This window comes from Sarcophilus harrisii, chromosome 5 (assembly GCF_902635505.1).
Source record: "Sarcophilus harrisii chromosome 5, mSarHar1.11, whole genome shotgun sequence".
NCBI classification, from domain to species: domain Eukaryota; kingdom Metazoa; phylum Chordata; class Mammalia; order Dasyuromorphia; family Dasyuridae; genus Sarcophilus; species Sarcophilus harrisii.
The window spans coordinates 191,701,119-191,845,297 of record NC_045430.1 but is presented as its reverse complement, the minus strand read 5'-3'; the positions used below and the strand labels follow the sequence as shown (position 1 = coordinate 191,845,297).

The 144,179-nt window shown below is 36.7% G+C and overlaps 4 protein-coding genes and 1 pseudogene across 11 annotated transcripts; 4 read left to right on the top strand and 1 right to left on the bottom strand.

Moving 5' to 3' along the window:
- The first annotated feature begins 16,572 nt into the window (after positions 1–16,572).
- LOC100916665 lies at positions 16,573–17,516 on the top strand (annotated as a pseudogene).
- A 17,135-nt stretch (positions 17,517–34,651) lies between these two features.
- LOC116419542 (olfactory receptor 9A4-like) lies at positions 34,652–35,596 on the top strand. The gene has a single exon (XM_031940229.1). The coding sequence runs from the start codon at positions 34,652–34,654 to the stop codon at positions 35,594–35,596; it is 945 nt and encodes a 314-aa protein (XP_031796089.1).
- Positions 35,597–90,160: 54,564 nt separating this feature from the next.
- KEL (Kell metallo-endopeptidase (Kell blood group)) lies at positions 90,161–108,536 on the top strand. 8 transcript variants are annotated; one of them, XR_004229713.1, is made up of 19 exons: positions 90,161–90,531; positions 90,649–90,736; positions 91,501–91,627; positions 91,974–92,165; positions 93,364–93,488; positions 93,780–93,926; positions 95,035–95,091; positions 95,219–95,407; positions 95,730–95,881; positions 98,473–98,602; positions 101,024–101,137; positions 102,025–102,123; positions 102,284–102,361; positions 103,139–103,239; positions 103,418–103,528; positions 103,764–103,835; positions 104,549–104,752; positions 106,453–106,548; positions 108,125–108,536. XR_004229713.1 is itself a non-coding variant. In XM_031939246.1 (19 exons), exons 2-19 carry the CDS (start codon positions 90,713–90,715, stop codon positions 108,284–108,286), a joined length of 2,070 nt encoding a protein of 689 aa, XP_031795106.1. In that variant the 5' UTR covers positions 90,161–90,531; positions 90,649–90,712; the 3' UTR covers positions 108,287–108,391. The 8 variants fall into 8 exon arrangements, 6 of the variants coding, with proteins under 6 accessions (XP_031795106.1, XP_031795105.1, XP_031795107.1 ...); XR_004229712.1 differs by lacking the exon at positions 108,125–108,536 and adding an exon at positions 104,865–105,266 and having other exon boundaries at positions 103,764–103,831; positions 104,583–104,752; positions 106,453–106,538; XM_031939246.1 differs by having other exon boundaries at positions 91,501–91,555; positions 103,764–103,831; positions 104,583–104,752; positions 108,125–108,391.
- A 101-nt stretch (positions 108,537–108,637) lies between these two features.
- On the bottom strand, positions 108,638–110,195 carry LLCFC1 (LLLL and CFNLAS motif containing 1). The gene is made up of 2 exons (XM_003771682.4): positions 109,939–110,195; positions 108,638–109,217 (listed from the first exon to the last, which is right to left on the bottom strand). The coding sequence occupies exons 1-2, from the start codon at positions 110,084–110,086 to the stop codon at positions 109,021–109,023; spliced, it is 345 nt and encodes a 114-aa protein (XP_003771730.1). The 5' UTR covers positions 110,087–110,195; the 3' UTR covers positions 108,638–109,020.
- A 6,281-nt stretch (positions 110,196–116,476) lies between these two features.
- LOC100914398 (transient receptor potential cation channel subfamily V member 5) lies at positions 116,477–137,581 on the top strand. Its single transcript, XM_031939244.1, has 15 exons — positions 116,477–116,730; positions 119,688–119,785; positions 119,958–120,080; positions 120,659–120,790; positions 121,161–121,259; positions 121,665–121,840; positions 122,195–122,341; positions 124,709–124,921; positions 129,277–129,363; positions 130,148–130,224; positions 130,488–130,653; positions 130,891–130,957; positions 131,557–131,825; positions 135,228–135,334; positions 136,326–137,581. Exons 1-15 carry the CDS (start codon positions 116,603–116,605, stop codon positions 136,627–136,629), a joined length of 2,193 nt encoding a protein of 730 aa, XP_031795104.1. The 5' UTR covers positions 116,477–116,602; the 3' UTR covers positions 136,630–137,581.
- Positions 137,582–144,179: the final 6,598 nt, after the last annotated feature.

Genomic DNA, 144,179 nt, shown 5'->3' with positions numbered 1-144,179 from the left:
CACTGAAGAGGGAAATTGATTTTTCTTTCTTCTTCACAAGGAAAAGAGTGGAGGGGCTGAGGCCTGATCAAGAGTAAAATGAATAGCCTTGACTTCAGTTCTGATTTTTATCTTTTCCATTTCTCCCAACACCCACTCAGATCAAGTATCTTTATGGTGCTCCTTGACTTTCTAAAACTCTTCATTGTAGTCACTCAAAAAGCCCTGCATTCTCCTTCAATTCCTAGATCGATTGCATGTCAAAAATCTCCATGCCATACCCACTCCACCCCACAACCCTAATTCCTTTTTCTTCCTTCACCTAAAATATTAATTGAATTATGTCATTCTCCTGATCTGTCAGAGTAGCTAATTGAGAGTCCCCTACTTCTTAAACCTTCTGGGAGTGTTTGATCAGTAATTTAAATAACTATTTTAAAAGATGACATTTCAGTCAGTGTAAAGGAAATATGTTCCTCCTTCCAATGTACCACTCATCTTTCTCCATCAAATCAGAGACTGAAGGATAGAAAAGGATTCCCTTCAGATTGAGCTGAAGTGTCTTGGTTGGGGACCTAAAGATAATGATAGTTAAAAATGATAGTTTGCATTTGGCTGACTGAAGTAACTCTGTGAGGGCAGAGAAAGGGATAAGGCTGACTCTGATTCAGAGTCAGAAGTCTATCTGGCACTCTCTAGCCTCACCTTATATTTTTTCATTTCTTTCTTTGATCTTTCAACCTTTTTGCTTTCCATATGTATGATCTTTCTACCTCAACTTTACTGTGTTCCAGTAGATTTTTCTGTACCCTTCTTCTAATTCTTTACCATTCACTAAACCATTAGAACCCCTTCATTAAGATCTCTATTCATGTAGGCTATATTTAGGAATGCAATCTGATGAAAATTAATTCACATAGTATGAATGACTAATTCATTTGGTATGAATGACTAATAGCTTTCTCTATTAGCATTCTCAGAGAATGTTTGCTTATTAACTGAATTCCTAATTAAAGAAATTTAAGGTAGCATAAGGGAAATAATCTGGTGCAAAGTCCTAGACCTTTTCCTGATTAAGCAGTTAGGAAGTATCTTTTTACAATTGTTGTGCCCCATTTTCTTCCCAACTATCATAGGCTCAATGTGGGATTCCACTTAAAAACATAGCTCACAGTCTCTCAATGATATAATTGTTTTTATCAGTATGCGGAGGATCCATTTTGTTCAAAGCAAATGCATTGAAAGAAATACCACAGGAAAAAAAAAAAGTAGAGATAGAAAATTTCCATGATAAACACAAAGATAGATGGATAGGTAGATATGCATATATATCATCAATGGACAGGAATTTCCAGGGACAATGAATATATATATATATATATATATATATATATATATATATATAATGGAGAGAGAGAGAGAGAGAGAGAGAGAGAGAGAGAAGAGAAGAGAAGAGAAGAGAAGAGAAGAGAAGAGAAGAGAAGAGAAGAGAAGAGAAGAGAAGGAGAGGGAGAGGGAGAGGGGGAGAGAGAGAGAGAATATGGCCAATTAGCATACATTAAAGTACACATTGAGCACATATGCACATATGTATTATGAAAAAACACACCTCTGCTGTTGTGGAGCCACTAATATATCTTCTTGTATTGTCATTAAATTACTCTTCTAGACTTCTTCCCTTGGGAATGTTCCATAACTACTACCCCAGCTGGGTATCACATAGTCTCTCGGCTGCTCCCTGACTTTCTCTTCTAGATTGCTCTGGATATTGCCACCAGTGAGGATTCAGCTGGAATCCTTACCTTAGATGTTACCTCTTCCCTATAAGTGGAGTAGATAACACCTGCAGTCTTTTATGTTTTATGAACCAAGGGCAAAGCTTCAGATCTTTTGGGCACATAGAGTCAACCCCCACCTTAGATTAAGAAAAAACTGTTTCTCCATAAGAAGAGGGATACTTGTCAGTTTCTAGACTTTTAGCTCCCAAAGACCAAGATGATTTGCAGATTACTAAGTGAGTCAATTAGAATTCATAGGCTTTTAGTTTGTCTATTTGAACTCACTTCCTCTTGCAATCAGGATCTACATCCTTGACCCTAAGGTTCTGCCTGACTTGTGAATAGTCAGCTAGAATGATATCTTCTAATTGTCAACTTGAATTTTTCTACCATCAACAAACCCTAAATAGTAGTATGAGTCTGAGGAACTGTAGTCTCCTTTGGTCACTCAAGAAATTGTGAGTTTTGATAATGTATATGAATAAAATTAGAATGAAGGAAGAATGGGAGAACAAAAAAAAGGTGGGGCTTCTATGAGACTCTAGTTTCTTGTTCCAGATTTTTGCCTTTTACAGCATATATGGCTGGCTAAACTTTTAAATCCTACTTTTAAATTTCCATATAGAGTGATCACTCTCATGCATTACTGGTTTGAGGAAGAAAAAGAAAAGCTGTAGCCAGAAGTAAACAAATTTGCCTTTCCTTTCTTTATCTCTCTCTTTTTTTCTTTCTCTCTCTCTCTTTCTCTTTTTTTCTCTCTACTCTCTCTATCTCCCCTCTCTTTTTTCTCTCTCCTCTTTCTACCTCCCCTTCTCTCTCCTTCATCTCTCCTCTCTCTTTCTCCCTTTCTCTCTCCTTCCTCTCCCCTCTCTCTTTTTCCCTCTTTCTCTCTCTCCTCTCCTCTCCTCTCCTCTCCTCTCCTCTCCTCTCCTCTCCTCTCCTCTCCTCTCCTCTCCCTCTCCTCTCCTCTCCTCTCTCTCTCTCTCATGTGTGTGTGTGTGTATCTCATACTTCCAACATTCCAACCTGAAACTAAGGCTCACTTATCTTTCATCCTTAATGAAGGTAGAAAAACTTCCACCCCAGAGGTTACAACACTGACTTGCTCAGAGGTTAGATATCTTTCCCATGGTCATAAACCTAGAATGAGTCAGGGCAACAATTGAACCAGTTTAAACAAACATGTGTACTGTACAACGAGCTGAGCATGTAAATAAAAAGAATGAAACGATCTACACTCCAAAGAGATTACTTTGCAATGGAAAATACAATAAATGCACATATAGGTATAGACAGAATAAACACAAAGGGAGTTTATAAAAATACATAATTAATAAAAAAAAAATAAAGGATAATTTGGAAGTGGCAGCAAAACCTAGTGGGAACAGGAAAGGTTTCGTGTATAAGGTGGGGCTTAAGTTACATCATGAAGAAGGAGGAATTCTATGAAGCAAAGTGAGGAGAGCAATAAGAATTGGTCAGTGAAAAGGACTGGAAACAGTGGGGAACAGAGAGGGACATTGGCTGGATTCCTGAATTAGGGACAGGGATTATAGTACAATGAGACTGGATAGGACGGGCAAGTTTGTGAATGATTTTAACAGCTTAATCCAGGAGTTTATATTTTATCCTAGAGGCAATAGGGAATTACTGGAATTTATTAAGCAGGGGAATCACATGGCCAGATCTACAGTTAATGAAAATCACTCTGGCAGTTGAGTGGAGGATAAGAGACCTGAAGCAGTCTAATGAGGAGGCTGTTGCAACAATTTAGGGGAAAGGTGATGAGACCCAGAATTAAAGGGTAGCTGTTTGAGAGGAAAGAAGGAATCAAATGGAAAACTGTAAATGTAAAGGAAGGAAAGACAACATTTAGTAACTGGTTACATATTTGGAATGAGAAAGAGCAAAATTGTGAAGATAATGCTGAGTTTATGAACCTGGGAGATTAGAAAAATGGTCCTGCTTTCAGCAGAAATGAAAATGTTTAGAAGAGGAGAGGGTGTAGGGAGAATAACAGTGAAAATCTGAAATACATTGAGTTTGAGATATTAATCAGTCATGAACATTTTTTAAGCACGTACTCTGTGCTAGACCCTTAACTAACCTCTGGGCATACAAAGAAAGGCAAAAAATAATCCCTAATCTGAGAAGTTTACAATCTAATAAGAGATAACTTTAGAATATACAATTTTGAAATATCCAGTAAACAATCAGGGATGTGGCAGGAAGGTTTGGAAGCCTGAGAGAATTGTTACTTGCTCCTTGTAGGTGTGTGTGTGTGTGTGTATGTGTGTGTGTGTGTGTGTGTATGTGTGTGTGTGTTATTTAAGTTGCCAGTGAGCTCTATCAATGCTCTTTGCCATAGTACCCTGAACTAATTAAGTTCAAATACAATTTAAGTATTTTTAAAAATTGCTTGCAAATATTGCTCCAAGGAACTAATAGATTCATTTTAAATCAGAGGAAGTAGATTCAAATACCAGTTGAAATCTCAGTTTCTATAAAATGCAGGAGCTTGAATGTAATGATTTCTTAGTTTTATTCCAGCTTCAACTTTGTGATTTTATGATCTTTTTGTGAAAAAATAGCAAACAGGATGTATCATAAGGTGGTACATTATTGTTTGTTAAATGAGTAATATTAAATATTAATTCAGAAGATTAAGATGTTAATATGAACCAGAGTAGATTTTAAAAACTTTATGGAAGAGGAGGGACCTGAGGAGAGTGGTGAAATTTGGATTTGGTTTTAGCTAGGGAGAAAAGAGGGGGCAATGAGGAAGGTTGAACAATATAAGCAGTAATATGGAAGCATAAGATGCATTATTCAAGAGATAATGAAAAAGTCAATTTGCTTCTAGAGGAGGATGTGTGGGTAAGTAGTGAGAGATAAGACCGAGAAGACAGGTAAAAGCCATATTTGGAAAGAATTTGAATATTACCCCGAAGAATTTAATTTTGTCTTGTTGTTACTAGGAAGGTTTTGAAGGCTTTTGAGCAAAGGAATGTCACAATTTAAATCATACCTTTATTCCTTAGAACCCTGAGAGCAGAGCATCAGCTCTCAGTTTGTCTAATTATCAAAATCCAAAGGGAAAAGATTGTAACTGAAAAACCATGTTTACAGCAGAAGAGGGAAAACTCTTTGCATCTGCTGCTCTGCCTGGTTTCAAAATCAGAACAAATTGCCCTTCCCAGGATAGGATTGTCACTTCTAATGTCATCACTATGCTGCTAACTCAAGCCTTGATTAACACTCTCTTTTAGCCTCTTCTCCCCTCTGATTAGAATGCTAGGGAATAGAGTATCAAATTCCTCTTAATGCTTCTTTAAGAGAGGGAAGAAACTGGACTCTCAGCTCATTCCACTTTGCATCTACTGTTCTACCTGATTTCAGTTTTATGGAACAAGATACCCATGTGTTAGGTAACCCTTGGTATTTCCTTTTCTCTCTTTCTGCCTTTTTTGGTATGCTGTCTCTCTACATTCAATTGTAGGCTGCTTGAGGGTAGAAATGGTCTTTTTCTTTTCATTAATTGTATCCCCAGTGATTATTTTGCAAAAAAAAAAAAAAAAAAAGACAAAAAATACTAGAGATGGAGAAAAATGTAAACAACTCATAGTTTTAAATGGAAATGAATTAAATAATATAATAAAATGAAAAAGAGTAGCATATTGGATGAAAAACAGAACCCTATAATTTGTTGCTGACAACATTTAAAACATTTACACATCTGAAACACAAAGTCATACACAAAATACAACTCAGAGTGTAGAAAACATTTATACTATATCAAATAAATCAAAAAACTAAAAAAGCAGGAGTGGCAATCATACTATTTGACAAAGCAAAAAGAAACATTCAAAAATAAAGTGGGATAAACAAGAAAATTATATTATGTTCCAGGGAATCATAGACAACAAATAAATATCAGTAATAAATTTATATGTTCCAAAAACCTTATACCAAATTCATAAAAGAATTATAAGAAGATATGGAACATGAAGATGTCAATATGCCTCTCTTGGTTTTTTATAAGAATCCAGGAAAATAAAAGGGTTAATACAGAACAGAAGAACTTGCTAAAGAAACTAGAACAAAATTTGGACTGTTTATACACACACAAACATACACACACAGACACACACACACACACAGACACACACATATATATAATTTCCTCCTTAACATTATGTTGAACTTTGACAAAAAATGACTAAATATCAGGACACAGATATATTACAAACAAATATAAAAAGTCATAAATCGCTAATATATCTTTCATGGGATATAATGATATTAAAAATAATTGGGTCAGGGATCATAATCAATGGGAAGTAGTCTGACAAAAATTAGGTTTAGACCCACATTTTACATGATATTCCATGACATGTTCTAAATGGATACACCACTTTAATAGTAAATATTATAATATTAAAAATAGAAGATATATAGTTCACATACCTCTCACAGCTATGCAAACAAGAGACAGAGGCAATTACAAAAGGCAAAATGAATAGCTGTGACTTCCTGAAGGTGAGAAGCTTCTGCCCAAATAGCATTAATGCATTTAGAATAAGTTGGGAAGTGATCAAAAGGGTTTAAAAATCTTTGTATAAAGTTTCTCTGATAAGTACCCAAGATGCATGAAATTTATATACATATATGTATATATATATACACACATATATACATACATAGTTATATACACTTATATGTACATAGCTAAACAAAGTATGGGGTAGCTAGGTGGTACAGTGCATAGAGCATTAAGTCTGAAGTAGGAAGACTTATCTTTTTTTTAAAATTTAATAGCCTTTTATTTACAGGTTATATGTATGGGTAACTTTACAGCATTGACAATTGCCAAACCTCTTGTTCCAATTTTTCACCTCTTACCCCCCACCCCCTCCCCTAGATGGCAGGATGACCAGTTGATGTTAAATATATTAAAATATAAATTAGATACACAATAAGCATACATGACCAAACCGTTATTTTGCTGTACAAAAAGAATCAGACTCTGAAATATTGTACAATTAGCTTGTGAAGGAAATCAAAAATGCAGGTGGGCATAAATATAGGCATTGGGAGTTCAATGTAATGGTTTTTAGTCATCCCCCAGAGTTCTTTCTCTGGGCGTAGCTGGTTCAGTTCATTACTGCTCCATTGGAAATGATTTGATTGATCTCGTTGCTGAGGATGGCCAGGTCCATCAGAACTGGTCGTCATATAGTATTGTTGTTGAAGTATATAATGATCTCCTGGTTCTGCTCATTTCACTCAGCATCAGTTCGTGTAAGTCTCTCCAGGCCTTTCTGAAAGGAAGACTTATCTTTACAAGTTCAGATACTTACTAGCTATGTGACCCTAAGCAAGTCACTTAACCCTATTTGTCTTAATTCTTCATTTGTAAAATGAAATGAAGAAGGATATGGCAAACCATTTTAATACCTTTGCCAAGAAAACCCCAGATGGGGTCACAGAATTGAATATGACTGAAAAATTACTAAACAGTAATGGAAAACAAGTTGTGGTACATAAATATAATGGAATATTATGGTGCTATAAAATATGTGTGATGAGCAGAGAGAATCATGGAAATATCTATATGAACATGCAAAGTGAAGCAAGACAAGAAAACAATATACATGGTAACTATAACAATCTAAATGTAAAAAAAAATACATCAAAAAAATCAATTTAAATGTAACAAAATTATAAAGATCCAGTGGGACTCAAATAAAGATATGTGAGAAGACACTCCCAACCTACCCCATTGTGGAGGTAAGAGGTTCACAGGTGTTACAAAATACATTGATTTCCAGATTTTTTTCAATGTATCAATCAGTTATGCTGGCTTTTTTTTCTCCTAAAAATTATATTTGTTAACATGAATCTCTGGAAGAGGGTGGTAGAAAGATAATTGGGATGAGAAACAGAAAATTAATAAAAAGGAAACTTTTTTTAAAAAGAGAAGAAAAGGAAAAGATTAAGAGAATGAGAGAGGTAGAAGAAAGAGGAAGGACACAAAGAAAATAAGCAATTTACCTTAAAGAAGAATGTATTTTCTCAGAAATCTACCACTTGTTCATATAGCTTTGTTCATGTAGTTTCTAGTGGAAACTATCATTATTACAGCGAAATGGACTGTGAAATCTTGTGGCCCTGTTAAAAATCTCTTTCTTGAAATACTCCTAAAATCTACTAGTTGACAAACTGTAACATATGGTAAGGTCCATGATTAAATTAGTATAATACAAGCTAGAACATATTAAAAATTATTTTCCCAGAGGAAAATAGTTCCTACCTAGCTAAGTTCAGACAATAACTCCATTCCAACCATCCTCCACGATCCCTTCACCTTACTATACTCTGGACTCTGCCCATAGGGCCCCTTGGGGAGCTTTTTGTTTGTTGCCTTATCTTGGTTGGAACCTGACCTTCTAGTTACGTCTCTACAAGTCTTAGCTAATACTACTCTCCCCTTTTTGAATTGATTTCCCATATTAGAATATAAGCTCCTTGAAAGCAGGGACTCTCTTCTTTGCTTATATTTGTACCCTCTGTGCCTAGCACTGTGTGGGAGTTAATAAGTGCTTATTGAATGATTTCTCCTCACAATCATTCACAAATCCCATAGAACATTTCTAATGGGTGAAAATCAAAAACAGTTTGAGATCCCAAAAGGCAGAGAACACACTATCTAATAAGGCAGAAGATTAAACTTTTTGTAGCTCTAATTGCTGGCTAATTTTCCCTTATATTTAGCCAATCTCTCTCTCTCTCTGCAATTTCTGCTCTGTAGTCCTAATACTGCCCTTTGAAGTCATGTAGAACTATTCAATCCTATTAATTGTAACTTGTACTTCCTTTTCATTTTATTTAACCACTCTAATTCCTTAAACTATTAATCTTCAGAGATCTGTAAATTTTGAGGCCGTTTAGGATTATTATCATTTTAATAATGAACTTTTTGTTCTAAAGATTGTTCTATAATAAATAACATTGTCTAGATCATCTCTACCCATCAGCCTTGTGATCTTGATACCTTTATGTACTGTCACTTGACTCCAGGCTTTTTAGAATATCACGGCTCTACTTATTGCTTCCTAGCACTGATGAGCCAAAAGATCATCCTGAGATAAACCATACTGCCACCCTTTCCAGACGCTGGCCTGAATTATTCATATCATTCATTGACTTTCTTCTCTACAAAAACTTTTCCAAAGTGTGAACTGATTGGCCACGAGTGGGAAGAATTGAAACTTTTTTGTCCTTTCCCCAGACAAAATCCTGAGGGGGATCCATGCCTTGAGCTCATTAAAAACAAATCATAGTTAGGAATCCTCTTGGGAAGTAGAAATAGAGAGAGAGTGAGGGAAAGAATGGCTGCCCTTAGCATCCTGATTATTGAACTTTTTTCTTAAGTTCCTTGTAAAAACAACTTCATCATAAGCAACTACAGCAGCTTTCAGTATTAACTTTCCAGGGAAGTAGATAGGGCACTAATCAATTAGTACTGAGACTCAGTGTTTTCTAGTAAATCTTGAACCGTTTGTTGTTTTCTCCTGTGATAGGTAAGTGCTTTCTTTATTAACTCCTTTTGTGAAAAAGGGACAACCTATGAAATAAGATCAAATTGTGAGGGTCTGGATCTGATTTTGAACAGGCTGATATAACATTCTTCTAGTACAAGCCTTTCAGCATCTTATATTTCTTCTGTGAGGAAACAAGTTTGTACTTTTCTTCAATGTCAAGTGCAATAACAGATAATAGATAAATGTTGAATGGATGCAGAAAAAAGGGTCATGAAGCAGGTATTGTAATAATATATTTATGAATCCCAAGTGTATCCCTATTTCGATAGAAATTTTTTTTAACCTTTCAAATCTTTTTATGACCTTTTAAATGATGACAAAAAGCCTGGTCTATCACTCAGTGACCTTATACACTAATGGGGGAGACAACATAAAAATACAAGATCTTTCTCTCTCTCTCTTTCTCTCTCTCTTCCCCTCCCTCGCTCTCTCCCTCCCTCCCTCTTTTTCTCTCTCTCTCCACGTATATGTGCATATGCATGTATACACATATATAGTCTTATACAATATTGATATGTAAATATTTATAGGGTTGTAGACATTATATATGGAGATAATCTCAGAGGAGAGAATAATAAAAGCTGGGATGATGGTGGAGAAATTTTTCAAAGGTTCCTGAAGAAAGTGATTTTTGAGCTAAAATTTGGAGGAAGTCAGAGAAACTAAAAGGTAAAGATAAGGATAGCATTCTAAGCATGCGGTACAACCAGTGCTGAGACATGGAGAAGGGAGATGCAACATCTTAAGCGAGGAATAGTGAACATAGAGTTCATGGAGGGAAATAAAGTCAACAGCTGGAAGGAAGAAATGATAATTATATTTCTGAATTTTGGGATTTCTATAAAATTTTTGGATGTATATTTATATGCATTATTTCATTTAGTATTCACAGTAAACTAGGCAGGTATTATCAGTGTCCATGTTTTACAGATGAAGAAGAAGGGTTTCACTTGGTTTTGAGTGACTTGTTCCTAGGACACTACTTAGTGAGCTAACTAAATTTAAGACCTTTCCATTTTTTTAACTTCAGTGCTTCACTGAACCATACTCTCAGAAAGGGTGTTCGTACTAAAGTGCCGAGTGATGAAAAGGGAATAAGGAAGGTTCAAGGATCAGGCCAAAAAGCTAATCGCATGCCTTTTTAGCTCATTCCTATTCCTGCAATATTCCATTTCCCTATAGTGTTTAGTAGAAATATGATGCCATATAGAATTTCTCCTCTATTACTTATTAACTTTCTTTTATCTTCATTTTCCCATTACTCCCTTCTCTTTTAAGTCTGGTTTCCTTTTGAAGACAATGAATTCTTGACAGATCCTTTAATTACAATTATTCATATCATCTCTCTATTTGTTGGCATTTTATTGCCTCCAGGATTCTCTCCTGCCTTCTTCAATGACTTTAGTTCATGTTTGTATTCTTTCCTTCACCTAACAGAATCAGACAAGAAAATTGTCTGATAATTGGGGAACTTGACCAACACATGTGATCTAAAATATTAAGATTTCTATGCCCCAGGGACTCCCAGTGTTAACAGAAGTAATGTGGTTTGCTTGATGAACTTTCTTTCCAAATGGACAGTTTTCTTTTTTATATTCTTGAAGTCCTCAAGTATGAAAAATCCAATTATTAGTTCCCTCCTGAATCTCTCCTCTGGAAGCCAGACTTTTCACTACCAGCATCAAAGTAAGAACTAGTAAACATAAAGAATTAAATTAATCAATATCAGGAGGATGACTGAAGCCCACAGGAAAAAAAATTCATGAAACTAAGAAACAATTCTAAGAGGAAAATGGCAGAGAAATCCAAATAGAAATATTTTATTTTCTTATCTCCCACAAGTTGTAAATAGGAATTAAGGAAGGACTCCTGCTAGTTCTTGCCAGCTAGTTCAGGTAGGTGGCTGAGAATGAGTTAAAGATGGGGTGTCTACCTTGGTGCATAAGAATACCAGAGAGGTTTAATTTGCCAGTGATTTTTGATGAAAATGTCTGGTATCCTGTTCAAAAGAAAATGATTCCTGTTCAAAAGAAATTTCCTAGAGAAGACCTGGGAAAATAGAGACCTGTGAGTCTCAAGATCATGCTGAACAAAACAGAGGATCATTTTTGGAGTTCTTGGTATTTAGAATCTACCAGGTATCTATCAAATATCAAACTTTGGAGCAGACAGACAATGAGTCAGGTTGAGATTTTGCGAACCATAGCATCTACCTTCATGTTTTGCATTGAAAGGCAGCCCTTGACAAAGGTATTTGTTTTATATAGAAAGAGAAGTGGTAATCATTAAGAGCCACTAGAGTTTCAAGGACAAGTCATGTCAGAATAAACTCATTTGTTTTTGAACAGAGTTATTAGACTGAGAAATCAGGGGAATGCTATGCATAATGTATGGAGACTGGAGAAAACATCTAACTATTGCTTTGTGGCTAAGATGAAAAAAAATGTGACATAGATACGTGTATTTAGAGCTAGAAGAAACCTTAGACATCATCTGATCCAAACATTTAATTTTATACATAAAAAACAAATCTAGAGTTAGAGATGTTTCAATGATTAGTTCAATTATGTTAATAGATTGGAGTAAACTATGGAGAAAGGGAGTAACCCAAGAAGCTATTTAAGGGCAAATTCTAATGAATAACAATTTACCTAAGAATCTTGTGATTGCAATAGTTTTATCAGTGAGTCTAATGAAGGAATATGTGTCATACTTTTGAATTTTCATTTGGCATTAAGCTGAGACAGGTAGATAAGATATTGGATGGCAGAAGTAGGCAGAATTAGAAGTAAGATAAAATGAGTTTAAAAACAACTCCATAAATGGAGTGTGAAGGAAATGCTGGTAGGCAATAGTTAATATAAAAAAAAGACCTAGGGTTTTAATGGACTGAGTAAATTTAAACTGTATTAACAAAAATTTAATGTCAAAGAAAATGGTCATGATCCTCCCATCTGATCAAATCACTTCTACAGTATGATGTTCAATTCTGGAAGCTCTATTTTAGCAGAAAATTGACAAATCAACATGGGCAGGGCAGCTAGATGGTATAGTGGATAAAGCACCAGCTCTGAAGTCAGAAGGACCTAAGTTCAAATCTGGCCTCAGACACTTAACACTTTCTAGCTGTGTGACCTTGGGCAAGTCACTTAACCCCGAATGCCTTAGCAAAAAAAAAAAAAAAAAAAAAAAAAAAAAAAAAAAAAAAAAAAAAATCAACATAGGCCCAGGTAACTGTAACCAGAATAATAAGAAACATCCAATAAAAAAATCAATTGAGGGATCTTGGAAATGTTTTCACATTCAAGGTAAGACTTAGAGGATTAAGATTGTTGGTTCCTATGAAATGCAAAATGGATAATTTATATTACATTAAATTTAAAAGGTTTTATACAAACAAATGCAACCAAAATTACAAGGGAAGCAGAAAGCTGGGAAATAATTTTTACTGCCAGCATTTCTGGTAAAGTTCTCATTTCTAATATATATATATATATATATATATATATATAAAACTAAGTAATATAAGAGTCATTCCCCAAATGTTCAAAGGATATGAACAGGAAGAGTTCAGATAAAAGAATTAAAACCATCGATAGTCATATGAAGAAATACTCCTAAATCACTATTGATTAGAGAAATGTGAATTAAAACTCTGAGGTATTACCTCAAACCTATCAGATTGGCTTGTCAAAAAAGGAAAATGATAAATGTTAGAGAGGATGTGGGAAAATTGGAACATTAAAGCATTGTTGGTGGAATTGTGAACAGATCTAAAGACTTTGGAGGGCAATTTGAACTATGCCTAAAAGACTTTAAAACTGCATACCCTTTGATCCAGCAATACCATTACTAGGTCTGTATCTCAAAGAGATTATTTTAAAAAAGAGAAAAGGACTCACATAAACAAAAATGTTTTTAGCAACTCTCTCTGTAGTGGCAGAAAATTGGAAATGGAGGGATACCCATCAATTGGGCAATAACTGAAAAAATTGTAATATATGATTGTAATGGAATACTGTTGTTCTATAAGAAATGATGAGCAGACAGATTTCAGAAAACCTGGAGAAACATACATGAACTGAAGCTGACTGAAGTAAGCAGAACCAGGAAAACATTGTCACATTAGCAGCAACATTGTGTGATGATCAATTATGACTTAGGTTTTCTCAGCAATACACTGATCCAAAACAATTTCAAAAGCTTCATGTTGGAAAAATGCTATCCTCATCCAGAGAAAGAACTATGGCGTCTGAATGCAGATCAAAGCACACTCTGTACTTTTTTCTTTCTTGTGTTTTTTTCATTTGTTCTGATTCTTCTTTTATAAAATGACTTATGTGGAAATATATTTAATATGTATGTATGTATGTGTATATATATGTAATAGATTGCTATCTTGATGAGGAGGAAGGGGAGGGAAGGAGAAAAAATGGAAATTAAAATTATATAAAAGTAAATTATGAAAGCTATCTTTACACATAATTAGAAAAATAAAATGCTATTAAATAAGGGAAGGGGAAGAAAATAACAACAAATCCAGTTTAAAAAATATTTCTTGCTCCTAGTATTTGAAGTATCATCATAAGAAAGAGGGTTAAAGGTTAAACTTGTTTTGCTTCAATGCAGGATACACAAAGAAATTGTATATGAAATTTTCAGGAGGTAGACCTAATTTTGGTATCAGGAAAATTTTTAAATAACTGGAATTCCCCCCAAATTGAATGAGCTACTTTAGGAAATAGTGAATTTTTCATTTGGGGCTGTCTTCTAGATCAAGTTGGATAGAAATTTTTTTGAAATATTGCAGAGAGAATTTCAGTTCAAAAACAGCACAGATTAGATGATTTCTTGAAGCCCATGTTCATCTCTGAGATTCTTTGATACCTTGACTCTAAGTACCATAGGAATAAAAAGAGAATGTTTTGATGGCTATTGTAGGTAAGGGGAATAAAAAGTAGGGTAAAACAAAGTTGACAGGATGGATTGAACATGTGTTCTAGATCTAGTCAGTTGAGATTCAGAGAACAAAAGGCCAAAGAGAGTCAAAGTGACATCTGTGATTGGAACCATAAGTCAATCAATCTGTAAATATTTATTAAGTGATTAATAATGTGCCTGATATTGTGCTAAGCAATGGAAATATTAAAAAAAAAAGATTCAAAAGGCTGTCCCTAACCTCAGGGGCCTCATGATCTAAAGAGGGAAGGTTATGATCACCTCAAAAGTGAATTCCTGCTTCCTCCTCACTAAATTTCAATGTTCCTAGCGCCATAGACTAAAAGCATGTACATGTAATTCTACTTAATGTATTCCTTCTTTCTTCACAAATAACAAAAACCACATAACAGCAGTACTGTTACTGACTGTTTCAGGAGGGAGAGTACTAAGATCATTGAGCAGACTTTATCATCTAGAAGTTCTTCCATTTGGATTCAGCTCTGGACATCTATCATCAGAGAGACAAACACCTTTGGTGAGAGGCACATCGCTTCATTTACATCTCACTTATTATGAATGTGTTCATATATATGGATGTGTGCACATACACATATCAATACACACATTACATATATATGTACATATATTTGTTGTTATCGTTTGGTCATTTCAATAATGTCGACTCTGTGACTCCACTTGGGATTTTCTTAGCAAAAATACTAGAATGATTTGCCACTTCTTTCTCTAGCTCATTTTACAGATGAGAAAACTGAGGTAAGGAGGGTTAAGTAACTTGTACAGTGTCACACAGATAATAAGTGTCTGAGGCTACATTTAACCCTGGTCTTCCTGTCTCCAGGACCAGTATTCTATTTACTGTGCCACCTAGCCATTATAACACACACATACACACATATATGAATAGAGTATATTTATGTAAGTGTGGAAGATTTGAACTATTTCTTTTTTTGGTTTGGTTTTGTTTTGCAAATAATTGGGGTTAAGTGACTTGCCCAGGGTCACACAGCTAGTAGTAAGTGTTAATTGTATGAGGCTGAATTTGAACTCAACGTCCCCTGGCTCAGCTGGAGCTCTATCCACTGTACCATATACCTGTCCCTATTTGAAATATTTCAATTGTGTTTATTATGGTGGAATTCAACCCAGGCTCATCAGAAGTAATTGAAAATATAGGGAAAATACAAAATACTCTGAAATCCTAGGGAAAAGGTGTTCTTTTTTAAGGCAAAAATAGCAGAATCCAGAAGTGATTGTTGGGTGCAGATATGCAGAAAAAGAGCAAGAGGAATGGATTTAGCATGGTGGAGGAAAGGGAAAAGCCTTGGATCTGTTGAGTTCTAGGCTTGTTTTTGTCGCTAATTCTTTTTGTTGTTTTGGACCATCCAAGTCAAAGGTTGCAGGAAAGGGAGTCAGAAGTACACTGGTTGTTAGGTCTACTAAAATATGTCATCATACAAAGGTGATCATAGGAGAGAAGGACTACAGATTAATGGCAATCAAAATAGGGAAACTCCTGTGTTATCACAGAAGAAAAAATATTTAAAATAAGTTCTCTGAATGAATGCTGAAGGAAATTTTAAGAAAACTGATGAATTAGGCAAGACAATAAACATTTATTAAGTACTTAAAATATAATAGGCATTGTGCTAAGTGTTAAGGATACAAATACAAACACAAAAAAAGATGGCTCTTACTTCAGACTTTACAATAGATTGTAATTGTTCAATATTATCATAAGGTTTTATAATTGTCAGGTACTTCAAGGTTTATAAAAGATGTTTATGTGTATACAAGTATTCCTTCCAGGGCCTGTGGTATTTACATGGGTCCTCCCTCCTCTACCAGTCACAGTCTCTTTAAACCTAAGTAGATCATTTTAATAAGTTCCTATAAACAGTTTTCTAATGATGAACCTTCCTACTGTATTTAGTGGTGGACACATGCTCTGTCATCAGTGCTGGTTTGATAGGACTGGACAGAGCACTATGTTAGGCATAGTCTTCAAGAACTCAGGAATATTTGTGTGGCGTAATGAGTTGGACTTCAGTGAAAAAGGGCAGGTATTATTTTCCCATTTTACAAATAAGGAAATTAAAACTTAAGAGGAGTAAAGTTCAAAAGCACATTGCTGGTGAGAATTAAAGGTGGGGCTCAAACTCTGGTCTTATGATTCCAAATTCATCACTTTTCACTATGTGTTCAAATTTACCATTCTTTACTTTTCAGTAACCTCGGAAGCAGACAGTGGAATGTTTGACAATCACTCAGGAATATTGGAATTGAAATTGCTTGGGTTTTCAGGATCACAAGATTTCCGCCACATGCTTTTTTCCATATTCTTCCTTCTTTACATGGTGACATATTGGAAATTCACTCATTATTGTGATGGTATGCATGGACTATCGTCTCCACTCTCCCATGTATTTCTTTCTTGGTAACATCTCTGCTATGGAGATTTTAACCACAACTATTGTTATTCCTACTATGTTGGGAGGTTTGCTGACCACCCAAATTCAAACAATATCCTTTGGTGCATGTATGGCTCAACTCTTCCTCTTACTTTTTGTGGGGACTTCAGAGTTTGTGCTGTTGGCAGCAATGGCTGTGGACCGTTATGTAGCTATCTGTAATCCTCTGAGGTACAGCCTCATCATGAATCACCAAGTCTGCCCCTGGGTGGTCATTGTGTCCTGGGTATTTGGGTTTCTGTTCCAAATCTGGCCAATTACTGCAACTTACCACCTTTATTTCTGTGGGCCAAATGTTCTGAATCATTTTTTTCTGTGAGAGAGGGCAGCTGCTCAGACTCACTTGTGGTGACAGCAGGTTTCAGCAATTCATCCTCTTCTTGATGGCAGCTTTCATTCTCTTTGGTTCTTTGCTCCCAACCATCATTTCCTATATCTACATCATCTGTACCATCCTGAGGATTCCTTCTGCTTCTGGTCGGAAGAAGGCTTTCTCTACCTGTGCTTCCCACTTCACCGTGGTAGTGATAGGATATGGCACCTGTCTGTTTCTCTATGTAAAGCCCAAGCAGAGTGATGCAACTGAGTATAACAAGATGATTTCCCTGATGACATCAGTGGTGACTCCATTGCTGAACCCCTTCATCTTCACTCTGAGGAATGACCAATTCATAGAGGTCTTGAAAGATGCAATAAAACGGTTGGGTCTTCTCTTGAAGAAGTAAACATTTCCAGAACAGGTTATGGTGAGAACAATTCATTACAGAACATAAACATCAACAATTTTTAAAAATTGAATCTTTCAATGAGTAATCCATCTCACAGAGCCAAAGTATAAAAATTTTATATCAAAATGTCAGTAATTGCCTGTTGCTAATATTGATTGAAGTAACACATTATGGTTTTCTTTTTATTGTGGTTTTCCTCTGGGTATATCGGTTTACAATGTCCTTTATTTTTCATCTTTCTTCCTTAAGAAATAGCATGGTGCAAAGGGGGAAAAAGTCACTGCATTAGTTTGCTGTTTATGATTCCTTTCAGTATAATATAGTTTCCTTGTTCATGTCTATTTTTGAATGTTTGTTTTTGCTTTGCCAAACAGCATGAAATATATCCTACTTTTTTTTTCAATTCACTTGATGTATCCCCTCAGTTTTATTTTGTGACTTTGTTTTTTAAATGAGAATCCTGTAAGCAAAAAAGATGATAAGATCTTGTTTCCTTATCCAATCTATCACTTTTTGTTTTTGGTTTGGTTAATCCATTCATATCTAAAGTTATGAGTTTTATTTTAGTTTTATTTCAAAGTTATATATATATATATATATATATATATAGTTATATATATAGTTATATTTTTCTCCATTTGTCTTTTTTGGGTTTTTATCAAGTTTTGATTCCTTTCTGCTCTAAACAGTACTATATTTTTTCTCTCACTTTAATCTTTTTAAGGTGGACCTTTTTTTTGCCTTCTTTCTCCTCATCCCTAATTTGTATTTGTATTTGTATTGTATTTGTTACCCCTTTTCTTTTGAGGTTTTGCTTTTTGGTTCCTTTCTTTGTTCTGATTAAATTTTCTCTTGCCCTGCTTTTATTCTCGATCAAGTAGATTTTCTTTTCTCTTCTTTAGCTAGTCTTGTATATCATTGTTTCAAATTTTATTTTTTAAAACCTCTTTCCAGAGGCAATTCCTCTGACTCTTATCATTACATCCTCCCTGACTACTCTTGACCTTTATCTCAGGTTCATGACCCCTACAATTTTCTATTCTTTTTGTATTTCTCATGCAACCCAAACTTCCAAGATGTCCATTTTGGACTTCCTCCCCTGGCAATTTCTACCACTGCCTTCTAAGTGTTTTCCTTCTAGATTCCCCTTTTCTATTGTCTCACTCTCAGAATAATTCCAAAACTTAGTGATTTCACAGAGGTCAATGCCCCATAATGTATTCTACTTTCTCCTCCCTCCATGCTATCCCTGATTATGCCACACCCCTATTCTATAATCTCCCTCCCTGCCCCCTCCTCCTTCCCCTCTTCCCTTTCCCCTTTCTCCTCTTCCCTCTCCCTCTCACCCTCCCTCCCTCCTTTTCTCTCTCCCCCTCCCTCTCTTTCTCTCCCTCTCTCCCTCTTCCTCTCTCTCCCTCTGTCTCTCTATATGTCTGTCTCTTTCTCTCTCTTTGTCTTTCTCTCTCTTTTTCTCCCCTCCCTCTCTCTTTCTCTCTCTCTCCCTCTTTTTCTCTGTCTGTCTCTCTCTCTCTCTCTCTCTCTCTCTCTCTCTCTCTCTCTCTCTCTCTCTCTCTCTCTCTCTCTCTCTCTCTCTCTTCCCCCACATTTATCTCAAAATCTCCTCCTTGGTTCCTGTACTCCCACTCCCCACCTACTTGGAGTACCTGTTAGCAAGGTTTTGCGAGATTCTGTTCATAATGTTACAGTCTTGACTTCTTCACTGTTACCTCCAGGAGACGTTTGCCTTCAACCTTGTCTCCTTGTGTATATTTAGAAAGAAGACTGTTGCTGGTCTCTTTGCTGATATTTTGTTGTAATTGCTAGAGCAAACAATCTCTTCAGTTCTTGTTTTCTTTCTAAGAATGTATCAAACACCACTTTATTATTGAATGTCCATCTTTTTTTTTTTTAATTTTTGGTTAATGTTAGAATTGTCGGATAGATCACCCTGGATTGCTTCATGAGCTATATTAATCTTTGGAAGACATTATTCCACTCCCTACGGTGTTTTCTGTTGGGTTTGAAAATGCTTGTGTTATATAAATGACTTTCCCTTTGTTTTTAAAACTCTTTATCCTGAGTGCTTGCAGAATTTGTTGTTTCTGAATTGAAATGTCAAATTTAATAACTACATATCTTGGAGGGTTTTTTTTTGTTTTTTCCTGAAAGCAATTTATTAATTATTTCAATTGGTATTTCATTTTCTGTTTCCAGAAGTTCTGGGTAATTCTCTTGTATTATTTTTTGCATTATGACATTCAGGTTTTTCATCATGTCATGTCCTGAGGAGATCTACAATCCCTAGGTTTTCTCTATTTATCCTATCTTTGAGATGAGTATGTTTTGGTTGGACAGTGAGTATATTTTTTTTTTTAGTGTTATAATGATGGAATACTACTGTGCTGTAAGAAATGATGAATGTGATAACTACAGAGAAGCGTGGAGACAGACACACGAACTGATACAGAATAAAGTAAACAACTAAGAAAACTACATATATATAAAATGACTGTGACAATATAAGCTGGAATTAAAACCACATAACTGAAAAATTATAAAGAGCATGCATGATTTAAAAGAAGAGGAATGTACTCCTTTACAGATGTTGGAGGTCTATAGGTGTTGCATTCTGCACATATTTTCAATTTTTTTAAGGAATTGATTAATTAAAATTTTTCCCTCTTCTTTTTCTTTTTAACTTTTAAAATACCATTTATTATATGGGATAGCTCTCTGGGAGGAGGCAGGAAAGAATATTGGAGGAAATGGGTGATATAAAAAGCAAAAAAATCAATAGCAATATATTAAAAAATAAAAACAACAACAATGGGAAACAAAATGGAAGACAGCCCCTGCCATCAATTTATTATTTTTTAATGAGGGAAGATAAAACATAAAAAGAACCTGTAAAGGAGGTAGGGAGAAAGCTCCTTACTGCAGATAGTCAGAAATAGAACACAGGGAGGAAAGAACAAAACAACAATAACTGATATTTATATGAAATCTTAATATTTGTTTCATATATTATATAGATTATTTTACTTTTCAATATCACCCAGAGAGATAGGTGCTATTATTTAATATTTATTATTATTTATACTATATTATATTTTAGAGATGAAGAAAATGAGGCTGAAAAATGTGAAATAACTTGCCCCAAGCCATATAGATAGGTGTCTGAGAGAGGATTTGATCTTGACTCCATTTTTAGTGCTCTATCCATCATTCCAGGTTGTCCAGGTCTGGAGAGGTGATAGTCTTACTCCATGCTTCTTTGTTCAAACTACATCTGTAGTGTTATGTTCAGGGATGAGTGCCAAATGTTGGTCAGAGCAACAATAAATGGGAAAGTATCTGGAGAAAGGTCACCAGGATGATGAAGGACTTCTATGTCATGCTATATAAGGGACAATTGAAGGAATTGACAATAACCAACTTAGAACAATAAAAACAATAGTTGTCCCCAATATTACCAAAAAAAAATCACACAAAGAAAGGAATGGACTTATTCTATTTATTCTCAGAGTATAGAAAGATGAATAAACAGAAAATGATGCAAATGACAAACTTAAGTTTAATGTAAGGAAAAGAGTTCCTAACAAAATGATTCAAAAGTACAATTGAATATCTTGGTGTACGTAGTAGGCTTCCACTCCCTAAAGGCCTTCAGGACTTCAACTAAAAATTAGAAGATCACATGTGTTCTATTTCTATTATATGACAAATCACTTAATTTTTTCTGGCCTCAGCTTCTTCATGTGTAAAATGATAGGTTCCTTTGAGCTATAAATCTAGGGTCCTTTGGTCCTGTATTATAAAGAGAAAAGGAGAAAGATCATGTCTTGGGAAATCATCTCCTACAACATTTACTCAGATGTATGATGTCTTCAGTCTAGATTCCTATGAGTATTTGTATATATGAATCTCATGGAGAATAGATATCTACAGCATCCAATTATGATATTTATTATGTCAAATAAATATTACTTATTTAAGAGTTTCAAGACACTGGTCTTGGCACTGGTCAAATCAATGAGTTATTATTTACTTTTTTCAACAAATATTTATTAAGCATCCATTTTGTATGAGGCACTGTGCTAAACATTGGATGTACAAAAGACCAAAAACAGTGCTTTCTCCTAAGAGTCTAACATCTACTAGAGAAGACAACATGTAAACAACTATGTGCAAACGAATAGAAATAGGAAAAATTGGTGTTAGATAAATTCTGGCAGGGAAACCAGTTCTTGTATTTGTGAAGTTACCACATGAAAAGTCTATGGAATTAATATGGGGTTAAGGAAGAGCTTCAATATCTGATGCATGATGACAATATATTTTGTTGGAACCCCAGGGATAGAAAAGCTGATATGGGATTCTGAAGTAGGATAAAGGTTTAATTTCAAGGATGAGCTAGGTAGTATAACAGAAAAACTTTGAACTCTAGAACTAAGCAAAGAGTTATTCAGATTGCAAAAATGAAAAAAGCAGAAATTGAGCCACCAAGATTCAGAATTAATGTTAAAATATTTGTGAACAATTTCAATCATAAAATAAATTAACTGACTTGAAGTCAGGAAAACCTGAGTATAAATCTCCCCCTGATACTAACTATTTTCTGTCCCCAACTCATTTGATCTCTCTTTGCTTCATTTTTCTCACATGTAAAATAAAGAAGTTGGACCAAATAGTCTCTAAGGCCACTAACTCTTTGATCTGTGATACCATGATCCAATGAATTTTAATAGAGTGATCACTAGGACAAATATGAAAGATGTTATGTTTCTTCTGAAAGAATGTCTATGCCATTATGAATCCTAGTACCATTTTGTATTCCATCTGTTTGAATCTGCTTTTTATTAGTCCTCTTTAGTCTTTGCTAGTAGATAAAAGGTTAGAGGAAGAGCAGAAGGAAACTAGCAATATGTGGTAAGGAGATCCAGTGTCTGGGATGTGGGTGTAATATTTTGCTTATAGATGTTAAACAAGTAAAGTTTATTTTTAAGAAGGTGTAGTTATTCATGAGTAATTCAGAAATTATTTTTCTGAGTTCCTCTGAGAAAATAACATGTCTCCAGATCTCAGAGGACAAGTGATCAAAAAAAAAGAACTTATAAGTGCTGCTTAATAAAAACAAATCTATTTTTTTAAAAAAATGAAACAAAAAAAGAGAAACAGAGAATGATGACAAATAGGAAGAAATGAACATTAAGTTCAACATAAAAGGGACAAGTAGAATTGAGGAGCACAAATCTAAATTGCACTGAATAACAGTTAGATTAATGCAAGAAAAAGGAGAAATTTCCCAGTAGATCCTGAGTGGGAGAGGTCCATGAGCTGCCTTTATTTTTAAAAATTCTCTTTTGAAAAATTTCTTGTTTTAAAAAAAGATCTATTTGTATTGGTGTGGGAAGCTTTTAGGTAATAAAGATTACAAGCTTTCTATCCCTTAATATGTGGTTTCCTGCACTGCTTTTGTCAAAATAATTCACCTGCTGTTCAACCTCCTCATGATAAACTCTGAATTTAGTGAGGTTTAGCATAATATCTGCATTACCAGGTTCATCCTTCCAACTCCATAGGAGCTACGAGCATTTTTCTTTTTTCTGGCATAATTTTTAGAGAACTCAGGTACATTTTTTCTAACAATAGAATTTTTGTGAAGAACCTTTGCTATATTTTAAAATAAAAATATTATTTCATTATGCATTAAAGTAATAATAATACTGGACCCATGAGTTCATTGCTTTAGGGAATTCCCAGAGATGGAACCTTCTTCTACCAAAACAGGTCAGTGACTTTTTCTCTGCAACTATAATTCTAGGGAGTTGCCAGGATCCTTGAAAGCTTAAATGACTTGCCTACAGCTATACAACCTGTATATGTGAAACATGTAAAAGCTGACTCTCTCTGTAGACCTTCTAAGATGATGAATGTAATATGATATCAATATCATCATATTTGATGTAACACCAACTTGTACATATAACTTAACATTCCAAATAGACAGATGATTGACTGACCAACTTCATAAATGTAACCTTGAAATAGATGATCAGAATATCTACTACTCCTTGTTATCAGTAATTGATGACCCATTGATATATCATTTTTAAGTATATCTTTTGTGATAAGTACACAGCTGCTTATTATATATGTTCTACATGTCAATATCAAGACTGAGAGTGGCAGCAGAAGTGGTAGTAGCAAGCTTGGTCAGCATTATACTTAGAATAATTAACTGAGCAAGTCTCATTGGAGATGTCTTCCATTGTCGTCAGGAGGGGGGTTATGTCACAGTGGGTAGCATAAGGTTTTAAGCTTTAGGAAGAAGGGTCTGTTTTCAGAAGTAATCAGATTAGTCACAAGTATGAAGCCTTTGGCAAATTTATTTGTTTACTGAAGGAGATTCAGACCCAGTAAAGTTTTAAACATAGGAAGAGTATTTTTGTATAATTTTATATCTTGAGAAGGTTTCCCAGGTGTTGCTATGTATGTTCCTTACTTGGTACACTGATCCATAGTAAAGCAAGTAAGGGAGTTGTGTATTGCATCTACATTTTCTGCCATCTTGGTAGTCTTAAATGTTATGTCTATACTCCATAGTTTCTTTTTAAGTGGAAATTAGCCTTTTGATACAAGTGACTCTGGATATATTTTAATGTCTAATAACCCTCCAGATCTTAGCTACTGTAGCTTGAGTTCATTATTTGATGAAACTTCTCAGGAAAACTGGAAAGCCTTCTGAAAGAAAATAGGCATAAACCAACATCTCACACCAAAGACCAAGGTAAGTTTTAAATGGATATATGACTTTGACATGAAGAAGATATTATAAACAAATTTGAGAAGAAATGAATTATCTGTCAGATTTATAAGTAGGTAAAGAATTCATGATCAAACAAAACATAAAAAATATCATAAAGAAATCTGTGTGTCAGAGGGTTTCTGCAGCTATCCCAGTTGAGCTATAGATCAACTATTGCCAGTTCAGTACATCTGGCATATGCCATCACAGTAAGAAATGCCTTTCAACTCTAGAACTAAGCGAAAAGTTATTCAAATTGAAAAAATGAAAACAGAAGAAATTGAATCACCAAGATTCAGAATTAATGTTAAAATATTAGTGAACAATTTCAATCATAAAATTAATAATTAACTTATCTAAGAAAAGTAAAAAAAAATCTACTTAAACAAAATCAATGCAGCTAAAATTAGAAAAGAAATAGGCCAACAGGAAAAAAAAAAACTTTGCAGCAATTTTCTATAAATTTGTCATTTCTAAATAAAGGGAATTTATTCAAATTTCTAAGAAAAAGAGTCATTCCTTAATTGCTAAATGGCCAAATTTAGAGACAAATGGGGGTTTTGGGGAAGAAATATAAGTTTTCAATAACTATAGAAACTGTTCTACATCACTATAGAAATTAAAATTAAAACAACCCTGAGGTTCTGAGTTCATACTAATAAGACTGGGAAAAATGACCAAGAAAATTATAAATGCTGAAGGGGCTGTGGGAAAACAAGTCCATTAATGTACTATTGGTGGGGCTGTAAAATGATCCAGTTGTTAGGGAAAGCATTTTGGAGCTATCCTCTGAGAGTTATTGAATTTTGTATAGCCTTTGATCCAGTAATACAACTATTAAATCTATAATCCAAGAATATCAAAGAGGAAAAGGACCAGTGAATAAATGAATGAATGAATGAATACATAAATGAAAGAAAGAATGAACTAATATATATATATATATATATATATATATTATATATATGTATAAAATCTCTTTTTGTAGTAGTAAAGATCTGGAGAATGACTGCTCAAGCTGTGGTATATGAATGAGATGGAATATTATTTTATTATTAGAAATGATAAACTGAATAGTTTTTGAGAAACTTGTAAAGATTTGTATTAACTTATGCGAGGAAAATAACAGAGCCAGAGGAATAATTTCTATAATAAAATTGTAATGACAATCAACTTTGAAAGTCTTAAGAACCCCCAGCTGACAAATGATCAAAGAAGATGAACAGAAAGTTTTTCAGATAAAGAAACTAAAGCAACCTATAGTTATATAAATCACTTTTGATTAGAGAAATCCAAATTAAAACAACTCTGAGGTACCATTCCTTACTTGTCAGATTGGCTAATGTGACAAAAAGGAAAATGATCAATGTTGGATAGGATGTGGGAAAACTTGAACATTAATGCACTGTTGGTGGAGTTATGAACTGATTTAACCATTCTGGAGAGCAATTTAGAAATAGGCCCAAAGTACTTTAAAACTAACCCTATTCTTTGACACTTTAATATAAACTTCTACATCTGTATCACAAAGATTAAAAAAAAAACAAGGAAAAGGACCTATATGCACAAAAATATTTATGATAGTTCTTTTTGTGATGACAAAGAATTGGAAATTGAGGAGATGCCTATCAATTTAGGAATGGCTGAAGAAGTTGTGGTATATGATTGTGATGGAATAAGAAATGATGAGGATGCTTTCAAAAAAACCTGAAAAGATTTACATGAACTAATGCAAAATGAAGTGAGTCAAAACAGGATAACATTGTACACAATAACAGCAATATCGTACAATGATCTTTTATGAATGACTTAGCTTTTCTCAGCAATACAAACATCCAAGATAATTCTGAAGAACCTGTGATGAAAAATGCTATTCATTCCAAAGAAAGAACTGATAGAATCTGTAGATCTGTAGTAGATTGAAGTATACTTTAAAATTTTTCTTTACTTTTCTTTTTATGTTTTTTTTACATGACTAATATGGAAATATGTTTTACATGACTGCCCACATATAATCTTTATCAAATTACTTGCTTTCCACTCACTGGGGAGAGTGGGGAAGGTGGGAGAGAATTTGGAAGTAAAAATCACAAATAAACAAATAAATAAATAGATAAATAAAATTAAAATTAAAATTTTTACATGTAATTGGGAAAATAAAATGTTAAAATAAAAAATATATATTACAATGGAAACACCTTGAAGGAAGGAACTCTCTAGTTTGCTCAGTCATTTAGAAACATTCACAATATTCATAATATCCTTAATAGAGGATTATTCACCTATAGCTTAACACTCCCACTATTTCAGAAGGGAGAAAATTGCATTTTCAGCAACTTTGGTTGCTAGGATATTTTCTTATACTTAAAATCTTTCTCCTTGCAAAATCTCCTACCCCATGGTCTATATGGCTACCCTCTGGAGCCATATAGAATATGAGTAATTATATTCTATTAATTATAATTTGTACTTTAAAAAATTGTAATGTGTACTTCTGTTGCTTTTTTATTTAATTACACTAAATCCTTAAACTGCCATACAACTCTTGGAGACCTAAAAATTCTGAGCACATTTGTAATCACCTAACTTTTAATAACTGGATTTTCTGTACTAGATAGCATTGTTCAAACCTTTCCTGCTAATTAGCCTTCTAGTCCTGAGTCATCTATGTTTCCTAAGCTTTTTGCAATGTCCTAGTTCCAATTTGGATTCCCAGCACTGATGAGCCAACTAATCATTTCGAGGTGTAACACACTGTTAATCTTCCAAACCTGGACCTGGATTGCTCCTGTCATTCACTGACATGCTTCTCCACTAAAAGCAACTTTTCCAAAGTGAGAACTGATTGGTAACAAGTGGGAAGAGTTGAAAGTTTCTCCTGCTTTCCCCAGATAGGGTCCTGAGGGGTTTTCTTGCCCCTGGGGTCATTAAGAACCAATCTCAGCCAGGAATCCTCTTGAGGAAGCAGAAATAGAGACAGAGTAAAGGGAGGAGGAGGACTGCCTCTAGATCCCTATTAGTCGACTTTTTTCTTGGGTCTTTTGCCGAAGCTAGTTTCATCAAAAATAGTTATAGCAATCATCAGTATTAATTGTGCCCAAATGAACCCAGAGACCTGGATGAAACACTAACCAAGCAGGACACATCCTGCACCGAGACTCGGTATTTTCTAGAAAATCTCAGACCATTTGTTGTTTCCTCCTGTGATGGGTAAGTATTTTCTTCACTAACTTCTTTTGTGAAAGAAGGATGCCCTGTGAAATAAGATCAAATTGTGAGACCTTAGATCTGATTGTGAATAGGGCTGAGATAATATTCTTTCAGTCTAGACCTCCCGTTGTCCCTACTGTGAGATGACAATTCTCATTTTCCCCTATATCAAGAGCAGTAAGGGGTGAGACACATAAATGTTGAGAGGATGCAGAACAAGTCGCCACAGGTATGTACTATAACAACTGTGTGTATGTCCTTCATGTACTCCTCCTTGATGGACACTAGAGTGATGTAAGTTCTACAATCAACCCGTTCCTTTGCAATTATAAATGTATTTGTGCAAAGGACAATCAGAAAAACAGTCAACCAATAAATTAATCAATAAAAAAGCATTTTAAAGAATGTTTTATATGCCACAAACTGTTCTGATCTTTGGACATGTAAAAAAAAAAAAAAAAAAAGATAAAAGCAGTCTATGGCCTCAGTAGTTCACCTTCAAATGGCTAAAACAAAGTATAAATAATTAGGTCCCTAGGTTCATATGTATGTATATGTGTGTGTCCCTCTGGATGGATATATATATATATTATATATATATATATATATATATATATATATATATATATATATATATCACATCACAAAAAACTAGGTAGATATGTATTACATAGGATATGATCACCAGATGGGAAGGCACTAGCACCTGAGGTAGGGTGGAAGGACTGGGAAAGAGATTGGGAAGAAGGTGATTTTTGAGTTAAGTCTTAAAGAAAACAGAGAAACTAAAAGGTGGAGGTGAAGGACTGCAAAGGGAAATACAATATCTTAAGGGAGGAATAGGTGTTATAGAATTCATGAAGGAGAATAAAGTAACTAGGAAAACAGTAGCTGGAAGGAACAAATATCACATTAGTGATACTATGTATTTCTATAGAATTTTATGAAGCACTTTAGCATACATTATTTCACAATGGATTAGGCAGGTATTGTTAGCATTCATGATTAACAGTTGAAGAAGGTTCACATGGTATGAATGATTTGTTCCTGGGTCACATATTTAGTAAACAACCAAATCCCTTTTAATTCAGTACTTTACTGAACTTTACTGAACTATGCCCTCAGGAACGAGGTTTCTCTTGGAGAATCAAGTGATAAGAAGGGAATAAGGAAGGTTGGAGGATTCTTTCCCCTTCTCATCTCAGTCCTGTTCTATTCCCTGTTCCATTTACTAGAAATATGGTGCTGTCTAGAATCTTTCTCCTGAAAACTGGCTTCCTTTCATCTTCAGTTTCTTCTTCCACAAATTCTTCCTTCCATCTTTTTGAGACCCAGCTCCCCCTCAAAAACTCCAGATTTCTGACAAATCTTGTAATTGTAGCCATTAATATCATATACCCTTTGTTCATTCTTCTTGATACCTTCTGGTCTCCAGGACTCTATCCTGTCTTTTTAAATGACTTGAGTATTATTTATAGTTTTTCTTCCCATTTTATGGCCATCATCTTTCATGACTTCAACATTCATGTTCAAGATACTGTGGAGTCACAGTTCTTTTTTTCTATCATCACTTTTTTGCTTCAATCACCCATCTTCTTACCAACTACTTTATTTCATCATGTAGTATTTCTCCAATTCTAAGATCTTAAACTCTATCATTCCCCCTCATGACCACAATCTCCTATCCTTTCAATCCTTTCCAAATGTGACTTAGTAATCCTGGTTTGTCCATCACAACTTCTCCTCCTCAATACTTGCTTGTCTGTCACATGTATAGGTATCTCTGTAACCTTCCAACCACCTCCATGATGTACTTATCTTTAATCTTGAAGCTCTCTGCCCCTTGATCTCCTTTGATTCCCCCAATGGACTTCTGGAGCAAACTCTTAAGCAATCTTATTACTGGCATTCTTCATTGATCGTTCTCAAATCTATCCATCAAACCAGAGACTATTTGATCTTCTTTCAGAGAAAATCTGTTTGTAGCAATCTCCTGTTAAGATACCACCAATGGCTCCTCCTTGCCCAGAATATAAAATCTCCTTTGAATAATATCTGGATTGTTCACTGACACTTGTACAAATCCAGGGCTTTTGAATCCCTGGAACTATACTCATATTGTTCCATCTGGGAAAGAGTATTTTTTCTCCCAATATGCTCCCGTTATCCTAGATATCCTTTAACACTAAACTCAGAAATGCTATTTCCTCCAGAAAGATTTCCTGACAATCCTAGCTGGCAGTACTAATTCCCCCTTGGATCTTAATTGGGATTTTTCTTTTTCTACTTAGTACAAACTATTCTATCAAGGTTTTCTTTTCTTTCTTTTTTTTTTTTTTCTTTTCTTTATATGCTCTATTCCCTTTGACTAGGGTTTGTGTCCTAATAGTTAACCGAATAAGTATGGCTACTAAAGAAAATGCTACAAGCATCCCATTATAAGTAATTCTAAAACCAATAAAGAAAGAGCCTTGGGCAGCTAGATGCCATAGTGGATAGAGCACCAGCCCTGAAGTCAGGAGGACCTGAGTTCAAATCAGGTTTCAGACATTTAACACTTACTAGCCGGGTGACTCTGGGCAAATCACTTAACCCTAATTTGCCTCACAAAAACAACAACAACAAAAGAAAGAAATGGTCTCCATAGATAAAAAAGTAAGGAAGTCACCCTAGAAAAAAAGTAATAGGATCCCCTGATAATTGTGGGAAAAAAGATAGAAAAGGGAAACAGCATTCTGAAAATTTTATTTGGCTCCATATTTAAGTTTAAGAACATATCCATTCCCTAAATTAATTTTTGAAGCATAGTTATCACACATAGTTATCACATAATTAACACACTAAGACAACACTAAGTAGTGGATAGAGAGCTGACTTATGAGCCAGACGCCTGGGTTCAACTCTCTCTTAAACACACTGGTTGTGTAATTGCAGGCAAATCTCTTCCTTTCTTAATGCCCTAGGCAAACTATAAGTTGTAGAACAGATGCTGACAAATACTGCAGAGAGGATTTCTCAATTAGAAACATCCTATGCCAATGAAATTATAGGTCCACATTCTTTCTCTATCTCTATCTCAAAGCTTGAAAAGACCTAATTTTAAAGATTTAGTCTAAAGATGAAGAAAATGAATTTCAGAAACATGAAATTACTTGCCAAAGCCACATATTTTATGATGACAGACCTTGTTTTTGTTTTGGAGGCCCCTGAGTTTAAGTGACTTGCCGAAAGTCACAGAACTAGTAAGCATCTGAGGTCACATTTGAACTCAGGTCCTCCTGACTTGATGATGGGAGTTGTAATCACTACATCACTTAGCTGCCCTGTGATGACAGATCTTGAATATAGAATAAGTCTAGATTGCAAGTACATTATTCTTTTCATTGTACCAAGTTTCTCTATTAATGCAAATAATAGTCTAATACAAATTAATGAGTTGTATCTAGATTATTTCTTCAGACAAAAAGGAACTCACTGAAAATTCAAAGAAACAGGATCAATATAATTGGGGAACTCTAGACAAAAGTATATTATCTAAAAGGATTACCAGAAACAAATGTAAAGTCCTTTGTGGCTTTGAAAGTCTTGAGATTAATAGAACAAAAGTGTATTGCCTGAGTAACTCTTCCCAAGTAGATAATTCTCTCATAGACCATAATGATTCTGGAGTCTACTGAGGCAGAGTACAAAATTCCAATGTGTCTCTCTCCTAATACCTTTTCCCTAGTATCCAAACTTTCTCATTGCTAATCCTATGGAAAGAAAAAGTGAGTGTGGAGAAGTCAATGAGTCAGTGTTAGAAAGGGGAACTGGACCTACCACAAAATAATATGAAACATAAGACTAAGAGAAAGATGACAAAGAAATACAGACAGAAATATTTAATTACCTTGTCTTCCATGAGTTACTTCTGCTAAGTAGGAATTAGTTTTCTGGTCTTATCCAATGCTTGTGACTAAGAATGGATTGTGGGTGAGGCACCTATTTTGAATCTTAATTTGTCAATGACTATTGATAAGACTGTCTAGCCTTCCATTACAAATGGCTCTTGTTCATAATAAATTTCCCAGAGAAGATCTCAGAAAGTACAGACCTATGAGTCTCAAGTTCATACTAAACAAAACAATGGAATCTATAAAAAAATATAAGATGATCACTCAGGCTAAGGCATCAAGGTGTTATTGGTAATCAGTATGTATCAAGGATATATAAAATATCAAAGTTTGGGGAAAACAATGAGTCAAGTTGGAATTTTGTGAATAATATAGCAGCTACCTTGGTGCTATCTCTTTTTAAGTCAGCCCTTGACAAAAGCATTTGCTTTACTTTGAAAGAGAAGTAGTGATTATTAAAAGCTAAAATAGGTTCATCAAAAATAAGTCACATCAGATTAAGCTCATTTCTTCTTTGACAGCCTTTATGATGAGGTTTAGATTTGGGGAACCCAAATTAAATTAGGGTTTCTGGTGGTCAAGGAGTTAAATGAGGTCTAGTGACAGGTTTGGGGTTCAGGGAATCAAATGGAGGGTTTTGGCTCCCCTGCAACCCTTCAGGATTTGGCACAAGGGTAGGGAGTTTTGGAGTACTCCCTTCTGGCGATGCAGAGGTTCCTTGTAAAGGAATTTACAGACCCAAAAACCTAGATTGATAAAAGAAGCTTATTATGGGGATTGGAAGTAAGGCTAAAGTCTAGTTAAAGTTTAGTTAGGGAAATAGGTGAGGGTAGAGAGAAGATAGCACTGAAAACAGTATTCCAATGGGCAGAGGCTCTTGGCATGCCAAGCATAGCATAGCATGGCATGTTTGGAACCTCTGCAAAGAGAGGGTTTCAGTTTGGCTCTTTTATAATAGGGGACTTTGGCTACAAGATGAAGGGGGCTCAAGGGTGGAGTCCCAAGTTGGCTCCTAGCTGAGTTTCAGCTTCCAGCTGGAATTTGAATTGAATTCACTGGGTTTCAGGACTGAGCCGACCCCACCCAGATAGCAAGGATGAAACTGTTTATTCCTCTGGGCGGGGTCCCTCACTGAGGCAGAGTTGAAGGAGATTTTCTCCTTTAAGGATTTTCAGAGTTTTGGGGTCCCCTCTTCAATTAGACTGGGAGATTTGGGGGGAATGTCATACATAGTTTATCTGGATTTTCTCAAGACTTTTGAGAAAACATCATATAACTATCTTGCAGACAGGACAAAAAGATTGGATTGCAGGATAAGAAATTATCCTAGAAATCCTCTAATCCAAATATTTCATTTTATACATGAGGAAATTGAGGCTCAGAGGTAGGTTTCTTCAAAACTAGTTGAATTGTTAGTTCAAATATATGGAAATTCATAGATTGAAGTCAATCTGGAAGGCAAGGTATAGTGAAGTAACTCAAAAAGCTGTCTAAGGACAAATTCTATTGGATAACAAAGTGCCTAAGAGCCCCTATCTTTCAACAATTATATCAGTGATTTTGATGAAGGAATTCTTATCAAGTTCATTATTATCTTGCAGGGAAGACTGATTAATAAACTTTATTACAGAAAATGAATGCATTACTAGTTACATTTTTGATAAGAACACAAATATGGGAGAGACACTTTTCAACAGTTGCTACGTTAAGTCCAGATTTATTTGAGTGTGTTTGTTTTACCCGAAAGAGCAGACCTCATTGAGGGGAAGGTGAAAGGAGAAAGGGAGGAAAGTGAGAGAAGCAAAACAGGAAAGAAATATTAGAAACTAAAATACTAGAAATATTTATGGACAGGTTGCCTATCTATGATATTGCAAAAAAAACCCAATCAAACCTAGCTCCCCCTTTTCCCCCCACCTCCCATCAAGGCATCCTTAACTTCAGTCCTAATGGAATCAGGTAATAGAAGAATGTTTTTCTGCCCCTATCAAATTTATATTTAGCATTAAAGGGCAAGATAGCTAATATGCTGGATGCCAGAATTAGGGAGTAAAAAGAAAAGATCTTAGCAGGCTAGAATGAGAGATCTCATGAAATGGAATTTACTAAAGATAAATAGAAAATTTCTATTTGAGTTTAAAGAGTTCAACTGCAGAAGTATAAAGAACAAGAAATGTAGGTAGATACATTGATGTGAAAAACATGGGCTTTTTAATGGACTTTAAGATCCATTAAGACTGAATGAACTTAAGCTACCTAAATAAAAGTCTGAGATCTGGAGAAATGGAAGTGGTTTCTCACTATACTCAGCCCTGATGAAATCAATTCTAGAATTTCATGTTCTGTTCTAGAAGCTATATGTTAGAAATGGTACTCTTTCTATTGACTAAGTTTCCAACCTTTCCACACTTTCATGAGTTTCTCTATCTATAAGTCATCCTCCAGTGGCCAAACTTCTCATGACAAACATCTCTCAAAATACCTAGACTGGTCTTAAAGTGACAAATAGGCAGTCTGTCAGTCTATGCTAATGGTCTTTCCAGGTTATTAGGACCTAACAGATCTTGTGTTCCATTGGAATATCCTTCAAGAAACCAATGTCACTTCCAGACCTTTCCATAGTCTGGCACTGAAATAGTTCCTAAGTGAAGAATAAAGCCAAAAATGTCAATGAAATGTTAGACATTATAGAAAGAGCCATCCTTTAGAAGAATGATAGGATGACTTCAGAAGAAAAATATTTTGGCATTAGCTTATAGAAAATCTTAAATAGAAAGAAACTAGGTTAGCTAGGAAGCTATTTTGGTAATCTACATATTATAGAAATAGAACAAAAAGGTTAAGTATGTTCTGAAAGAATTAAGATGATTTAGTGAGTGGTAATAGAATGTATATATAGGAACAGGAAGGGGGGAAGAATAAAAAGATTCAACATAGTCAGTTTATAAGGAATATTGGTACAGGTGACCAACACAAGTTTGGATAAAACCATTGTTTGTGTGGGTCATAGTCATGTTGTTTCATTCATCAGCAGGATATTAAAGTGGAGCTTCCCTATAATGTAGAAACATAATAATAATAATAATAATAATTTCTATAAGTCTAATGGGAGCTAAAGGTAGGACTCAAATTCTCCAGACTCCAACTCTATTATTCTTTCCACTAAAGTAAATGGGCTAACTCTTCTTTATTTTGCAACTACTTTTACAGCAGAAAGTAGGATGAATGGCAACAACACAGGAATTCTGGAATTGAAACTGCTTGGTTTTTCTGGCTCACAAGATTTCCGTCACTTACTTTTTTTCATATTCTTTCTCCTATATGTGGTGATAATTATTGGGAATTCAGTCATCATTATTATGGTGTGTACAAACCATCATCTTCACTCCCCCATGTATTTCTTCCTCAGTAACTTGTCTGTTATGGAGATTTTTATCACATCAGTTGTTATTCCCACCATGTTGGGTGGATTGGTGACCACCCAAATTCAAACAATGTCCTTTGGTGCATGTATGGCTCAGCTCTATCTTTTTCTTTCTGTGGGGACTTCAGAGTTTGTGCTGTTGGCAGCAATGGCTGTGGACCGTTATGTAGCTATCTGTAATCCCCTGAGGTACAGCCTCATCATGAACCACCAAGTCTGCCTCTGGATGGCGATTACATGCTGGGCGTTTGGGTTTCTGTTCCAAACCTGGCCAATCGTTGCAACGTACCATCTTTACTTCTGTGGGCCAAATACATTGAACCATTTCTACTGTGAGAGAGGTCAGCTGCTCAGACTCACTTGTGGTGACAGCAGGTTTCAGCAGTTTGTCCTCTTCCTCATGGCAGCTTTCATTCTTTTTGGCACTTTGCTCCCCACGATCATCTCCTACACCTACATCATCTGTACCATCCTGAGGATTCCTTCTGCTTCTGGTCGGAAGAAGGCTTTCTCTACCTGTGCTTCCCACTTCACCGTGGTGGTGATTGGCTATGGCACCTGCCTGTTTCTCTATGTAAAGCCCAAACAGACCCAGGCAGCTGAGTATAACAAGATGATTTCCCTGATGACATCAGTGGTGACTCCACTACTGAATCCCTTCATCTTCACTCTGAGAAATGATCAAGTCAAAGGGATTCTCATAGATGGGGTAAAGCAATTGAGCCATTTCTTGAAGAAGTAGATGTTTTCTGGCCCTGTGATAACAATTCACATTGACAAAAATTGAACCTGAAAAGAAAATAGTCTTCAAACAATTAACCTTCCTCCAGAGGCAAAATGTATAAAACTCTAGTAAAATGTAACTGATTGCCTATTTTAAATATTTGATTGCAGTAACACATTATGGCTCTATCTCTTTTATTGCTGTTTTTCATTATGTTTAAGATTATAATATGCTTTTTTTATTTCATCTCTTTTCCCTAAGAAATAGCATGGTACAATTGGGGAAGAGGCACTGGATTTGGAGACTAAGCAGTTATATTTTCTTTAGTTACTACCTGTTTGACTTTGGGCAAATGACAACTTCTCAGGGCCTCAGTTTCCTCATCTATAAAATGAAAAAGGTTGAAATCTAACCCTAAATGCTTCTAAAGTTTTTCCCAGCTCTAAATATAAGATCTCCTTCAATCTTCTAAAAGAGACAGGATGGGGAAATGGATTTGAACACATGGACAAGTCACTTAATCTCTTTGAGTTTGAGTCACTCTTTTTATGAAATGGAGGCAAAATATGTCCTATCTCCCTCAGAGAGCTCCTTGTATGTATTTTTGGAATACTAGACTACTATTGTATTGATGTTGGGAATTCTGAGTGAGGAAACTCTTTCTACCAATGCAAGTTGGTACTTACTCTTAAATTTAAAGTTTTAAACAATTTTTTGAGGTCACAAAGTAGTACATATAAGTGATAGGATTTGAACTCAGGTCTTTATTATTCTAAAGCCAGCTGGCTATCAAACTGACTATATATCATGTAGACATGTTGTTGACATGTTGTTGAATTTAATTTAAATGAAATATTTTATAACTTAAAATGACATTTAAAATACAAGTAGTTAGGGGCAGCAAGTTGGTGCAGGATACAGCACCAGGCCTGAAGTCAGGAGGACTTTAGTTCAAATCAGGTCTCAGACACTAAACACTTCCTAGTTACCTGTATGACCCTAGACAAGTCACTTAACCCTAATTGCCTCAGAAAAAAAAATACAAGTAGTTATTCCAAATTAAGTAGGAAGTATGTTGAATGGATTCTATGCCTATTGTTGGCATATAGTCAGATTCTGAATGTTTTTTATTATTTAAACTATCATTGCCCAAGGTCTTGAGGCTATCCCTTTGGAAATACAGTCTGATTTTGAGGAATGAGGATAATACTTTAAGTTAGAACTAGAGAGGTAAATAAGTAGGAAAGAATATGAGCTTTGAAGTGCCACCAGCAAAAAAGGGTCTTAGCAACTAAGACAATGTGTTGTCAGACTCATTTGTATTTCCTTTAAGGGAGGTATTCAATCCACAAGTAAGTCTAGGACTTATAGAGGAAGAAAAGGGAATAACCTGGATGTAGTAGGGAATGAGACAGCTAAGGAACCAGGAGTCAGGAGATCTGGATTCAAGAGCTAGTTGTATCATTAACTAACGATGATCTTGGACAAGTCATTTCTTGTCCATATTGCCATATGGGCAAGATGCTCCATATTTAACCTGATTCATGTATAATCATATTGAAAAAACCAGTATTTATATATACTGTAAGATTAGAAATATATTTTATTTAATCTCATTTGAGTCTCATAACAACCCTGTGATTTTGGTGCTATTATTTTGTGGATGGATAAACCGAGGCTGAGAGATTACCAAAGGTCACACAGCTAATGATTATCTAGAGCTGGATTTGAACATAAGGCTTATTGACTCCAACATCAGAACTTTTGTTCAGGATTATACAATTGTTAAATGTCACTCACTGTGCCATCCGATTGGCTTTCTAGAATGTCCACATCTAACGACCTTATTCTAACTTTTAATTAAAGCAGGAGAAGCATTGTTGATTTATTTAATGAGAACCTTTTGAGTTGTTCTAGCTACTTCTGTGTTATTTTGGCATCCACCCCCTGCTTGCCAACTTGGCTTTTCCGTCTATTTGCTCTCAGATTTCCAATTTTTATCCCTGATTTCCTACTTGAAACTTGATACTTTTGTTCTTTGCTTACATTGGAAGATGGTACTAGTCTGGATCTTTTGATATAGACTAGAAAGGCAGATTAATAATTTGACTGAGCAAGCATTTATTTGGCTGCTACTACATCATTGTTGGAAAGAAGAAATTAAAGGTAAGACATATGCTATGTGAATCAGAAAACTATACAAGACAAATATGTATTGAAATTGTAGAAGATAAATGTATTGTCATAAATTGTGATACAGAAAATAAGTGTTATTGAACAAGCATGATAATAAAATTCAAATGGATGAAATAATTTAGTAAAAATTTCATGGAGGACAAGAAGATTGCAATCAGACCAGAAGAAAGAGTAAAAAGTAAATAGAGAGAGAAATGGAGGGAAAACTTAAAGTTTCAACTAGAGTCAGAGAGCCAGGATTTTGTCTAAGGCACTTACTTCTTGGGTGCATAACTTATCCCCAGAGTAGTTTTCTTCCAGCTGTCTATATATTCCATGTTCCTCCACTGACCTCTTTTTGCTTTTAAGGGCACTGGGACACCATGTTTGCATTCTTTCCCCATATTATACCAATCTTCTCCCAAAGTTGTTCTCCTTGCATGCTTTCTCTTTTTTCAACTTTTTATGGGGATTTGTGTGTGTTTGTGTGTGTGTGTGTGTGTGTGTGTGTGAGAGAGAGAGAGAGAGAGAGAGAGAGAGAGAGAGAGAGAGAGAGATGGAGAGAGATCAGGGGTTGATTATCTATTATGCTTTTGGGATATAGAGTCTGTGGTATGGGCTGCCTTCTTTACTATTACAACCATATTTGATCACTCCAGTGACCTTTCACTGTTGGGCCTATGGACCATGGACAGGGCTTTCACAGGAGGTGTATTAATCAACATTAATGTCAGTATATGCTGGTTAAGATAGGATCCAAAGATTTTTCTATATCTTATTATGCATAATAAACCTGGAAATTAAGTCTAGACTCAATACTGATTCCAAAGTAGTAGAAACTAAAGAGGTGCTCATCAATTAGAAAATGGCTAAGCAAATTATGGTTTATAAATGTAATGAAATGTGCCATAATAAACTAATGAAAAGGATAATTTCAAAGAAATCTGGAAAGACTTGTATGATCTAATGCAGAGTGAAGTGAACAGATGGTGGAGAACAATTTCTACAATTGCAACATTTTAAAAACAATTTTGAAATATTTGCACACTCAAATTAGTGAATAACCAACTATGATTCCAGAGGACTAATGCTTCCAATTTCTTGAGAGAAATGATCTAATGCAGATTAAGACATATATTTTTTCAACATGGACATTTGTAAATTTTTTGCTTGTCTAATTTGTTATGTGTTTTCATTTTTTTTTCTTTGAGGAGTGAGGTGAGAGATGGATAAAGAAAATGGATTTTTTTAATTAAAAAAGAAAGAAATTGTTTGGAGCCAGCATATGAAAGTCTTTAAATGCCAAAGAGAGAAACTTAGATTTGTCCCCAGAGGCAAAAGAGAGAAATACTAATGATTTTTGAGCATTATAGGAAAGTGGGCAGATCTGTGAGAGAGGAAGATTACTTTAATAGCGTCAGGAAGAAGAGGCATTGGACAGGAGAAATAGAAAGTAGGGGAAAGCCAATTAGTTAAATAAACAGTTCACTCAGGAGATAATAGGAACCTGACTTAGAAAGTAGACATGACAGTCATTAAAAGGTGAATTTTAAGGAAAAACTATCTTAGGGCTTTCCAGGTCATGATAAGCAAGAGAAAACTAGAGAATAGAAGAAATAATGGGGCAGCTTGGTGGCTCCAAATTACACTGAGTGCTGGTCCTAAAATCAGGAAGACCCATCTTCTGTGATGATCTTGAGTTGTGTGACTTGGGCAAGCCATAGCTTGTGACAGTTTTCTCATCTGTAAAATGAACTGGAAAAGAAAAAGGCAATAACCTCCAAGATCTTTCTTTGCCAAGAAAATCCCAAATGTGGTCACAAGAATCAGACACAAGTGAAAAATGAATGACAATAATTGCAATAATTATTATAGTAAAATAAAGAAAGCAAGGATGCTTTCTAGAATAAGCATAAGTATCAAGTAGGTGCATGGATAGTACCCATTTTCTTTTTTAAATTTAATTTTAAATTTTCTTTTTCAATTCTAAGTTCTTCTTCACCCAATAAGAAGGCAAGAAATATGATGTCCATTGTCTATATAAAGTCAGGCAGATTACTTAAGGTAGTACCTATTTTTAGAAAGAATGTGGAGAAAAGAGGAAAAACAAAAACACAAAACTCAATGAATTGCACATTTCTCTCTCTGAGTGTTTTTCCATCTACTGAGTTTTATTTTCTGTGATAGTGCTATCAACAGCTTATCTTTGTAACCTTCTAAAAACTAAAGTTTTGCATGCATTTAGAGCATTCTTAAATGTCAATTTATCTCTTTACCTGGCATAATATTTCTAAATATAAGGACTGGAACTTATTTAAGAAAATGAAGAAATCTAAAACAGGGACAAGTCAAATGAAATAAGGAGAAGGATTTTTCCTGTTTTAAGAGGTTTGTTATTATATTTGGTCATAATTCTTTGTGATGATGTTAATGTTACAGAAGTAGTATTAGTCCTTATGGCACCCAAACTCTTGAAAGAACTGCTTATACTTTCTTCCTAATGGCTCACTTTCCTATACTTATGAAAGAAGAGAGAGAGTTTTTTCACTTAAGAATATTTCAACAAACATCTTGTTTCTTATCTTTAATGGAAGAGAGTTGAGGCTATTACTAGTATCTACTCTGCACTTTATCTTTTAGTACCTATTAGGTCTCAGTTTCTTCTAGATATAGTAAAGAATTTGTGATATTTGATATTGACAATTTTATTATTTTAATTTAATTATTCAGAGTAGTCAATTTATAATTTAAATTATTATTATTTTTTAAAACCTTAAAAAAAATAATTTGAGTTAAAGCCAGAGGGAACTGGAGCATCTCTAGATTGGAGTGCCATCTGGTGGTTAATACTGAGATTATACACTAAATAACTTCTAACTTCCAATGGAGAAGGTATCCTATTTTAGTGCCAATGTAAATAAAATAAAATAGATGAATCTGGGGATGGGAGTTTCCCTTCCTTTACTGTAAAATTAGGAGATTGAACCATGTAATTTATGAGGACCTCTTCAGCTCTAAAAGTACATTTATGTTTATATCCTCAGCATCTAGCATTATTCCTGGCATATAGTAGGAAATTAATAATTGAATAATAAATAATAAAAACTAATAAGCAACTGATTGCTAGACACTTATTTCTGGGCCAAAAGTCAAGGAAGCTTATGAGCAAAGGATTCAGTAACTCTGCGCTAATGAAAATGCCTTCTGGAAATAAGAAGTCATCTGGAGATTTATACTGAACTGATTATACAGAAATTACAGTGATTTAATCTAATGGTATAAATGTTTTCACATTTTAAAAAAAGTATTCCTACTTATAATGTCCCTAGAACTAATTTTGGAAATCAAATGTTTGTCTTCATTACTTTTCTAGAAGAGTGCCAGGGAGAAGAGGGAGAGTGTTATAGGTATAAAATGTTGTATACACTGAGATTCATTTTATTTATTTTTCTTTTTTCTTTATTATAAGGGAGGGAACTCATCAAGAAAGAATGAAAGATTATCCAGAAATGATCAGCATATAAAACCATATCAAAACATCTTTTTAAAAATCTCTAATATCCAAAAAGGTCATTGCAAAATATATATATATATATATATATATATATATATATATATAAATATATATATATATATATATATATATATAGTTACTGTTTTGTGAAAGTCCATTTTTAAAAAAATTATCAAAATGGAAACTGCATGAATTTCATGAGTTTTGGCAAAATAGGCAAGATAAAATTTATAATTTAAATTACTTTTGAAATCTGTTTTTTAAAAGTAATTTGATTGGAGTAGAGAGCAGATAGCAATAGGTGGTCATCTTATCTTACATATTTTATTCATCATGCTAAAAATTATAATGCCTTAATTCATTTTTATTTTCAGGGAGAAACAATGTTTAACAATTGGAAAACTAAGTGGCTCAATGGAACTATGATTGGATTTGGAAATGAATAACTCATTTCAAATTCTATCTCAGACATGAGTTGGGTGACCCTGAATATGTCATTTAATACTTCTTGAGTCTTATTTCCTCATCTGTAAACCTATCTCATTGGGTTATTGTAAATATCAAATGAAATTATATAAGTAAAGGGCTTTGTAAACTTTAATGCATTGTAAAAATGAGAGCTACATTATATTATATTGAAAGTTGGAGGGCATCTTGAGATTTATACTAAACTGTTCATACAGTGATCTAATCTAATGATGTAAATAGTTTCACATTTTAAAAAATCTTCCTATTACAACGTCCTTAGAAGTAATTGTGGGAATCAAATATTTGATATAATGGTTCCTTTCTCCCTATTTTTTCCTTACTATATATTTGCAAGTCAGACTGGACAGTTAGGAAATTGTTGCTATGCTAGGCTTAAAAGAACGAAGTCTTCCAATCCTAAATTCATTGTGAAGGAAAAGTTGGCAAAATTTAGTGACAAATGTGATATGAATGTATGACTAATAGTGTCCCTCCCTAATGTGCATATAACTAACTTGGGCACATTTCTGCTGTAGGCAGAACTCTATTGTGAATGTTAGTTGGAAAAAAATATAGATTTTTATGAATGCTAACTTTGTGATAAGGTTGAAACATCAGGAGGCAGAAGAATAGGCATGATAAGCACTCCATGTTCAGAAAAATCAGGGAAAAGGGAATTATGAAAGCAAGAGGATAAAAGGAAAGGGCAAACTGTTTAATTTAATAAGTCTCTATTTAATTGCTCACATTTAAGGTTTTCAAAACCCCTTAAAATCATCTCTCCTTTGCTCTTTTAAGACAGTCCTGAGAAGTAGGTGTTATTGTTATTGTCCCTATTTTTTAGAAGAAGAAATTAAAAGAGGATTCACTCATGATTACAGGTGGTTCCTAAAGTTGGGCTCAATTTGACTCTCATTTCATGCTCTAGGTCTGACACCATAGCCATTAGAAAATCTTTACTTTCCCTGAAAGAAATAACTCAGGAAAAGAATTAAAAAACAAAGTGGTGAGGTAATTGAGTTTATCGGGAACAGTTTTAAATTAGAACAGAAATAGTTACCTAACTTGGACACCTAGGAAGTTCAAGACATTTCTCTGTTATGGGAACCAGGAAAGGCTCAGAAAATCTCTTGTTTTTTGGTAGTTACTCAAGGAAGACCTTTGACCTGAGCCTGAGGGTATGTGTCTATGTAATTATTTACATTACCCTCAACAACCAAGAGTTAGAAAAGTTAGTTGGACTACAACTCACAGATAACTAAAAAGTGTGATATAGTAGAAGGAGTATTCGATTTGACATCATAAAACCCAAGGATAAGTCTTGGCTCTGACATTTACTAGTTGCATAATAGAGGGCAAGTCAGTTTATCTCTTATCCACCATTTCCATGATCTACAAAATAGGCAGGAAAAGTAACCTATTGATAGGAGAGCATTGCTACCATACTCTCCATATAGTAAAAGATCTAGGGAAATGGAGGATTTCTAGGATAACATAGATGATAGTAGCATAATTATAGAAAGTTTCCCTCTCACTCTGTCCTTTTCCTCCCTGTTGTGATATATTAGAAATTTGCCTTTTTGGGGGAGCAAATAAGAAAAACATATTATAAATAATATGGTAGAAATAAAAATATTATGTTTATAAAATATTAATAATTATGAAATGTGGAAGCAAGAAAGATGTTTTGCAGACAAGGTCAGTGATGTAGAGAAGAAGGAGTAATGTGACCTATCCCTCAGTTATCAGAAACTTCAGCTGAAGGGATCAAGGTTGAAAAACAGAAAGGAACAGAAAATAAGATAGCAAGTAGGGCAAAGCCATTCTGTCTCTGCACTGACTATAGCAAGAAGCAGTCAGAAGTCCCTTTAAGTGTCAGGACTCATCCCCATTTCTCTCCTCATGCCCCCCAAAAGCAATGGTTATTCAAAGCTTGGATATTGGATCCCAAGGCCATGTCACAGGATGTGAGAACTTCAAAAGCTGTCAAATCACCTAAGCTAATCACACCCCCTTTTCTTGCATTTTGCTATGTTGGGATATGTTACACTTTTAGAATTAATTACAAAGTAGAAAACTTTATTAAAACAAACATAAGGGGAATCACTGTCCTTGTTGTCAAGCAGTTTCCCCAACTTTTTTGGAGAAATGAGGATCTTCAGTTAGTAAGGATAAGGCAAGAGATCTTCAGAGAAATCTGCACAGCTCCATAAGAATCCCTTCCATGAGCTATCTAGTATCTACTTATAGTTCAAAAGAGCTAGGAGTAAGAGGCAAATATGCTAAATGATAAATGACTTGCCCAAGATATCTGGGGTCAGATGTGAAGTGAGGTCTTTTTGACTCTACACTCAGAACTCTGTCTGCTGGTCCATCTAATGTCCAGCTATATAACCAGTAAGATGAAGGACTAAGTATTTTCTCTAGTCTTTACTCTCACCATCTCCCCAAAAGAATTATGAGCCAGAGTAACTGTCTCCATAGACCAAGAACCAAGGAGCCTAATAAGGTGACGGTGATATGAATTAATAGCAAAGAACACTAGTGTCTAACATGCTCATTCAGCATCTTGCCTCCTTCTCTCCTCCCTCTCCACCCAACCCACTGGCTTACGTTCGGTTTTCACTAATCAATTTTCTGTTAACTGCGGCAATCTCAACTGACACACTCTTTCCTCTATCCTCACCCCCCTCACCTCTCCTTCCATTCTAAGGCATCAAACACCCAACCATGATCAGAGCAAGGAGAAGTCTAGAAAGGTTTGAGTTCCTTCTACCTGGGGAGGCACTTCTCTCAGCCAGGGCAGAGCATCAGCATGTGGGTGAAAGAAAGATGATCAGCCTTAGCTGGGAGTGCTTAGGGCAGGGACTGGAGCCAGTGAAAAGTTTAATGTGGGGAAAAAAGCTGAGATAGCTGAATAAAAGGAAAATGAATCAATACATGATTTATTAAGGAAATTTTTATTATGGAAATTAGGGAAAGAGGTGACAAGAGGAAGGGAGGAATTTTGAAGGTGAAGTAAAGGAAGCCTGTGGGATTAAACAATTATTAATTAATTAAAAATTAGACAAAGGTAATTGTAGGAACAAGGTATTTAAAACAGAAAGAGGAATGAAAAAATCCCAGTTTAGAAAATAAAAACAATACTGGAGAAACAAATTGAGGAAAATATAGATCTAACTTTAGCTACTTTAAATATGAATTGATCAAACAGTACAATAAAAAGAGAATGATGGATTGTATAAGAAATTAGAGCTCCTAGAATCTTTTGTTTACAAGAAATACACATAAAAAGCTGACTTATACAGAATAAAAATGAGGGGTGGGACAGAACTCACTATGGATTGGGTAAATTTTGTTGTTGTTGTTTTGCTGAGGCAATTGGGGTTAAGTGATTTGCCCAGGGTCACCCAGCTAGGAAGTGTTAAATGCTGAGACCAAATTTGAACTCAGGTCCTCCTGACATCAGGGCTGGTGCTCTATCCATTATACCACCTAGCTGCCCCAATTAGGTGAATTTTTAAGAATTAATTTTATATATACATTTTTATATTTTTGTAGCATATATAATTTTATATATACATATAAATATATGCAAAAAAAAATAACTGAGCATGAGTTAACTAGTCAAGATGTAAATTGTCTTGACTGTCTCAATATTAATTGTAGTACTTTCTGGGAAATAAGTAGCATTGATAAAGGAGGGATGCAGCAAATGCTGGATAGTATAAGAAAATTCTTCCCAAAGTGGCACCTCAAGAAACATGAGTTAGAAGAAGTGCAAGGGAGGTATGGAGGAATTTTTGGTTCAAGCCAAGAATTATGGAAACTAAAACTGAGGAACAGAGATTCAGAGGCACAATGTAGAAGATTAAACTTAAACCATGGTATTTACCAGCATTGCTAAGTTATGTGGATGGCAAGGATCTGGAGGAGGAAAGCTTGCTTTTAACCCAGAGTTCTTTTCTTTTTGGCAAGATCTTAACATTAGTGTGATAATATAATTTTAGAATTACTATTTAAGTAACAAATTGAAATTTATGTTTATTATGGAATATTACTCTATTATAAGAAATGATGAACTCAATGATTTTTGGAAAAAAACACGGAGAGACCTCCACAAAATAATGAGTGAAACGAGCAGAACCAAGAGAATATTGTTTATACTAACAACAGTATTATTTTAAAAATAACTTTGAGCAATAAAGTCATTCTGGCTATTACAAAAACCCAAATTAACTATGAAGGAAATGCTGTTTGAATCCAGAAACACAATTGACATGCATACATGCATATTTGTATATGTGTGTGTACATATCTGTGTATATCTGTATATATATTGACATATATGTGTATGTATATGCATATACATGCATATATGTAGATATATATATAAGTGCATATAAAAGTTTGGAGTAGTGGGAAGTGAAAAACAAAAACAAAATCACATGATAATTTTGTTGTATATTTGAAAAGTACAGCAAATTGTACATAATGGATTTGCAATTTCAGGTGCAATTCTCCTTTTTTCTATCTCACTTTGGAAATGTTTGTTTTATTTCTTAGATTCAGTATAAAATGAAAAAAAATTAAAATTATATAAAGGGAAATATAACTTTATAAGTTCCTGGAGAAGATAAATCCCAAAAGAGGGGAAAGTTTTCTTGATAGTCTTTGGGGTCCGAAATAAGTCTTATCTATTTTCTTTGTTTTGTGTAATAACCTTGTTCCCTGATCCATGCTTCATTGGCTTAGTGTTTGTAAAAGAATTAAGAAGACATAAATGATGTGACCCATGACCCAGGGGGTACTCGAAAGAAAAAATATTTCTAACTCTGGACTTTAAACAAGACTTAGATTCATTCCAGTAGGGCCTTTCTCCAAAGGGAAAATCAAATTTTCTCTCTCCCTCTTTCTCTCTGTCTCTCTTTGATTTTTTTTTTTTTTGGAGGGGGGGTCATGGGTTACATATACACTAAGGAAGTATATGTTATTTACATAAGAGAATAAAAACAAAGCAAAAAGTGAGGAAGTCAAATAGAGAGGAGTAAAGAGACCAAAAAAATTTAAAATCAAAGAAAGGAAAATTTTCTCTTCCATTCACATTTTCTTCACACCCATAACCGCAACCCACTCAATCCATCTCTGCTTGCTTAATCTGCATCATTTTTTTCACCTGGAGCCTTGCCAAAATGATATCCTCCCTCCTGGAACATTTAGCTTTCACACCCTCCCACTTCCCCACCACCCTGCCCCAGGTTGCCAAAATTATCATAGATTAGGCCATTAATTAAAAATGAACATCCTCAGGCTCTCTTTTCTTGCCTCTTCTGTCTTTCTTTTCATCCCTTAGTGGTCTCTATACTTTTTTTTTATGAGTTTCACCCCTTTTTTCATGAAAAATCTCACCTTTTATTATAATCTTTGAAAACCCTTGCAAGAAATTCTTCTAAATATGGGAGATTTTTTGATCCACCATGGTTCTAGTTTAGACCTGTATTGCTACACTTTTGGGGCTTCCCTGTTGTCCTCATTTGGGCTAACTTTCTGATTTTTTGAAAGCTCTTTTAAGAGGCTCTTCATTCAACTAATGTTCATGTGATTCTCTTCCAGATGCCTGGTACTTTGATCCCCAGCACACATTTATACTAGGATTCTAGCAACATAATTTAAAATTCTCTCCAGATTTCCTGTGGTTTATTAACTTTTAGAAGCTACCCTGTAATTTTGTTCTAACAAATTCTTAAAGTTTTTCATAATCCCGTTAAATAACTGTCATCAGTGTTCTTTTTGCTAGGCCCTTTCATTTAAGTTATCATTGCAGCATGGTGACTGTGACAGAGAGATAAGCATCCCCTATTCTAGCACAATATCCACACATTGTAGACTTTTAGAACATTGCTGATAAGTGTTTTTTTAAAGCTACTTATGGGAATTTTTTTTTCCTTTTTTGCAATAAGAAAAGTGGGATAAGAGATTCATTTTGCTTGCTATTGGGCACCATATTTATTCTTCATTGTCACCATCCAGGGGGAAAAAGTGAAAGATTTATCTACTGAATGTCAAAATCAAGCCTCTGATCCTTGCTTTTTCTTTTCTGGGTATATTCCTTTTTTCCATTCTGATTCCCTGCAATAAGAAAGAAGAGAGAAAAGTAGCATCATATATTAAAGAGATAAACTTAAGTGAGAACATCCTAGAACCAGGGAACAGAAGTAAAGTAGTGAACATTTGGGTGCAGATCAACAACAGCAGGTGAAAATAAAGCCAGAGAGGAAATAGGATGGGGGTAGAGTCAGGATGGTGGAGTTGTAAAAAGCAATGCAAGTTGAGTTCCTTTCATTACCTATTTCTAACAGATCTAAAAATGCCCCAGAGTGAACATCAATAGAGAAATCCAAAAAGAGGTCACAGTAGGTTTTTTTCTCCATTCCCAGTTGTCATAGGAATATGGACAGAGAGGTCTGCAGCTGTGGGGAGACATAAGGAACAGGCATAGGGCATGTCACTTGGAGCACTCCAGGCCCAGGGAAAGGCTGCACAATGAACAAAATCAAGTTACAGGTTTATTTTGGGGTATTATCTAGACCCTACTGAAGCACTACTATGGGGACAGGTGCCAACTGGCAAGTTTGTCACATACCGCCCAATCCTGGGTCACAGACTCAAGTCAAAATGAGAGGGAGTGTGCATGGTGGGGTGGGTGGATGGCTTTTCCCTTTCCAGGTGATGAAGCCTTCAGTGGTATGCTGAGAAATGAGGAAATTCAGAACCAGCTAGAGCCATAGTTCAATGATGTGCTCCGAGCAGGGTCTCACTTCCAGCATCTAGCCAAGTCTGCAAGACAACAACTGAGGCAGGAATCCCAGGCCAAAGGCGGACTACAATTCTGCCACTCTGAATCCACAGAGCTTTCTAGTCGGCTGATAGGGATGGAGCCTAGCAGATCTCTAGGTTTGCTTCCGTAAGCAAACCCAGATCAGGAGATTGCAGAGCTCAAAGCCGAGGGGCAGATGTATGAGGATGTTGCCTTTCTACCACTGTATCCTAAATTTGTGCCTATTCTTTCTATGAAGAGTGTTTATTTGGAGAACGAGCCCCAGGGACAATATTTTATAGTTAACTGTCTTGGCAAAAAAATAAAAATAAAAAATAAAAAATCCTTTGTTTTAGCCAATATTCTCTTTTGACTGATCTTTAAGGGAATAATGAGTTAGTTTTAGGACTGCATGCCTGTGGGGTACCACTTCTGAATGAGGGCAGTAACTAACATCAGGGAAGTATACATTGAAGATGGGGAAGGGGAAAGAAATTAGCTTTTGTTAAGCATCTTTTATGTATCAGGCACTGTGCTAAGAACTTTACAAATATTATCTCATTTGATCTTCTCAACAATCCTAGGAGGTAGGAGGTGTTATTCTCATTTTACAGATGTGAAAAACAAGATGGGGGCAGAGTCCAGGGTTACACAGTCAAGGAGTCTCTGAAATTAGTTTTGAACTCAGGTACCTAATATTTATCTAAAATCAGCAGCAATCATTGTCCATAGTGGGGATAAGCTAGAAGCTTTCGCAGTACAATCAGAGATAAAGAAAGAGGTAAAGAAATCACCTTTATTGTTTAACATTTTGCTAGAAATGTTAGCTATAGCAATAAGAGAAGAAAAAAATTAAAAGAATTAGATTAGGCAATAAGGAAAGAAAATTATTACTGTTTGCAGATGATATGGTGTTATATTTAGAAAATCCTAGAGAATCAACCAAAAAGCTAATTGAAATTATTAATAACTTTAGCAAAGTTTCAGGATACAAAATCAATTCAAATAAATCATTAGAATGTCTATGTAATACCAATTATTATTCTAATAGCAAGAAATAGAAAGAGAAATTTCATTGAAAATAGCTGTATAATGTATTGGACTACTTGCCATCTAGGGGAGGGCATGGGGGAAGGGAGGAAAATTGGAACACAAGGTTTTGCAAGGGCTAATGTTGAAGAACTGTCCACACATATGTTTTGAAAAATAAAAAGATTTAATAAAGAAAAAAGAAAATAGCTTTATAGATAGTATAAAATATTTGGGAATCTACCTGCCAAGACAAACCCAACAATTATATGATGAACACAATCAAAAATACTTTTCACAAAAATAAAGTAAGATTTAAATAATTGGGGAAATATTAAATTCTCATGAGTAGACAGTCAATAAAATAAAAAGTTGTATTAAATTAATATATTTATTAAATGACATGCAAATCAAACTATCAAAAATATTTTATTGTGCTAGAAAAATAATAATGAAATTCATCTGGAAGAACAAAATCGCAAGAATATCAAAGGAATCAATGAAAAAGGATGCTGAAGAAGGTAGTCCAACCATACTAGATCTCGCACTTTATTATAGAGTGGTAATTATCAAACTATCTGGTACTGGCTAAGTAATAAAGTTGTGGATCAGTGGAGTAGATAAGATACAAATTACATTTTAATAAATAACCATAGTAATCTAGTATATGATAAACCCAAAGATCCAAGTTTTTGGAACAAAAGCTCATTATTTGGCAAAAACTTCTGGGAAAACTTGAAAACAGTATGGCAGAAAGCAGGTATAGACCAACATCTCCCAACATATACCAAGATAAGGTCAAAATGAGTAGATAAAATAAGAAAATTATGACAGAATGAAATGATTTATTTGTTGGATTTATGAATAAAGGGAGAATTTGGGATGAAAGAAGATATAGAAAGCATTATGAAATGTAAAATAGATAAATTTGGTTATATAAAATGAATTTTGCACAAACAAAACCAATACAATAAAAAAAAATTTTTTTGAAGCAGAAAACTACATGACACAATGGTTAGAGCACTGGCCTAAAATCATAAGTACCTGAATTCAAATCCAGCCTCAGATATTTAACACTTACCAGCTGTGTGATTCTGGGCAAGTTGTTTAAACCCAAGTAATTCACCAAAAAAAAAAAAAAAAAAAAAAAAAGATTAAATCAGAAAACTGGGGAAATTTTTGCAACAAATATCTCTGGTAAAAACCTCACTTCTCAATTATATAAAGAACTGAGTCATTTATAAAAATACTAGTCATTCCCCAATTGAAAAGTAGTCAAAGGATATGAACAGGAAGTTTTCAGACAAAGAAATCAAAGTTATCTATACTGATATGAAAAAATACTATTGATGAGAGAAAAGCAAATTAAAACAACTTTGAGATACCACCTCGCAGCTATCAAATTAGATAATATGACCAAACAAAGGGAAATGCTGGATATTGGAGGGACATGGAAAAACTGTTACACTAAAGCACTGTTAGTAGAATTGCCTGATTCAACCATTCTGGAGAACAGAATCTTTGAAAAATCTTTGCGTTCCTGTCAAGACCCAGAGTTTTATCCACTGCGTCATGTAGGTGTCTTCTACTTCTGGGTATTATTCTGGGGACTAGAATGGTTGGGTTGCTACAGCAGGATAATAATTTGGTAAATTTGTGAACAGAATGGACCCAAAAAGTAATCATTGCTTGCTCTAGGTAGTTTTCATTGAGCTGCCCTAGCTATTTATATTTGACCCTGAGCTCTTTCATATTTTTACAAATACCTTGTATGTTGACATCAATGACAAAATCATCAAATTTTTAGATGATAAAAATCTGAGCCGGAAGTGTAGCTAAGACATTGACTTACAGAGTCAGGATCTTGAAAAGATCTTGAAAGATAATTGGGCTGAAGCAAATAAGATAAAATTTAGGAAGAATAAATGCAAAGTTCACTGTAGATACAGAAATTCTTGTCTCAAAAGACAGATTAGATGAGGTTAAATAGCACTTCCTCTGAAAAAGATATGCAAGTCTTTGCGTACTACAGGCTCAATATGATGCAAAAATAAGATGTGATATTGTCAAGAGATAATGAATGCATTAAGAGCAACATAGCCGAGTCAAATTAACAGGTATTTATTAAGTCTTTCCTATGTCATAGACATTGTGCTAAATTCTAGGAATATAAATACATGCAAAAAAAAAAAAAGACAGTTCTTGCCTTCAAGAAGGTTACATTCTAATGGTGGATGGCAACACATAAAAGGAAGCTGAAAAGGAGAATGGGAAAGTTATATACTTAAGCAAAGTCCAGAGAGGATTTCCCTGGGCAATTTCCTTAAAATGGAGGAACTGACCAATCAGAAGAAGGTGTACAATCCAAAAAGGAACCAAGAAAAACAACAATGGCAATAATGATAATAGTAATAATAATGTTGCCAACATCTGTGTGTATGTTGGTACATATATATACATACACAGACACATCTATCCATCTATCTATCTATCTTTCATCTATCTATATCTGTAATTGACAAATATTATCTCATTTAATACTCTCAACAACTATGGAATTTAAATACTATGGGAGTATCCAGAGGAGGGAGTACCAGGATGGTGAAAGACCTTCACACTCTGCTACATGAAAACAAATTGCAGAACCTGAGGTCAGCTGACAAGGAGAAACAAAGGTTTATTGAGGCAAAGGTGTGGGAGAAGAAAAACACCAATGAAAAATTGTTTCCTTCAACTATTTAAGGGAGAATCAAATGAGGAAGGGAATAGTTTGACCCCAGAGGGCAGAAATATGAGTAAAGGGTAGAAGATGCAAGTTTAAGTCCAATGTAAGGAAGATCTTTCTAACAGAACTATTCACAGATACATTTGGATATATTAGGAGGTGGTAGGTCTCCCTCCCTGAAGGTATTTGTTGTTGTTATTTGTCCTTTGTTTTCAAAAAGAACCATGACATTAAGAAAATAATGCTGTGACATGCAAGTGATTTGGATTTAAGTGAGGGAAGGCTGTGCAAGGTTATCAGACTTGTATTCTCTTCTAGAACCATCTGGGTCCAGTGGAAAAGTACAAATCAGAATGACTAAAGGCTTTTAAGTAAAATCTGAAGGTTCATCTATGCCTCAGTTCTTTGTAATCTTGGGCAAGTCACTTAACCACATCTGGCTTCAGTTTCCTCCACTGTAAAATTATGGATTAAATAAAATGGCATCTAGGTTGCCATCATTCTCAAAATTTGTATTCCTTTGATCCTATATTATAAAGAGTATTCTTGTTCAGACATCATTTGAACTAGATATTCTCTTTATTTCCTACGAAGTATGAAATTTATGATTCTGGGATATATTAGAATATAGCATCTGTATCTTGGATAATTTTCTATCTATATGTACATTAATGTTTTATTATGTATACCTCCATATGTAATTGTCTGGTGAGATTTGCAGGGACTGCAATCATTTCCTGCCCCCCTACCCTGCTCGACGAAGATGTAAATAGGGTTACTCTAGGATAACTCTTGTCTAATAGAATTGTCTTTAGTTGTTTAGTCATTTTTCAGTAAGGTCTGACCTATTGGGATTTTCTTGACAAAGATACTGGAGTGACTTTCCATTTTCTTCTCCAGCTCATTCTACAGATGAGGAAACTGAGGCAAATATGATTAAGTGGCTTGCCCAGGATACAGCTGAAGCCAGATTTGCACTCAGGAGAAGTACCAAGTCCAGTGTTGTATCCACTCGTCCTATCTAACATCATAACCTGTTATATCAGAGGATCCATTGCTCACTGAGGGAAATCTTAAGTTACCAGAGTCCTTTGAGATATGACCAGATAGAACTACTGAGTCAGAGATGTGGACTTCATTGAAGATGAGAATCACTGAGACATGAGTAAGATGATTGACAGCTGGAGGGAATCTATCTCCACTGAATTTTTAGTGGCTGTGGAAAACTTACTGGTAGCAGATAGCAGACAGCAAGAGTTACCTGATGCTGTGAGAAGCAGTTTGCTCAACCAGAGATGCTTGCATTGCTGCCAATACTTACTGTGCCTCTAAGGCAGCTGCAGAATAAAGCCAGAGTTAAGGTAAATACTTTCACCCATGAGGTCCCTGCAGATCTCATTGACAATGCTGAATTGTCAGTTTTACCTTGACTGCATGAATTTTAATGGAAGATAATGCCCACTGTGCCTCTAAGATGTCACTCATTTTGTGTATGGGGGTAGATGAGACTAAGAATGAGGCAAGGAATTCTGAATCCTAGTGCCCTTTCTAGTACCTTTTGTATAAGTCTTCATTTTCTGAGCCCCCTGTAGTCTTTGCTTTGAGATAAGAGAGATTTGTGGAGGGAGGAGTGAGAAACATGTGCCAAGAAAATCTAGAGTCTGAGATACAGGAACAATTGTCTTGTATCTGTTAAACGATTAAAGTCTATTCCTAAGTTGGTGGAGGGGAAGGGAGAGGAGATAATCATTAATGAGTAATCAGGAGGTTATTTTTCTGACCCTCCTGAGACAAAGAGAAGAGCTTTGGATTCCAAAAATAAATCATATAAATGGAATTTTTTTTGAAAATAACAAAATTTATTTTCTAAAATAATAGCGAAATAAAAATGAGAGAAAATGGTAGCATGGGAACATGAAGCAAAAGTATACAATATCAAGAGAAAAGGGATAAATAGAATGGGTAACCCAAATAGCCAACTGCATTGAGCAACAGTCTGATTAGCATAAGGAAAAAAGGATTTTCCTAGAGATCTAGAGATTTCTTTAGGAGAAATCTAGAGATTTCAAAGGGTTACAGAGTTCCTTTGACTATATATGTGTGTGTGTATAAATGCACATATATATGTATATATATATATATATATATATATATATATATATATATATTTATGAATGTAGATATCTAAGCATTTGTGGTCCTTTGATCCTGTATTATAAAGTGTATTCTTGTTCAGACATCATTTGAACTAGACATTCTCTGTATTTCCTATTAACTGTGAGATACATATATATAAATGTATAGATGCTTATATAGAATGTGTGTGTGTGTGTGTGTGTGTGTGTGTGTTGGTTGATTGGTTGTCTTTCGTTCTTAAAAAGGACCAAAATGACTTCTCTGTGTAGCATCTGACTGTGGCTGATCAGAACAACATGAGCTCAGAAAACTCTGCCACAGGTCAGATTCAAATCGTCCCTATGAGCATTTGGGGTGGATTCCCCAATTTTGCACACCTGGCATTTCTTCTGAGCTAATCCAATTCTGCTTTGCTCATAGAGCACAATGTCTTGTCTGATGAGGTTACACCATGCTGGGTGATCCTGTCCCAGTGTCTCCCTTGTCATACAATTGATTCTAAAGTGTATGTATATGTATATGTATGTATATATCCTTTAAAGAATTACCTCAATTTCAATTTTAAAAAAGTATGATAATTTTATTAGTGGGGCTCATCTTCCAGCCAGTGAAGATTGTAACCCCTTCACCCACTAGCATGTGGTTTCATGACCTGCTGTTGCGAAAATAATTCACCTTTTGCACCTTTTGGCTCTTCCTTGAAGACAGCCTAGCTCCCTACGTGCTTCCACTGTTGTCTTCTTCTGACATAGTTTTGGACCCACTGTGATGAAACAGGATAGAATTTTTGTGAAGGATCTTGGTCTTATTTTCAAATAAAATACTGTTATGCATCTAAGAAATAATGAACCGTACTGGGATGGTGAGTTCATTACTATAGGAAATTCCTAGGTGTGGAAACTCTCTTTACCAAAGCAAGTCGGAGGCATTTTTTCTACAATTCATAGTGGGAGGAAGTTGCCCAGATCACTGAGGTATACATGTATATGGGAGATGTATATGCATATATATTGACTGTATATGTCAATATATGCCACAAGTATGTGTGCTCAGATCTTCCTGGCTCCAAGACCAGCCCTTTATTACTCCAAGTTGACTCTTTAAGATGTTAAATATGATATTAAAGTCATCGTATATGAAATGATACCCACTTTTGCATATAACTTATTATTCCCAATATTAAAACGACTGGCTAACTTTATAAAAGTACCCTTGAAAAAGAGCTCCAAAGTGGCTGTTGTTACTTGCTATCTCTTGTAAATTGGTGACTCATTTACATATTATTTTGAAGAACATCTTGCATGGTATGTACACAGCTGGCTATATTTTATGTTCTACATGTCAGCATCAAGACTGGGAATAGCAGCAGAACTAGTAGTAGCAAGCTTGGTCAGCATTACACTTAAGATAATTAGCTGAGCAAGCCACAGCTGGGCTGCCTTGGATTGCCATTGTGAGTGGGGGTGTATGTACCAGGGGGGTAACATCAAGAAGAATGCTGTCTCTTTTCAGTATAATTAGGCTGGCCATAACTGTAAAGCATTAGGCAATTTTGATTGTTTCTTGCAGGAGATTTGGACCTATTAAAGTTTTGGATATAGAAAACTCTGTTGTATTTTTTGGGATCCTGAGAAGATTTCCTAAATGTAGACATATACATGTTTTTCATTTAGAACAGTAATCCATGTGAAAGCAAAAAATGTAAATTCTGCATTTCCCCTCATCTTGGGACTTGCATATTGTGGCTATATTTCACATTTCCTATTACGGGAAGAATCAGTCTTTTGGCACAAATGACCCTGTGGTGATGATATCTTTCGGAGAAAATCCAAGATATATTTTTCATATTGCAATTATTTGCGATTCTGTGACCTCAACCTCAGATTTCTAGATAAGTATAAATATTGCAAATATTAAGTTTAATAATAGCATGAGTTGGTATTATTCTAAATGTGCACGCTAGTCACATGTTTGCTATGAATGTGCCTGCTTAAATCTTTTCACTGGGCATGAACAATCTGCCCATTGATGTATATGCTTGTTGGAAAATTTACCTCAGATTTATTGATATAAATGTTTTATTGTTACTTTTCTTACTATGTTATTTCATTACTTGCCTTTGTTCTGAACAAATTATGCTAGCTCAGGAATGGATTGTGAAAATAAATGGATTTATTATTTCATGTTCAACCTACTTCTGTGTATTATGTATTGAGGTAGGCTATTTCTTAGAAAACACACATTATTTCATTTTGAACCATAATAGAAGTCTTTCCCCTCTATTAGAGATTAACACATCATTGAAAAATTATGTGCTATTATTTTTTAGTAAATAAAGAACCCACCAAGTACCTTGAACCTGAAATAGACTTCCCAGTGGAACCTAACCTGCAAATTAGGAAGAAAGAAGTACAACTTGATAAGTCAAATATATTAGTTATTAAAATACCAATAAAATAAAAACAGAACATTAAAAAACAAGAAAGTAAAATGCATAGCTTTCAACAAAATAATAAAATTGAAAATATTTGCTAATACATAAATGTCTTTACTCCCTATGCTATGTGTTTATTGTCATGTTTAGATATTGGAGCAATGCATTATAAATTGTTAATATTACTTTTGAAGAAAATCCAAAAAGTAAAAGTTTTTAAAAGTATTTTCATTATGAAAATTGAAAAAAAAATTTTCATGGAAAAAGGAATCCCCCACAAAACCTCCTACTTCAATGCCTGATTATAACATAAACTATATCTGGACTATATACACAGGTGTGCAAAATAATTGGAACCAAGGAAACTAATGACGTTTGAGTTATAAAATGACAATATTTAATAAATATTTCTAACATTGTAAAAATGGTCAAAGAATGACCTATTAGTATATGAAACACTAGCTCATCCAGCATTAATGCTGAATTTGGCAGTGAAACTGATGTAAACAGTGCTAGAAATTGGATTTAGACTGTCTCTCCAGAGACCAAACTCATTACCTTAAAGAGACTATACCCGTTTCCCAAGTGTTGGGAAAAAATTTTGGCAATGCAACATCTCCAAAATAAATATCCCTTTATTAAAAAGCTAATTTATGTAAATTATGTTTAGTTATATTAATTTATTAGACAAATGAAGTGGGAAGAGCATGTAAATATAGTTTTACAGAAAGACACTCCACTTCTACTCAGAGGTATCCCTAGATCCCTTAGTTCTAGGAGATGTAGCTGACTTTATTCTGGGAGAATGAGGCCAGAGTAATAACCATCCTTAAAACATTTGACTTCCCTACACTACAGCCACTGTAATATTTATAATAGTTATTAAAACAAGCAAACTACAACTTTTCACATTTCCTTGGAAGAATAGCTATTTTTAAAAGCCACAGAATTAAAAACATAACAAAAGAGCAAGGAAACACCTGAGAAAGGCATGAAATCCAGAATTCAACTGATAGAGAACTAATTAAAGGTGGAGAAACCAGGTTGATCCAGTTCTTCTAGTCAGTCAAATATTCTGGTTCATGATGCTGAGTGAAATGAGCAGGACCAGGAGATCATTATATACTTCAACAACAATACTATATGATGACCAGTTCTGATGGACCAGGCCATCCTCAGCAACGAAATCAACCAAATCATTTCCAAAGGAGCAGTAATGAACTGAACCAGCTATGCCCAGAAAAAGAACTCTGGGAGATGACTAAAAACCATTACATTGAATTCCCAATCCCTATATTTATGCACACCTGCATTTTTTATTTCCTTCACAAGCTAATTGTACAATATTTCAGAGTCTGATTCTTTTTGTACAGCAAAATAACGGTTTGGTCATGTATACTTATTGGGTATCTAATTTATATTTTAATATATTTAACATCTACTGGTCATCCTGCCATCTAGGGGAGGGGGTGGGAGGGTAAGAGGTGAAAAATTGGAACAAGAGGTTTGGCAATTGTTAATGCTGTAAAGTTACACATGCATATATCCTGTAAATAAAAGGCTATTAAAAATTAAAAAAAAAACAAATATTCTGGTTCAGTCTAGTGTTAATAAAAGCATACTTGCACAAACATCACAAAATGAAATTATAATGAATTTTTTACCTGTCCCAATTAATTCTCACACCATTGTATGCCCCCAGACTCCAAGACTGAAAGATTCTAATTAATTGAGGGAAAAGTTTCTATTATGGTTCAAAGTGAAAGACTGTGTGTTTTTTAAGGAATAACATCAAAAATATATTATTATTCAACAAAAGTAAATTGATTATGAGATGATGAATCCCTTTGCATCACAACTCATGAAATAAAGATGTATGCAAACTTTTGTATTTTATAGATCTATTACAATGATAATTCACCAAATGGTGATAAAACAAAACTAAGAATAATACAGATTTTTGGTTACCTACAGTTATTCATTTAACTCTGAAGTCCTTATCCAATGCCCAGATTATAACACTAAGAACCACATCCTACCACTATGGACATCGTTGCTATAATCTCTCTCTTGTAGTTCTGTGGAACCTCTACCACTTACTATCTCTACTTTCTCTATTACAGACCAAGACCAAAAGCATAGCTCGAGTTCTTAATTAGATGTGACTGAATCAATCATATTTAAATATAGAGTTAATAGGCATGTCTATATTTGTATAGACATCTTCTAGGGAGCAGCTAGATGGTTCAATACATTTAGCATTGAACTCAGAGTCAGGAAGAAATGAATTCAAATCTTGTCTGAGACATTTATTTCCCTTTTTGATAGATTCTGAGCAGATCACTTCCCCCCAAAAAGTAAAAAGAGTGTGGTAATAACACCTACCTCCCAGGGATGTTGTGAGAGGATAAAGTGAGTTAACATATATAAAGCATTTTGAAAACCTGAAATTTCCATATATTTATACTAAATATAAGTATGTAATAATGGCAGGGGGAATCCTTATCTGTGGGTGACTATGGGAATTTTTACATTTTGTCTATAGAGATAACATTAATTCCAAAGTCTTCATGGGATAGCAGTAAAGGGAGGACCCAAAATAATACCTGAACATTTATCTACATTCTCTTTAAAGCAGTTATGAGGGGCAGCTATATGACACAGTGGATAGAGTACCAGCCCTGAAGTCAGAAGGATCTGAGTTCAAATCTGGCCTTAAGCACTTAATACTTCCTAGGTGTGTTACTCTGGGCAAGTCACTTAACTACAATTGTCTCAGGAAGAAGAAGAAGGAGGAGGAGGAGAAGAGAAGAAGAAAATAAGTTCCTTTTCATGAAAACTTGCCTGATCTTCACCATAGCTGCTAGTTTTCTCTCCCCCAAATAAGTTATGAGACTAATCTACACAGGTACTGAGAGAAGTAGTATATATATCAACCTGAGAAATGAACAGGGAGACTTTTGCAAAAGCAAAACTTTATTTTTAATAGTTTTTTTTATTTTACTTTTCCAAATATATGCAAAGATAGTTTTCAAAATTCACCTTTGAAAACTTTGTGTTCCACATTTTTCTCCTTCTTTCCCTCCCTCTCCCTTTCCCTAGACGGCAAGCAATTTGATATAGGTTAAACATGTGCAATTATTCTAAACATATTTCCATATTCATCATGCTGTGCAAGAAAAATCAGATCAAAAAGTAAAAAAAAAAAAAAACTACAAGAATGGAAAAATTAACGACAAAAAATGTAAAAATACTATGTTTTGATCCACATTCAGTCTCCATAGTTCTCTTTCTGGATGTAGATAGCTGTTTCAATCACCAGTTATTTGAAATTGCCTTAAATCATTTTAGGGGCATGCAATTTATTGAAAGTTACCCCCGAAATAAGGTTATTTATTATTTATTGGTTATGAAAAAAATCAGAAATCTTGGTTGAAGAAGACAAGATATTGGTACTTTAGATCCCATTCCCCTCTGCTCTACAAATCTTATACAACTGAAGAATTATATCTCAGAGTACAGTGTAGGGGACAAATTTAGGGTATAGCAGATAGCATTGTTCTGCAAGAGCTGAGACACACGAATGAAGAAATGGAAAAAGAGGTTCAGGGGAGGGAAGCAATCCAGTTGGTCATAAAATCCTATTGTTTAGTGTAAAAAGCATTGGATTTGAAGTCACAAGATCTAAATTCAAATTCTGACCTTGCTACTTGCCACAGATTGCTCAGAAGTAAGACATTTCTCCCTTCTGAGTTTCTTTTCTCATACACTCATTTAATAGGATGTTCTCCACTCATATTTCCCCATTCTGTTCCTGTTTCTCTTTATTAATTCCCACATGTGAAACATATTTTCCCAAGCATTGACCTATCCAATGAAGATAAAATAAATGAACTCAAACACATATAAATGTTGTTCACATGAAGACCCCAACTTCCCAACTATTTGAATTAAGAGATATGTCAAGCTGCAGTGTCCTCCTGACACCAGTAAGCTCTGTGTCCTAGAATGCTACTTTGACCATAGTAAGACTAGACTTAGTATGTTAAAGGGACATGGCAAAATCCAAAGGTCTTTAATATCAGAAGGATCTCTGGTCATCACTTTCTAGATTGGAGTTCTGTCCCTTCCTGCCTATACCAGGAAAGGTTTGTACATGCCCCCCAAACTTCTAAATTCTTCAAATCCTCTCTGATATAAATTCTTGAAAAATTTGGTTATACATATTTAATATGTATTGGACTACCTGTCATCTAGAGGAAGGAGTTGGGGAAAGGAGGGGAAAATTTAGAACAGAAGGTTTTGGAAGGGTCAGTGTTGAAAAATCACCCATGTATATGTTTTGTAAATAAAAAGCTTTATTTAAAAAAAAAAAAAAAAAGAAAAATCTGTTTTTCTTCTTTTCCTTTCACAATCTACTGAATTTATTCCATTCTGGCTACTAACTATCATTCTAATGAACATACTTTCTTTAGAGTTATGAATAATCAAATTCTCAAATCTAATGATATTTTATTAATCTCTATTATTCATGGCTTCTCTGCAGTATTTGACCCTATTGATCACCTTCTTCTCTGGTATATTCTCTTCTCTCTAAATTTTTCTGGTTTATTGGGTCCCCTTCTGCCTCTCTAACCAAGTCTCGATCTCTTTCATCTTTGTCATGGCCACTTACTCTGAGTGTATCCCTAAAATTTGTCCTATACCTTTCTCTCCTTTTTTTATTCTTACTTAATGATTTCATCATATTCCATAGAATCAGTTACATTTCTATGCAGATCATTATTAGATGTGGCCATAGTTTCTCTCATAAACTATTGTCCCAAATCGCCATCTGTCTACAGGATAGATATTTCAAACTCTATATCCTAAAGGTATCTCAAACTCAACAAGTTTTTATTTTGCCAAGACCCTCAGACAGACATACTAACTGTGTGATCCTGTTTGCCTCAGCTCCTCATCTGTAAAATGAACTGAAAAAGGAAATGGCAAAACACTCTAAGTATCTTTGCCATAACCCCAATAGAGTCATGAAGAACTGAACATGACTGAAAAATGACTCAACAACAGCAAAGATCTGTTTGGTATTTTAATCTATTAACCAAAAACAAACAAACAAACAAAAAAACCTCTTTTCTTTATATCTTTTCCATCTTCTTGCACATTATTTCCCTTTAGTTATTCTGACCTACATGTACCTTAAACATAATTCCCCATATCTTTGCCTTTGCCCAAATTACTCCCTCCCGACCATGCCTAAAGTGCTCTCTCTATTGAATTCTGGCTCTTAGAAGCCAGTTTTCAAGTACTCCCTTTTTCAGGGAGATTTTCCTGGTTCTTCCTGCCCCCAGCACCTAGTGTCATTCCCACAAAATGACTTTGCATTTACTTCACATGTGTCTTGTATGTATCTATATACACACATGTTGTCTCCTTCATTAGAATGTAAACTCTCTGAAAGTAGGGACTACCCTAAAGACTAGTGACAGGATCTTTCAGGAAGGAAGATCTTAAAGAATAAAAAATATGGGAGAAATCACTCTCTGTGTCTCTGTCTCTGTCTCTGTCTCTCTTTCTCTCTCTCTCTTTTTCTCTCTTATAAGGAAGTACAAAGGAATGATGAAGAATGATGAAAGATTGATTCCAGCAGAGGGAGTTGTAGAATAGAAAGCAGATTATTTGAATAGGATCTGTGGTCTTGGTAGTATAATATAAGCAAATGATAATAATAATAACTGACATAATAGCAACTAAATATGCATTCTGGCTCTAGTAGAAAGCCAGACATGGAATCAGCAAAATCCTAAGATCAAGTCTTACCTCTGACACAGAGTAAGCCACTTAAATTGCTCAATGCCCTAAAACACCTCTCTAAGATTGTATATTGCAAAATAATTACTGATGCATATCGATAGGGGGAATTTTCTCATTAGGGCTCCAAATTCTAATGAAATCAAAAGACCAGACCAAACAAAAAGTAAAAACACTGTGATATTTATGCAGCACTTTGTATATTTTCAAAAGGTTTTCTATCCATCATCTGTTTTGAGATTTTCAGAGACGTTGTGAAGTAGCCATTGTAAGTTTATGAAACCTGTTTTACAGAGAATAAAACAAAAGTTTCATAGAAGTTCCTATGATCATATAGAAAGTATCAGAGGTAAAAATGGCACACTGATCATGTCAATTTTTATCACACTATCTGCTATACTATGCTACTGCTTACATTCTAATTGCCACCTCTAACCCAGACTAAGGATGCCCTAGATTTATTTAACAAGATAATTAGTCACATATTTGAGACTCCTAGATACAGATAGGTACCACCCATACTTTCTCTACTATCTAGGTAGTTCACAAAGAATAGGGCTCACATTGTAATGGGCTGAAGCTGAGCAGATGCACTGAGGTCTGAGCACTTAAGGCTAATTACCAATTGGACAATATTAGTATATGCTTGGAGAAAGAATGGCCCCGCCCACTGTCTGTGCAAGTTTGATCTGTTGTATAGGAGATTTCTAGAGGATTTGGTGGGTGGAGTGTAAGAGCCAGAGGCACTGCTGGCCAGATTCATGTTGCAATTGCTCACTTCTTATTGCCATTCCGGTTCACCTCCACAAAGAATAAAGATCAAGGACTTTCCCTTATCCTGACTCTGGCTGATTTTAAAATACCTTGGGTGCTAAACACAGTCATCACATCACATAAAGGATATTATGAAATGGGGAATTCAGAGGATGAACCCAAAATAGAATGCTCCCTCAAGGTGTGGCAGAAAAACAATAAGGAACAAGAAGTTCTTGATACATCTTCCTTTGTCTCCCTCTATCTAAGGTCATCAATCTTACAGGTGACCTAAAAATTTAGGATTTCTTATCGAAATTATCAATCATATATTGAATGTCCGCCATGTGCAAAGCAAAAGGTCAGGTGCTCAAGATTAATAGCTAGAAAAAGATATTTGTTTAATATATCAGGTCTTCTTGGAAACATCTTATTTATCATCCTGGATCCAAGTGTAAGTTTATTGAGGAATTGCCTTTGATTTTATGAGCCTGAGGTTGTGATCACTTTACAATAATTTTATTTATGCCTTAAATCTGATACGCTAAGGACAGAAGCTGGAAGCTGATTTTAGACAAGTAAGGGGAAAGAATCTTCTATCTTTAAAAGACGAAGTAGATATCTATAAGTCTGAAAAACACATCCAGATGCCTAGGGTTTGAAAGAAAAACTCAATTATTAAAAAGAGCATTTAATTAAAAATGATTTTGACTGTGAAACACCCTTGAAAATGAGGGAATAAGCTCAAACCCAATATTAGAAATTGAAATTCCATTTGCAGTAATTGCAGACAATATAAAATGCATGGGAGTATATTTAAAACTCAGAAACTACATGAACACAATTATAAAATATATTTCATAATTGGAAAAATATTAATTGCTCACAGTTAGGTCAAATCAATATAATAAAAATGGCAATTCTACCCAAATGCCTATACAGGGTCATACTAAATTATCAAAAAAAATTTTTATAGTGACAGAAAAAATAATGATCGAATTCATTTGGAAGAACAAAAAATCAAAAATATAAAGGGAATCAATGCAAAAAATCATGAAAGAGGGTGCCCAAATAATATCAGATCTCAAATTGTATTACAAAGCAATAATCATCAAAACGATCTGGTAGTAAGTAAAAAATAGAATAGTGGATCAGTGGAATAGATTAGATACACAATAGGGAATAGTAAATACCATAGTAATCTGGTATTTGATAAATCAAAAGATCCAAGTTTTGGGGACAAGAACTCACTATTGAAAAAATTCCTGGGAAAACTGGAAAGTAGTTTGATAGAAACTAGGTATATAGACCAATATCTCACAACATATACAAAGATAAGATCAAAATGGGTACATGATTTAGACTTAAAGGGTGATGTCACATCATAAAAAAATTACTAGGGAATGGAAAATTTTGTCAGTCAAATCTATAAATAAGGGAAGAACTTAGACACAAACAGAAGATAAAGAATATCAAAGGAAGTAAAATGAATAATTTTTATTATATTAAATAAAAAAGGTTTGGCACAAACAAACCTATTATAACTGGGGAAACATTTTTTACAGAATGTTTCTCTGATTAAGGTCTCATTTCTCAAATACATAGATTCTGTCAAATTCATATGAATGTGAATCATTTCCTATATGATAAATGGTCAAAAGATATGAATAGACAATTTACAGATGAGGGAATCAAACCAACTTATCGTGATATGAAAAATATTCTAAATCACTATTAGAGAAATGCAAATTAAAACAACTCTCTACTCCACAAGTATCAGATTGCCTAATATTACTGAAAAGGAAAAATGACAAATGTTGGAGGGGATATAGAAAACCGGGACATGAATGTAGTGTTGGTGGAATTGTGATTTTATCCAACTCTTCTGGAGAGTGGTGGCAAAGAACTGGAACTTGGAAGGGAATGGAGGTGAGGGGGTGGGGGCGGTGCCTATCAATTGGAAAATGGTTGAACAAATTGTGGTATACAATTGTGATAAAATACTATTTTGCTATGAGAAAATACATAAGCAAGATGGTTTCAGAAAAACCAGGAAAGACTTATATGAACTGATGCAAAATGAAATAAACAGAACTAGGAAAACATTATACACAGTAACAACAATATTGTATGATGATCAACTGTGAATAACTTAGCTATTGCGATCAATCCAAGGATCCAAGTAAAAATTTGAAGAACTTATGTTGAAAAATGCTATCCAATTTCCAAGTCTGATGGAATCTGACTGCAGATTGAAGCATAAATTTTTCACTCTCGTTATGTTTCCTGCTTTTTGCCATGTGGAAATACATTTTGCATGACTTCACACATATAATTGATATCATATTTCTTGTCTTCACAATTGGTAGGGAAGGATTGGTAGGGAGAGAATTTATAATTCAAAAAAAAAGATTCAATGAAAGCTAAAAATAAATAATAATAGTGAAAACAAAACAGAATACCATAAGAAGCTGTGGACTCTTTGAGGAGTCAGACCAAAGGATCCTGAGTTCAAAAAAATAATTAAGGAAGAATGACTAGGGTTTCTTTCTGAAGTACTGAAATTTAGAGGGTGGAGGAAACACACGGTGTCTTTAACTGCATAAAAACAACTGAATTTAGCATCTAGTTAGCAAGTATAATTACTTAAAATAAGAACTTGCAAGATGTTTCTTCCTTTAGATTAACTTCCCCTCCCCTCCAATTTATTTTGTTCTTTTAAAGTAAATTTGAGGGAGCGTTTTATGATACTTGTGTTTGGTACTTTGTGCACCTCGATTCAATTGTTTAAATTTTTAGGTATAGCTCTAACCAAGACTAAACAAAGGAATGGAGGACTAGAGAAATGTATTCTACTAAAGAAGGGAGGAGGAGAATCTGAGTCTATCTGTCATGCAACTGTTATCTACTTTATGGACTTGTGATTGCTCAATTAATATCACCACTGCCTGTAGGAATGAATTATCATTCCACTTGAAAAGAGAGTAGAGTATAAGTATAAAGTTGCTACTGTACTGACTCACTACAATGTAATCAAGGTAAAGGAGATAAGGAGAGGACTAAATTCCGAAGGTAGTTGCACAAGAGAAAACTTCTGAAACCTTAGAAGAAAAAAATCTGTGGGCTAGGGGAAGTAGCAATGATGTGTTGAGAAAAACAGTAAATCTAGAATTGGTACCCCTGAGTTTGAGCCCCAGTTTAGGCACTCACCAACTTTGTGATATTAGAAAAGTCATTTAAACTCTCTTATTGCAGTTTCTCCATCTCTAAAGTGTTGGAATACACAGGAGACACCTGACCGTGGCTGCTGGAGATCCAACCCAGAATGAATCTCCTGTTGTGAGAGGATGATACAAGGAGAGGCAGTTGCTGTTCTCTGACTGAGAGGCCGTTGTATTGTCTGACCTCTCTGCTCTTCCATCTGCCTCCAATTTATCTCATTCCCAATCCGCAACACCTGTGTCAGCAAAGGCTGCCCTGCAACTTCTTCAGATGCTATGATCCACAGCTGTGGAGGCTCTCAGAGAATTGACCTGCCACTTAACAATTCCTGTTTTTTTGTTTTTTGCTGTTATTTCCCTTCCACAGCATGGTCCGCACACTGAGGGAGCACTAACAAGCAGCTCTAACACCTCTGGATGGTTCTAGTAGGTGTTGATCTTGTGAGATGTCATGAAGGCAAAATTTCAAACGGAGAAGAGGATTGTAGTCAGAACAGGCATTTAAGTCTCTTATCAGTCTCCTTGCTCAGCCCTATGGTGTGTTGGCCGAGTAATTACTTGGACTAAAAAAGTATTACCAGGGCTCCTCTTCCTTTCCTTCCCCACAGACTACCAAAGGAACTCTGGAAAGATCCTACTCACGAACAGCTCTGGAACAGTGCTGGTTCTTCTTGTAATTCTTATGCTTCTTAGATCCCACGTTCAAGCATCATATGTTGGAATACACGGGAGCCACCCGACAGTGACTGCTGGAGATCCAACCCAGAATGATCTCCTCTTGGGAGAGGATGATACAAGGAGCCTGAGAGGCAGTTGCTGTTCTCTGACCTCTCTGACTGAGAAGCTGTTGCGTTGTCTGACCTCCCTCCTCTTCCCTCGGCCTCCAGTTTATCTCATTCCCAGTCTGCAACAGCTGTGTCAGCAAAGGCTGCCTTGCAACTCCTTCAGATGCTATGATCCACAGCTGTGGAGACTCTCGGAGAATTGACCTGTCCCTTAACACTAAAGTAAAGATATTCCTAACTTAACTGAAATGATATAGAATCTAAGTGTTGCAAGGGATATTAAAAAAAAAAAATCCAGTTTATGCCTGAACAAAAATTTCTTCTAAAAGGGCTCCCCCCAAAGTGGTCACCCTCTGTTTGAATATTCACTGCCTCCTGGAATAGCCCATTCTATTTGTGGATAGCACTCATTGTTAGGATTTTCTTTTTAATTGTATTGAGCTAAAGCCTATTTTTTCTGCTTCTCCCACCCATTGTCCAAAATTGAACACAACACTCCAGATAAGGTCTTCTGAGGCTGCAATACAACATCATCTACTGATGTAGCTCTTCTTAAAGCAGCTGAAGATTGCATTAGCACGATTGCATTACTGATGATTCACATTTAGTTTCCATTTCACTAAAATCCTTTTCTTCCCCAAACAACTCCTGTCTAAGCATACTTTCCTCATCTTATTTTTATAGTTTTTTTTTTTTTTGTAGTCAGGTCTAAAACTTTACAATTTTCCTTATAAAATGTGTTACCTAATTAGATTCAGCACAATTGTTATAATCTAGGGGTTAGCAAATTGTAGCCTGGGAATCATATTCTACTATAGCCTGTTTTTGTATTGTCTATGATTTTTAAATGCAGTAAAATTTTATTTTAAAAATTATAAAAACCAGTCTTAACTCATGGATCAAGAATTATTCTACCTTGTTAACCCATCAAAATTGTTTTAGATACTGATTCTGTCATCCAGTGTGTTAGTTTTCCTCTTAGCTTTCTGTCACCTATAAACTGGACAAGAATAATATCTATGGATTTTTTCAAATAATTGCTAAAAATATTAAATAATGACTTCCTGACAAGATAGCTACCTGAATGGAAGTCAAGATGCCTAATTCCTATATACTTATACCAGCAAAACTCTGAAATGCTTACTAGATCAAACAAAGGTTCAAAAATCTAATGATAAACTCTAATGTATTAATGACTTCTTACCACCAGAATTTCATAGTCAACTGGAAGCCCAAGATTCCCTCAGAAAAAAACTGCCTCAAATAAAAGTCAGAGATTCTGAGATAATCAGAAACATGTGTAGTCTTATTCGGTGTCTTGAATCAGCAAGAGCCAAGTACATTCCTGAAAAATCCCCAGAGTAAGAAAGTCCTAGGATAGAAACTCTGGAAGTTCCAAGAAGTGGGCAGCAACCAGTGTGGTGATGATCAACATGCACTACAGTAATTAGTGAAGGACTCAATGTTAGCTTTTTTAGGTTTGTGTAAAATTTGATTTTATGTAATCAAAACTATACATTTTATCTTCTGGGATTTTTTCTACTCCCTTTTAGGTCCCTTTCATTTCCATTTCTTTTTATTATTTCTCTTTAGATATCTGGCTTTTTTTTCTTCTATATAAATTTCATTATCATGTTTTTTATTTCTCTAAAGTGATGCTTTTGTAGTTTGATTAATATAACATTAAACAAAATAATTTGAGTAATATTGTCATCTTTATTAAATTGGCTCTTCCCATGAAAAGTTAATATTTTCTCAATTAATTAGGTCTATCTTTATTTTGATAAATAATTATTTTTAAATAGTTGTTGTTTCTATCTTGGAAAATACGCTTCCAAATATTATACATATTCTGTAGTAATATTAAATGTAATTTTTCTTTCTATATCTTCCTACTGCATTTTATTGGTATTATATAGAAATGCTAATTATTTGTGTGGATTTATTTTATGTTTTCTATGTTTGTTAAAATTATTGCTTCAATTAATTCCCAGTTAATTTTTCAGGGTTTTTTAAAGTACATTATCTGATACAAAAATTAATCATTTTGTTTCTTCTTTACCTATGTATATTTCCTCAATTTCTTTTTCTTGTCTTTTTGGCATACTACAATTCTAATAATATGTTAAACAGAAGTGGTGGTATTGGACAACCTTGTTTTACCCCTGAATTTATTAAAAAATATTTTGATTTATCTGTTACAAATAATGTTAGCTATTGGTTTTAAATATGTACAGTTTATCATTGGAAAGGAAGTTCCATTTGTTTCTATATTTTCTAGTGTTTAGGGGTATTATATTTTCTCAAAAGCTTTTTCCTACATCTATTGATGTAATCATTGATTTTTGTTAATTTCGGCATATAGTTAATCAGGCTTATACTTTTTCTAATGTTAAACTCATACTACACTTTAACTTAGTACATGTTAACTATGTATAATCTTTGTGATATGCTGTTTTAGACTCTTTTCTGATATTTTATTGAAAATTCTTGTATCTTTGTTCATTAGGGACATTTCTACAATTTGATTCTTCTGTTTTGATTCTTCATGAATAGAGAAATTAAATAAATAGGCCATATATTTGTCTAATAAAGAGTCTGGTGGGACTATTTGTTTTGCTATTTTTGCAATTTTTTAAATGTAAATTTGGAATGAATTATTCTGAATTCACTTGTGAATCCATCTACTCTTGAAGGAGCATTTTATTGATAGTCTGTTCAGTTTCTTCTTCTGAAATTAGGTTATTTAAATTCTGTTTTTTTGTTTTGCTAATTTCAATGTTTTATATTTCTGCAAATATGCAATTATTTCATTTAGATTATTGATTTTGTTGGCATATAGCTGAGCAAAAAGATTGGGATAATATTCTTTATTTCTTCATTTGTCATGATTTTTTTTTCATATTTGATACTGATAATTTTTGATACTGGTAATTTGATTTTTTCTTCTTTTTAATAAAATTAGCTAATATCTTATTTCTTTTACTATTTTAAAGTTCTAATTTTATTTATTATTTCATTGGGATAGATTTTGGATTTTATTGATTTTTTTTCTTTTATTTTCCAGAATCTTTATCTTGGTATGTAAATAAAGATTTTAATTTGATGTTTTTTTCTAATATTTTTGGTTACATTCCCAATTACTGGTATGTTTTTTTGTTGTTGTTATTATTTTGTTGTTAATAAAAGGCTTGAAAAATATAAATTTCCTCCTAAAAACTATTTTGACTGAATCCCCCCAAAATGTCATATGATCACATTGTTGTCATCATATTTAATGAAATTATTGGTTATATCTATGATTTGTTCTTTGACCCAGTAATTTTTTAAAAATTATTTGGTTTGCAGTCAATTTAAATTTTTTCCTTTACATTAATATGATTTTAATTTATTGGTGATCAGTAATATGTAGTCACTATATGATTAATAATATAATAGTAAGTGTATAATATTATGCCTTTTCTATGAATTTGTAAAGCTCTTAAGTCCTAAGACATGATCGATTTTGTAAAGATGCCAAGAACAGTTAAATAATATGTATGGGCCTTTCTGTTTCCATTAAGTCATCACCAGAGGGGTATCATATCCAATTTTTCTAAAAATTCCTTCATTTAAATCCTTAACTTCCTTTATGTTTATTTTTAAATTAAATTTATCTAGGGCTCACAGAGGTAAATTGAGGTCCCCCCTAATTATAATTTTATTGTCTATTTCATCATTTAATTTAGTTTTTTCTTTAAGTATTTAGCAGCTAAGTCATTGGTTGCATATTTGTTAAACACTGAAAGCAATTCATTTTCTGTTGCCTTTCAGCAAAATGTTTTCCCCCTCTTTATCTCCTCTAATTAAGTCTATTTTAGTATTGTTTTATCTGACATCATAATTGCTATCTCTGCTTTGTTTATGTTTGGTTGAGGCATAATAGACTGCACCAACTTGCTTTTTTTCTAACTATATGAATCTTTATTTTTCAAGTGTGTTTTTGTATAGTTAATTGTTGGATTTTGTTTTTCTCTTTTTTTCCTTTCTTTTTTTTTATTATTATTTTTATATAGTTTTTTTTATTTACAAGTTATATGCATGGGTAATTTTACAGCATTGACAATTATCAAAACTTTTGTTCCAATTTTCCCCCTCATTACCCCCACTTCCTCCCCCAGATGGCAGGTTGACCAATACATGTTAAATATGTTAAACTATAAATTAAATACAATATAAGTATATATGCCCAGACAGTTATTTTGCTATACAACAAGAATTGGACTTTGAAATAGTGTACAATTAGTCTGTGAAGGAAATCAAAAATGCAGATGGACAAAAATAGAGTGATTAGGAATTCTATGTAGTGGTTCATAGTCATCTCCCAGAGTTCTTTTGCTGGGTGTAGCTGGTTCAATTCATTACTACTCTACTGGAAATGATTTGGTTCATCTCATTGTTGAAGAGGGCCATGTCCATCAGAATTGATCATCATATAGTATTGTTATTGAAGTATATAATGATCTCCTGGTGCTGCTCACTTCACTCAGCATCATTTCAGGATTTTGTTTTTTTATCCATTCTGCTAACCTCTTCAGTCTAATAGGTGAGTTTTTTTCCTTTTATATTAACAGTTGTGGAGTTATTTCTCTTCATTCTATTTTTTTATATTTTCCTTCTCCATAATCCTCTGTGCCCATTGACTCTAAATTACTTTGTCATTTTTTCTCTTTTGGCCACTTCACTATGTCCTCTAAAAACTTAACTTTTATTTTGCTTATAATTAATCTTTCTCTGAATTTGCTGATTTGTGCAGGATTATTTTGACCACATCAGTCCAACAACTCGTGTTTATTTCATGATTAAAATATACCTTATGGAAATGAGCTTCAAAAGTTATTCATCTGAAGTACAGCTATTCAGAAATGTTTCTATGCATTGGTACCCATGAACTATCAGGGATCTGCAGTAGTTGTTATGAAAATGACTGATTCAGTGAGACATCAAGAATCAGTCAAGCAAAACCAAAAAAATGACAAACTAAAATGTTAAATATTTACTTGGAAAAACAACAGACCTGGAAAATAGATCTAGGAGAGATAACCTGAGGATCATTGGACTTCCCAAAAATTATGATGAAAAAAACAGCCTAGATATGATTTTACAGGAAATCATCAAAGAGAACTGTCCAGATGGAATAGAACCAGAAGGTAAAATAGGCATTGAAAGAATTCATCAAACACCTTAAAGACCCTAAAATAAAAATTCCAAGAAATATTGTGGCCAAATTTCAGAACTATCAGACTAAAGAAAAAATATTATAAGCAGCCAGGAAAAAACAATTCAAATACCGAGCTATCACAATAAGGGTCACTCAAGATCTGGCTGCCTCAACATTAAAGGATCGAAGACCTGGAATCTGATATTCTGAAAGGCAAAAGAAAGGATGCAGCCAAGAAAAAGCTGAGCATTTTCTTCCATGGAAGAAGATAGGCATTTAATGAAACAGAGGAATTCCATTTGTTTCAAAGGAAAAAACCAGATCTAAACAAAAAATTTGATCTCCAACCATAGGACTCAAGAGAAGCAGAAAAAGTTAAAAGGAACTCTTGAGAACTGTATTTCCATGGTGGATATACATAAAAACCACATGTATAATTTGATTTTACTGATATAACATAAAAAAGGGAAGTAAAAATGAAAAGAGGATAGTGTCAGAAAAAGGGGAAAAGAGAGATAAAAAGAGGGAAACTACATCCCACAATGAGGCAAAGGAAACCTAACATATCTGAGGGAACTTAGAGAGGGGGAGCAATATTGTGTGAATCTTACTCTCATCAGAATTGGCTCAAAGAGAAAATAATTGACATATTTGTTTTTACAGAGAATCTTCTCTCACCTCATTAAAAAGTGGGAGAGAAAAAGGGAAAAGGAAAAAGAGTAATAAGGGAAGGGTACAAGAAAGGGGAAGGGATTCAAAGGAAGGAGGGAGGGATCCTAAAGAGGGAGAGCTGTGTGATGCAAGTGGGGCCCATAAGTTTAATACTAGGGAAGGGGGTAAGGTAGGGTAAGAAAAAGAAAAGCATAATTTGGGGATATTATGATGGCAGGAAATACAGAATTAGTAATTTTAACTGTAAATGTGAATGGGATGAACTCTCCCATAAAACAGAGGTGGATAGCACACTTGATAAAAAGTCAGAACCCTACAATATGTTGTTTACAGGAAACACATCTAAAGCAGGGAGATATATACAAAGTAAAGGTAAAAGGCTGGAGCAGAATCTATTATGCTTCAGGTGAAGTCAAAAGAGGGAGATTCCCATCTCAGATCAAGCAAAAGCAAAATTGATCTGATTAAAAAGAGATAAGGGAAGGAAACTACATCTTGCTAAAGGGCACATAGAAATATCAATATTAAAATATGCATCGGGTATTGCATCTAACTTCCTAAAGGAGAAGAAGAGAACTGCAAGAAGAAATAGACAGCAAAATATAATAGAGGAGATTCCAACTTGCACTCTCAGAATTAGATAAATCAAACCACAAAACAAATAAGAAATTAAAGAGGTAAATAGAATATTAGAAAAGAGCAAATGCTTTCTTTTCCTATCATGATGCAATAAAAACTACATTCAACTTTTAGAACACAGGTGGTCATGCCATCCCTGACTCCTCAGGGAGGTCAGAGCCCCCAAGGGAAGGTGATCACAGCCTCCCTGACTTCTCAGGAAAGGAGGTGAAAGCACCAAAAAGGAGGGATCACGCCCTCCCTGACATCCCAAAGGGGATGAAAAGCACCAAAGGGAAGTGGGGGTTGCTAGCAGGTTTCGGGGGAAGGGTCTTATTACACAAACCCATCAGCATGGAGGTTTAACAAACACATAGCAATAACGCAGAGGTTATTAGGGGATGACTTCCCCACAGTCATAGGCCAATTGGGGAAAAACATGAATTGTACAGCAAGTAGCGGAATAGAAAACAATATAAACCACATGGTGTTGGAAAGAACCAGAAGTTCTAGAAGGAGGAGTAAACAAATACACATACACCTTCTTCAACAGCCAAGAGATAGTCCAAAACCAATCTATTGTCCATTGTTTCACATGTCAGGGAATCCAAATACCCCGAGTTTTTTGGTCCCAAAGTCTTTTATGTGTTAGGGAATCCAATGATTCTAGCAGATTTTGAAATCCCAACAGTCTTATCATTTCTGGAGAATCCAATGATTCCCTGAGAGTTTTCAAGTCCATGTCTAGAGAATCCAATGATTCCTGAGGATTTTGTCCATGTCTCAGAGAATCCAAGATTCCTGAGGGTTTTCAAGTCCTACAACAATCTTATCATGTCTCAGAGAATCCAATGATTCCGAGGGTTTTGTCCTATGCCTGAGAATCCAATGATTCCTGAGGGTTTTGCCTATGTCCAGAGAATCCAATGACCTGAGGGTTTTGTCCTATGCCTCAGAGAATCCAATGATTCCTGAGGGTTTTCGTCCTATGCCCAGAGAATCCAATGATTCCTGAGGGTTTTCGTCCTATGTCCAGAGAACAATGATTCCTGAGGGTTTTAAGTCCAACAACTTGATGTCCTTGACAAAGCCAAACTGCCACACTCTTTCAATGGTGAGCACAATCAGCAACAGAACCACCTGATATTTCTTGGGTCATCTCTTTGTTTCAAGGGTCTGCTCCATTCTCTGTGATGGACAAGGCGAATATGGTCTTAGCATCTGATTCCTTTCTCCACCTGTAGAGATACAAGCAAACCCTCTCCCCAAAGGTTAGCCTATCTGGTCCTTTCCATTCACCACTTTTCTGTCTCCCCATCATCATTTCAAAGATAGTGGAGTGCTTGCACTGGACACGCCCTTCCGGTGGGTTATAAACCTGTTCGGAGCCAGGCATCTTTTGTCAAAAATCGAAGTTAATAGTATAAAGAGCTAGATTTAGAAGTTTCTAGGTTACCTGTGGCCCCTTTCTTTGTTTTTGAGGAGGCTTTAATTCGTTCCTCCCCCACTATCGCCTGTCCTTGAGGATTAAAAAGGTATGCCCATGTGTAAAATCTTATACTGACACAAAAGGTGCAAAATGTTTTGAAGTATAAAGGACCATTGTCTGTTTTATTGCTTGTGGCCACCCATAATGGCAAAATGCTTGTGTGAGGAATTCAGTGACCACTTTTGCCCCTTTGCTGCTGGTATTGCAAAAGTGAATTGAAAAGATGTCTACCACAATGGGATGAAAGACAGAGACCAAAAGATTTATAATGGGTCCATCCATTTGCCACATTTCTTTGGGTCTCAAACCACGAGGGTTCTTCCCCGGAGGCAGTGTAGGAGCGTGAAAGGAAGGCAAGCCATACAGGTTTTTACTATGCCCTAGCTTCCCTCTCTTTGTTATTCCCAAATTGTAAATGTAAAGTAATGATATTTAGAATGGATGCCTGGGCTTCTTGGAACAAAGGGTATTGACCCTGTTTGAAGGCTTCTCCCCTTTGAATTCAACAAAATATGGGCCTGGAAATCTTTTATGAAATACAGAAATTAAACTTACCATTGTTTTCTTACTTTTGGTTTCTTAAACCCGATATTATTAGAGGCTGCAAATTTTATTTGGGCTGTGGCAATTTTTGTAAATATAAAGGAACAGATTTAATTTATGTCTCCCTGGTTAAGTAAAAACTGGTTCCTCAATTCTTCCTGGGGATTAAAAGGGCTTCTATATGTTAATTAGGTAAAAAAGGCAAAATTTTTTTATGCAGGAAGTTGTTTCCTTTGGGAAACTTTAAAACTTTTTTTAAGAATCCATGCCTTTGTTGTCTTTTCTTTTAAGGAGAAAATGTTAAAATTTGGAGAGGCAAAAAAAATTTTTGGGAATTTCCCTTTTGGGTCTCAAACCACTTTGTTTTGGATAAAAGGGAACTTTCAGGTCTTGTCCAAGTTTTTTGTATTATGTTTAATAAAATTTAGAAAGACTTTGGGTAGGTGTAATAACTTTTTTGTTGGCTAGGTTAACCCCATCTATACCTGTCCTTGAGAAGGACTGTTGGGTTTGCCTCTTGTTTAAAACGTATTAAGGGTTTTGGTGCTCTTTTAACCAATTATAAAGCCATCAATTTTTTAGCCCTTTGAGCTTTTTGTAATGGCGTGGTGAAAAAGCCTGTCCCTTAAAAATGTCATATAACGGGAAATATAGGTGTCAAATCAAAATGGTCGCTAGGAACTTAAATTTCTAAAATCATTCAATGTTTTAGTTTTTCTTTTTAAGGACAGTTTTTGAACTGTAAGCCCTTGGGATTCTTAAACCAAATATTGAAAAAGGGAATTTCTTTGAATTTTTTTGTGCTTTATAATTTGTAATTTTAGTGTTTTTTTGGTTTTGTAGTTTCTTCAACTTTGTTCCTCGGTGCAATCCCAATTGTATCAAATGTAAAGCATAACCCCTTTTGGGTCTTTTCTTACTGGGGGCAGCAGTTCCCAAATGTAAATCCCTTTAAAAATATTTGGAGTCAAATTCGGTTGGGGAAATTGATCTTTATTTCTGAAAAATCAAATGGAGGAAAGGAAAATTTTTGGCTATAAGAAGTAACCAACCAAAAGAAGAGCTGAAGTATGGAAACCCAATTTCCCCTTCTTTTGTCTCTCTGCCTCCACCCACCAAAAATGTCATTTTGTAAACAACAGGACTTCACGGAAAGGGCGGGGCCATTTTTACCAATATGTATATTAATAATAAGCCCAATTCGTTGTAGTTTCCCTGGGACCCCTCAGTCATCAACTCAATCCTCAGCCCATTACATTCAACAAAAAGTTAGGGGTAAATAGACCAAAAAGTAATTAGAAACTAAATAATCTCATCTTAAAGAATGATTGGATGAAACAGCAAATTATAGACATAATTAATAATTTCACTCAAGATAATGACACTGATGAGACATCATACCAAAATTTGTGGGATGCAACCAAAGCAGTAAAAGGGGAAATTTTTCTTTAGAGGCTTACTTGAGTAAAATAGAGAAAGAAAAGATCAATGAATTGGGCCCCCAAAAAAAGCTGAAAAAGACCAAATTAAAACCCCAATCAAATACTAAATTTGAAATCCAAAATTAAAAAGGAGAAATTAAAATATTGAAAGTAAAAAAGAAACTTTGAATTAAAAATAAAATAAAGTTGGTTTTATGAAAAAAACCAATAAAATAGATAAACCTTTGGTAAATCTGATTAGAACAAGGAAAGAGGAAAATCAAAATTTTAGTCTTAAAAATGAAAAAGGGAACTTTCCACAAGAAGGGAAATTAGAACAATAATAAAGAGATTTGCCCAACTTTATCAATTTTGGTAACCTAAGTGATTTGGATGACCTTTCCAAAAATATAGGTTCCCAGTTAACAAGGAGGAAGTAAATTTTAAATAGTCCTATTTCTGAAAAGAAATAGAACAAGCTATTAATAACCCAGGAAAAAAAATCCCCAGGACCAGATGGATTTACATGAATTCTACCAAACATTTAAAGAACAATTAAATGCTATATAAACTATTTGAAAATAGGGAATGAAGGAGTCACCAAATTCCTTTATGGCAAAAGAATGGTATGAACCAAACCAGGTAGGTTGAAAAACAGAAAGAAAATTATAGACCAATCTCCCTAATGAATATTGATGTAAAATCTTAAATAAGATATTAGCAAAAGATTAAAAAAATCATCCCAGGATAATACACCATGATCCAGTTTATACCGGAATGCAGGGCTGGTTCAATATTAGGAAAATATTTATAATTGGCCCATATTAATAACAAATTAACAAAAAACATATGATCATCTCTAGATGTGAAAAGCATTTGATAAAACCAACATCATTCCTATAAAAACACTTGAGGTTTGAATAAATGGACTTTTCCTAAAATAATTAGTAGCATCTTTAAACCATCGGCATCATTTATAATGGAGACAAAGCAAACCATTCCCAAAAAGATCAAGGGTGAAACAAGGGCCCACATCACCCATTACTATTCAATTGTAAGAAATGCAGCTTTGAAAAAGTTGAGAAAAAAAAAGGAATTAGAGTGGTAATGAGGAAATTATCACTCTTTGCTGATGATATGATAGTATACTTAGAACCTTGAGTTTCTCTAAAAAGTTTAAGAAATAATCCAATCTTTAGGTTCAAGATACAAAATAAACCCAATAAGTCATCACTTCTTATATATCACTAACAAAATCCAACAGTTAGAGTTACAAAAAAATTCCATTTAAAGTAACTCTGACAGTGTAAAAAATATTTGAATATATCTGCCAAGGGAAAATCAAAACTATAGGAAACACAAAACTCTTTCCACAAATAAAATCAGATCTAATCAATTGGAAAAATATTAAATTTGGAGGGGACAATAAGTAAATACTACCTAAACTAATCTATTTATTTAGCCTTACCAAAATCAGACTGCCAAAAACTATTTTAATGACCCAGAAAAAAATAACAACAAAGTTCATATGGAAAAACAAAAGGTAAGAATTTAAGGAATTAAGGAAAAAAAAAAAAAGAAGGTCCTAGCTGTCCAGATCTAAAATTATATTATAAAATGGTTCCAAAACCATTTATAGGTAAGAAATAGACTAGTTGATCAGTGGAATAGGTTGGTGCAAAGGACAAAACGAATAACAATACTCTGGTGTTTGACAAACCCAAAGATCCCAGCTTTTGGGATAAGAACTCACTGTTTGACAAAATTGCTGGAAAATTGGAAATAGTATGGCAGAAAAGGCATTGACCCTATTAACACCGAACACCAAGATAAGGTCAAAATGGGTTCATGACCCGGCATAAAGAATGAGGTTATAAATAAATTAGAGGGAACATAGGATGTTTCCCCCAGACCGTGGAAGAGGAAGGAAAGACCAAAAGAAGAACTAGAATCTTTTGATCACAAAATAGAAATTTTTGATTATTAAATTGAAAAGTTTTTGTACAAAAAAACTAATCGAAAGATTAGAAGGAAGCACTAAACTGGGAAAACATTTTTTACAACAAAGGTTCTATAAAGGCCTCATTTCAAAATATATAAATTGACTCTAATTTAAAGAAATCGCCATTCTCCAATTGATAAATGATCAAAAGATAAGAAACCTCAGATGAAGAAATTGAAACTTTTGCCTATGAAAAAGATTCTCCAAGTCATTATTAATCAGAAATTCAAATTAAGACAACTCTGAGATCCATTACATTCAGATTGTCTAGAATGACAGGGAAAGATAATGCAGAATTTGGAGGAGGAGGAAAACAGGGACACAATACATTTTGATGGGTTGTAAAATACCATTCTGGAGAACAATTTGGGAACTATCCGCTATCAAACTGTCTCTTTGACCCAGCAATGTTACTGGGCTTAACCCAAAGAGATACTAAAGAGGAAAGGAACCGTATGCAAGAATGTTTTGTGGCAGACCTTGAGTGTCCAGAAACTGGAAACTGGTGGATGTTCATCAATTGGAGAATGGCTTTTGGTCTATGAAAAAGAATATTTTTTCAGTAGAAAGCCAAAGGATGATTTCAGAAAGGCCTGGAGAACATGAACTGATGCTTAGTAAAATGGCAGGACCAGAAGACTTTAAACCAACAAACTATATAATGATCAATTCGATGGACGTGGCCTCTTCAACAATGGATGAACCAAATCAGTTCTAATGAGAACAGTAATGAACTGAACCAGCTAAACCCAGGGAAAGAATCGGGGGGACTGAACCACTACATAGAATTCCCAATCCCCTCTATTTTTGTCCACCTGCATTTTTGATTTTCTTCACAAGCTAATTGTACACTATTTCAAAGTCCGACTCATTATACAGCAAAATAACTGTTTGGATATGTATACATATTATACTTTAAAATATTTAACATGTATTGGTCAACCTGCCATCTGGGGGAAGTTGTGGGGGGAAGGAGGAGAAAAATTGGAACAAAAGGATTTGGAAATGTCAATGCTGAAAAATTACCTATGCATATATCTTGTAAATAAAAAGCTATAATAATAAAAAAATTTTTAAAAAGGATATTCTGTGGACTCCTCCATATTCTATCAATGTGGCACCATCATATCTATACAAAGGATAGACCTTGGTATAACCTTCCTGACTCAGATTTCTTGACTTCTCTAACATAAGGATTTGATTACCTTTTATCTGTTCAGTTTTGAAAAGAGTATTTGGATTCAGTAGAGGGAAGAAGTGAAGGGTGAGAGAAATAAGGAGAAAAGTTAGTTTTTTCCTAAATCCAAATCCATTTTTACATTCCAAGTTTCTTATCAATCTAGGATTAAATAGTGGTTGATCTCTCACCAGTGCTCAAAGTAGGAAAGGGATTTTAGAACCTTCTCTGTGAAGTACCCTTGGCAGGGGATAAAAGACTGAGGGGAACCTTAGAGGTCATTGAAACAGCCCCCTCATTAGTTCCTATCAGAGCTGGGAGAGAAATTAAATCTTGGCTAAACACCTGAAGTTTTCAAGTCTTAGGATACAAACATACTACCATCCCTCATGATTATTTAGTCCCAGTAAAAACTGGTGCTTTTTTTTTTTCCTGGATTGAAGAAATGAATTTTGTCAATGGCCCAAACAAGCATTTACTGAGGGACCAACATGAGTATCACAACCATTCCTATTTTGGTCACATATAGAATGATAATCAAGGGGTACTTAAAGCCAGGCTTCATATAAAGTTTCTATGAAATTAAAAAAATAATAATTTTTACATATAAAAAGATACCAAATAAAATATGAAACATTGTAAATTACAAAAAGATTACAAATAAAAAAGATTTTTTTTTTTTACTGTGCACATAGTTTGATTCTCCAATTGCACTTCTGAAATTGATAGAACTGGTTTGTTAATTTTTGAATCTTTAGTGGCTGAAAGAGACTCCATCCATTCTAGCTGCCTAGCAGAGGCAAGTCCATTACAATAGTTAGTAAAGAGGAATTTTGGCTGTCTGGGAAAAGACTTTATTGTATTTCCTCCACTGTCCTCAGTTTGTAGTCTGAACTGAATTTGTAGGCCCAACACAGATCTGCACATCCTTCTGGAAATAAATAGTTTAATATTAAAACTGTAATCAATTCTTTCTGCATGACTTACAGATCTATGTTGAATATTTCCTGTTTCAACATAGAAATTGAGTTGATGTTTGAATTGAGAGGGTAATAGAGCAGAAAAAGTAAAGAATCATATTCATGTGTCATGTAACTAGGGAATTATACTAGACAAATTCTAACATAAAGGAGGTTAACTCATAACAGAACATGAATATACTTCCTTCCCCCAAATTAATGGACCCAGAACTCTCTTCAGAAGGGAATAGGTTTTAAAATAATTATCTTTACTTCCCTTATATATATATATATATATTTTAATATCAGAAGCAGTTGGGGATGGGGTGGGAAGCCTTTATCATCACTTAAAGAATCAGAAAGGAGCTGATGGAGCATGACTGAGCAAACACATTTATATGTCTATTGAGCTTTCCCATTAAAGTATCTAGAACTCTTTATGGAGTCAAAATTTTTCATAAGGGCCCTTAAAAAATTAGGGTAACCTGAATTAACTGGTTTAACCACAGTATATTACAAGTGACCTTTAAAAAACTATCCTCCAAATCTGTGAACATTGGGTGACAAACCCTTTTAATCGTTTCGTAACCTTTCCTCCCTTCTTTTTTTTCCTTTTCCCTTTTTTCCTTTTTTTTTCTTTTCCCCCCCCTTTTTCCCCTTTTTTTTTTCCCCCTTTTTTTTTCTTCCCCTCTTTCTTTCTTTCCTTTTTCCTCTTCTCCCTTCCCCTTTTTCCTCCCTCCCCCTCTTTCCTTCTTTCCTTCCCTTTTTTCCCCCCCTTCTTTCCTTTTTTCCCTTTTCTCCTTCCTTCTTTTTTTTTTTTTTCTTTTTTTTTGTTTTCTTTTTTTTTTTTCCCTTTTTTCCCTTTTCCTTCCCTTTTTTCCTTTTTTCCTTTTCTCTTTTCTTTTGTTTATAATTTAAAATGATTTAATTTCTAAACATGGCTTTTTAATTAGCTGAAGAATTTTATGTTTAAATTTTATTTCCATTCCTTCAAAAGGAAAATGGGAGTATGGTGGAAAGGCTAAAGATTTTTATTTCATTTTTTTAAAATAGTTAAGTATCAAAATTTTTATTCATAGAATTAATCCCAATGCATTTTTACCTTTAAACTGTTGAGCCTGAATTAACATTTTATGAAAGTTCCCCCAAATTTAACCTAATAATTTTACCTAAAAAAGGGACCTAACTGGGAAAACCAGCCCCTTTCCTTAACTTTAAAAAAACAATTTTCTTTCCTTAAGGGTATGGCAAGTTAAGAGTAATGAAACTCTGACATGCTTGTAGAAATATGAAATGATATATGATTGCTATTTTGATCAACTTTTAAACCAGATTCAGTGTACCAATGACAACTTTATGTTTTGTGGTAATTGTTGCTTTCTCTATTGTGTTTTTGCCAAAAAGTGATTAGGATGGACCCAGTTCCTGCATAGGAAGAATGCTTTTACGATGTCAGGAATTTTCTTCATTTCATTAAATAGTAGTGCATTCCCAACCGTTCCTTACTTTTACCCCCCCCCAAAATTCCAACAACAGCAGCAACAAACTATCTATTATTTTATTTCAAACTAATAAATATTTTGAGTATTTCAAAAAATTGTTATTTTTTTGAAATGTAATTTAGAAATATTTAATGAAATAAATAAAAAATATTCTATTTTCCTCTCTAATGGTTTCCATCTGTTTGGCCTGTTGAATAAATCTCTATACCAAATTCTGAGGATGTTCTGTCCTCTTTTAACTAGTTCAGAAGAAAACAAAGATGAAATAATGCCTACTCCCCCATTTCTTCCATGTTTGTATAACTCAATTATGTGATAGTAAGTTCTCTGGTCTTTTTTTCCCATTTGCCCTTAATGTTCCTTCCCCTTTTCTTTTTTTCTTAATATGTCTGTATTAACTATATCTTAATATATTAAATTATATCTAATATAATTAACAAACTATTATAGGTACTTTGCCTGTAATGGATGTCCCTGTGATATTATGATTTCTTGCACGTACTTCCAATTTTGGGGAGGTTTAAGAAAGTTGTTGGTTATGTAAAATCTGGAAGTATTGGTTACATTTCTTTTCAAAATCTAAAAATCTAATTTATCCACATGGGTCTCTTCAGACAAATACCATTTTTCCCCTTGTTGGAATTATTTCCATTTTAGTCTTTAGAATTTCCTTTTTTGAGTATCTCCCATCTTTCTTGGACTGAATTCTCTTGAAGCATTTTATTTTATGGAGCCTACCTAACTTTTAACTTACCTCTGACCACTTTGAAATCTGCATTGTGAAAATCTAGGTATATTAAACTATTGTAAGATTTCCTGACCTTTATCAGGATCTATAGGATAAACTGATCACTTCCCTCCAGGGTTCTCATTATTTCTGCCCCAGTTCCTTCCTGTTCGTAAGAATCCCTTTCAAAATAGAATTTCTCCTTATGGAGAGAAATTATCATTAATGCAAGTCCAGAAGTTAGTTGCTCTGATTTTGATGGAGAGAGAGCTCTGGTATATGATTAGACAATTGAAGTCTCCAACACAACTTATCATGCTCTGTGCCAGGCTTGTGATCTGCTTCACAAACACCTCATCTATTTCTTCTTTCTGTTCAGATCATCTGTAACATTCTCCAAACACAGATTATTTTTGTTTCTTTCTCTTTCAAATTTCATCCAATTTCTCTACATCATATTTTCTTTCTCTGGCTCTTGGATTTCTATATGAGAACATTTTCTTAATATACAAAGACGTCATCCACTGCTTTATCTACCTTTATTTTTTCTTTTGATTTTTGTTTTCAGTAAGCTATATACCACTTACAAATCAGTCATGATTTCATGCTACCAATTCTTGGAAATAAATGTGAAATTAAATTTATCTTCTTATATTAATTCTAGTTCCTCTTATTTATTACCTGAATTTTGGGAATTTTTGTGTTGACATCTAGGGTCATGAGCTTTACAACAGACTTTTTTTGAATTCTCCTTTCTGAATTTCTGGGTCTTCTGCTTGCTATTCTTCATTTTTATTCTTTGTAGCTTCTCTTCATAGTATTTGACTTCGGGGATAGACAGAACCAATCTCCTCCCCCACCCCCCATCACATTTTTTTTAATTTAAGCCTTTTTTTTATTAGATTTGCAAGACACTTGGCAAATATATTAATTCCAGCCTTTGTTAGGCATACTCCATCTCTGGCCAGGAATCTGTCATCCATATATTGCAATCTGTAAACCAGAAATCCAAATCTCTCTCTCAGACATCACATTCTTAGCCAGCTGTTCACATCCCAAATTAATTTTTCTCTTCTACATCTCATGCCTTCAATGGGCAACAGTGATGAAAACACAGACTGTTCCCCCATGGTATTCAGTTTCTTGCCTTAGGGTTTGTAATCACTGGTAATACTTTGCTAGTTCCATCACAAAGTATCATTTATGCCCACATGAATCACCAGAAGTGGACCGTTGCCATGCATTTTGATCACTATTGAGTTCTCTGATACATTTCGCATACATGCCCTATAAAAACAACAGACCATTCTCTTTTCATTATCAGTTTCACAAATGACTTCCTAAGTAAACCCAAGCAAAGAATCACCAACTATTATTCTGCCCCTTATTCTATATCTCCCACATGATAGCTTCTGCAACCCTACCATATCATTCTTAGAAAAATAATCAGCTTCTTCCTTCTTAGACTATCCAGTTCTCTCTTTTTTCAGGAGAAGCTATAATTCTGTTTCTGAACTCTAATTATACAACTGTCTTTTTTTTTTCTTTCCTTTATCCACTCTCAGTCATGCTGAAAAATGTGTTTCCTAAGTCTTGAGATTCCATGCCCTTTCCTTCCCATCACCAATGAAAGCCTTGTTTCTCTTTCTTCTTCCCAACCTTCCAGAATACGAAGGTGTATTCTTCAAGAACCTTAAGCCCCTTTAAGAGGGAGATCACTCTATATGTAAAATACAGATAAGTCACTCAAAAAGGGTAAAACTATAGATATCACACAATAATGCAATTCACTGCACAATTTCCCTTATTTTTTAGAGTAATTGTGATTTTAGATCTTATTCCTTGAAACTATTTTCATCTTAACCCTAAGTACCTGGTTAAAATGTTTCATTTTGTTTTATTTAAACCAATTATCACTTTTTAAAATATCTTGACAACCACTTTTAAATTCTCTTCCTCTTTTTTTAAACATCTCCATAGCCACAGCTACATCCACCCCCTCTTCAGTCTTACACCAGTCTCCTATCTTTTTCATGATTTTGTTCCACCCATCATTTCACTTCATTTTCTTGTCCTTCCTTCCAATTGACTCACTTGTTAACTCAAATTGGTTGTCTTGCTGACTACTTTCTCTTGTCCTCCTTAAGTCTATTCAGCTTCTACTATCTAATCCCCCTCAATCCTACTATAGCTTCATTAATTGCACTTTATCTCTGAATTCTCTTAAAACTGAGAAATAGTATCTGTATCAATATTTAGGTATGGAAATTCTTCAAATATTCCTCAATTTCTCTCTTTTTTTTCCTCCCCAATCTAATTTACTGATTCAATCCCCTCTCAAATCAACTCTATGATTTTCTTATCTTGATTTAGCTCAAGAATTCTTTTCCTCCTCCTTCTCCAGTCCCCTCTCATGGGCACAAGAAATCTAATTTACTCTGATTGAATTTATCTTATAAGATTTGGCTCCTCCTTCTATCCTATGAAGGTTTTTTTAAAAAATTTAACTGTCATCCAGTATGTTAGCTATCCCTCTTAGCTCTATGAATTCTGTCTTTTATCTCTAATTTCACTTCTCTTTCCACTGTACCATTCTGAGAACTCCTAATTTGTCATAGACCCATTAATAACTACTTTAGGGTGTGATCACTCAATCACTCTTGAATCTACCTAATTTCACTGTCAAAGAGTCATCATTTATCCACTTTGTCCACATGGGGAGTATTAAAGACTTCATTAAGTGCTTTGCTAAAAATGGAAAGGTTCTATGGCATAATAGAGAGAGTAATGTCCTTAGAATTAGGAAACTTGGGATTGAATCCTGCCTTAGACAATTATGAGCTTCGTGTCATGATCAATTTAATTAACTTCTCTATGATTTCCTCATCTATGAAATGGAGATGATACTTGTACTCACTGAGTTGTGATTTCCCATGTGCTACATAGGTGTGAATTGTTTTTAAACATTCAATATTAATGTTTAATAATAATTCACATCTACGTAACTATGCTTCCCAGTTTTGTGTCATTTCATCTGTAAATGATAATAAATGATAAACTTTAATTCCTAGTAAATGCCAGCTATTAGCTCTGTTATATATCTTTATCTCTGTTGTCATCCCAGAATCTCCCTTCTAGATATTCAGCCTTAGAATCATAGATTTATAAAGCTGAAAAGAAACTTTAAAGTCGCTACATCCTATTTTCCATCTAATATGTAATCCCTATGTGGACGTTGGAGCATGCATATTCTTAACTCATTCTGGCCTATTAATGATATAGTATAACATATTAACAATATAATATCATAAAGACAATTCTCTTGGCTGGCCATAGAACCAGAACTGAGGGGGATTCACAAGGCACTGACCAACCATAGTAAATTTTGGCTCTAGCTCTTGTCTTTCTGGCTCTGTGTTTAACTAAGGCTTTGAAGGGAAAATACCTTCAGCCTTTATCTTTTTCTTTCTTTTCTTTTTTTTAATTATAGCCTTTTATTTACAAGTTATATGCATGGGTAATTTTACAGAATTGACAATTGCCAAACCTTTTGTTCCAATTTTTCCCCTCCTTCCTCCCATCCCCTCCCCAAGATGGCAGGTTGACCAATACATGTTAAATATGTTAAAGTATAAATTAAATACAATATAAGTATACATGTCCAAACAGTTATTTTGCTGTACAAAAAGAGTCGGACTTTGAAATGGTGTACAATTACCCTGTGAAGGAAATCAAAAATGCAGGCGGACAAAAATAGAGGGATTGGGAATTCTATGTAATGATTCATAGTCATCTCCCAGAGTTCTTTCGCTGGGTGTAGCTGGTTCAATTCATTACTGCTCTATTGGAACTGATTTGGTTCATCTCATTGCTGGAAATGGCCACATCCATCAGAATTGATCATCATATAGTATTGTTGTTAAAGTATATAATGATCTTCTGGTCCTGCTCATTTCATTCAGCATCAGTTCATGTAAGTATCTCCAGGCCTTTCTGAAATCATCCTGTTGGTCATTTCTTACTGAACAATAATATTCCATAATATTCATATACCACAATTTATTCAGCCATTCTCCAAATGATGAACATCCACTCAGTTTCCAGTTTCTGGCCACTACAAAGAGGGCTGCCACAAACATTCTTGTACATACAGGTCCCTTTCCCTTCTTTAAGATCTCTCTGGGATATAAGCCCAATAGTAACACTGCTGGGTCAAAGGGTATGCACAGTTTGATAACTTTTTGAGCATAGTTCCAAATTGATCTCCAGAATGGCTGGATGTATTCACAATTCCACCAACAATGTTTTAGTGTCCCAGTTTTCCTACATCTCCTCCAACATTCTGCATTATCTTTCCCTATCATTCTAGCCAATTTGACAAGTGTGTAGTGGTATCTCAGAGTTGTCTTAATTTGCATTTCTCTGATTAATAATGACTTGGAGAATCTTTTCATATGGCTAGAAATAGTTTTGATTTTTTCATCTGAGAATTGTCTGTTCATATCCTTTGACCATTTATCAATTGGAGAATGGCTTGATTTCTTATAAATTACAGTCAATTCTCTATATATTTTGGAAATGAGGCCTTTATCAGAACCTTTGATTGTAAAAATGTTTTCCCAGTTTAATGCTTCCCTTCTAATCTTGTCTGCATTAGTTTTGTTTGTACAAAAACTTTTCAATTTGATATAATCACAAATTTCTATTTTGTGATCAATAATGATCTCTAGTTCTTCTTTGGTCATAAATTCCTTCCTCTTCCACAGGTCTGAGAGGGAAACTATCCTATGTTCCTCTAATTTATTTATAATCTCATTCTTTATGCCTAGGTCATGAACCCATTTTGACCTTATCTTGGTGTACGGTGTTAAGTGAGGGGGCAATGCCTAGTTTCTGCCATACTAGTTTCCAATTTTCCCAGCAATTTTTGTCAAACAGTGAGTTCTTATCCCCAAAGGTGGGATCTTTGGTTTTGTCAAACACTGGAGTATTAAAGTTATTGGCTGTTTTGTCCTTTGCACCTAATGTATTCCACTGATCAACTAGTCTATTTTTTAGCCAATACCAAATGGTTTTGGTAACTGCTGCTTTATAATATAATTTTATATCTGGTACAGCTAGGCCACCTTTATTTGATTTCTTTTTCATTAATTCCCTTGAAATTCTTGACTTTTTGTTTTTCTATATGAATTTTGCTGTTATTTTTTCTAGGTCATTAAAATAGTTTTTTGGGAGTCTGATTGGTATAGTGCTAAATAAATAGATTAGTTTAGGTAGTATTGTCATCTTTACTATAGTTGCTCACCCTATCCAAGAGCATTTGATATTTTTCCACTTAGTTTTGTAGTTTTGCTCATAAAGTTTTTGATTTTCCCTTGGCAGGTATATTCCTAAATATTTTATACTATCAGTAGTTACTTTAAATGGAATTTCTCTTTGTAACTCTAACTGTTGGATTTTGTTAGTGATATATAAGAATGCTGCTGACTTATGTGGGTTTATTTTGTATCCTGCAACTTTGCTAAAGATGTGGATTATTACTAATAACTTTTTATTAGAATCTCTGGGGTTCTCTAAGTATACTATCATATCATCAGCAAAGAGTGATAATTTGGTTTTCTCATTGCCTACTCTAATTCCTTTAATCTCTTTCTCAACTTTTATTGCCAAAGTTCACATTTCTAATACAATATTGAATAGTAACAGTGATAGTGGGCAACCTTGTTTCACTCCTGATCTTATTGGGAATGGTTGCAGTTTGTCCCCATTACATATCATGCTTACTGATTTAAATTTTAAATATATGCTTATTTCAAGGATTATTTCAAGGAAAAGTTCATTTGTTCCAATACTCTATGTGTTTTTTAATAGGAATGGATGTTGGATTTTATCAAATGCTTTTTTTTGCATTTATTCAGCCTTTATCTTTTTCTTCCAGAGGGGGACTTTATTGCACTCTGTTGGAGAATTTAGGGTTACCTCCATGTCATGATGCAATTAGACTTTGGGAAGTATGTAATGGGGAACTAAGAGATAGGGAAATGACTTGTGCAGGGTAACATCAGTAGTAAATAGCTGAGTGAGGCTCTAATTCCAAATTCAATAGTTTTTTTCTAGTCACAACTCTATTTCTCTATCTTAAATAAGAATAGGGTAGAAGAGTTAAGGAACAGAGCCTAAGAACTTTCTGAAGAACCTCACAGACCTAAGTGGAGAAAAGAAGTGAAAGACTCATTAAGAATGAGAAGTGTTGGTGAGAAGAAGGAAAGAAAAACAGTCTAAATAACAAGAGTTTGTGGGGAGCTTTTCTTAACTTCTCACTGGGAACTTGAGATAAGGAAGGTGGAGGCCCACAGATAAACAGACCTCCAAGCAGCCTAAGAGTGGAGGTGGGGGAAGGGCAGAGTGTCCCTTTTTTGAAAGAGAAGTTGCCAGGGAAAGAGAAGGTAGAAGAGGTTGTTTCCTCAATATCAGACAGATCATAAACTCAGCAAAATGGACAAAAAGAAATAGGGATAGGAGACAAAGACCCAGGCATATGGACTATGAGACAGAGAAAAAGACATTTAGGAAAAGGTTAGATCAGCTATTGAATTCAGGACTTCAACATCATGGGACAGATCTACTTGGTCCAGAAGAGAAGGGATTTAAGACATTGAAAAAATAAGTTCTGGAAAGAGGAGACTGATGGGAGAGGAAAAGACTTAAGTATTATAAGTAGAGGGAGAGCATACAAGAATGTTTAATGGAAGAAATTCTGGAACACCATGTGAAGGTAATATCAGAAAGCTCAGAGTAACTTTGGGGTGAGAAGAAGAGGACTTGTGTCCAAAGGGAAGCCCCATTTTCTCCCCTATTTCCTAACCCAGCTCCTCCCTCCTCTCACACCCAGTCAGGGAGGGTGGAGACCAGAAGAAGTAGAGAGTAACACTACTTTGGGACAAATTAGAAGCAGAATGGAGACGGTCTGGACTCAACAGGTAAGGAACTGCCTCTCTACCTTCTCCTCTTCAGTTTCCCAATCTGTGTTTTTTTCTCTTTTGTTTCTCCTCCTCTATCCTTTTCTTTCCTTTTCTCTTGGAGTCTCCCTCCACCCAGAAGCCCTTCTATTTCCTCCATCCTCCAATCCCTCCACAATTTCCCAAGACAAGAGAGATAGACTTGAGCCTAAGCCAATTTGGAATCCTAACCCAATCCTATCTGTCCCATGAGGCTGATAATAAAAGCAACTTGGTATAGTGAAGAGAGTATTGGACTAGCAGTCAGGATACTGAGGCAAATAACCTCATTTCTCTTAAACTCAGTTGTTTTATCTATAAATGAAAGAATTGGATTAGATGATCTCATGTCCACCACTCTCTCTTCTTTCTATATACTGTGCTTCTTTCTCCCAGTACACACGAAACGTCCATTACCTTTAAGCTAAATTTCCCAACTTAAGTTCCAAGAATGTAAATTTTGGTGAGGGGAAGAGGGAAAGTCACCCCATTATATGAAGTTGTTCTGACACTAATACTTCCTTACCTTCTTTTTTTCCTGTCCCTTTATCTATTGCTCTGATGAGTAGTTCTAATCAATAGCCATTTCCTAAGTGCTTACAACATACAAACAGCTTTTACTGTTGCTTCTTCTCTATCTTCTCTCCCGCTTGGACTCATCTCTTACCCTATTTTGTGTCTGTCTGTCTTTGTGTGCATTTCTCATTTTTTCTTGGTGAGTTTTAATTATGCGTTTTTTTATACAGAGATCCAGAGAAGAATGGATTTCTCGCAAGACCTTACTGGGATGGGGACTGATGGGTATTCTGCTCCTCGGCCTAACCTTGGTTTTTTCTGTGCTCCTGTTCTACACCTTCCACAGCTGTGGACACAGTACGCAAGATACTGAATCCTGTAGTCTTCTACTCATACCCCACTCAGCTCTCTAATCTTTTCCATAATATTTTGAAAGCATCTTACTTCCATTGCAATGCCTTGATACAAGGCACCTCTCACCTATTCTCTTCACCAAAAATTTCTAAACTCTATCACTGTTAATGCCCTAAGCTTGTTCTAGCTCCCAAACCCCAGTTATCAGCCATCTGTTTCTAGTTCATCCAATGCTCTGTGGAATCAATCTTACTCATAGCCTTGGATTTTATACCTGCTTTTTCAGATGGTCTTGGGGAGGGAGTTTCTATCCTCTATATCTTCTCCAGCAGCCATCCTATACCCACAGGCCCTTGTGAGAGCCCTAGATGTCTGGAGCTTGTGGCAAGTTATCTGACTTCTGGAAATGCCAGTGCCCTGCCCTGCACAGACTTCTTTAACTTTGTTTGTGGGAACTTGACATCTGGGTGGACCAAGGAATCCAAGAACATATTTCAAGTTCTAAAAGAAAAGAACCAGAATCGACTTCGGAGAATGTTAGGTAAGTGGAGTGAGAGACAGGATATACTTGTATTAGTTTTGTGATAAATCTGTGTGATTGGGTAATTATAGAATAATTGCTTCAGATTATGTGTAAGAACATCAGTCTGAGTGTCCACATGAACACATGGCACACATCTGTAGTCCTGGGAGGCTCCTGCCCCTGTTTTTCTACCATTCTGTCTCAAGTATCTCATTTATTCCCTTTCTCTTGCCTCCTCCCAATCCTCCTTTCTCCATCAGATCCCCAGCTCAACTGATTTCTGCCTCTCACCTTCTGCCTATATATTTCTAAGCTCTCCATGTCTTTGATCTCCAACTCCCTTTTATTGTCTTGGTTCCCTCTCTACTCTTCCATCTAGCTCAGCTTTCTCTATTCACTCCCTCTTTCCTAGTTGCTCCTACTTTTACTTATTCTTTCCTAAAGCTCTTTTATCTCTCAATTTCCCTCCTCTTCCAACTCTTTCTTTTCTGCCAACTGAAGTAGCTGAACATATCCTTTATGCTGAGCAGAGAGGGTTAGTGGATGACATAAATTTAGAAGGATTAATTGATGGACCCACTTAGAATAAGAACTGTTAATCCAAAACAATGTTTTCTCTGTGAGATAGCACATGTAAATTATTTTGCAAACTCTAAAGCCCTGTATAAATGCTACCTACTATATGCCATGCTAATTAGAAGAACCCATGTAAAGATAGTGGTCAGGAAGGCTTTTGACTTGAATTTATGAATGAAAATCAAGAACAGAATGGCCCTCTCCTTTTCTCATCCTATTATTCTTCCTCTTCTCTCTTGTGTCTCATCACTCTATGTCTTTCCAGTATCTCCTCAATCTCTCTAATGTCTTATTCACCCCATCTCCATCTCCTTTTCTATCCCTTCCTTTTTTCCATCTCTTAAGTCTTCTCCAAGTCACACTTTTTCTGCACTCCATTTTCAAGACTGCCAGCCCACCTCATCTCCCTCTCTCATATCACCTTTTTTAGTCTTCCTCAGTACCACACACACACACACACACACACACACACACACACCAGTTATACTAGTCCATCATTTCCCTTCTTCTCTGCCTCTTCATTTCCTTCATCTGTTTTTTTTTTCTTTATATCATCTCTGCTTCCATTCACAACCTCTGAACTCACTCATTTCTTCCACTTTTTTCATCTCTTTACTCCTTCATGTGTTCCTCTCCTTAGAAGCTTCAGTCCCCTGGCCTCCTGACTCTGCACAAGGAAAGACTGTGAGGTTCTACAAAGCCTGCATGGACACAGATGCCATTGATGCTTCAGGGATAGAACCCTTCACACAGGTCATTGAGGAGGTAAGATCTTAAGGCAGCAGGATCTTGTACAAGATCCAAGACACAAAGGTTCCCTTCTCTACTCAGGACTGGTATTCACCCAGTGTGTGTGTGTGTGTGTGTGTGTGTGTGTGTGTGTATAAGACCTTGAAGTCCCAGGAGATTGATAAAAGTGGCAGGGACCTATGAGATAATCAGAGTCTCAGAAAAAACAATGAGCAGAAAAGTCCAGGTGTGGATCGTTGGAGAAGTCAGAGACAGTCTGGACAATGGATGCTGATCACATTGAGTTCTATCTCTCTTTTGCCACAGCTGGGGGGCTGGAGTATCTCAGGTAACTGGACACTTCCTGATTTTAACCACACTTTGAAGATTTTAATGAGTCAGTATGGTAGTTTCCCATTCTTCAAAGCTTACCTGAAGCCTCAGCCAAGTTTTCCACACATGCCTGTGATTCAGGTGAGTCTCACACATTTAGACATCTACATGGTAGCCACCAGCTACCTATATTCTTCGCTCCCTACCTGTCATGTAGGAGGAAGGGGAAGAGGTTATTAGTGAGAGGGGGAGTACAGAATAAATGTGCAATGGGTAGAGCCCCATCTGAAGGATTCCAGAGCCCAGAAAGTCTTAAGGATAGGGAAATGGAAAGGCAATATAATATAAAGGATTATTGTCATGGTATAAGTCTCTTTGCCTTCCTCTCCAGAAACCAGAATGACCTTACTTTTTAATCAATCAATAAATATTTATGAACATTGTGTTTTAACACTTGGATAAAACACAAAGTATTTGTGAAATGCAAAAGAAAAATAATGCTTTTCACGGAGCCTCAAGAATTTTCCAGAGCAATAAGCATCAAAAGATGAATGTGGAAAATAGTAAACAATATGAAATGTTGCATAATGGCTTAATTTGTGTCAAATAATCAGAAAGAGAACATTGAATTAGAAGAATTAGACCTGGGTACAAATCTGTATTCTGCTATATACTGTTTGTGTGACCTTAAGCAAGAATATAGACTTAGTAAGGTGCCTTAGAATGGAATCAAGGGCAAAGGACAAAGGATCAAAGATAAAGCACTGGAAAGAGTGTAGAACTTGGAATCAGGAAGGAGGGGCTAAAATCCCCTCTCTAAAAGTAACTCCTTATATAATCTGTGTGAGCCCTAGGTACCACCTCTATAAAGTCAGGATAACAATACTAGTACTACCTTACTTTATGGATTCTGAGGAAAACACTCTGTGAATCTTACAGTGTTATATAAATGTGTCTTTTGAGAGCAATTGGAATAACTGTCCCATTGCAATTGCCTCCAAATGCCCCATTTTCAGAGGCTGGATCCTAAATCTCATTGCTCCTATCACTGTCTTGCCTCTTTCTCTACTTCTATCTCTTCTTCTCTCTCTCATATATCTCCTACAACATACCTTTAATCCTGAATGTAGGCTCTTCCCTGTACCAACTATCTTTACCTAGTACCCTATAGTCTCCTCCATATCTATCTCCTATTTCCTTTCCTCCTTCCCCATACACCCCATTTCTCTCTAGTGTTTCTTGTGTCCAGATTGACCAACCGGAGTTTCAGATACCCTTTCGACCTGATCAGAAGAACTACCCTGAGGTATGGAAGCATCTTATGGTCTGATGTGGGGAGGAAGGGATGTGGGTTTATGCACATAAAATACCATGCCTGAAAAAGAGATGGAGGGATTACAGGAACTGTGTCAAAAGCTGTTTCTCATTCTCAGATATTGAGGGCATACCTGTCATATCTACAGCAACTGGGAACCTTGCTGGGGGGAGACCAAAAGATTGTGTTGGAACATGCATTTGTATCTATAAGCATAACTTCAAAACTCCTTCTGGCTGCAAAACCCCTGGATCAGAGGAAGAGAGAGGGCAAGCTCTTCCAAGAGACTACTATTGCCCAGCTGCAGGTGCCTGGCTTCTGGAAAGGGGATAAGAAAAATAGAGTGAACCTACATTTTGGTGTTCTTCCTTTCACCAGAGTCTCTGAACTTCATTTATAATCCCTTCATAACCTTCTGTTCTTATGGTCTTTTGTCTATAACCCAGTCCATTCCATACCACCTATTTATTGCCATTGTCCAGTCTATCTCTATTTCTTCCCTTGTTTCCCAAGAGTCTCTTATGTTACCCTGGATATAATATTTCCCCCCATTATACCAGTCCTAAATAGAAATCTTCTTCATGACCATTTCTCTTCCTGTATCTAATACTTTCTATGTGCCCCTCAAGGAAGTGGCTCCTTCTGTTGACTGGCTGTCTTGTTTGCGGGCAATGTTCTCCCCAATAACCCTCAGTGCTTCTCAGTCTATCATGGTTCATGACTTGGAATACATAAGAGGCATGTCCCAGGTGATAGGACAGACACCAACAGACAGATACAGGTATGTATTAGATGGGAGTGAGCAAAAATATCTGTTATAGGAAATAAGGAGAAATTCAGGAGTCATAGGAGAGAATCTGGAATACTAGAAAAGGTGAACAAAGATGCTGGAGGGCGTGAAGAATATAAAGGAGGGATGAGGGACCCTTGAGAGACAGGAGTGAATATACCTGCTGCAGCATAAGAGGACTTGGGAGAAAAAGTGATATGGGTTAGATATAAAAATAGTAGCTAGCATTAATAGATGGCTTTAAGGTTTACAAAATGCTTTATATACATTTTCTCATTTGATCTTCATGCCATCTTGTTAGTTAGGGATGGGGTAGATTGCATCATGAAAAGGTTGGGTGGGGGATCCAGGGGTAAATAGCTTCAGGAAGTCCAATTCTTTTCAGCTTAGACACTAGCTGGGCAAGTATCTTAATCTTAATTCTGGTCAAGTTACTCAATCTTCTTTGACTGAGTTTCCTTATCTGTAAAATGAGCTGGAGAAGGAAATGACAAGCCATTCCAGTATCTTTGACCAAAAAATCGCCAAATAGGGTCACATGGAGTCCATTATGACTGAAACAACTAAACAAGAACAATGGAAAATATGTTGCGGAGGGTGGTGAATCTGGGGGAAGAACTGAAGAAATTCTTGTAATCTATCTTCACTCCAAATCTGGTTGCTATTACCTGAGATTTGGGGGCTCCTTCCATGTGTTGTGTTCTCAGAAAGTAACTGTCTCCTCTCTTCAATAATCCCTCATTTTAATAAATTATCTACAGTGACACAAATCATTTATGCCAGCCTTGAAGGCAACAAAAACAATTTAATCCAGGTTTGAAACCAAATTAGGAGACTGGTTATCCTCAGGTAGGCAGAGAGTGACAATTTGTGAAAGAACGAAGGAATATTATTTAGAAATCACACAGGATCACAGATTTAGAAGTGGAGGAATCTAAGAGGGTCTTTCATCCAATCCCTTCATTTTAGAGATTGGGAGACTGAGGCTCACAGAGATTGAGTTATCCCAGCTGGAATTCAACCTCCGGTCTTGTAATAAAATCCAGCTCTATTTCTACTCTACCATGTCTACCTTTGACTTGGGTACATCTGCTACCAGATTCTAGAATTAAATCACAAGTAATCCTGCTGATTCCTCTATTCCTTTTCCTTTCATTACCCCTAACTCCCAACTCTCCTTCCTGAAACATGTTGATATGAAACCTACCTTTGTTCCTGAAAAGGATGTTTCAAACTATTCCCCAGTGGCCCCTCTGATCTCCATTCTTTTAAAGGTATTGTCTTCTTTATCAGAATGCAAGTCTCTCTCTTTTTTTTGGCTTTTGTTTTTATATCTCTTGCTTTTAGTACAATCCTTTGCAGATAGTACATTCTCAATACATGCTTTTGCATTCATTACTTCAAACCTATTTCTTGCCTTTCTATACCTATTTCTTCCTGGCTAAAAGTTTGTCTTCTTTATTCAATCCTAGCCCTTTGTGTTTGTTTGTTTTGTTTTTGTTTCTGTTTTTGTTTTTAACCAGTTTCTCAGCTGAATTCACCCACACTGATCTTTCTTGGCCACCCAGGAAATAGCTAGCAGATTACTACAGTATTCCTTATTCTGCCCAGGATTCTAGTTGAGTTATTGACCTAATTAGATCTAATTTTGCTTAGTATAGGAGGGACAGTCCTACCTGGTTCTCACCATGGTATAGTGGGGAAAATATGGGGTTTTTTGTCTGCTTCAAGCCTCATCTTTATCATTTACTCCCTCTGGGCCCAAAAGTAAGCCTCTTACCCTTACTGGGCCACACTATCCTCAGCTGTAAAATGAAAAGACCTCCTTAGATGATCTTTAAAATCCCTTTGGGTTCTAACATTCTATGAATCTACTGAAAACATCACTCCTTCTCTTCTTTTTACTATTCTCTCTTTCCTACCTGGATATCTCAGTTCCTTCCTGTTTCTGATTTAGTTTTGTATTAGCTACCTGCTCCAGTCCATTATTCTAATGTTAGTATAGGTCTTGGTTTCTATAGTGAAACAGTCATATACATAAGAGTCATCCTGGCCACAGGGACACTTAAGAAGATATATAACTAGTTTGCTCTTACTCATCTACCTACATCTCTCTTTCCTTATATTGGATTCGAAGTCAAAGTACTGATTCTAAGTTCTGTTCCAGAATTAACTCTAACATTCATTCTTATCTGTGTTACCTTGGTCTAGTTTCTTTCTAGTTTCCTATCAGTTTCCTCATCAGAAAACTGAGGGAAATGGAATAGATTTTCCCTTTTATCCTGTATTTTCCTTGTGTCTTGTGTTGTTCAGTCATTTCAGTCATGTCTGACTCTTCACGAGTCCTAGTAGGGTTTTCTTGGTAAAGATATTGGAATGGTTTTCCATTTTCTTCTCCAACTCATTTTACAGATGAGGAAACTGAGGCACACAAGGTTAAGTGAATTGACCAGGTCACAAAGCTAGTAAATTTTTGAGGCCCGATCTTAATTCAAAAGTCTTCCTGACCCCAGCCCTGGTCCTCTATCCATATCTGTCATCCAGTTGTCCCATATATTACTTTATATCTTTTCTTTTTCCAGAGACCACCTTCAAAGCCACATGATCCTAGGGCTGGTTTCAACACTTATCCCAGCCCTACACAGTCACTTCCAGAATGCACAGAGGAATCTGAGCCAGAAACTTCAAGAACTGACCGGGCAGTCTCCCATTGTGAGGAAGCATTAGATATAACTCTCTCTGTCTGGGTTGGGGAGGGTGGGATTTGTAAATCATTTTACCAGGAATAGCATGATGAAATTCAAAGGGAAAAGATGCCTTGAGGGAAAAAGGAAATGTCCACTGGCTGGGGGACCTCTAGTCATATGATCCTAAACCCTAAAGTGATTAAAACACTTCATTTTCTTGCCACCAAATATTAGAGACTGAACTCCTAACAAAGCTAGACACCCCCTGAGTCCCTTGTTTCAAACCCAGACTCATTTCTTCATAGCAAGTAAATGTGAACTAAAGAGGTCAGGGTTATATTATTCACCATCACTACCATCAACTGAAATGAGCAAGTCAGGAAATAATAATAGTATATGTATTTCTAAAGGACTCATTATTTTACAAAACTTCCTGACCGCACAACCCTGTGAGGTAGGCAGCATAGGTATCATTATATATATTTTACAGATTCTGATGTTCAAAAAGCAAATGATTTTTCCATTCTTAATTAGCTGATCAATATAAACAATATAAGCTTATCAATATAAGCAGCAGACCCGGGACTCAAACCTAGATATTTGTATTTCAAGTCCTATATTCTTTTCCTTATATTGAACTACCTGCAAACAGGTGTTTACAAAGCATGATGGAATTCACCTGAAAGCTGAGTCATGTGGAGGAAGAGACACCAATGTGGGCTCTTATTGAGAGTCACCAAACACTTTTCCTCACATCTGTGTTGATCTGTTTTTCTCCAGTCCCAAGTTGATTATCTAGATTTACAATACTATAATCAATGAGATTAGATAGCTCTTCCCTAGGATCTTGAAATTATCAGAGCACTTACAAACCATTTCATGATGAATGAAATTGGACCCAAAGTTTAGTCATTAGTTTTAGATGTTCAAACTTAGACATTAGTAATTAGATTAGAAGGCTGATGGGAAATAGGGTTTTATATTTGATCCATCATTCATTTTGAGCACTTTAGCTTAAAAATTCGCTAATTCTATATTGTGAAGCAGCATGGTTGAGTGGATCAATGGTTGAATCCGAAGTTAGGAAGATGCAAGTTCAAATTCCAATTCTGATATTTGAGACCCTAAGCAAATCATTTAACTTATCTGAATCTCAGTTTACTCATTTACAAAATGGGAATGACAATAGAACCTACCCCTTTGAGGTGGGAATTAGTGCTGCAAGGCTCAAAGGAGACAACATATGTAAAGCCCTTTGCAAATTTTAGGAAGCTATAAAAATGTCAGTTACCATTTCCAGTTCCTTGATGTTTGTGTTAAATAATCTGTCCCTATGAACAGTAAGAAGTTTGTGCCAAATGCATGAGAAGGCTTACTTGGTTATGGGTACTGTAAAATGGTGGTGGTAGGGGGGGAGCTCTTCTCTGAGATCATTGGATTTCCAAGGTTTTCTGGTCATAAAGATTACTATCATGTCACTGAGGCTGACATGAACTCAGTGAATGTTCTACAATTTGTCTGGAAGTATTTCCTTTGGGATATCATGGTTTAGTTCTCCCTCTTATAGAAACTCTGTACATCTGCTTCTGAAGAACAGATATTTGTACGGGGTGAGGAGCAGTTGCAGAATCTTTGACTAAACTTTTCTGAAATTCTTAGCTAAAGATGCAAATCATCTTAGAAACAAATGCCTCATCATCATAAAACCCAAATAATTTTGATTACATGAAATCAAAAAGCTTATGCATGAAGAAAATCAATGCAACCAGCAAAGGAAGGGAGGATATCAAATGAGGGGAAAATCTTTGCATCAACAATCTCAATAAAGGTCTAAAATACAAACTAGATGAAACTAACATAAATATATAAAACTAAGAGCCATTCTCCCAATGGACAAGAAGTCAAGGGAGATATATAGATCTGAAAAAAAAAAACAGTGACCTAGATTATGGCTATCTATGTTGCCTCAGAGAGGAACTAGAGACCCATGCAAGTCCAGTCATAAAATTCATTTATTGAAAATTACTCATTGGTCCTTCAAAAGGAGCACTATATTGCAGAGCTTTTTTGTTGTTTTTAATGAAGTGAGAATCAGTATTAATATTTATTGACCCTAAGCACTTATTATACCCACTATTGCTACTACCTATTGAAAGGATCATCTTATAGAGACACTGCAATATAATGTTGAGCCGAGTCCTGCATTCAAATTATAATTTTCAAACTTGTTAATTATAAGAGTCTGAGCAAGCCTTTTGATTTCTCTGAGCCTTAGTCTCTATAAAACATAAATCATAAATGAACTAATTACCTCACAGGATTATTATAAGGGAAGTAATTTATAGACCATGAAATGCTATCTAAATGCAAGTTGCCATATTTTCTGGGATTTGGATGGGAAGGTAGTATCCAAAAGGAGTCATTGACTTCTCTCTTTCCTTCACAGACAATCAGCATTCCTCGATGGAAGAAATGCACCGAGGAGACAGGGACCTTCTTTGAGCCCACATTGGGAGCAATGTTTGTTCAAGAAACCTTCGACCACAGCAGCCAAAATGCTGTATGACAGGATTTGTTCCCAGTCCATTTGCTTCTTTCCTTTTTTTCCCCTAGCCCATACTCTCCCAGAATTTTTTTTCATTGAATCTCTCAACACATATTTGAATCAATCAGATGCTCATTGAAAGGGGCAGCAATCTAAAAGTAAAGGGGATTTTGTTGTTTTAAGATGGGGAGGCTTCAGAATGAAGTTTTATAGGAAAAGGACAATACACTTGGAAAGACTGAAAATATTGCCTAGGGAGAGAATGAGTATGCAGCAAGGTCCATTGAATGGTGAGGAAGTAGGGAGGAAAGAATTGCTCAAAGAATTCACATTAGAAAACGGGAATATATTTAACATGTATATAGCTTGCCATCTGGGGTAAGGGCTGAAGGGAGGGAGGGGAAAAATCGGAACAGAAGTGAGTGTAAGGGATAATGTTGTAAAAAATTACCCTGGCATGAGTTCTGTCAATAAAAAGTTATTAAAAAGAAAAAAGAATAAAATGGGAATAGCTTCTTGGAAATGCCAGTGTATTAGCATTTTCCCTTTGTCTCTTTGTTGCTGGACTGTGTTTTTAATTTCAGACAGCAAGATCCCTGAGGGTAGCGGTCGTATCTGTTGTGTACCTTACTTTCTCCTGTCATAGAAAAAAAAAAAAAAAGAGAAGACCCTCAAGAAGGGACTTAAGGGTACACACCATCAGGACACTGATAAGCCCTTTATTTTTTTACCTTCTCCCTCAAGGCCCCTTTCCTTTCCAGATGGTTGTGATAACTCCAGTAATTCAAGCATCACCATTCGACCACCCACCCCTACCCCCTGGCTCCCACCCTTAAAGGTTTTAGGAGTAGAAGTGTTGATGTTTATCTCATCTCCTTCAATATCTTTCCACCAATTATCAGGCCACTCAACTTTTCTCTGAGATCCAAAATGCCTTGAGCAAGCACCTGAAAAAGCTTCCTTGGATGGATGAAAAAAGCCGAAGAGAAGTCCAGGCCAAGGTATGCCACAGAGCAGGATGAGAGGTGTTACAGTGAAGGCTGGGGAATGTGAAACAATATGCAATATAAAGTCATTAAAAAGACAAGCACACAAGACTCAAGGAAAGTTTCCTTCTTATAGCATTGAATCTAATATTGATACCCTACCATGTTTTCCCAGTTATCCCAGTTGAAGGGAGAAATGGGAGCCCCAAAAGAGTTATTGAAATCCAATCCAGCTAAACAAGACTATCAGGATGTGAGTACCTCTGACTCCTATCCCTGGTCTCTTATCCCTGTCATCCTCATCCCCCACTCTTGGTGCTTTCTCTGAGAGCTTTCCTATTAATTGTCTACTCCTTCTTGCCCCCTGGCATCTGTTTTCTTCCTTTTCTTAGCATTCTCTTCATCCGGAATCTCCCTGGCTTCCCTGAAAATGTCTTCCCTACTCCACTCAAATACCCTAACAAGTCCTTTCCCTTCTGCCACTCCCTATTGTCAAGCACTATTAAGAAAAAAAGTAATTTTGGCCCTATATATGTGTGCCATGTATATATGTACATGTTTGTATATAACTTTATGGATGTGTGTATATGCATACATATGTATATATAGTACGAGTGTCTATTTGTATATGTATGTATTAATGTATATGTATTTCAATATAACTGGTTTCCTTTGCAATTTTATATTTTATGCCTTTAAAAACAATCTTTTGAGAATAGGTCCATAGGTTTCTCCAACTGCCAAAGGGGATCATACCAGGGGAAAAAAAATTAAGAGCCCTGCTCTATACCATGAAATACTATGGCAGATGAGGTAGCAAAAGAATTGGAAGTCCTGTTTGGGTTTTAGATCTAGCTGTGAGTGTATTTGAAATGGATCTACATGTGTATTTGGTTTCTTTATCATTGAATCTATGTCTGTATGAACCTTTGTCTCTATGGAAGAGATTCTTCCCTGGAAAGCGGTCGGATTGTATTTTCTTGGGCAGCTGTTTGCGCATCAGTGTCTTTATATTATCTCACCCTCCCAGATCAATTTTGGTCCCAGTTTCCTTCAGACATTCCTGAGTTGTTCCCAATCCCTCCGAGAGAGAACCATGAGAAGCCTTCTGGAGACTCCTCACAGACACAGGTACAAGAAAGAGATACCAAGTCAGAGAAACCTTTATCCTGGATCATGAGGAGGGAAATTTGGGAATCTGTGGGGACAAGAATGGCCAGGAATGGTGGCTCCCTGAACCTTGGGGATTAAGGGTGGGGTATGGCAAATGGCAGAGTATGGAGTTTCATCTCTGCTCCTTTTCTTACAGTTGGAAGGTACCCCCGTGGGAGGTCAAGGCCTACTACTCCATTTCTAATAATGTGGCTGTTTTTCCTGCTGGACTCCTACAGCCCCCAATCTTCTGCCCTGATTATCCAAAGTATGGAGACATTTGGCTGGGAGAGGGAGCTAAAGGGAAGGTTCTTGGGAAGGACAAGTATTTGAGGAAGAGGATGGAATGGGGGAAGGAAGTCCTTGAGAGAGGAGGGAAGGTTGTACAGACACAGGTCTCATGCTGGGGGATGGAGCCAATGGGAAGATTGAAGTTAGAGCATTTGGAGCAGGTCCCTAGGTGAGTTCCCTCTTTCTCCCTGACCATACCCCATCTCTCTTAGTGCTGTGAACTTTGGAGCTGCAGGCAGTATGATGGCCCATGAATTAATGCACATCTTCAACCAGTACTGTGGGTAACAGATGGGTACAAGAGGGAGGATGGAAGCTTTGGGTATGAATTTGGGCTCTCAAAAGAATGGAAGGGCATTACCCATGTAAAGTAGTGATTGAACACTGATTAGTCCAACACGCTGAATAATATTTATGTCAGGGGTGGGGGGCTGGTAGGAGAGTTTGTCACACTCCCCTTCCCCACCCCCGATATCTATTTTAACTATAGGAAGGCAAATGTTGTATATGAGCTGGGATGGGGGGAATCAGTCAAACATTTATTAAGTACCTACTGTTTGCTAGGTACCTTATTAAATATAGGGATACAAAGAAAGGCAGAAGATAGCCCCTGTTCTCTCTCTTACAGCCTATTAAAGAGGGGCTATCATGTCATGGAGAGCAATTTATTGTTAGAAAAGAAGCACTCAAGGGCAGAAGGTGACAGTTTCAACCTTGGATGGGAGAGAAAAGAATCTAGTCCTCTTAGGTATAGAGTTTGAACAAGTCAAGACAGAGGTACCATATGGTCATTAGGGTTATAGTGCCAGGAGGAGAGTCTGCATAGTAACAAGATTATCATGGAGAGGCAGCCTCAGGACAAAGGCTAATCCCCTGAGGAAAACTGTCCTTGGTCAGCACCTTGTGGCAAATCTCCATTTTCCTAGGACTAGTTACAGATCTGGTTCCAGGTGTTGTCCAGATCAGGACTTCTCCTAACTGCTCCCTTCCTTTCCAGACACACTTATCAAGTTTTCCTATACTTACCACAGTGGTCCCAGGGGGCTGCCCAGCCTGTGACGTTTCCACCCTGCATGGGGAGCTGCTCTGCTTGCAGCAACACTACAAGTCCTTCTCACTGCCGGCAGGGAGCACATTCAATAGCTCCCACACCCTTTTGAAGAATGCTGCTGATATAGGCGCCTTGATTATTGCAATGCAGGTAATTGTGCTCTCCTGCCTGTGAAGGAAACTCCAGCAAGATTCCAGAGATACACATCTCTAGAGCTGGAAGGGACTTCAGAAGCTATCTAGTCTAATCTCCTCTTTTTCAGATGAGGAAACTGAGACTCAGGAAGTTTGATTGACTTACCCAACGTCACCCAGTTTCAAAGGAGGATTTGAACCTAAGTGCTCTGATTCAAGAGCTTGTTCTCTTTCCAGTCTACTTCATTGCCCTCAAATTCTTATCTCCCCAAAAGGAAATTCTTTGGACCTGTCCAGGGACACTACATCTACAAAGCCCTTCTTTTACTACAACCTGTCTACTCCCAATGAGTGAAATGCCTTCTTGAGCAATTCCAATTTTCCACTAAACATCTAGGTTCCCCCAACCCTCCACTGATCCCTTCCTACCCCTAATTCTCCATTTCCAATCTAACTATAAAACCCATCTTTCTTATCCCTAATCATTTCCTCAATTTCTACTCTCTCTGGGGTAGGGGACAGGAGGAAAGGTAAGAGCAGAATCTAGAATGAAGAAACTGTATTGTACATGAATGTAGAGTAACCTAGAACAGAGAAACTATGGGTTGTACTGCATGTAGCGTAATCTAGAATAGAGAAATTATGGGTTGTGCTGAATGTAGAATGAAAGTAAAAGGGGCCAGGCAGAATTCAAGTGCCGTTTCACAAGGTGTATACAGGCTGAAGTATGGGGTAAGTCAGGAAAGCTTGTAGTCAAAAGTTCTCAAGTCTGATTTAATTTTAGTTGCTTAATTTACTTTAAAATGGTATTAATTTCCATTCCTCCTAATAATTTTTAAATCAGTATCTTAGCTAAACATCTAGCTAGCATATACAATATACAGATGACACAAGGCTGGGGTAACTAATACTAGAAATAACTGGGAACCAAAAATCTCTAAACAAGGTAGAACAATGGGATAAGACCAATAAGACAAAATTCAGTAAGAACAAATATAAGTTCTTACATCTGGATTCATAAAAACCTACTTCCCAAATACAAGGAAGTTGAGAAAGCATGGTTAGGAAGCAATGAATCAACAGGGTGCAAGGGTGGTCAAACAAGTGAATGTGATTTTGGGAGTGTGTGATGCCTAGGACTCTAAGGACTATATTCTGGTCAAACTAAATTAGTAGTATGGTGTTAAGAGCTGGGTGCCATTTTTTTTTTAAGGAAAGGCCAATATTGGCCTTTGAACTGGAGGGGATGGTTAAGAGTTGTGAGATCATTACATGATCACATGATCATCAATTGAAGGAACTGGGGACAGTAAGCCTGGAAAAGAGAAGACTCGGGGGAACTTGACAGTTGTTTCCATGAATTTGAAGAGCCATCATGTGAAAATGAAAATTGCACTTTTTCTGCTTGTGCACATTGGGTAGAGCTACTAAGAATGATGGGGAAAAGGCACAATTGAGTAATTCTAGGTCTTATGTAAGGAACAACTTATTAAGAATCCCCAAAGCAGAGGAGGATGACTTGGGAGGTAATGGGTTCCTCCTCAATGGAATTCTTTAAGCAAAATCTAGTTTGACCATTAGTTTAGTATGTCGTAGAAAGGGTGATCTTGTTTAAGAATGACCTAGATGGCTTCTGAGTTCCCTTCTATCTCTGAGATTCTCTGCCTCTAAATCTCATGATACTATTTTTCTCTCTACCTTCAACACCATCCTCAGGCATACAGGAATTGGCAGCAGACACATAAAGGGGAGACCGTCCTGCCTAGCTTAGGCCTCAGCCCCTACCAGCTCTTCTATCAAAGCTACGCCCAGGTGAGGTAACCATCCCTACACCCAATGCCTACTTTCCCTACTGTGACCAACTAAAATTCCCTCATTCTATAGCCCACCCTTAAAAACCCTTTCCCATAGGCCTTCCCTGCCTAGAATCTCTTTCCTAGATGTTTCTCAGAACTTCTAACACAGATTATTCCCAAGATTTCTTCTCTGGCTTCCCTACTGTAGTCCTTCTTCTTCAGACCAGAATTCTCACTACCTCAAAAAAATCCTCCTCACACATCCCTACCATCACTTTCATTAAAGGCTCGAACTCTCACACACTACTTCTCCACTACAATAGTCATCTCCTATTTCTTCCTAGTCCTCCTCCTTCTTTGATAATGATATAGACACACATTCACACACACACATGACCACACTAAAATCACCACCACAAAAGCCAACACCATCAAAGCCATCAAAACCGCCACCAAAATCACAACTGCCACTGCCACCAAAGCCACTCCATCACCGTCAAAAACACTGCCACACAAGCCAACACCATCAAAGCTACCAAAACTGCCACCAAAACCACCACCGAAGCCACAATGGCCACTGCCACCAAAGCCACGCCATCACATCAAAAACACCGCCACACAAGCCAACACTATCAAAGCTACCAAAACCACCACCAAAACTGCCACCAAAGCCACAACTGCCATTGCCACCAAAGCCATGCCATCACATCAAAAACACCACCACAAAAGCCATTTCCACTAAAGCCACCAAAACCGCCATCAAAAACACAACTGCCACCACCATCAAAGCCACTCTATCACCATCAAAAACACTGCCACACAAGTCAACACCATCAAAGCCACCAAAACCACCATTGAAGCCACAGCTGCCACCGCCACCAAAGCCATGCCATCACATCAAAAACATCACCACAAAAGCCAACCCATCAAAGCCATCAAAACCGCCACCAAAGCCACAACAGCCACTGCCACCAAAGCCACCACCACAAAAAAAAAAAAACACAGTCACAAAAGCCACCACCATCAAAGGCACCAAAACCACCACTGAAACTGCCACTGCCACCAAAGCCACTGCCACAAAAGCCATCACCACCAAAACTGCCACCACAAAAAACCAAAGCCACAAAAGCCATCACCATCAAAGCCACCAAAACCATCACTGAAGACCCAACTGCCATCGCCACCAAGGCCACACCATTACCATCACCACCAAAAACAACAATGATGAGGGCTTACTCATCTCAGAGGCTACAAGGGAGGAATTCCTCACACTGGCATAAACTGTTTCTCTGAAGCTCACTTCCCCAATCTCATTTTATGAACTTGCTTCAGCAGACCCTAGCTACCTTAACACTACCACTGATGGTCACACTCCTCTTACCAAACTTATTCTCGGAACTATAACCATCCTCTTCTATTCCTCCAGGGAAACTGGATCACTCCAATTTCTTGGCCTTATCTGTTTTTTTTTTTCCCCTTGAAACATTATCTCAGTAATCTTCATTTTCAGTCACTTGATCATCCCATTCACTGCATGCATCTCACCCTTTACCCACTCCATCTAGACCTTGCTCATTTCTCCTTCTCCCCAGTCTATGTGTGGAAGTCCCAACCTTCAGGATTCCCAAGATCTCCACAGCCCTCCTGTTCTCCAAGTCCATGGACCCCTCAGCACTATCCCAACCTTTGCCAGAGTCTTCAGCTGCCCACGTGGTACCCCCATGAACCCTGGTAGCCACTGCAAACTCTGGTGATCTGCCTAAAGATGCTTCTTGGCCATGAACCAAGTACTTAATTATGAAAACCAAGGTATCTACCGCCTTCCTACTTCTGGCAATAAAGAAGGGGTTTCTCCTCTCTCCTTGTTGTCTTTCCCTATTTTGTGCTCTGTCCAAAATCTGTGGCAGAAAAAGAGAGAGCACTATGTAAGGTTAAAAAAATTAATCCCATGGGGCTCAGCTTTGAGTTCTCACACAAATAAAATAAAGGACAGAAATGTAGATAGACGCTGATGTCTAATGACCAGTCATTGAATTGGAGAGATGAGCACTTATGGAGACAAATGGGAGGGTGACAGTTGGGTAAGTAAGTCTTTGGTTCAAAGACAGCTACCTTCATTTGTTTTGGGGGTTTTATTACTGTTGCTGCTGCTTCCCTCCCCATCCCCAACCTTCTGGTTATCTCCATCACAGGGCAGAGGAGAAGAGAAAGGAGAGGGATATGGTGTCCCTGGCCCAGGATGGAGATGTCCAGGGGTTTTAGTGGCAGAAATTAGGCAGTGGTTTTTGAAACAGATATACTCCACTTCCCAAGTACCATCTGAGGCCGAGGTTTAGGACCAGAAGGTGGAAGCTAGCAAGAATCAGTGCAGACATCCCCTGGGGGGGTCACCCTGGGGTCCGGGGAAATCAGTAGGCAATCATGAAGCGGAGGTAGATGTCCAGCTCCTCATCCAGAAACCAGGCGATGACCTCTGCCTCCATGTCCCTCATAAAAAAACCAGGATGCTGGCGAGGTTGAAGCAAAAGGCCAGGTCAAAGAGGTGGTCTCGAACTGCTGTGTTCTCTTCTGCCTCCACCTCCACTTCTGCCTCTTCCTCTTCTGAGGGCCCCATCGTCAGCAACTGTAGTATCTCTCCAATTGATGAAGCCACAAATTGCTCCTCTAGCTGTTCTTCACCCTCAACTAGAACCAGGGAAATTAGTAGGGATTAAAGGGTGTTTCATGACCTCAATCAGCTCTGACCTGACTCCTTCCCAAATTGGCCTGAAATCAGAAGGGAATGAATGATGGGATCATAAGAGGTGACCCAATATACTGCAGAGAGCTCTGGACTTAGGAGTCAAGAGACTGGCTTCCACGTTGCCCCAGATACTTGTTAGCTATGTGAATATGGGCAAGTCACGGAGTTTCAGGTCCCCCTCATTAAAAAGGAACAATAATCCTTGCACTGCCTACTTCCTGTATTCATGACAAAATTGCTTTATAAACCTCAAAGTAGCACAATCATATTATTATCACCACAGACCTGTTCTTGACCAATCAGGCTGGCTAATTTTCTCTTTTATCTCTACCTGTAAATACATATGGCTGTCAGGGTTCTAACCCTGGGGGAATAGGAAATCAGTAAGTGATCAGATGGGAAGCACTCCCTCTGCCCTGGTTCCCCTTGATACCCTCCGAAAGCTCTACATGCATTGCTAAGCCCCCAACTCTGATACTACCAAAACCTACCCTGTGACCCTGACACACGGAGCTCCCATACTCGAGTAACAGCCCTCTCAGTCCCAATCCAGATAGCAGCCCCTTTCTCAAGCATATCTCTGACATTTCGCTCATCCTGGTCTTGGGCTGAGGTGTAAGGGGTACCCCCACAATCCCCCTTTTTATTCCCCCGTTCCCTCACCTACTGGGGAGGCCCCCTCTTCTTTTTGGCTCCTTCCATTCCCATTTGGGTCCCCAGTCTGGGGCTTCACTCCTTGAACCAGCAGCAGCAACAGTAAGAGGCAAACCAGGAGCGATGCCTGGTGGAGCTTGGGGCCCAGAGAAGTCATCAGCCCATTTACTGGCCCTCTGCCTAAGGGCCTCCACCTGCTCAGGGAGCAGCGGCCTGCCCCTGCCCCTTCCCCTCCCCCTGCCCCTCCCCAGCACCCTTACTTTCCTGTCTGAAGAACCTGTGACCTCATGGACTCTATGATATCATAGTCTTAGCTCTACCTCCAGGTTCCAACCCCCCAGCAGATTCTCATTTGCAAGGACAGAGAATAGCCATCCAAGGACATCCAAGGTTTTCCGAGGGATCACAGCATCTAAGAGCTAGAAGGAGCTTCCTTCAGACTTCCTATTCATCTTAGTGTGGGTGGAGGGAAGATTACAAAAACCGAGATTCATCAGGAGAGAAGACAGAATTCTTAACTCAGCAGTTCTTTTTCTAAAACATCACTGGGAGATGAGGGAAAGGTCTTAGTTGGAGGAGATGGGGGAGGAGGTGGGAGGGACCCACCTGACCTGTGTCCGGAGCATGCATTCTGAACCCACCTAAGGCTCATTACCCTGTCTTTCATTCTCAGGGCTTTTCCCCACTAAATCTTGTGCTCTCTCCTGGAATGATTTATCCTCAGATATTCACAGATTAGGATAGCCTTGCATGAAGTATTTCTCACCATTCTCATAACTAAGGGGGGAAAAAAGCCCTTAGTTCAGAGAATAAATATTTGGAAGCCAATAATCCTGGATTTTTTCCAAAAAGTTCATGGTTAAGAAAGCAGAGGACAGAGAAAAGGGAAGGGGTGGAAAGGGGCAATTATGGGGCAGGAAGGAGTCAGCGAGGGGATTAGGACTGTGGAATGTCTATAGACAGTCTTCCCTGGCATGAAATGGAGCATGCCACGAGCGAATTGTGTATTTATCCCAAGTCTTTGCAAGGAGACTCCCTCCCTCAGACAGCCTGCTACCAGTGATAGCACTGGCTAATTATCTGCTTCCAGAGGCCCCATCCCACCTAGAAAATCTGCATGAGTGGAGGTTTGGCAGGGAAGGGGATTAGGGTCTGGGCTGGAAAAGACTGGCTGAGAGGAAGGACAGCCCCAGGCAAAGAATATTATTGACCTTTGGGGCAGCACAATCATTTTTTTTTCTTTATTAAAGTTTTTTTTTTATTTTTCAAAACATAAAGCATGGACAATTCTTCAACATTAGCCCTTACAAAACCTTGTGTTCCTGCCCTTTCCCCATGCCCTCCCCTAGATGACAAATAGTCCAATACATGTTAAACATGGTAGAAATATATGTTAAATCCAATGTATGCATACATATTTATACAATTATAGGGTAGCACAATTACTTTTTTTTATTTATTAAAGCTTTTTATTTTTCAAAACATATGTGTGGACAATTCTTCAACATTAGTCCTTGCAAAACCTTGTGTCTAATTTTCCTCCCTTTCCCCCAAGCTCTCCCCTAGATGGCAAGTAATCTAATATATGTTAAACATGGGAGAAATATATGTTAAATATATATGCATACATATTTATACAATTATCGGATAGCACAATCACTTTGCACAAGGACTCCTGTAGGAAAAAAAATCATTCACCCAGCTCACGTGCAGGTGCTTAGAGCCCCGCATGCAGTTATCTGTATATTGATGGTCACAGAAATAAAGAGGTACACCTGAGCACACATACATGAGACTCCCTCCCCATCTAAGGGCAGATTAAGGAAGGAAGGAAAAGCTTGGTGATTGGGTGAGAGTAGAAGGAGTCGCTTCTGGTTGCTGGGAGAAGTGGATAAAACTTGAGTGTCTCTATGGCCCTGATAACCCCAGCTCTGCACCCAGTGACCCTGCTGGTACAGGGAGCAGATACCTGGATGGAAAAATACTCGGGGCCCCTCCTGGCTCTAGTGGGGGGATGGGGCCTTCTAACTGCTTGACGGAAGGAGACTGCATCTTGTTTCCTTATAGGGTTCTGTGGGGCTGGGGAGTGGGGAAGGGATGGGAAAGAAGGGAAGGAAATAAGCATGTGCTTATTTATCTATAAGTTCTATAAGTTCTATCTCCTTTCATTTCACAATAACTTGAGAGTAAATATGACTGTCATCTCCATTCTACAGTTGAGGAAATTGAGGTAGGCACAGGCTAAGTGACTGCCTAGAACCACAAGGATAGTCAGGGTTTGAGGCCAGATTTGTCCTGAAACCTTGGCTTCAGATCTAGCACTCGATTAATCCACAGTGCCATCAGCTGAGTAGAAGAGAAATCACACAGGAAACAGAGGGGACCTAACCTCCTCTCCTCTGATCTCCTTTCTTCTACTTCCTTGCCTCAAATCTGCTTAATTTCCCCCAAAGAGAAAAATGCTAATTTATTCTATAAATTTAAAAAAAAAGTCCCTGGGACAAAACTAAAAGATTCTATACAACCTGTCCTTAGAAGCAGACAAACAAGTTTTGTTGCTTTAGGAAGAGGAGAATAATGTCAAATTAAGCAGATCAAGATTGGAAAGGGCAGAGAAAGAAAATACAGCAAAATATTCCACTTCCACTTTCACCCCAACATCATTTCCCATCCCATCTAGGACACGAGACAATATGCCTCTGATGACAAGTGATCCTATAGATTAATAGGTTTGGAATATGACCACTGGAATTCGAATCTACTACTTTCCTCTGATTTGGGACACAAGTTACTTAGATCTGGTCTCTAACTATAAAAATAAGAATGTTGACCTAAGTAATAGCTTTTTTTTTTCCTGCTGAAACAATTGGGGTTAAGTGACTTGCCCAGGGTCACACACCCAGGAAGTGTTAAGTGTTAAGTATCTGAGATCAGATTTGAACTGGGTTCCTCCTGATTTCAGAGCTGGTGCTCTATCCACTGCACTACCAACTTAACTAACATCTAAAAATCCTTTGATCTTATGATCAAGGTTATCATTCAGTGAGAGAGAGTATATCTAACTAAGATCTGGGAGGTACTTGGGCAATAGTAGCCTATATATATATGAGATTAATTAGGAGGAGGAAAAGGAGAAGAAAGGGAGAGAATTAAAAAAAGGGAGAGAAGGGGGGAGGAAAACTGATCATAACAAGTTACATTTATTTATTTATTATTTTATTAAATATTTTCATTTATCAAACATATGCATGGGTAATTTTTCAGTATTGACCCTTGCAAAACCTTCTGTTCCAAATTTCCCCCTACTTCCCCCCACACCCTTCTCTAGATGGAAGGTAGTCCAATACACAAATAACTTACATTTCTGTAGTAATTTTATGAATACAAGAGTCTATACATAATCATTCCACTTCATTTTCACAATATTCTTATGAGGTAGGTATCATGAAGTAGCATTATTCCTATTTTACAAAGAAACTGAGATTCAGGAAGCTAAATTATTTACCCAAGCTCATACAGTTAGTGGCAAATCTGGAACTCAAATACAACTCTACTCACTCCAATTCTGATGCTATTTCCAATGAGAAGAGCAAAGCAAGAAAAGGAGAAGAGGGGCACTATTCAAATGGCTGTCAAGTTGAAGAGTATATGAGACTGCAGTGGCTAGAGCACCAGGCTTGATGTCAGGAGGATCGAATTCAAATTTGGCCTCAGATACTTAACACTTCCAACTGTTCACACAGTTGGAAATGACCCTGAGCAAGTCATTTAACCCCAATTGCCTCAGCAAAAAAAATTTAAAAAGAGTACATGAGACTCCTGAGTGGCAGTTGTTCCAACACTATATATCTCCTCCTTCCTTCAGATGTACACACACTCCCTTACAGAAAAGGAAGTAGAGAGAGGAAAATAAGGAGAGAGTCATTCAGAAGGTCAGTGCAAGATTTCAGAAAGAGGAGGCAAGTATCCTAATTTGCACGATGTGTATTCTTGTTTCCTGTCTCCCTGGATTATAGGAAACCAAGCCACAATGTCCTCAGTGCCCCAAACTCCTGGTTCACCTGTCCTGTGCGGCTCTGACTGACCTGGCCAGCCTCCTTCTGAGCCTGCTCCTCCCACTTTGTCCCAACCCCTCAAGGATTAATTTTATGGGCCTCATGTTTCCTTGGCAGGGGATCCTTACCTTTCCCTGCTCCTGCTTATCAATCCATCTAGCCACCTCCTCCCAACCTTATCGGGGCCTTCCATCTCCTCAGGGCCCTCCATCTCCTCAGACTGGAAGTCCCTAAGGTTACAGTCCCCAGCATTGCCTTGGCACCTAGCAAGGTAGAAAAATAAAAGCCCACATTTCTTACTCTTCACCCTTTTTCATACTCCAAGAGAGATGATCAGTTACGGGGCAGTAGGAGGAATCTCTACTCTTACAGTAATCTCCTCCCTAGAATCCTTTTTTTCATAAGCTTGTCAGATGTGCAGATGGAAGAAGCCAAAATAGCCAAGTTCCTTATTTTTACAGATAAGACAATTGAGGCCAAGAATAATTGCCCCAAATCAGAGGGGAAATAAAATGCAGGTGAAATTGAATGTCGGGACCTGTGTCTTCCATTTCAACTGCCTTCCATTGCATCCTTCCTTTCTTCTCCTTTATCTGTCAGACAGAAATGGGTAAGTGAGCATGAGCAGGAATAATCAAGGACTCATGCACAAAAGTCACTTCTTCCCTCCAAATCTCAAACTTCTCAATTGTCACATAATAGGGTTGGGTCAGAGAATTGCTTAAAAAGTTCCCTCCAGCTCTAGTGATCTTGGAATTGGGGGCATCTCTCTGAGCTTCTCAAGAATCCCCCAGCAGTTTGAATGTCGGCTTTATCCAGGATCTAAAGTGAGCCCAAGTTCCCTTCCACATGTCGTCAGTCAGGGAACCCCCATGTTCCTTCTATTCAGAGCTAAAGTCTCTCAGGAACATCCTGGGGAGATTGGATCAGGAAGGTCCTTCTCAGAGCAACCAACAAGGATTCTCTTGGTCTTGGAGCCCTCCTTGAGTCATTATGTCCAATATTTGGTTGACTACCTTGAGTGCACTTTTTTAGAACAATCAGAAAGGACTCCTGGTCATAAAGCCTTCTTTGGGACATGTCTTAGCTCTCTGCAACTCCCCTATTAAGTCTCACGATTTTCAATCCAAAAGTTCTATATTAACACCCAAATCAGAAGAACTCTGAAAGAGGGAGTCAAAAAAGCATAGGAGCCATCCCCAATTCTGCCATTCATTTAGATCACTTAACCTCTATGTCCTTGTTTTTACATTTGGAAAATTCGGTGAACGATTATCCCCAACCCCCAACCTCACATACCATCTGCAGGATTGTTGTTAGAATAAAATTATAGATCTAACCATGCTTTGAAAAGGTCAAAAAGTTACCCACGTGCAAGATGTTATTATGCTAAAATGACATAGGAGGGTTTAACCTCAATCCCTCCTGATTTTGCCCTTTATTTCTTGCTTCTGAAGAACATCTTTTTTAGTGATCAAATGTTAGTGCAATAAAAAAACGAGCATGGGGAAATTTGGAGACCGACCCGTGTTCAAATCCCGAGAAATATTTAACTTTCCTTACCCTAAGTGTTCCCTAATCTATAAAACAAGAAGGTTAAATTAATCTCTATTATCTCTTTAAGTCCCATGCTTCTATTCCAATAGAATGGAAGCTCTTTGAGGACAGGAGCTACCCCATTTCTGTCATCCCAGGCACCTAGCACAGACTTGCCTCGAGTAGGCCATTTATAAGTATTTGTTGAAATCTTTCTCTGACTCAGTCCCTACTGTCTGCCCTTGCCTGAACTTCTCATCCTGTCCTGGTCTGTCCATGCTTTGGCAGGGAAAGGGTTGCCGTCTCCCTCTGATTCCAGGCATGTAAAAGCATGATCTAGCCCAAGTCCTGCTTTCAAAGGACTAGAGAATGAGGCAGGAAAGAAAAAAGCCCGGGACCAGAGGCTCAAACCTGGAAAGGATTTTAATGATTATCTAGTCTGATCCCCTCGTTTTCCAGGAAACTCAAGCACAGACTGTTGAATTAACTTGTCTCAGATTGCATAGGTAAAGAGTAACAAAACCAGAGTTGAATTCTGGAGAAAAAGAGTGGGAAATAAGAGAGGAAAAGCAACTGGAAGAAGTGGAACAAAGTGGAACAAAGGAGGCAAGGGCAAAGGGGATGAGATGGGAGTGAAGATGATATGACGCAAGGGGTAGTTGGGTCAAATACTTCTGATGGGCCCTTCCCCTAGAGCCCTTTTCTTAGTCTTGTCTGCCTTTCCTATGGCCTGTCTCTCACAACCCTTGACTAGGTCTGTCCCTCCCCATTATTACCCTCCCCCTATCCCATTCTTCCTATCCTAGCCTGGGTCCCACGGTCAGTACACCTGATCCCCTCCCTCTCCCTCCACAATTGCCTCAGGTATAGGGCTGGGTTCTGGGCACTGGGGGCTCAGCCCTATAAAGAGCTCTAGCTCCTCCCTCCTCCTCTCCCCTGCTGTACAGCTGCAAGTTTCCTGAACTCATCCCATACAGGCTCCTGACCCTGTCCTGGGACCAGAAGCTCTGGTCCCCTCAGAGCCTCCTAGTCAATTCTCCCTAGGACATTCCTTCAAACGTTTGGTCCTGAGTGGAAGGAAGATGGGGGGTTCTTCATTCAAGATGAGGGGAACTTGGACTCACCTTAGGGAGATTCTCAGAACCTGGATGCTTAGGGAGCAGGTATGGACCCAGAGCCTGGATGAAGCTAACATGCTGCAGCAGAAGAGGTAAGATCCCCGGTGGTTTAGTCCTCCTGTCAATCCCAACATCCCTGCTACTGCCTCAGCAGAGAAATCGGCTTCCTCCTCTTCACTGCTCCTGCCCTGACCTCCCACCCCTCGGGTTTGGCTGGTTCACTCCCCTCCTGCATTACCTGGAGTAGGAGAGGAGCTGCCTCCTGAGACAAGATTTCAGGTGTTTGCTCAGCTCTTAGGACTGCATTGGGGAGGGTTTTGAGTTCCAGACAGAGCACAGGGCAGTGACCAGGGTGGCCATTCTGATAGCCTTCTTTGAAGTAAGGACTGAGGGGGATCTAAGTGGGCCAGGCTGGGGAAAAAAAGGAAAAGAGAGGGGGACAGGGTGTCTTGGAGGAGGCTATGCAACAAGTTCGGTGGCAGGGAGGAGGGCAATGGTATGTGTGGGATTGAGCAAGGGAGTGTGTGTGAAAGGGAGAAAACAAATTGTTTCAAGGTCCAGAGTTGACCCTAGTTTGTCAATCTGTCTCCAGTGGACTGGGGGCTAGTAAAGCCACAGATTTTCTAGTCATTTAATGTTAATCTGTAATGCAAAAGATCAATAAAGAGTCAGTGATTTGAGATTTCAGGATAATATTAAACTAGGCTTTCATTGTCTGAGTTTTATTTGTTTCTAAAGGGATTATAGTAGCCTCTTGAATTTAGGCGTGCCTTGTGATACAGGGAGTTAGACAAATCTGACTTGGGAGGTTCCAGCCCACTGCCAGGGATTGGACCTTTCCGTTCAGGCTCAGTTCTGAGAATGAAACTAAGAGCTCTAGCTTGGCTTTATGTCTGTTCAGATCTCATGGTGCTCTCAAATTGGAAGATGGAGAAACTGAGCTTCCAGGTTAGGGACTAGCCACCAGCAGGATTGTGGCTAAGGACTAAAGGGCTCCTTATTTCTAACCTAGGCTGTCAGGTAAAGAAGGAAGAGCCTGAACTGCTGAATCACAAAATTAGGAATGGGGGAAGGCATGAGGTGAGTGTTTTTTTTAGCGGAAGAAGCAAAGTCCCATGATCCTCTCTTCTGGATATCTGATCTCTGAGCCTCAATTTCCAGATATCCGGAGTCTCTCCAAGGCAGGTCTTGAGCCCTGAACTGTTGACTTTGAAAATGCCCTTTCCTCCTGGAAGCTGGCAAGCAGCAGCCACCTCATGCTGTGTGGTCACCTAAGTGCTCCTCCTGCTGCCAGAGCCAGTGTTTGTCTTTGCAGCCCACCACTGTCTCACCTCATCGGATGGGGCAAGCTGTGGTCTTGTCTTGTTTGTCTCAAGTCAAGGCTGAGAGAGAAACAAACAAGATTAAAAAGCACAGACTGGGAGAGAAGAGCTCCCTTATAACCACAACCGGCTCTCCCTGTCAGCAGCCCAGAGCTAGCCCCTAGAATTTAGGAAGGGAGTAGAAAAAGAGACAAGGGAGGATAAAAAAATTCCTGCTCTCAAGATATAAAAAATCCTTGAAGGAAGGAGAGAGACTGGAGTCCGGGAGAAACAGAGCTGGGTGAATAGTTACTCATTCAATCTTAATTTTTATTTTTAAAGACAAAAAAATTCTCAGTGACAACTGCTTGGAATGTAGTTCAGATTCTTTGTAAATAGCCTGAGGGAACATTGTGAAGTTAAGTGACTTATTCAGGGTCCCAGTATCAGGTAAAGCTGCTTCACTGTCCACCAGACAGCACTGCTTATGATTTAATAATAATGTTAATAATAAATAATTATAATAGTTACGACTCTAAAGGGTATGGGCCAAATGACTGGTTTGAAGAATATTTGGGCTTGCTCGCTGTACATGTTCACACTCCTGGGTTCTCATTGTCCAGTTACCTGTCACAATCATATAATGGTCTGTGGCAGATTGCAGAGTCATAGGTTCCTAGATATAAAGGCAGAAAGGCACCTAGAGGCCACCCAATCCAACTCCAATTCCGTAGATAAGAAAACTGAGATCTAATGAGGTGAAATGACTTATTTTTCCCAAGGGTAATAGAATCCAAGGCAGGATTTGAACCCAGGTTCTCTGTTGTTGCTTCCAACTCTTTGTGATCCCTTGGTTTTCTTGGCAAAGATACTGGTTTCTAGCTCCACCCAAAAGTTTTTGAGAATCTCATCCTCATCAGTCCTCCCAATTGCTATGTTTTTATAGGTTTGTAGATACTCAGGTTTAGAAAGAAGCTCAGAGGTTATTTAGTCTAACCTGGAGCTTGAATCTCTCCAGGCTTGGCAATTAGGGTTACTCTGCAGCAGCATTCTTCTACATAATTTTGCAAAACATACTGCATGATAGACAAAAGGCTTCTCTAGCCTCATAAGAACCTAACATGTAGACCTTTACTCCCCAGCCTTCAACTCACCCCTACTCGAAGACCACCTTTTTCTGAAAGTACTTCTCCTTTGTAGTTCTGAAGCACTTAATTTACTTTTCCTTTATCTTCATATTTAGAAAGTTTCAATCTAAAATACAAACTGCATTCTCATTCTTAAAGTAAAAACATTTCAGGCTTTTCCTGTCTACTTTGGTGACACCCTGCTTCAGGAGACTACTTTAGAGGTCCTTTCCAAAGAATGAGATTATATTAATTTAGCTAGTTCAGTAATAAATAAATGAATGAAAAACAAAATTTAAAGAAAAAATAAAACAAATAAAAAACAACAACTTACTTACATTGACTATATAACTTCTCACAGAAACAGTCTCTGGGTATACATGGGCACATATATGTGTATGCATGTAAATGTATGGAAATGATTTACATCTTTCTATTCAGTCACCTCTTTCTATCTTTAACTGTCTGTTTCTCTTTCTCTGTCTCTCCATTTATCTCTCCAACTTGCTACATCTGTCTGTCTGTCTGATTATCTTTTTCTTGATGGTTCAACTTCCCTGTTTCTCTCTGCCTGTCTCATTCCTTCCCTTCTTCCCCTTTTTGAAATCTCTCTTGCCTCAGGATCTGGGAGTCTCCCCTACTTAAGGCAGCCAAGGAGAATGATCTCTGCACCCTCAAGAAGTTGGTTGTGGATGGTCCCTGTGATATTCATCAAAGAGGTGGGCTAGACGAAGGATGAAAAGGGGGCAGAAGAAATGGTTTTATTTGTTTATTTATTTTGCCTTGAGCTTTACAACCTTGTATACTCCTCCTAGTGACCCCACCCTGACAGCATGGGACCCTTCTCTAGGATATGTTTGACCTTCCTGTCTCTCCCCCACCTAACCCCAGGGGCCCTGGGGGAGACAGCACTACATATTGCTTCCCTTTATGACAACCTGGAGGCAGCCAAGTTGCTGATGGAAGTTGCTCCTGAACTGGTGAATGAGCCAATGACCTCTGAGCTGTATGCAGGTAAGAAGAAGGGGCGGAGCAAAAGAAACCTGTGAGGAGGGACTAGAAAGCTATGGGGAGAGAATGGGGGATTTATAAGGTGCATGGTGTTGACAGAAATTTAGACTTGTCCCTAAAAAACACCTCTGATGACTGGAATTGTTAGGAGAAGTGAAATACAGAAGTAGGAAGGACCCTGAGAATTGGAATCAGCCTTATGATTGTGGTGATTTCATGGTTTGCCTCTCACTGCTTTCATCTCCAGCTATCAGTTATCTTCCATTCCCTTCAGTCATTGTGGCTACATGTTGATGAGAGGCTGGGATAGGTCATGATTACATCCTCTTGGATCTCTCCCAAAGCTAATTCTATCTATGACACAAGACGAAGAGATCTCATAGGTCAGAAATCAAGATAAGATAGTCGGTCTCTTAAAGGTTTCCAGAGGTAGGGATAGATTGTCCTCGTGACTAAAAGTGTCCCATATTACGTCTGAAAGTATCTCAGAGTAGAAATGGCCATTCATAGGAGTATCTTACTAGGAGGACAGTTCCATGGAGAGTCTCTCTTAAGGCTGATGAAATCTTTTTGTTACTCAGGCCAAACAGCACTTCATATGGCTATTGTGAACCAAAATACAAACTTGGTGAGGGCCCTGCTGGCCCGTGGAGCCAATATTTCTGCCCGAGTTACTGGAAGAGCCTTTCGTCAAAATAAACTCTTCTATTTTGGTAAGAGTCACAGCTAATGAAAGGAGGAAATCGAGGGAGTTGTAAAATGTGGAAGATATATTGGAGAAGAGGAAAATATGCTCATTATCCTTTTTTTCATAATCATTCTCTCCAGAGCCTAAGCTACATGACTGAAGAGTCCCTTTCTATCATATCGAATATAACCTCTGCCTTTCATTCTTCCTTTCCATACTACACCTTTGACTTCCATCGAATCCATTCCCTTATCAGGAGCTATGCACAGAGCAACAAACAGATATATAGAAAGGAGGCTCAAACTGGCCCCAAACAGTTAGATACTTCTATTCATACCCATTCCCCTATCCCTGGTTGGACTAACAGCTTTATCATCTTTTTCCCTCCATCTTAGGAGAGCACCCTTTGTCCTTTGCTGCTTGTGTGGGCAATGAGGAGATCGTCCGCCTACTTATTGAGTTTGGAGCCAACATCAGAGCCCAGGATCACTTGGGTAAGAGGTGCAGGTAGAAAATAAAAGCTGTGGGGAAAGCCTATAGCTGGGGAAAGTATCTGTAGAGAACCACGGAACCCATTTATTAGCATTTAATTCAGTGTCTGTAGGGACATAATAAATGCTTCCTTCACCTAACTGCTGAGGAGCTACAGTGGATTTGGCATGAAAGGCTGGATGGGTTAAAAAAACTTTAGGGATGCCATGCTGTAAAGGGCATTTAGGCAACTCTCTGGTTCTACCAATCATGAAACTGAGGAAGAGAAACTTAAAGTGACTTTTCAGGGCCACGTGTATGGTGAAAGAGCTGGACTTGATGAAGCAGGTTTCCCAACAATTCTGATTGTGAATCCACTTTTCTCCCACAGCAGTGATTTTCCTAATGCTCCATATCTTCCCCACCAGGAAACACAGTGCTGCACATCCTAGTCCTGCAACCTGGCAAAAATTTTGCCTGCCAGATGTACAATGTATTGCTATCCTATGATGGCCAAGGAAGTCATCTACAGCCACTTGAGCTCATCTCTAACCACCAGGGCCTCACTCCTTTCAAGTTAGCTGGTGTAGAAGGCAATACTGTGGTGAGAAATAGGAATTCATCCCTAAATCTTGACCCTCACAAATGACTTTTCTCCTCAAACTGCTGTCTACTTTATTCCTAACCTTTTAATGAAACACTAGTAACTTGAGGGTCACAAATCAGGGGGTCTGTCACAAACAAACCACTGTCTTTCCATCCCTTGCTCTCCTTTGATCTTTCAGAGATCTAGAGGAAATCTCTGTAGGGAAAAGGAAAGGAATCTAAGATTTCTGTGTGAGTAAGAGTTCTTTTACTCCCAGATTTCACTCCCACTGTCTTCCAAATGGCTCTTGATGTACTGTCCCTTCTGCTTTTTCTCCAAATATGACCTTCATGCTATCCCTCCCCTTATAAGATGTTTAACCATCTGATGCAAAAGCGCAAATATATCCAATGGACACATGGCCCATTGACCTCCACGTTGTATGATCTCACGGACATTGATTCCTGGGGAGATGAATTATCCTTCCTGGAGCTTATTGTTTCCACCAAGAACCGTCAGGTAAGGGTTCAAATGTATGAGAATTGATGAATTGATGAATAATTGGTTGTAAAAATTGAGAGAGAAAGAAGAAGCAAAGACCACTGAAAGGTTGGAATCTGGATCACTGGTAATGTTGTTTACAGAGATAGGAAAGGCAGAAGAGTAGGCTTTGGGGATTGTGGGGAAGAAGAAATGATGAGTTCAATCTTGGATATGCTAAATTTGAAACATTTAGGTGAAGATGTTAAATAGGCAGCTGGAACACTAAATCTGTAATTCAGCAAATTGAAAATGGATTTGGAAATTCTCCAAAAGGAAATGACAGTTGTCGACTATTACTAATAATATTAGCAATTATTAAGGGAGACAGTAGCCAAGGACCAAACACCTACATTGAGGATGAAAAAAGAAAAATAAAAACCTCTCAAGGAACTAGAGATAAATCTGTAAAAGAAATAAGAGGAAATTATGACACATCAAACAAATCATGGAAGAAAAGTACTTGGGAAAGGAAAAGTGAAAAAATGGCAAATGGCATCAAATACTTCATGGAGGAGAGAACTCAAAAAAGGTGATGGAATTTGCCAATTAAGTGGGTCCATTGGCAGTCACTGAACTAGTAGTTTCAAATGAATGAGTGGTGGGGTGAGAAGTCAGACTGCAAGTATTTGAAGAGTGAATGAGAGGAGGGCAGACTTTTTGTAACATTTGACTACAAAAATATTCTTTTCTTTCAAAATATATTCTTTTACAAAAATAAATAAAGAGATGGGAAGGAGCTTGAAGGAATAAATAGATGTTGTTACTGATAACATATTAGGACAGAGAAACTGTAATTAGAAATTATTTTAATACAGGTAAAAGTGAAAGAGGAATTAGAGGTGATGGAGCTGAGGGTCCTGGAGAGAGTAGGTAATTGATAGAACAAGACAGGAGAGAAAACTGAAGGGCCAGGATTGGATGAGATGGGATTTGTGGCTCTTAGAAAAGAGAGAAGCTCTTAAAGGAGGATCTTAGTTAAATAGAAGGATGTAATTATCCTTTTTGATAATTCTTGATGAGTAGAATGGAGGTATATTAAACACTGAAGGAGCATGAAAAATATTTGATGTTAGACGATAAAAGAAATGTAATAGTGAATCAACTAGAAATATATAGAGATATTGTCTAAGAGGCTTCACTGAAGTTAAATAACATAAATTTGTGGAAGATTTCATGCATTTATAACATCTATAACAATTGCTAGCTGTGGGTAGGGAAATAAAAAATTGGGTCTTGTAACCTACCCAGGATTGGGGTAAGCATGATAGAAATTCAAAACAGAGAAGGACTCCTAAGGTGCTGACCAGAATATTTGGAAAGAGTGTGGTCCATCCTGGGTCATAAGGCAAGTTAAACTGGGAAGGGATTGATAGACTGAAAGAATAGGAGAAGTTGAGGCAGTAAGACTTGGTACAAGAGAATAATTTTCAGATAACCTTTCAAAAGGTGCAAGAATGTGAGAATTGAAGGATAGAATGCTAGAATAAGAGAAAAAGATCTCGAGTCCCATTTCTCTTAAATGTGAATGAAAAAGTCCAAGGTATGATGGTGATTATAGATGTCTAAAGTGGAATGGCAATGAAGACCATGAGAGTTAAAAACATTTTAAAAAAGAAGCCCAAGTGCTATAGAAATCATCACCATGCATCATCAAGGGTGGTGAGAAACCTCAAGAAGTTCAGTGGATGATCAGTAAAATGATGTTGGGAGCATAGTGTAAGTTGACACGGTTGTTTGTGTGAAGTCCACAATCTGCTTACACTATCCTCCCCACATCCTCATCCCTTCATGGTATTTTCTCCCCTTCCTTGATTCTGTAGCCTGTGATTTAACACTGTGCTCTATATACCAGGTGGTGTGGTGAATAGAACATTGAATCAGGAATCAGGGCATCCTGAGTTCAGATCCTCCTTCAGACACTTAGTAGCTGAAGGACCCTGGCTAATTGTCATAAAACTTAGTTTCTTCACCTATAAAATAGGGTTGTTGAGAGAACCACATGAAATAAATATGTAAAACACTTTGCAAATCTTAAATTGTCCTATAAATGGGATTTTATTATTGTTATTATTATCCTTTCTGTGATTTTGCTAATTGAGTTGACATGAGAATATTTATAAAGCAATACATCAGTGAATGTAAATGAATAAGGTGAAAACTGAGTACATATTTATGTGTGAAGGAAATGAAATAAAGGAGAAGAAAACATTGGAGAAAGAGTCCTAAAAGAAAAAAACTTTTGAGTAGGGTTTGGCAAGAACAAGCCTTATCCATAATGCTCTGTTGTTAAGTATCCTCCCCCATCTAGAGTTGAATCAGTGGCCATCTGCTCCTTCTCTCCAGGCCCGCCAGATCCTAGACCAGACTCCTGTGAAGGAACTGGTGAACCTTAAGTGGAACAGGTTTGGGAGGCCATACTTCTACATTCTGGGTGCCATCTATGTTCTCTACATGATTTGTTTCACCATGTGCTGTGTCTACCGTCCTCTCAAGCCTCGAAACGACAACCAAACCAGTTCGCGAGACATAAATCTCTTCAGAGAAAAATGTCTTCAGGTACCTGTCCCTGGGAGAGGAATGAAGAGATGAGCAAAGAAGGTTGGGACTAGAGATAAAAAAAATGAAGTGGCCCAAAAAGTTAGGTCCAATATTCATTCCTCTGTTCCATCTGCCTTCCCATTGGGCTCTAGGTATTCTGTGCTAACAAGTCACCCTTTTTTAAACAATAGTCCAGATTACCCATATCAATAGATGTGAGTTAGGGAATGATCTAAGTCTAATAGGTAATAGAGGCTCAGGGCTCACTTCTGACAATAATTCCAAAATAGCAAAAGAAAGAGGAATTGGAGGTGATGAAAAGGAAGATCCTAGAGAGAGGGGATAATTAATGGAATTAAGCCAGAGAAAAATTGGAGGGTCAGGATTGGATAAGATCAAATGGGATTTGTGATTCTTAAGAATTTGTTAAGGGATAGCTTTAGTTAAATAGAAGGATAACTAGCTTAATACATTTGAGGGAGAAAGATTTCTGGAAGAAAGAATTTTTGAGTATATTTCTGTCTGATAGTCCCAGATCGATTATTCTGATATTTCTGAAAGTCTTTATTTTCACATCCTCACCAGCTTCACAACCAAGAACTACTGACATTGAAACATGGTAGTCATGGAAGTAGAAGGGACTTCTGGTCCATTCTACAGATCATCTTACAGATGGAAACAAAAACAAAAACATGTTGATGTATTTCTTCAGTGGATAGAAGACTGCGCCTGGAGGCAGTAGCATCTAAGTTCAAATCCAGCCTCAGACATTTTCTGGCTCTGTGTGTCTTCTGATCCTAATCACTTAACTTCCGTGAGCCTCAGTTTCTTCACCTGTTCTATGAAGTGCTATCATAATAGCACCTACTTGTTGTTTGGGAAGATCAAATGAGGTAGTATTTATAAAGAGCTTAGGATAGTCCCTGGCACATAAGAGGCACTTAATAAAAGGATTGTTCCCTTCCCTTTGTTCTGTCCTATAGTGAGGGTGTGGTAATGGTTCTGAAGCCACAATACTAAGGTCTGAGTCCAATTATTATCCACCCATCCCACCTAGAATAAATCACTTAGTTCCCCCAAAACTTTGATGTTCTTTTCTTGGAGATAGGAGTAATAGTAATGAAATTTAATAGGACTTTTGGCAAGATCTTATGAGATAATAGATATGAAAACACTTATGGTTCCAAATTGCTATGCAAAATATAATAAACTTGTATGCTCTTGGGATGCTTTAGCTTAGTGTCTGTGACCCCATTTGGGTTTTTCTGGCAAAGATCTTGAAGGAGTTTACTATTTTCTTCAGCTCATTTCACAAATAAGGGAAAATGAGGCAAAACAGGTTAAATAACTTGCCTAGAGTCACATAGCTAGTAAGTGTCTGAGGCTGAACTTGAACTCAGGAAGATAAGTTTTCCTAATTACACACCCACTATTCCATCTATTGCACCACTTACCTGTTCTACATATATGTTCACACACACTTTAAGGAGAATGAATCCTTTGTGATGTCAGAAGGGAACTCTGTTGTTTCAAGGGAGGGAGATTCTGTTTAGACATGCTTGAATATACTTCTGATGTGTCTAGTCAACACAAAGATACCCTATTATCTTTCATTCATTCCTGCATGTACTGTCAACATGAGCTCAATGGCAATAACTTTTCACCTGTCAGACCACCTGTCATTGTGGGGGACTCCTGTGGATAGAAATTTGGATACAATGACCTTTAAAGCCCCTTGCAATACTAAGATTCTATGGTTCTGTGATTTTATGTCCTCCCTACATAGGAATCTTCGAGAAAAAGAGAATGAGATGGAATGGAAGAGACAGAGAGAATAAAAGTGTTAGCTAGATTGAAACAATTGGTAATGTCTGTTTAAGAACATGTGATATGTCCCTTCCCAATGATCATAGGCCTGATATCTCATGCTGGTGTTTGAGTGTATGCTAAGTGATTATAGCTAATTTTTAAAGGTGTGTCAATGGTTAAAAAAAAAAAGAGATTCCTTCCAAAAAGAGAACATAGATTCTTTGTAGATACTTTAAGTACTGAAAGAACTATGAATCAAAAGTAGTTACATATACATTGATAGGAAAATCATGGAGAAACTTGTTTTCACATATTCAAAATAATTTATCAGCTTTGTGTCTCTATAATTATTTATCTAGATAACTATAGTTGCTATTATTTCTTATTTACCTCAGATTCACACTCAAGTAGCTTTGATTACTTTTCAGGAAGGCTAGCCTGAGAGCAAATGGTTTATTATATGAGAGAACAACGACTGAAGCTGTCACAAGACAGCTCCCCAAGTAGAGACACTAGAGGAATAGATGGTTAAGGAGAAGGGGTGCTGAAAATGGAGAGATTAGGAGATGAAGTTGCTGGACTGATATATGGAACAAGTTGAATGAAGGCATAGGGAAGAGTTTATGTCTTTGTGCTGAATGTTCTCCATCTTTCTATATTTTTAGATTTCTTGGGAGAATATGTTCTGGTTTTGGTGTATAAATAGCTCTGGACAAAGACCTGATTCCTGAGAAAGTGACACAATCTTTCAGTGGATCTCATCTCATTATTTTTTGGTCTTTGGGAAACAGGGCTGACTATTACCACACATATTTCCTTAACAAAAACATCTGGAACTATCTATATGGATCCCCTTCTTTTCCTCTGTTCTAAAAAGGAATAATTAGAATTCCAAATGGACTCTTTGTTTTTCTCCTTCTCTACACCTTCCCTTCCAAGACCCTCCCCTAAACTTCTTTATTCTCTAGCCTTCATCTGTTCCTCCTTTCTCTCAGGGATGAATAAAAGCCTGCAAGTCAGGCAGAATCAAGGGAAGACAAAAAGAGATTTAATGGTAACATTTTTTTTTTTTAATAGCCTTTTATTTACAGGTTATATGTATGGGTAACTTGCCAAATCTCTTGTTCCAATTTTTCCCCTCCTTCCCTCCACCCCCTCCCCCAGATGGCAAGATGACCAGTAGATGTTAAATATATTAAAATATAAATTAGATAATGGTAACATTCTTAAAGGCTGTGGGGCTCTTTTTTATTGCTATGACTTCAGGAAAACAGTTTTTCCTTTATTATATACAACCTCCTCTGGCTTTCTCCTTTGGTAAACAAGTTAATATGACAGTGATTTTTAAGTTAGTTGCCTTTGAGTCCTAGGGAATTAAATCCTTTATGAGGTTGAAGACATATATATATATATATGTATATGTAACACTTCATTAAAGACATAAAGGTGGTAACTCTAGGTAGTTTCTGAGGCTTCCATTTGATTCGAGATATCTCTATCTTAGATACCAAAGTCCATTCCATCTATTTCAGGGTTTAAATTTATACTTTTTCTGACATATGATAAGTCTGCATTATCTTTTTAGTCTTTTTATATGTTTACTTCATTCAGGAAGAAATGGCAGCCTGTATCTCCAGGATCTCCAAGTTTTTCATAGTATCCTAGAATGTCAGAGTTGGGAGAGACTTCAGATGTCATCTACCATAACCCCAACCCAAAACATAAATAAATGCTTTCTGCTTTTTTTTCTGCAGCATCTTTGAGAAGTAGTTATTTAACAATCTGGTTTTGGCAGGAGGAAAGGCAAGGCCATTTCTTATAAAAATGGCAAAGTATTCAGGAACCCTATTCAAAATTCAAAGTCTTTTTATATTTATATTTATTATCACTCTAAGTAATGAATTACTAATTCTTCCAGAGTTAGTTAAAGAGACCAGGAACAGTTTTCTTCCTCGTTAAAAATCATTTGATCTTCTCCTAAGTGACCTACTTACCACTACTACCCAATGCATTCCCAATCCCAGGTCTAAAAGCACTCCTGTTCATTTTTTCCCCTGGACTCCGCTTTGTCCCTTCACTATACTAGGAGTCAGACTCCAACTCATGCATCGTATGACTTGAGGTCCCTTCCTCACCTAGGATTAGCTTGTATTCTCTCTTGGGACTCACTCAGAGAGAAAACTGAGATCCTCACCTTCTCATCCAAGCCCTAAGAAGCTTTGTTTGTGTATGACCAGTGTTTATAGTTTGTGGTTCACAGTTGGCATGTGGTTAGGATGGTCTCTGCTCATAACAGGATCATGGATGCTCAAACCTATTTGAATGTAAAAAAAAAAAATAATAATGATAACGAACTTGGTTAGCAATAGCTTAGTCATTATCTTTAAACACTTGCTTACATAAAATATATAGCATATAAAATCTTTCCCACAAAGATAATCAAATAGGCATAAAAAATTAAGGATGGTTGGGAGAGGTTCTGGGTTAGTATGCTGTAATTCTTCATCACAGAAAGAGATCACTTCCCACTCTGCATCCAACTTTTAACCCTGATTTCCCTGCAGGAATCCTATGTGACTTCTGAGGATTATATTCGGCTGATTGGGGAGCTGGTGTCTGTCATTGGTGCTGTGGCCATTTTACTTTCAGAGGTAGGTTGTTGGCAAAGGATGGCTTAGCTCCTCAGATAAAAGGATCATAGTTGGGCCAGGTCTCCTACAATGAGCCCCAGGAGTCCTGTAGGGCTTCCTTGTGCTCTATCCCAATTTCTGATTCATTATGATCATTTTTCCCCCAGGCAGAAGAAGTAGGGGATGAGGACAAAGCAGCACCAAATATTAAGTGAGGGCAAGGAAAGGGTAGGACTTGCCCTTTTCTTTATTGAACTTTATTGAGCTCCTTCCATGGAGATATACTAGCTAGAAGGTGAGATTTTAGGGCATCACCGCAGGATCATATCTAGAAGCACTAAAAGGTTGTCCTAACCACTTGTTCTGGACAAGTGACGGCACTAATGTCAGGAGAGCCAGATTTCAGCCCCCAGTAGCAGAGGATTTGCTATAGGACTGAATGTGCAGATTCCAAGGAAAGGTGAATCTGAGAAAATTTCCTACAACTCCCACCCTTCTTCACATCCATTATTTTGATTCTTGGGAATCAGAGTTCTTGGTCCTCTTTTGATTCCTTTTTTCATTTTCTGCCTCTAAGTAGCGTTCCTGTTTTTTTCTTGGATTCCTTCCCTGACAGTGGAAGCAAAGTTAGATTCTAAGCAGACAGACATAAGAGCTCTCTCCAGTACACTGAGGCTTATTCAGAAAATAAGCTATAGGAAGTGGGAGGGAGAGAAGAAGGGAAAACTGGCAGAAGCCCTCCACTGGAATTGTGGAAACCTTAAAGCAACTGTCCCTTTTGCTATGATCAATACCTTTTCCTCAGATTCCCGACATCTTCAGAGTTGGGTTTGCTCGATACTTTGGACGCACCATCCTTGGGGGACCTTTCCACGTCATCATGTGAGTCCCTTCTCTCTCCTTCCCTCCCTCGCTTGGAATCCCATCAGGCTAATGGTGCTGTATTCTTGGTCTCAGTTAGCCTCCAATTTGAGGAATTCCATCGCTAGAGAATTTATGTGTCATACTGAGGCTACCCGGGTGCCCAAATTTGAATGTATGAGTGTGTGAGTCTGTGTGAACAGTGGGAGTCTCATACAAACTGCACAGCCTATCAGTCAGCCCTTCACACGTGCTCCATGTTTTTCTTCCTCCTTTTCCCCAAGTATCATCTATGCCGGCTTGGTGCTGGTAACCATGGTGATGCGGCTTACCAGCACATCCGGAGAGGTGGTACCCATGTCTTTTGCCCTGGTGCTTGGCTGGTGCAATGTGATGTACTTTGCCCGAGGATTCCAGATGCTGGGCCCCTTCACCATCATGATCCAGAAGGTCGGTCAGTGTTTCCCCGTCCAAGTTCTGGTATGGACTGCCTCTCCTTGCTTAAACCATTCCAAAGAAGCTGAGCAAGCCAGTGGAGGAGATTAGAAGACAGGGGATGTTAAACAAGCTAAATTATTCTGGGGGCTATGGATCTCTAGGGATAAGCTTACTTTGTTGGGAGTGGGGCAGGAAGGAACAACTATTTGGGAACTGACTTAGTCCTTCATGCTCTTCTCCACCTTGCAGATGTTTTTTGGGGATCTATTACGATTTTGCTGGCTGATGGCTGTGGTCATCCTGGGTTTTGCTTCTGGTAATGTCCCTTTCTCCCAACCCACTGATAATTTCTGGTCTGTCCCATTCCATTTTGGTATCTGTAAATACACACTTGTCCCACAAATGCACAAATAAAAATATGAAGTGAACAGAGGAAAGGCATGATACCCAAAAGGACACAATGAATCCAATCATTTATTTATACAACAGTGTCATTTTCACTTCTTCAGTTCCTTAATATGTGACCCTTAGTACCTGGGCAGCTAGGTGGTGCAGTGGATAGAGAACCCACCCTGAAGTCAGGAGGACCTGAGTTCAAATCTGGTCCCAGACACTTAACACTTCCTAGTTAGACACCTTGGGTAAGTCACTTAACTTCAATTCCCTCAGGGAGAAAAAAAAAGAACCCTAGTGCCAAATCATTGTATTGTATCATATCACAAGTCTGGACCATGTCAACCCTAAAATAATGTAGTCATTGGTATCAAATGTGGGGTACCTCATTAGAGTCATGGAAAGTCTCAACATTAACTATCTCTATCATTAGCCATTAGCCATAGGGAGTATGCTAACCCCAGGCCTGTGATTATTATGGTAACCATCTTCTTCCCCACCCTTTTCCCTTGGGTGGAGCAGCGTTTTATATCATCTTTCAGACGGAGAATCCAAACGATCTGGGCCAATTCTTCAATTATCCTATGTCATTATTCACCACCTTTGAGCTCTTCCTTACAATTATTGATGGTCCTGCCAACTATGATGTGGATCTGCCCTTCATGTACAGTGTGGTCTACTTTGCCTTTGCCATCATCGCTGCCCTTCTGATGCTCAACCTCTTCATTGCTATGATGGGAGATACTCACTGGCGGGTGGCTCATGAGCGGGATGAGCTCTGGAGAGCCCAGGTGAGTCCCCTCAGGGTAAATCATAACAGCAAGAAGTACTTGGTTGATGGAGAACATTTGAGGGGAGAATGATATCTTATAACTTAGAGATAGCTTAGTCATGGTGGTGATATGTTAAAGGGGCTGTGAAGGACTTGGAGAGAATTTGAAAGTTGATAACCTCTGAGATTATCCCAGATTTGCACTGTATATATCTTGCACAAACAGGCTTTTTTTTCTTTTTAGCTATTTTACTCTGTCATGTTCCCCCACCCCCACAATTTGAATATTGAACTTATTGAGGGTAGGATCTTCATTTTTATCTTTCTTTGCTTTCCCAGTGTTTAGCATAGTTCCTGATACACAGCACAAAATAAATGCTGACTGAATAGGACATATCCGAGGAGGACCTAGATCATATTAGTGGCACTTTAAATCAATTAATAAATAAGTATTCATTAAGGGCCTAGTCCATGTCAGAAACTATTCTAAGTGCTAAGGAAACAAGAAGAAAAATGGAACAGTTTCTACCCTTAATAAAAGCAAACACTTGTATAGTGCTTAATTACTATATATCATTGCTGTGCTGAGCATTTTTCAGTTAAGGATCTTACATTTTAATAGGGGTGATAACATATGTCTGTATATACACAAACATATGCACACATGTATATGTGTGTATGGAAGAGAGAGAGAGGGAGAGAGAAAGAGAAAAAGGAGGACTAGGAATAGGAAGTGAAGAATAAGGAGGAAGAAGAAAAGAAAAAATAGAGGGAGAGGTGAGATTGGAGAGAGGAGGGATGGAGAAAGAGAGAACAGAAAGAAGAGAAACGGAGGGAGGATGAATGAGAAAGAAAAGGGATAAATACAAATAAATGTAAAATAAATGCTAGATCATTTTGGGGAGAAAGCATATTAACAGGGAATCTGTAAAAGGGGGCGTTTTACTATTGGGCTCTCAATATGATTGATTGTTAGTTACTTAGGATTCTGTGTATTATCTTAAGCTGGTTTCTAGATTAACCCAATGTAAGGATCACAAAAGGAATTCCTAAATTCCCATAGCATCTCAAAGCCAGAGTAGGACCAAACCCTTTGAACGCTTTTATATCAAGCAAAATATTTGACACCTCCGTACTGAAAAAGCAATATTACTTATAAAATTTATCAAATAAGCCTAGATTATGTAAGGGGTAAGAAGAAGAAAAAGAAGAGGGTAGGAGGTGAAAAAGAAACAGGGAAAGAGATAAGAGATGGGAGATTAGCATAACTATGCTGCTCTTTTAAAATCTTTTCTTTTCCTGTCCTTGAATTTGTCTTTCTACTAGAAGTATAGAATAGGGTGGAGCAGATATGTATCTGTGTATTTCTCACCATTTTCCCTAAGTCCATATTTGTTTCAATTATAGAATCTTAAAGTTGGAAGTAACCTAAAGAGTAATCTAATCCAACTTCTTTCGTAAAGAAGGAATAATTTTTATAGTCATCCACCTCTGCTTAAATATATCTGCTGATGAATTTGAGCCTTTTTAGTCTGTGACTAGACAGATTTAGTTAGTAGAAAGTTTTTTTTTCCTTATGTGTAGCTAAAATCTACCTCTTTATAACTTGGAACACTCACTTGCTCTATTTCTGTCTCCTGGCGTAAGCCCAAAACAATGCTCTCTCTTCCATAGATAAGCCTTAAAAGTTTTAAAGATCCTAGCTATATTTGTTGTCCTTTTCCATTAGAATATAAGGTATTGAAGGCAGTTACTGTCTCTCTTGCTTTAATTGTATTTGTATTTCTTGTGTTTAATATGGTAATATTATATTTAATATAATAAACACTTGGAAAAATCATTCTATATTCAGGTTGGTGGCACAGTGGATAGAGTGCTAACCTGGAGTCAGGAAGGCTCATTTTCCTCAGGTCTAGCCTCAGATACTTATTAGCCATGCGACCCAGGGCAAATCTTAATTTAATCCTGTTTGCCTTGGTTTCCTCCTATAAAATGAACTGAGAAGGAAATGGTAGATCACTCCGGTATCTTTGTCATGAAAAAGTTCAAATGGAGTCACAAAGAGTTGGGACACCACTGAAATGACACAACAACATTAAAGCTAAATATTCTTGTTTTGTTCAATCATTCCCTGCTGATATTTTACAGAACCCTCACTATACAGATTGCCCTCAACTCTACCAAATAATTCCATCAAGATCTGAACAAAATAATTCAGATGTCATCTGATTAGAAGAGACTGTAGTGAGATTATATGTACTGTTGTATTAGATTAATAAATGACTTTCACTAATACTTTACTTCTATTAATGTAGCCTAAGACTTTATCATCTTTTTTTCATAGGTATATCACACTGTTGACTTTTAGCTACATGGAATCGCCAAATGTTTATCACAACCATAGCCCATAGCAGTCTTCCATTTCTTGTAATCATGCAATTGGATTTTACAGGTCTCTGTTAATCTTATGATTTCAAACTATTGAGAATCTCAAATAAATAAGTATACACACACACATACACACACACACACACACACACACACACACCCCAAAATTAAAAGAACCCATAGTGCTTGATTTGATGTTAAAAGATCCAGATTCAAATGTCATACCTTCCACTTATATGACCTCATTGCCACAGAACCCAGCTGGTTCAGAGGAAAAAATGAATCTTGTGATTCCCTGCCTTACTTAAATCCAATTCACTTGAAAATGATGACATCATCTTCCCAATGTCAAGTATCTCTTCAAGAACAAACAACAGTGGATAAAATAACAAGGTTTGACTAGATGATCTCTAAGGTTCTTTTTTGGTTCTGAATCTATGAACTTATTACCCTAGAAATCATCCTGATCAACTCATAGCCCATATGACAGCTGAGAAAAACAAAGGTTCAGTTTTCTTTCTCTTAAATTTGTTGTCTTTTCCAACTTTTTGATATTTATAAATTTAAAAAAATCTAATCCATTGCTATTGTTGAATAGGACTGTACCAACCTTCTTCTAGATTAACATAGAGACATTAGTCAGTATTTTAATTTAAGATTTAGATGTCCAACCAACTATAAATTCAATAGATAGCATTTCTAACTAGTTCACATTTAATTATTTTATCTATAAGAATTTATTTAAATTCTTTGCTAAAATTAACCTATATTATAATTACATAAATCCCTTCTCTAAGCATACCTAAAAGCATGTAAAATATGGAATGGGTTTTTTATTAGTAGATTTTTATTGAAGTCTAATGATCACCAAATTTTCTTTTAAATAGGTGTGGTTTATTTTCTGTTTCTCCTATTTCTGGATATCCATCTGTATGAAATTTTATTTGTTCCCATTTCATCTCTACTGCTATATTTTGCATGATATTTAATCTATTTTTGATAATTTTCTTCCATCCCCAATTTCCCCACCCAGGTTGTGGCCACCACAGTAATGTTGGAGAGAAAGCTACCACGCTGTCTATGGCCTCGCTCAGGGATCTGTGGGAGAGAATTTGGGCTTGGAAATCGCTGGTTCTTGCGGTGAGGGCGTGTGTATGGTAACCTTATACCCACATAGGGTATGTGAGCATCTTTCCCAAAGGTCTTACCTTCTGACCATCCCACTTCCTTTTATGAGATTTCCTCCTGGGTCCACTAGGGGGAGAAGTCATTCTATAAAGTTGGGGTTCTGAAGTCTTAGGAGGGGGGTGGTTTAGGGATAATGTCTGACTAGTATGTGAGTGAGGACTATGTGAGCAAATCTGTGTATTTACATATCTTTGCAACTGTGTGTACCACTCACTTTCTATTAACTCACATTCCTATTTGATCTAAGGATTTATGGTCCCTAATTAAAATTGAGCACTCAATAATACTCTTCTGGGTTGACTACTGCATCTGTACATCTAGACTCTTTTTTTTTGGTGGGGGTTGCTGAGGCAATTGGGGTTAAGTGACTTGCCCAGGATCACACAGCTAGGAAGTGTTAAGTATCTGAGGTCAGATTTGAACTCAGGTCCTCCTAACTTTGAGGCTGTGCTATAGCTAGTGTGCCACTAGCTGCCCCCACATCTAGACTCTTTTTTTTTTTTTTTTGGTAATTATTATTATTATTACTTTATTTTTTGCTGAGGCAATTGGGGGTTAAATGACTGACTCAGGGTCACACAGCTAGGAAGTGTCAGATGTCTAAGACCAGATTTGAACTCGGGGCCTCCTGACCACATCTAGACTCTTAAAATTGTTTTTCTCTCAATTTCCTAACCTTCCTGTCTTCCACCCTTCTTTCCAGTTCTTTCCAATCTCCTTCCCCCATGATCCCTTTCTTCACTCTTATTTCCAATCTATTTTCCTTTCATTCTAATGGGTATTTTTGCTGCTATTTCTCACTAATCCTAGTCTTCACTCTTACTCATTCTATTTTCCTCCCTATCCTCTTGTACCTCATAGACACTTCTCCTTTGTTTAATCCCTCCACCAGCCTGCTATGCTTTGGTACTTGACTGTAGTCTTTCTATTTATTCCCTTGCAGGGTTGAGGATTTTCAGGATCACAATCCTCTTCGTGTGCTCCGATATGTAGAAGCCCTCAAGTCATCTGACCAAGATGAATCAGAACAAGAACAGCTATCTGAGAAGCTACAATCCAAGAAGAAGTGTAAAACCCTGGGGAAGGTCTCATTAGCAGCCCCAACACCCTCTTTATCCCGAACTACTTCTCAGAGCAGCTCCAGTCACTGGGGCTGGGAAGTTGTTCGCCGAAATACCCTGGGCCATGTGAACCATGGTCTGGATTTGAAAGATGGGGATGAGGAGGAGAAAGTCTACCACGTATGACTCAGACATACTTGACTCTTGACCTTCTGACACTGGAGGAAGAAAAATGTTTATCTTAATGTGACTAATTGTGACTCTCAAGTCACTATTGGAATGTGGGTCATCCAGCCCATTCAATAATTTATCCCACTCTGACAATGTAGAGTGGGGGTCCTTCTGTCCACAAATCCTCATGCCCTAAGCAAAGAAGTAAGGATTGGGTCAAATGCTCTTTAACTCCAAGTCTACCATGTTAGAGGAATGGGGTACTAAAGTTTAGGGTTAGCCATGATGAAGGGAGCTCTGACAATATCTGGGACTCGATCTTCCAGACTTCCTCCCCTTAGCCACTCTGGGGCTCTGATGGAGTATGGAAGCAGAATAAATCAGCTAGACTCCATGGAACTGAGTGTGAGCAGAGCCACGCATAGATCTGCAGCTCTTCTCCACTTCTTTATATTTATCCCTATCCTTATCAAGCACATATGCACTATTTCCTTCTCTAATAGGGCTTCTAACTTATAATGGGGAGGAGTGGTCCCTCTTTTACACTCATTAGCATTTCAGAAGTGTGACTGAGTATTTGTATCTTTGCATAGAATGTGAATCCATAAAAATGTGTAACTGATGTTTATATCCGGTCTTTTCTGATTAGTTTCCTTCTAATTAGCTCATTTCTTGTGGGAGGATAACATTCTCTGTGGACTTTACCTTTGTGGGAAGGCAGGTAGTTTCTACTCTGGTAAAATGGACTAATATACTTTATATCTCATCTTCACTTTCTATTTTGCTTCTTTCTGAAAGCAAAATGCCACTGGCATCATGGGAATATCTTTGGATGCCTTCTACTCCAACAGCCCCTCACTTGCATTTTGATCCATAGCAGGGATTTGGTTCTGAGAATGGAAAGAAAAGAGAACCACACAGAGAAATGGGATTAGGCAGGGAGTCCGGTTATGGTGGAGGGAGTTGGGGCTTTCTTTGCTAAGGAATTCACAATATCTTTAAGGTTTACAAATGGTAGACTATCTCATTTAGTCCTCACAACAAACCTGCCAGATAGGTGGTATATCCCCCATTTTGCAGAAGAGGAAACTGAGATTGAGAGACACTGAATTGTTCTAAATCACATAGCTTGGAAAGTCGCACAGGGATTGTGTGACAGGGTGGAAATGGGGCAGAATGCATTGACTTGCCTTTTCCTACAGCAAAGATGGACTTAATTTGACTGTGGTTCTGGAACGGGAGGAAGGGTTGGAGTTTGAGGGCAGTGGTTTGGTGGCCGGTAAGGAAATAGATGACCCTGGAAATGGAGTGGAATTGAGTGCACTATAGCTGAAGCTCAGCCTTGATATCATTGGGATCACTAAGACATCTCCTCCCTTTGCCCAGGACTACAGGAGGGTGAATCAGGAGTGCTCCAGAGCACTGAATATGCCTTTGACAAGAGTAGGGATGAAAGGTTGGTTTAGAAGTGGAAAAAGACATCCCAAGAGTAAGGAAAGTGCCCTTTAGGGGAGCCACAAAGATCAGAGGACACTGTTCCTTCTGTTACCCTTCCCAACCCCACTCAGAGGGATCAACAAAGGCCAAAAGTTATTTCAGTTTACATCAATCCTTTGGCCTAACTCAATGTCACTACAGGTCAAATTTCTGGCCTCATTATTAATGAGAAAAGGGGAAAAACAGTCATATCTGGGGTTCGTATGACATCCAAAAAGTCTAAGTCTGAGTAAAAGCTCAACTGGTTAGATAAGTCCCAAAAAGGGAATGATTTTGTAATGTCATTGAACAGTTAGATGACATAATGTACAGAGCACCCATTCTGAAGTCAGGAAGACCTGAGTTGAAATCTAGCCCCAGACTCTTTTTAGCTGTGGGAGTCCAGGCACATTATTTAACCCTGCTTGTCTCAGTTTCCTCATCTGTCAAAAACTGGAAAAGGAAATGGCAAATCACTCCAAATTTCTCTGCCCAAAATAAACAAACAAACAAATAAATAAACAAACCAATGAGATGGTGGAGAGTTAAGACTCGATTGAAACAATTCAACAACAATATAATATGGTATCCAAAACACTGGGTTTAGTAGTCTAGAAGACCTGAATTTCAATCTTCTCTCAAATACTTAATAGCAGCATGATCCTAGGCAGGTCATTTAATGTTTCATTAGAATCCAATCTGTAAAACAGGAATAATAATAGCGCCCATTTTATAGCTTTTCACCAAAGGAGATAATATATGTGAAGTACTTTGTAAGCCAGAAAGGACAAAGTGCCAGCTATTAAAAGTGTCGATTGGCTAATGGGTTCATTAAGGGCCAATGTAAAGTGAAAAACGAAAGACAAATTGAGAATTGCTATTATCTGTGGAGAAGGAGAAAATAAAGAGATGGTCCCTGGTCTCAAGTCTAGTAGGAATGGGTTATATAATAAAATTAGTAATAATAATAATAATAACTAACATTTATATGGTGCCTACTATGTACTAGGCACAATGCTAAGCACTTTTTGCAAATATCATTTGATCCTTACAATAACCTTGGGAGATAAGTATTATTGTCCCCATTTTAAAGATGAGGAAACTAAGGTAAACAGAAATCAAGAGACTTGTTCAAGATCACAAAGCCAAGTAAGTGTCTGGAACTAGATTTGAACTTAAGTTTTTTTTTTTTTTAATGTTAGCTATTAGTATTATTTTTATTATTTTTTTATTTTATAGCTTTTTATTTACAAATACCTGCATAGGTAATTTTTCAGCATTGACAGTTGCAAATCCTTTTCTTCCAACTTTTTCCCTCCTTCCCTCCACCCCTTCCCCCAGATGGCAGGTTGACCAATACATGTTAAATATGTTAAAGTATAAGTTAAATACAATATATGTATACATGTCCAAACAGTTATTTTGCTGTATAAAAAGAATCGGACTTTGAAAAAGTGTACAATTAGCCTGTGAAGGAAATAAAAAATGCAGGCGGACAAAAATAGAAGGATTGGGAATTCTATGTAGTGGTTCATAGTCATCTCCCAGAGTTCTTTCCCTGGATGTAGTTGGTTCAGTTCATTACTGCTCTATTGGAACTGATTTGTGAACTTAAGTTTTCCTGACTCTAGATTTAGTGCTCTAGTCATAGTGCCCTATCTGGCTACCGTGTGTGTGTGTGTGTGTGTGTGTGTGTGTGTGTGTGTGTAACACAGAAAAGAATATTATAATTGACTATATATAATAATACAGGAAAGAATATTTAATTCACCTAATTAAAATTCACCTAAAAGACATGTTACTAAGGACATTCAGAGAAGAGGAAAACATTCATTGGCCTAAATTCTGATTATTTTATGGCCTTCACCTTACCCCTTTTTCAAATTCAGCCCATGGATCACAGACTTTCTTTTCAACTCAATCTCTCCTACTTAGAGTCTATAATATATCTGATGCTGTCCCTTCAAAAACCCTGATCTCCTATTTTATTAACAACCTCCTTTACTCTCCTGTCTTACCTCCTCACTCTACCCCAGTCACAACTGCTTAATTATTCTCCATTGTAGACTCATCCTTAGTCCTAACTTTGCGCAGCCAAATCCCCAAACCAAGAAGCACTTCCTTCATGCAAATTGTCTACTTCCTCTGCTGACTAATTTCCCTAAAAATTTAGTTAATCTCATTTGGACTTTTTTTTTGCTGCCTGGAAATCCTCTTGTTTATATCCTAGATTTAGATAGGCAGAGGACAATCTGAGGGAAGAGGTCAATCCCCAAAGACTTTTTATCTTTGGCTCACTATGCCATTTCCCTGGAGTTTATTTGGAAGAAATCTCCAACACAGGAGTTACCTATAGAATATGTCTAGCTTTTCCCAAATGTGGGCAATAGGATCCCCAGCTCCAAAGCAAGTACTCAGTTAAATAATGCATATCATCTCACAGAAAATGAGGGATTCATTGTTGTTGTTCAGTCATTTTTGACTTTTCATGACCCCATTTGAGGTTTTCTTGGCAAAGATGCTAGAATGTTTTGCCGTTTCCTTCTCCAATTCATTTTGCAGATGAGAAAACTGAGACAAACAGGGTTAATTGACTTGCCCAAGGAGATATAACTAGTAGGTGTCCAAAATCAGAATTTGAGCTCAGATCCATCTCTGAGTCCCAGCTCTCTGAACATTGAATTCGCTAGCTGATAGATTCAGGGAGTTCATAAACATACTCAGAAAATACCGAGAGATACACAAAAAAACTTCTAAAATTCCATAAACAAATATGAGATACTTAAAGTAGTCACAGTGGTTCTGAATTTTGAATGAATTCTCCTTAAATCAAGAGAACTCTGAAAACTTGAACTTACTTTTCATACCAGTCATATGACAAAACCTTTTCCAATAAGACCAAATGATTCAGGGAAATAGTAACAATCATGGAAATACCTCTTATATTCCCACTTCCCGCTCTACATGATACAGCTTTGGTCCTTCAGCTATAGGGATTACATGAGTGATTTTTTTTTAATAATAATTTTTTAGTTTCAAAATATATGCAAAGATAGTTTTCAACATTCACCCTTGCAAAACAATCATGGAAATACCTCTTATGTTCCTACTTCCCAGCCTACATGATACAGCTTTGGTCCTTCAGCTATAGGGACCACATGAGTGATGTTTTTTGTTTGTTTTTGCTAAGTTAATTGGGTTAAGTGCTTTGCCCAGGGTCCTCCTGACTTCAGGGCTGGTGCTCTATCCATTGTGCCACCTAGCTGCCCCATAATGTTTTTTTTATTATAATAATTTTTTATTTTCAAAATATAGGCAAAGATAGTTTTCAACATTCACCCTTGAGAAACCTTGTGTTCCAAATTTTTCTCCCTCCTTTCCCCTACCCCCTCCTCTCGACAGCAAGTAATCCAATATGCGTTAAATATGTGCAGTTCTTGTCTACATATTTACACATTTATCATGATGCACAAGAAAAATCAAATCAAAAAGGGAAAAAATTGAGAAAGAAAATAAAAAGCAAGCAAACAGCAACAAAAAAATGAAAATACTATTTTGTGATCTACATTGAATCTCCATAATCCTCTTCCTGGATGTACATGGCTCTCTCCATCACAAGTCTATTGGAATTGACCTGGATCACCTTATTTTTGAAAAGAGCTATATCCTTCAGAATTGATCAATGAGTGATGCTTTTTTTTTTTTTTTTTTTTTTTTTTTACATACACACACTCTCTCCCTCCCCTCACCCATCTGGATTCTTATCCTCAGAGTTAGCCTTTCTCCAAGGTGGGTGCTGCCCTGGACATTTCTCTCAGGTTAAATGAGTGTACTATGGAAAATCACACTGTCTAGAAAATTTAAATCATTCTTCATCTACAAAAGAAGTTGGATTCAAGAATATTGTACAAAGACTTTCCTACTTCATCAAGTATTTGCATCATAAATGTGCTTCTGAAGGAAATCTATTGCCCCATTTGATGTCATGTCTTAACCTCTTAACCTTAGCCAAATTCATGCACTCCTATCTTGGTTTATGTGTACATAAGTGTACATCAATTGCTCCTGGAGAGAAGAGAAAGAAAATTTTCCTTAGGTTGTTCTGTCATTCAACTTTTCAGACCACACAAGAGCAGCTCTTCCAAGAGCTCATGCAGACCCTAGCTGCTACTGTCTTTACCCCTAAAGTTATCTTTTATCTGCTCTATATCCTGTATGCACCAATCTGTGTATATGATATTTTCCCCATTAGAATGTAAACTCTTTAGAGTAGTGACTCTTTCTCTCTTCCTTTGTGTAATAGGGAACTTTGAGCTCAGTAGTTATCAGTATGTAGAGTACCAATAATGCAACTCCCTACATTGAAAAGACTGGAGAATCCTCTTCCAGAGCACTGCTCATGATAGATACACTAATTGTCTTGGAGAGACTTTGGAGCATCTACAAGTATTCTGTAACTGTTTTAGTCTACTAACTTCAAGGTAAATAATAGCCTCTTTGGTGGCAGTTTTAATGGAATTGGGGATTCATTCAAAAAGCGTTATTCAGCCTTTTCCTCCTCTCTTGGTTGACTTTTTTGTTTGTTTTAATTTTTTAAATTAAATTTTATTTTGTTTTCAAATCTACATTCTTTCCATCTTACCCCCTTCTCTTTGTGCTTCCCAGCCCTCCAAAAATGAGAAAGCAGGAAAACAAAACCCCTGTCACAAACACATATAGTCAAAGAAAATAAATTCCCACACTGGCTGTATCCACAAAAAATTGTCTCCATCTATATTTTAAATCTATCACTGCTTTTAAGAGCTTGCTAACATGTTTCATCTTAAATTTTCTGGAGTTGTGGTTGGTAACTGTATTGATCAGAATTCCTAAGTCTTTCAGAGCTTTTTGCATTTATAATAATTGCTCAATTTCTAATCCCTTGATACTAAGAACAGATATTATAAGTATTTTGGGACATATAGGAACTTTTCCTCTTTCTTTTATCTCTTTTAGGGTACAAACAGAGTTGTGGTATCAGTGGGTCTAAGAGTTCTGCATAATCTAATAGTTCTAAATTGCTTTCCAGAAAGTCAGGACCAGGTCATAGTTGTAACAACAATGCATTAATGTATTTTTTTTCCAACAACCTTTCCAGCATTGTCATTTTCCATTTTTGTCAGCTTTGCCAATCTATGGGCACAAGGTGGAACCAGAGAATTGTTTTCAATTGCATTCCTCTCATGAATGATGATTTAGAGCATTTTTTCACATGGTTATTGATAACTAGGATTTATTCCTCTGAAAACTTCATATTTATATCTTTTGGCTATCAATTGGGGAATGATATTTATTCTTATAAAACTGAATCATTTCTCTATGTATCTAAGAAATGGGACTAGTAATCAGAGAAACTTGTTATGAAGATAATTACCTCATTTATTTGCTTATCTTTTAATTTTAACTCCATTTATTTTGTTTGTTCAAATATTTTATAATTATACAAAATCAAAATGTTTCATGTTACCTTTTGTGTTCTTTTCAATATTTTGTTTGGTCATGTACTCTTTCCTTATTCATGAATCTGATGGGTTTTCACATTTTATTTCTAAGTCATATCCATTTGAAGCTTGTCTTGGTAAAAGATTTGAGATGTTGGTCTATATCTGGATTCTGCCATAAGGCTTTTCACTTTTTCAAATGATTTTTTTTTGAATAGTGAGTTCTCACTCAAAGTTAGGATCTTTGGATTTATGTAACGCTTTAACCTACTGTGCTGCTGCTAGATGGCACAATGAAAAGAGTACTGGGCCTCAGACCCATATTAGTTTTGTGATCCTGAGCAAGTCACTTTACCCTGTTTACCTCAATTTCGTTATCTGTAAAATGAGCCGGAGAAGGAAATGGCAAACCACTGAAGTATCTTTGCCAAGAAAATTCCAAATGGGGTCACAAAGAGTCAGCCATGACTCAACAACAACAACAACAAATATAAATGCTTATTCTCTTCCTTCCCTCATTTACTTCTGTATATTGTGTACCTAATCTGTTCCGCTGATCAACCTCTCTGTATCTGAACCAGAATCAAATTGTTTTGATGATTCCTGCTT

Excerpts from the sequence above, each read along its gene's own strand:
- LOC116419542 (XM_031940229.1), top strand. The coding sequence starts at position 34,652 with ATGAATGGCAACAACACAGGAATTCTGGAATTGAAACTGCTTGGTTTT.
- KEL (XM_031939245.1), top strand. The coding sequence starts at position 90,713 with ATGGAGACGGTCTGGACTCAACAG. Across the intron at positions 93,927-95,034 it reads CACACATGCCTGTGATTCAG|ATTGACCAACCGGAGTTTCA; the intron begins GTGAGTCTCACA and ends TCTTGTGTCCAG. Across the intron at positions 95,408-95,729 it reads CTACTATTGCCCAGCTGCAG|GAAGTGGCTCCTTCTGTTGA; the intron begins GTGCCTGGCTTC and ends GTGCCCCTCAAG.
- LLCFC1 (XM_003771682.4), bottom strand. The coding sequence starts at position 110,086 with ATGACTTCTCTGGGCCCCAAGCTCCACCAGGCATCGCTCCTGGTTTGC. Across the intron at positions 109,218-109,938 it reads AGAGGGGGCCTCCCCAGTAG|TTGAGGGTGAAGAACAGCTA; the intron begins GTGAGGGAACGG and ends CCCTGGTTCTAG.
- LOC100914398 (XM_031939244.1), top strand. The coding sequence starts at position 116,603 with ATGGGGGGTTCTTCATTCAAGATGAGGGGAACTTGGACTCACCTTAGG. Across the intron at positions 130,958-131,556 it reads CATCCTGGGTTTTGCTTCTG|CGTTTTATATCATCTTTCAG; the intron begins GTAATGTCCCTT and ends TGGGTGGAGCAG. Across the intron at positions 135,335-136,325 it reads GGAAATCGCTGGTTCTTGCG|GGTTGAGGATTTTCAGGATC; the intron begins GTGAGGGCGTGT and ends ATTCCCTTGCAG.